Genomic DNA, 128,812 nt, shown 5'->3' with positions numbered 1-128,812 from the left:
CTCTGCCCCAGAGAGCTCGAAATCTACATGACAGACAGGTGGGCAAAACAAACCAAGGGGCTGATGAGGTAATAATAAATTTTTCCCTAGGAATTTTTTCCCTGTAGAAAGTCAGTCCCTTCAGGTCCCTAATAATGTTCTCTGAACTCCCACCGGATTGGTTAGTATGTTTTTGGTAATAAAGGTACCTAGAACTGAATACAGTATGCCATGTGCAGTTGCAACACAGCTGTAAAGAAAAGGGATTGCTGTCTTATTGCTCTGACACGATTCCTCTCCATATACAGCCCACAACTGTTCTGACCATTTTTAATGCCATACAACATTGCAAAATTGTGTCTAATTTGCTGTCTGCTATTCCTCATGGTTTTTTTTTCTAGTTGTTATATTATTTCCCTCCGAGATGTGCTGATTTGCATGTATAAAGGTTTTGCTATGATAATACTGTACTAAAGCAACCCATATATCAGCAACTCCACCCTAACGCTGTTAGAATTTTGAAATGCAGAGATTAGCAATATAAAATGCATATACAATGCTTGTAAACAAGTCATTATAGCACAGATACGGGGCCAAATTAATGCCTTGTTATTTCATTCTACTGCTTAGAGAATGCACTTGATGACACTAATTAAATACGAAATGGTCCAGGACGTGATTTTTTAAAAATATTCCTTTTCTCTGTGTTCTCCAAGTTGTAGTGCATATAAGGATTTTACCTGCAGTTCCTCCATTTCAGCAGCTTCATTTCACACAATAGGCCATCTCCTGATTTATGCCAGGTGCATTCCCGCTGACTTCAGCTCTCGGCAGTGGGATTACCTGGGGCGTCAATCTGCTCAGAATTGGGCCCAGTATATCAGTAGTTGAACTGCCTTCACTTGATTTCCCTTACCTGGGTCACTTACCACCAGTTTCCTAGCACAGCAGCACTTAACCTTTTGGACATCCTTGTTGTTTTAATGCCGTTATGAAACAAAGCCACGTTGTATAATCTTCCAGATTTGTTGCCAGTGTAGAGAAGAAAGCCAAACACAAGCTGAAGTTTGTCATTTCTTTCCTAATCAGAAATTAGCTCACCAGCTGGGGGGCACTCATTTTTTCTTCACAAGGTTATTAAAAGGTTTAAAGAAATTATAGACATGAATGATGTCCACATTTCCCAGTGTTTAGTGCATAGGTGGGATTTGGGGCTGAATATACAGGACTCCGCTCTGGCATCATATAGCTGGCAAGGGAAGGGGAAAGGAAACCCTGCACGCACTCCAATTTATCAGCCATGCCCAGTTCTGAGATGCACAATGTGTGGTGAATGACAACCAGTAATGACTGTTTTCTTCCTAACAGTTTGTGTAGGAATATTAATTCACTGTGTCAAGGCAGTAATACTTGGAGACTAGATAGCTCATGTTAGTTGAATAGCATGGTATTTTCAAAAGCACCTAAGGACTCTCTAAAGACCTGGATTCAAACAGTGGCCTAAGATCTATGGGTGGGTTTTCAAAAGTGCCTAAGGGAGTTAGAAGCACAAGTCCCATTGGAAGGCAACTGATTACAACTGAAAACTGCTACCATGTGACAGCTACTCAGCTGCTTAAGTGAAATGTGAGAGACAAGGTGGATGAGGTAATATCTTTTATTGGAACAGCTACTGTTGGTGAGAGAGACGCTCGAAAGCTGGTGTCCCTCATCAACATAAGTTAGTCCAATAAAATAAATTACCTCACCTACCTAGTCTCCTGGGACGAACATGGCTACAAGACCACTGCATATGAGTGAAATGAGTCTGGCCTGACTGACTGGACTCTGTCCAATTTCTAGTAGACAAATGTCCATGTCACAAAAACTAACACCACAATTGAGACTAATGAGCAACTTTGTGGACAGCATCAGCAAAGACCAAGGACAGAATGGGCATTGAGTGTACAAGCCCAGCAGGCATTCTCTTACTCTCTCTCGGTATGGACCATCCAAGCCAACGGGGAAGGTTGTGAAGAGCAATGTAAGGAACTTTATGCTGCTGTTCTGGAGATAATCAGAGAGACGCTGGAACTCCTCACCCTGTGTAAATTGGTGTGGTTCCATATTGGCTGCTACATACCTATATGTACATTGTGGAGCTAGACCAATTTACATGAGCTGAATATCTGGTCCAGAATCTCTGACTATCCTTGTAAAGAATGATTGACCTCAATGGAGCTCTGCTGATTTACACCAGCTGAAGATCTGATCTTCATGGCCCAGGAACTGATCCTCAGCTTCCTTCAGCTTTCAACAGCACTCAGTTCATCCCAAATTTATCCTCCCTATGTAAGACAAGTAGGAGAATTCCATGACCACCTGAACTCTGTGAGCTCATGAATACCAGCACCTTGTATGCTGGGCAGCCCACTGGACTTTGCAACTGTCTGTTGTTCTTAGTGGGCCGTTATTATACCTGTTCACTGTGGGTGAGATTCACCCTTGTGCAGTGGGCCAGCACAATGCCTAAGCACCATTTCAACCCCACATAAACTCTGTTCTGAGGGGTTAAATGAATTTTAGGTGCTGCATAGACCTTGTGCTGGCCCTCTGAATTTCATCCAGGGTGACCATGGTTTTATACTTTACTCCTTTGTATAGAATTCTGTAAACAATGCCACTGTACTCTGTTAGTCACTATTAACAAATTGTAATAAACAGGGGTTAAGCTATTATAAACTTTTATTTTTGATTGAATTATATATTTAACTTTCCTGTTTCTCTGCAGGCTGTGCAGCATGCTTTTTTCTTGCCTTCTCCCCTTTCTGATCATTATTCATTTTCTGAGTTATATTTTTACCACATCTTGTCTGCATAAAGTATGGTAAATTATTATGCTGTAATGCAACTCTCAGTAAAAATCCAATGATGTAGTTGCCGCTGGGAGTCATATTATGACCAATAGTTGCTTTAAGGATTTTGATTTTCTAATAAACTTTATGATGATAATAAATAAATGGACATGATTCTGAGTCACTAGGGGGGTGTGTTTGAAAATAATCCATATGAGCTTCCTATATAAACAGGAAATCTTTTGTTTTATGTCTCATGAAATACAGTAATTTTCTGCAGTGGCATAAGGTGGGTTGTTACTGTAAATTACTTATTTAAAAAGACAAAATAGAAATAAAATTAAGAGGAAAAGTAAATTTTCAGAGGCTTTGTGTGTGTCGTGCAGTTATTTCATTATTTTCACACGTACATTATGGAGAATCTTACCCTTTTATTTCTTTTTTAGTTCCCTTTGTGCACATAGAAACACATTTTGAGTAGAACAGAATGATAGGAATTTAGAGTACCACTTAAACTAGTTGTTTTAGAGGAAAGAGTGCTCTTTATGTTTATTTAAGAAATGGGAAAAATAATAAAATCTGGTCCATTAGTTTTAAAGTTTAACTTGCAAAATGTGCGGCAGATTTTTGTTTTACAATCTTGACTCTACAATTATATGTAAAAGCTCCTTTCACTAAGTAACTAGGCCTAGTGTTCTAGACTTTCAGGTGTAGTTGTCACTCACTGGCATAATGATAAGTAAACACAACAGCCTACCACTGTATCTGAGCACCTCATAATCATTTTACCTATTCAATATACCTGAGAGATAGGGAGGTATTAGCTCTATTTTTATCGATAGAGAATTGAGTCAGAGGATAGATAAAGTGACTTGCCTAAGGTCAAATAGTAGCTTTTTGTCTGAGCTAGGAATTGACCATAGAACTTCTGAATGCCCAAACAGTGCCCTGTCTAGCAGACCACTCTTTCTGCTACCAAATAGCACTTATTAAAAATATTAAACCCCAGTAACCTATATCATAACCCCTACTTCACATTGCTGTTTGTGGCACTGCATTGCAATGAGCCTTACGATGTAATTAGAGTCCTGTCACCTTAAAATTCCTCCATCCCTAAATGGCATTTCCTGTCCTAGAGGTTGAATTCTGTAGAATAAACACGGAGTTCCTGTGATAAAGGCACTTCCTTCCTGCAAGGCATGAGGAATTTTAAGGTGATAGTGCTGTGCAAACACATTCCTGCCACCTTAGAACAGACACAACTGATTCCTATTTGTCAGGGAAAAAGTGTCTTATTTTGGGTCATGTTGGTTTTCTTTCATGCCCTCCTCTGTTACCTAAAGAAGCTGAATAATATTTGCACTGGTCCTCTGCAGAAGGGTGAATTACACCCTTTGTGAGCAGAGTTACCCAAAGCAAACATTATACAAGTGAGCAGCTGACTCAGCCAGGCAGCCAATCTTATCCTGTTGCTGTGTGGAAACCCACTAACAATGAGATCATTAGGTTTACTGAAAAGTAAGCAAGGTTAAATTAAAAACATGTGGGCCAAATTTATCCTTAGTGGAACTCCACTGAAACCAGCACAGTTCCACCAGGGTTGCGTTTAGCACATTCCATTGAATGGCTTACAATGCACTTGAGTTTTTAAAGACACTCTATAATACATATTATTAAAATCACTGGAGACCCAGTAGGCACATTTAGCTTATGTCCCTGAATGCTTTCATTACATGAAAAATTCCTCATCTTATCAGATCCTCAGTTATATTTAATGCCCTGTTTCAATTGGGTAACTCACAAATGTACAGTAATACTATCTTTGGTACTTGGTTGCCTGTTCCATTTCAAGATATTTCCCTGCCTCTGCTATCTCTTTAAAACTAAAAGGAGATTTTGAATGGAGAGCACAGAGCTGACTATCTAAACTGTGGAGCATAATTAAATGTAGACAAATCTAGGTGATGGATGGAGAGAAAAATGCATAATATGCTAAAATATAATCAATTTAATTTTCTCTAGTTTCTTGTTTAGCAAATCTCATTTCTGTTCTCCAGGCTCCCCTTTTAATGGCCCTGAACCAAAATGTTGGATCTGAATGTTACCTATCCACTCTCTTGGTTACATGAATACCCCTACGTTTTTGAAGGAATTTGGATAAAGATCTGATATTTGTGACTGGCCTCTCTCCACGTAATGAACCTGTGACAGAGTGTATGGATCCCACCCACAGGCTGGCAGAGAATGTGTTAACCCTTACCTTTATGGGATTAGTGGCCTGCCTTGAGCTCAGGGAGTTGTAAGTCTGGACCTTTTCTGGGGAACTGTTTTCCCCTGGGCCTTGTTAAAGCGACATGTGGTGGGGAGTTGGGAGCTGAGTCTGTAAGTGAGGGTTAAGGGGAAAGACCCATGGAAGGTAGGGCAAGAATGAGAAAAGAACCAGGGCTTTCTCTCTTCCTGTCCCCTTTGCCAGAGGCAAACAACAATTTTTAATACTGGTTCTGTGACTTTGGCAGAAAGGAGGAGAAAGAATAGGTGTGTGTGTTAAGAGATATTGACCCCCATTCTACCAAGAGCTTTTTCTTTGGCTTTATACATGCACGGCTTTACAGCCTTGCTGGAAAATTGTGTCTGTTCTTACTGGTTCCTATTATGATGTTGGACTCCATATGTTTATAGAAATATGCTTATGAGTGTGAATATAATGTAACTGGAATATGCTTTACGCAAAAGGTCTCTTTTAAGGAATCATTACAAAGCTTATAATCTACTGAGTGTGTTCAACCTATTTGTATGTATGTATCATTCTTGTATCTGAAGCTAGAAATATGAAGTATTACTCTGAAGTCCTATTATAATTATGCAAAGTGTAGGCATTGATGGTGGCTTGGAATCTTGATGGCTCCCATTGACTAGGACAATTGGTTGTGAATGGCTCTGTTTACTTGCAAACCTTCCTGGGGAACTGCAGGCGGGCCCTGGAAGAATGAAGGCTGGGGTCTCACAGGACATGTGACCATGTCACATGTTACTGGAATCCATCTTAAACCTGGTGCTTTTCCATTTAGAAGGAGGGGTGGGAACCCAGAGAGACAAAAGATTCCCACCTTTGCCAAAGATATAAAAGGGGGTGGAACTTAACAAAGGGGGCTAGCAGTCATGAGAACACCTCTGCTTTCCACCTAGTATGCCTGCTGGAACTAACAAGGACTGTACCAGGGGAAAGGTTTGGGCCCAGTCTAGGAAGGAGTCTAGTCTGTGAAAGAAGCTTATTGGAACATCTCTGAGGATGAGGTTTACCTGTATTCAGTTTCTTAATGTATTAGGCTTAGACTTGCGTGTTTTGTTTTATTTTGCTTGGTAACTTACTTTGTTCTGTCTGTTATTACTTGAAGCCACTTAAATCCTACTTTTTATATTTAATAAAATCACTTTTGTTTATTAATTAACCCAGAGTAAGTGATTAACACCTGGGGGAGCAAACAGCTGTGCATATCTCTCTGTCAGTGTTATAGAGGGTGGACAATTTATGATTTTAGCCTGTACAAGCTTTATACAGAGTAAAATGGATTTATTTGGGGTTTGGATCCCATTGGGAACTGGGTGTCTGGGTGCTGGAGATAGGTGACCTGCTGAGCAGTTTTTGGTTAAAGTCTGCAGCTCTGGGGGTATGGACCAGACCTAGGTCTGTGTTGCATCAGGATGGCATGTCTGGCTCAACAAGGCAGGATTCTGGAGTCCCAAGCTACCAGGGAAAACTGGCTCAGAGGTAGTTTCAGCACATCAGGTGACAGTCCCAAAGGGGTCTCTGTGACCAAACCTGTCACATCTATTTTCAGTGATCATTTGTATGAAACCCTTGGAGCATGAAAACAGTTGAAGTACAAGAACAGCATAAAATACACAGCTGTATTTAAGCAAAAATCCTTTTCTAAACAACCTTTCCTTCAGAACTTGTACTGCAGGTTACACCCAGCCCCATGCCATTTTAAATCTCAGTTGCACCATCAGTTTACACACTTACATAGAGTAATCCAGAGTCTGAAAGAACTCTCCCTTTTCTTCTAGTGATGAGACCTTAGGAGTAGACCATATGTGCATAGATACACCTCGTCTACCTGGCTCAGCAGAGCTATTTTCCCAGGGATAACAAAGTGTTATTCTTATTGTATGAGTAAAGGGCAGCAGAACATGCCCTGAGCGAGAGGATCACCCGGACTGTAACCTCACTTGGTAAGCAGTGGTTAGTGATGCCAAATCCATGTGAAGGCTGGGGGGTGGGGACAAGTGTTTCTACCTGGTGCTGTGGCCCTGTTTAAAAGCTCCTAGAAAACATTTCCCACTTTCCCTCCAGTGTTTAAAAACAGAGCTGACTCAGTTGTGAGCCCAGGTTCTCTCTCAGTGATCATTAGAGCTGGAAGCACTGATAAGGGGGTCTAAGGGCTGAGTCTTAAAGCTGGTGTGAGGACACTGTTGTACTCTTCTTCTTAGCATATGCACAATATGCCTCAGGTGGCACGTGAATTTATCTCTGAATTTGGTTGGCCAGTTGGATCATTAGCTTCCCCAGCCCGGGCCGGGCACTGACAAGGAGTGTGACGTGAATGCTGATCCATGCCCACGGTGCATGAAAAGAATGCAGAGACTGCAAAAGCAGTGAGGTTCCTCGCTACGCAGTGAAATCTCTAGGAGCTGAAGTCACTAAGAACTGGGTCGAGTGGTAGAGCCTCAGAACTTGGCATCACAGAGGCAGCAGGGGCAAAGCAACAGCAGCATTGTTCAACATCCCAACCCCTCCTGAACACACCCTCTGCCCAATACTGGGATTTTGCTGACTGTGGACAACCAACGGTGAGTGGGGTGCAGTGGAGGGCACGGGGAGTGGCCTGTTAAAGGGAGATTTGTCCATTAGACTTTCACACCAAAAGTTGGAAAATGGAGGAAAAGGATGTACGGTGGGGCAGGTGTTTACCTGTAGTTGGCATGCTTTTGAATCATTGTGTTTTACCAAATCAGTGGTGAGTTCAGCTTGGAAAAGAGGTGACTAAGGGGGGAAAAGTCTTATTAATCTCTCCTTATATGGAAGCTGTTCCATAACAATAATAATTTGTGTTGCCTTTTTCTGAACCTTTTCCAAGTGCAATATATCTTTTTTGAGATGGGGTGACTACATCTGCATGCAGTATTCAAGATGTGGACGTACCATGGATTTATATAGAGGCAATATGATATTTTCTGTCTTATTATCTAAGAAAGTTCTTTTGTTATATATGGAGTCACTGCTTGCGAGTGGGGGAAGTGTTGGCTCTTAAAGGTGCCCAGGGGCGGTGTTTAGTTTTCCCAGATTACGGGGTCAGGGCTCAAACTAGTTCTCTTTTGTAATGTTAAGAGGAACCCCTAAATATCGAACCTGCCCTTGTTGCTATCAATATCACCTGGCAGAGGGGTTACAATCATAATGCACATTCATGCATGCTAAACATCACACTTCTGTCTATAACGAGCACTAATGCTGAGCCTGGCTGGGGCAAATCACTAAAACATAAAATCAGCTGGGCATAGTTCTTGAGTGACTTGGCATATTACTAAGCTGCCAGAACACACACGAGAACAAAGGCTGCAACAGAGGGAGATAGCGAAATAGCATAAGACATTTAGAATGATGTGAGATTCATGTCTTTAGCAACATCAGACCCACATTTAATCTTTATTACATAATATTATCTATATCTTCTGTTTCATGATTCAATCTGCAGGATCGTTACAGCTGCATTAAGTCAGGGTGGGTACATTTAAGTCAATGCAATGCGCTCATTTAAATGAAACCAGTGGAGCGTTTGGTGCAACATCTCTGCTATCACTAATAAAGAGAAAGGAGCCTGGTTTGTGTGGAACTGACTCACTCAGTTCTAAGAATAAGGGACAGTTGCCAGGTTGGGAAGTAGTCCAGCTTCTCTCCTCTTCTCCACTTTGGTCTTGGAGATGTCAATACTAACACCTAATCTCTTCAACAAAATTTAGGATCAATACATGTAAGCCTGTTGATGTGAATGCAGCTTAGATGTCAGTTAAATCTCCCTGGGGCACATCTACTGCCTATCATATAATGGATTTATAAACCACTGCACGTTGTCATGTATACCGTTCCAACTGGAAAAAGAACAAGCCTACCTGAGCAACACCAATATTAATCAAATTGTAACAAATGAACAGAAAGTTGAAATTCACAGATTGTCAGTATAGAAGTCATTGATCAAAAGTCACCTCAAAACATAGTGCTATATACAACTCAGAACGTCTCAGTAGCTGTCATTCTAGGCACAGCCCCACTTTAGGAGGCTTTTTCCTGGTGAAAGACGGATGTTTTGGATTTTTTAGTTACTATTGGCATTGTTGCTGCATTTTCTATTGTCTTAAAGAGTGATTTTTCAAAATGTTAGTCTATCAAAACCAGTGGAATTGGCTTCAGAGAAACGAACATTGTATTTACAAAGCCAAAACCTCACCCACCACAAAAAAAAAAAAAAAAAAAGCCCATACAAAACAAACAAGACAGGCAAGCAAATAAAACTAAAAATCCCAGTTAAACTCACTCATTTCTGGAGGCAGCAAGTTTGATGAACTGAGATGCAAAAACTTCCACATTGATTTCAATGGGAAAAGTGATTTGAACACTTTCAATATATATTTACTTTTTTGTCCAAAAGAAAGAATGTTATTTTGTTTTCCTTGTGGCGCCTATTAACTTTAATGTCAACCATGTGGTTAAATCCCCTGCATCAAGCTCTAAATTTACTAGTAAATGTCAATACGGTGAAGGCTGATACAAAACTTAGACTTTCATCAATCAGTTGCTTAAAGGATCAGGACATAATACCACATTTATTAAGTCAAAAATCTCTCTCTCACACACACACAGTTGACTATTCTAGGGAAGGGAGGGAGTATATATACTTTAATATACATTTTAGACATGAATATAGCCTATTAATTGAAAGTATTCTTATAATTCTAGCAAATCAACATTTGCCCTTGTATTGCCTGAATGGAGAGCATTAGTACTTCATGATATCAAGGTCATAGGCCCAAATTTGAGGCTTTATTTCAACTCTTGGGAGAATTACCTCCAGAATAACTCACTTGATATACTATATAACCACCAGCTCCTAGAAGTCTAGGAGAGAGTTACATCTAATAGCTTATTCAGAATGCTCAAAGTTGATTTGGGCAACAGTCTTAATCTTGAATCCGAATCTTCACTGCATCTAGAGATCAATGGAACTGTGAACTTCCCAAATTAGATATGTATAGTAGTAAAACACACATCTGAAAAAGAGCAAAAAAACCAGTGTCTTCTCTAAAAGTCTAAGAACAATCTAGATGTCCACACATCCAAGTTTTTGCTTACACATAGAGATCAATTAGTTTACATGTCTATTCAGTTAATGCACTCAAATCTCAGTTTTTGCATGAGCAGAAGTGCAGAAAAAGGGCCAATTAAAAAAATAAGTTTAAATTGTAAAAAAGAAGCTCAGGGTTCACGTGCAATCAAGCAGCTGCACTATTGCAACTATGCATGCAAAATGGGTGACTATAAGATCAAAGGGTGAATTTGGCACGTGAAAAATGTAACAATTGATTTCAATGGGCTTAGCCTGGATGAAAACTATAGGGTCAGGTCCTATATTACCTGATTCATACAAGTGCAGATTTTCCACAAAAATGCCCAACCTTCTTAAATTGTTAAGTGTGTTTGTCTCAAAGATTACTTTGAGGAGAGACTGCTAATGATAACTAAAAGCTAATAATTTACACTGTCAGTTTGTGGACATTAAACCCCTCAGTCACAAATATAAACAAGGAAACTATCAGAAAGTCAGTCTAGAAAGATGTGTTTATGAAGAAATTATGGGCCTCATTCTCATTTACATTAAGGCCCCGTTATACCAGAGTCCAGTGGATGAAGGCCTTAAAGGGGAAGTAAATTACATTTAAGCTTACTTTAAAGTTCCTTCACAATTCCAGAAAAGCATTCAGAGACCTTACTGGGACTAAGAATCATGACATATTTGTTTACAATTGTCAGCTGTTTGGCCACACAGATAATGGAAGCATAAAGAGAACCACAATTCTGGTTCCTTTTAGTGTTCTTGTTGGGACAAGACAGCCCTGACATGAGTTGACTCCAATGTGCTTGGATACCATGCTGAGGAGCACCCTAGAAATACTTCACATAAGAACATAAGAACGGACCTTTGGTCTGACCCAGTAGGGCCATCTAGCCCAGTATCCTGTCTTCCGACAGTGGCCAATGCCAGGTGCCCCAGAGGGAATGACCAGAACAGGTAATCATCAAGTGATCCATTCCCTGTCACTCATTCCCAGCTTCTGGCAAATAGAGGTTAGGGACACCATCCCTGCCCAGCCTGGCTAATAGCCATTGATGGACCTATCCTCCATTAATTTATCTAGTTCTTTTTTGAACCCTGTTATAGTCTTGGCCTTCAAAACATCCTCTGGCAAAGAGTTCCACAGGTTGACTATGCATTGTGTGAAGAAATACTTCATTTTGTTTGTTTTAAACTTGCTGCCTATTAATTTCATTTGGTGACCCCTAGTTCTTGTGTTATGAGAAGGAGTAAATAACACTTCCTTATTTACTTTCTCCACACCAGTCATGATTTTATAGACCCCAATCATATCCCCCCTTAGTCATCTCTTTTCCAAGCTGAAAAGTCTTATTAATCTCTCCTTATATGGAAGCCATTCCATACCCCTAATAATTTGTGTTGCCCTTTTCTGAACCTTTTCCAAGTATTCAAGATGTGGGCGTACCATGGATTTATATAGAGGTGTCACAGGGTCTCTGCAGGCTTTCTCCCTCTTGAGCCTGCACCCTGTGTTTAGGCTAGTATAATAAAGAATCTTCCACGCCTTCTTTTGCTGGATCATCCAAGTGTCTTTATTTACAGTGTTTGTGCAGTTCCCAGATCTCCCAACAGCTAGTGCTCCACAGACCCTCCCCAGGGTCTCCTGGCTTTTGAGGTTGCCTTCTTTGGTAAGGAGACAGCGATACCACCTTCCTGTCTCCTCCCAGGCTAGCCTCCTCACTGAGGTTTGCCCAAGGCTTTTATAGCCTTCTCGTGCCTCAGGCCAGCTGTCATAACTTAGCTCAGCATGTTCCTTTGAGCCAGCCCTCATTAGGGCTTGCAGCTGGGCTCCCTGCTGAATACCTGTGTCTCTACCCCTGGCCTCCTGGCCAGAGAGCAGGCTGCAGCCAGCATTTTGGCAGGGCCTTAAAGGGGTTTACCCCTGTGTGATGAAGTGGGACTGTTCTTAATGTTTCCTCTGAATATTGTGGGGGTGCCTCAGTTTCCCCTAGGCAGTTCTTAAGTATCTAGGTGGAGGGGTAAGGGTGTATAATCACTGCAGAGCCCTAGAGGGCATGTGTGTGCAGGAGTCTGGACACAGAGGATGGCCGACACCCTGTTTCCTGGCAACTGATGGCCTGGGCTCTTCCCCCCTGCAAGGTGAGAGCTAAAGGGTTGGAGAACAAAGGAATCCGGTGACCTCCTGGCCCGGGGAAAGGAACAAAGCCCAGAGGAGGAGGGGCTGGAGGGAGTTTCAGTTGGGGGCTGGCTAGGACATGGAGTGAAGTGCAGACGTGGTTGTCTGGCTCACTGCCCTCCAAAATGGACCCAGCTGAGGGGTCCTGTTCTCTGCACCTGCAAGCTCTGTTTTAGACCATGTTCCTGTCATCTAATAAACCTCTGTTTTACTGGCTGGCTGAGAGTCCCGTCTGACTGCGAAGTTGGGGTGCAGGACCCTCTGGCTTCCCCAGGAGCCCCGCCTGAGCGGTCTCGCTGTGGGAAGCACACGGAGGGGCAGAGGATGCTGAATGCTCCGAGGTCAGACCCAGGAAGGTGGAAGCCGTGTGAGCTGTTTGCCCTGCGGACAGGCTGCTCACCGGAAGGCGACTGCCCCAGAGTCCTGACTGGCTTCATGGGGAGCAGTTCCAGAGCATCGCCCGGGCACTCCGTGACAACTCCTGCCCCCCCACAAGAGGCAATATGATATTTTCTGTCTTATTCTCTATCCCTTTCTTAATGATTCCCAACATTCTGTTTGCTTTTTTGACTGCTACTGCACACTGAATGGATGTTTTCAGGGAACTATCCACAATGACTCCAACATCTCTTTCTTGAGTGGTAACAGTTCATTTTATATGTATAGTTCAGATTATGTTTTCCAATGTGCATTACTTTGCATTTATCAACATTGAAGTTCATCTGCCATTTTGTTGCCCAGTCACCCAGTTTCGTGAGATCCCATTGTAGCTCTTTGCAGTCTGCCTGGGGACTTGACTATATTGAGTAGTTTTGTATCATTTGCAAATTTTTTCACCTCACTGTTTACCCCTTTTTCCAGATCATTTATGAATATGTTGAATAGGACTGGTCCCAGTACAAACTCCTAGGGGACACCACTTTTTTCCTCTCTCCATTCTGAAAACTGACCATTTATTCATACCCTTTGTTTCCTATCTTTTAACCAGTTACCAGTCCATGAGAGAACCTTCCCTCTTATCCCATGACTGCTTACTTTGCTTCAGAGCCTTTGGTGAGGGATCTTGTCAAAGGCTTTCTGAAAATCTAAGTATGCTATATTCACTGGATCCCCCTTGTCGACATGCTTGTTGACCCCCCTCAAAGAATTCTAGTAGATTGGTGAGGCATGATTTCCCTTTACAAAAACCATGTTGACTCTTCCCCAACAAATTATGTTACTCTATGGGTCTGACAATTTTGTTCTTGACTATAGTTTCAACAAGTTTGCCTGGTACTGAAGTCAGGCTTTTCAGCCTGTAATTCCTGGGATCACCCCTGGAGCCCTTTTTAAAAATTGGCATCACATTAGCTATCCTCCAGTCATTCGGTAGAACAAGACATTCCCCCCCTTCAAAGAAAGCAAGTGTAAGGTCATGCATTTAGGGATTAATAACAAGAATTTTAGTTATAAGCTGGGAATGCATCAGTTAGAAGTAACGGAGGAGGAGAAGGACCTTGGAGTATCTTCTGTATTTTCCACAGTATGCATCCGATGAAGTGAGCTGTAGCTCACGAGAGCTTATGCTCAAATAAATTGGTTAGTCTCTAAGGTGTCACAAGTACTCCTTTTCTTCTTGGAGTATTGGTTGATCACAGGATGACTATGAGCCGCCAATGTGATATGGCCCTGAAAAAAGCTAATGCGGTCTTGGGATGCATTAGGCGATTCCAGTAGAGATAAGGAGGTTTTAGTACCATTATACAAGGCACTGGTATACTTCCTCACCTGGAATACTGTGTGCAGTTCTGGTCTCCCATGTTTAAGAAGGATGAATTCAAACTGGAACAGGTACAGAGAAGGGCTACTAGGATGATCCGAGGAATGGAAAACTTGTCTTATGAAAGGAGACTCAAGGAGATTGGCTTGTTTAGCCTAATCAAAAGAAGGTTGAGGGGAGATATGATTGCTCTCTATAAATATATCAGAGGGATAAATACCGGAGAGGGAGAGGAATTATTTAAGCTCAGTACCAATGTGGACACAAGAACAAATGGATATAAACTGGTCATTGGGAAGTTTAGACTTGAAATTAGATGAAGGTTTCTAACCATCAGAGGAGTGAAGTTTTGGAATAGCCTTCCAAGGGAAGCAGTGGGGGCAAAAGACCTATCTGGCTTTAAGATTAAACATGATAAGTTTATGGAGGAGATGGTATGATGGGATAGTATGATTTTGGCAATTTATTGATCTTTAAAAATGCATGGTAAATAGGCCCAATGGCCTGTGATGGGATGTTAGATGGGGTGGGATCTGAGTTACTACAGAGAATTCTTTCCTGGGTATCTGGCTGGTGAATCTTGCTCATATGCTCAGGGTTTAGCTGATCGCCATACTTGGGGTTGGGAAGGAATTTTCCTCCAGGGCAGATTAGAAGAGGCCCTGGAGGTTTTTCGCCTTCCTCTGTAGCATGGGGTCACTTGCTGGAGGATTCTCTGCTCCTTGAAGTCTTTAAACCATGATTTGAGGACTTCAGTCGCTCAGACATAGGTGAGAGGTTTATCGCAGGAGTGGGTGGGTGAGATTCTGTGGCCTGCATTGTGCAGGAGGTCAGACTAGATGATCATAATGGTCCCTTCTGACCTTAATATCTATGAATCTATGAAAAGCATCAGCGGAATTATTTCAAAGAGAAATTGGAGAAATTGGCAATACTGGTGAGTATATTTTTGAAGTATACTTTACTACTTTGTAAATGTTTCTCTTCTCTCAGAAAACTAAAGAAAAAAAAAAGCTATCTGAATTACATAGATTTTCCAAGAGAATGGCAATTGTGCTCTTTCTTCAGTGTGCTGAGTAGAGCTAGATGGGAATTTTGGACAAAACTTTTTTTTTTTTTTGGTCAGAAACTGCCAATTTGTTAAAATTGAAGCTTTTCAGGGAAACATATTGGCTTTGACAAAACATCAGTCGTGAAGGATTCTCAGGATGGAATTTCTGAAGGGGATGGACACACAGATGGACATGAACATTCTCTTTCTCTCTCTGGTGGTTAGGGCACTTTCCTAGGATGTGGGAGATCTTGCTTTGAGTCCCTGCTCTCAATCATGCAGATCTCCCACATCCCAGCTGAGTGTCCTAATTACTGGGTTATTGGCTATTGTGTGGTGAGTCTCTTTTTTTTGTGACAAATTTTAAAAGGTTTCACTTTTTCCTGCATTGGAACAAAAACAAATGTCAAAAACTAATTTTTTTTTGCAAAATGGAATTCTTGTTTTCCAGCCAAAAGTGCTGAGTCCTATTCAAACTCCTCAGTTAAATTAGTTTCTTTCTGGGTCATACAGCTCTTTTTTTATCATTACCCTTTAAAAACAATCTTATATGTTTTAGGGATATTTCATCCATTTCCCTGAGCTTTTTAGGGTTTCATGACCCTTTGCTACTTTTTATCCTGGTTAAGGTCTTTGTTCATCTGATTTCACTCTCCTCGATTCCAGACTCTCTCATTCTTGAGTTTCTTTACCTTTGGGTACCACAAGCTGACACAAGGTATCATTGTTCAAGAACATTACTCTTGTCACCACCCATTAACAAGCAGCTATTTATATAGTTTTGCTGTCAATATTACATTGTATTAAGGTCAGTGATAAGGACATAATAATGCTATGCTCTAAAGGTTGGGACTACATCAGCTGCAAGGGGATGGCCGTGTACAGCAATGTTATTATTAGGGATCACAATAACCTACTTCAGATGAAATAAGAAATGACCTGAACTTTTGCCCAAAACTTGAATCATATCCAAACCAAACCTTCAGAGTTTGAGTCAAGTCTGGATAATCCTCTGCCCTATTAATTTTCATTTTTGTACTAATTTGAACTTCGTGATTCTGGATGGAAGGGCCAGGCTCCTAAAGATCCAGAAAAATGCCTAACAGGATTTTCAAGAGCACCCAAGCAGGTTAGGTTACCCCCCCACAGGCACCTATCTGCATCTTTAGGAGCCTATATATCTTTGAAAAATCTGGCCAGGAGTGTTTTCCATATTATGAGACATTTTTGTGGTATTCCCATCCAAATCAGAACCAGGAAGTGTGGGAAATCTTCTGAGAGCCAGTTTCAAAAGATTTTTAGATCCAAGAGACTGGATAAGGTTTGGGCAGGTATCCAGACTTCTGAGTGCTGAACCCAATTCTAAACCTTCTAAGGGTTTTGATCACAGGTCATTATGTAAGATTAGTTCTGCCACTGACAGCTACCCATAAGGCATGGGCTTCAGAGGGTTTTCTTTGGTTTATGCATGATTTGCCACAAACAACTTTTAGGTTTTGTTATAGCTTTTCATTGTCGAGTGGAGTTCTGGTACAAGCTTTTGAACTGATTGACTAGCGGTTATTGTTCTGCTGGATAAGGGATGGTGCTGGTGTGTTTGTAACTGTTCTCTCATGGTTCAAGTTGTACATAGAAAAAGGGGAGTTGGTCATAGAAATGGGCAATTGTGTGTTACCCATGAGGGATATGAAATATAGTGTCCCTCGAGGTCTAGCCTATTTCCCATGTTATTCAGTGTATTTATGAGTCTTTCCTGTCTAAGGTACTTCTATGCCCCACATCACTGTAGTATCTGAGTGCCTGAGATTAAATAGACCAAAGATTGTGAAACACCCTGGTGAGGTAGGGAACTGCTACTATCCTCATTTAACAGATGGAGAACTGAGGCACGGTGAAGCTAAGGGACTTGCTCGAGGACATGGTAGAGAGGGACCTGAACCCAGTTATCCCAAGTCTTAGGTTAGCATCCTCACCACTGGATCATCCTTTCTCCACGAGAGAATTTTAAGAGATGATTTCCGGACAAGGTAGAATCGAGTTCTCAAACTGGGGGTCATGACCACTCAGGAGGTCACCAGCTGTCAGCCCCATCCATGCCGGGCTCAGGCTGTACCAAGGCTGACAGCCCAAGCCCCTCCAGCCCCACCCACTCTTGTGCGCTGCCTCCAGCATTTAAAATAGTGGTAAATATTAAAAAGCGTTTTTAGTTTATAAGGGGGATTGCACTCAGAGGCTTGCTGTGTGAAAGGGGTCGCCAATACAAAAAGTTTGAGAACCGCTGACCATATCACCACTAAACTAATAATATGCAAGTATATTTGCATCATGGATCCTGCACAGTTTGATGTCTGATTTGGTGGCATGCTTGAGCAGTGTTGCTAGCTGGATGTGTTAGCGCTCTCTTGTCCTCATGGGAATGACACAGTCTGTGCAAGGAGGTTGGTACCTCCTTAATGTTCCTGTTTATTGAGGGAACTTGTTCAGAGGGAGTGAGTCAGGGTAAGAATCTTGGTGTTCTTTGGACCAGCTCTTTCCATGGTGCCATCTAAAAAGCTTTTTATAGCAGCATAATATGCATTTGAGGGACTTTTATTTGTGTTGTGATGACCTTGCAATACCAACACACGCCCTTGGGAGTACAAAGCTTGATTGTTCACCCCCTTCACTGCAGGGCTTTTGAGAGGACAGTCCCATCTCTTGCAGCTTTTTCACAATGCAGTAGCACAATTATATTATGTCCAGAAGATTAGAAGAGGGCTAATTTTGTACCAATATTCAAAAAGGGCAAGCAAGATGACCCAGGTAACTATAGGCTGGTTAGCCTGACATCCGTCCCAGGCAAAATAATGGAAATGCTGATATAGGATTCAGTTGATAAAGTAGTAAAGAGTAAAAATATAATTAATGCCAGCCAACATGGTTTATGGAAAATAGAACTTGTCAAATCAAACAAATCTGATTTCATTCTTTGATAAGATTACAAGTTTGGTTGATAAAAGTAATTGCACAGATGTAATATATTTAGGCATTTGATTTAGTACTGCATGATATTCTGATTAAAAATTAGCACCACACAATATCAATAAAGGACACGTTAACTGGATTAAGAATTGGGTAACTGACAGATCTCAAAAAAGTAGTTGTCAGCTGGGAATTTGTACTAGGCCCAATACTAGACAACATTTTCATCAGTTATCTGAAAGTAAATATAAAAAGACGGCTGATAAAATTTGCGGATGATACAAAGATTGTGAAGCGGTAAACAATGAGGAGTGCAAACGCATCATACAGAGCAATCTGGATCTCTTGGTAAGGTGGGTCCATTCAAACACAATATGTTTTAATAGAGCTAAATGCAAAGTTACACATCTATGAATAAAGAATGCAGGGCACATCTACAGAAGGGGGCACTGCATTCTGGACAGCAGTGATTCTGAAAAAGATTTGGGGTCATAGCGGACAAACAAGTGAACATAAGCTCTCAGTGAGATGCTGTGGCAAAAACGGCTAATGCGATTGTGACACTGCACCCCATATTCGGCATAGTAACATTATTATGATATGATTATGGCATAATTATGATGCATTTTGTACAAGATAAGTTATGTGAAGTGTCATTGAAAAAGTTATGATTTGCTGAATATGATTATCCTATTTGTATGCATGTATCATTTTTGTATTTGAAGTTATGAATATTGACTATGTATCTGTATTTCAAATGTAGTTCCACCTAGGTGATGCCCACTAGACAAGATGCTTTCAGTTTAGATAGTGGGTGGGAAAGGGTTTACTCAGGGCAATGAGCCATTAGGGAAAACAATAGGCCTTAGGAGAAGCTTATTGCCCACCTGGTGAGCCTTCCTGAGAACACTCCAGACAGCCTGTAAGTAATGGCTGCTATGACTCTACAAGGACGTGTGACCAGGCTACATGATTCTGGACTCCATCTTGGGACATCACTATTTTTCCACAAACTGGTCTGGGAGCCAAGTTTTGAAACAAAGGGTTCCCACCATATGCTAAAGCTATATAAGGCAGGGAGTGACACATATGTGGTTCTTTACTCCCCACACAAGAATAGCCCTGGAAACACTTGAGGAAAACAGACTGAACTGTGCTGGACCCAGGCTAAAGGGATTTCTAGCCTGTGTATGAAGACCTGAGAAACCCAAGCTGTAAAGCTAATGCAGCTTGTGCCTTAAAAATCTACAAGTCTGCCTGTACCATCAGTTAGGATGAGAATCTGCTATTCATATCCAATCTATCTAGACTGGGAGCATGCCTGCAGCTTGTCACAGCAGCACAGTGTGAGAGGGAGCCCAGGCTGGTGGATCAGAGGTCTCAGTGGTACCCCAATTCCAGGTGGAACCCTGGGGGGAACCCATCACAGTGACCCTTGGATGTATAAATAAGGGGAAAAGTGGAGTAGTAGGAGGGAGGTGATTTTACCTCTGTATACAGCATTGGTGAGACTGATACTGGAATACTTGTGTCCATGTTTAAAAAAGGGATTTGGAAAAACTGCAGAGAGTTCAGAAAAGAGACACAAATATGATTAGAGGGCTGAAGAAAATGCCTTACAGTGAGAGACTTAAAGAACTCAATATGTTTAACTTATAAAAAAAATTGAAGGTACTTGCACACTGTAATCAAGTCACCTCTCACAAGTAGAAAATACTGAGTACTAAAGAGCTCTTTAATGTAGCAGAGAAAGGTATAATAGGAACCAATGACTGCAAGCTGAAATCAGGCAAGTTTAAATTAGGCAAACATTTTTAACCACTGGAACAAACTACCCAGGGAAGTGGTAGATTCTCCATCTTTTAATATCTTCAAATCAAGACTGGATGCCTTTTTGGAAAATATGCTTTCGTCAAACAAGTTATTTAGCTCAATACAAGGGTAAGTGGGGGAAATTTAATGGCCTGTGATATATAGAGACTATATGATCTAATGGCCCTTTTAGGCCTTAAACTTTATGAATCATACCTACCCAGTATCTTTTAAAGAGGAAACTTAAGTGATGGGTTGACTTGAAATTGACACTCCTGTTTTCTGAAACTGTTGTTGACTCTGGCTCCATTCCATACCTGCTCCTTTAGCTTGTGGTGAGGGCATGTATATTATTTAAAGATCTTCCCACCATATGTGAAATCAGCAGGTGACTGTGCTTTTGCTATGGTGGGTTCTCCAGGTGAAACTTGCGCTAGTAAGTTTCATTTTGTTCTTCCCTGCTTTTTAAAAGCATCTGGGAGCTTCCCCCTTGTAGAAGGTTTTTAGGGCTACTCCTGATCCTATATTATCACCTTCCTTTCAGATCTCTTAATTTTCTTTTTAAAAAATTTACTCTATTTATGTTTATACGTTTGAAGGTTAGGAGGTTGACATTGCATTTTATCTTATTGGTTTTGTTTTTACTGTGTTGTACAGCCCCCCGGAGTGCTTTGAAGGGCAACCCCTATATAAATAAAATGACTCTTTATTAATAAATTACCATCTTGTGCCTCTGATTTTAATGTAGTCCTCCCTCTTGAGGGTAGACCAGATTAGGATACTTTATCTACAAGAAACACTTCCAGAAGGTAACAAAATAAGTGTATTAAATATTACAAAATACTAGAAAACATGGCATTTACAAGAAACGCAAAAAGCATCATCAGAAGGGCAATGCACAGAAAATGTACAGAAGAATAAATAGCTAGTCACAGAGAAACTGTCTTAAATATTCTCTAGCACTTACACAAAGAGACCAGTGAAATGTAATTAGCCTGTGCCAGAGAACATTATATTGACTAGTTGACAATGAAACTCACAGCCATTCTAAAAGTTTTCCTAGAAGAGAATACTCAGTTGGAAGCACTGATAGGTTCTTTGGTCAGAGGGGAAGCAAAGAGATAGGACTGCGTAGTGTGTGAACTGCACGGCTGAATATGTAGAGTTTAAAAGGCTCATTTGTGTCTCCAAAGGAGAGAATAGTAGCTCAAGCTGTAAGACTGACTGCTGAAGTTAAGGTGGGGAAAACATCTCCATTTGAGGGCCCATTGTTGAGGCAGGGATTGGAGATAAGAAAACCCCTGGCTCAATATAATTTCAGTTTAGTATTTACTTTTAGTAATTATTTGTAGTGGTGCTATTCTTTCAAGCCAGTCTGGGAGAGCAAGGCTTTTATGCAGAACAGCATCAAGGTTTGGGATACCCGTGCAGAACTATCCTTTGAATTTGATGTCCATGCACCAATACACAGCAGCCTTTAACACCGGACACATTGAGCCCATGGATCCTGAGGTAAGTAGTATTTCCTGAAGCCTCCAAATGAGACTTCTAGTTGTAGGCCATCCTGGAGGACTTTGAAAGGCTCAGAAGGGCTTGAGATTTCAATTTTACATTTTTTAAAAAAACACAAGGCAGCTTATAATGTAAAAAACAAATGAATCCAGTAGAATGGACAGAAAGAGTGGAGAGACATACTGGCGTGGCAATACGTTCAACACTGACAGGAGTTCATTCAGTTACTATTATGAATGGAATAAGACTGGGCCTGACATGGAAGAGATTTACTGAGTTGCAGGATGTAATGGTATGTAGCCTTTCCATGACAGCACAGTTCCCTTAGGGCAAGTGAGGACGGTTCCACTTGCTGGTTTGTGTAGGATTTGAGCAACATGTTAGATTTGCCCTGCTACTGGTTACTATCTGTTCAATATTTCCCTCACCTCTCCCACCACCTGGTGCAGATGGACTTTTAAGAAGTCTTTCCCATTCTCCAGGGTAGATGAAACTGCCTCAGACGGTTTCTTTGTTCTTCCATGATGTGAGAATATATGGGTTTGCGGAGGCTATGCTTGTCTTTAGTCTCAGAGTAGGAGTCCAGTCAATGCGTATAATTACTTCTAATTACTTAAAGTTGGAAATGGGGAGGATAGCAATTTTCAGTGATTTCCCTATCATAGAATTTCCATATCATAGAATTTCCATATCATAGTGAAGGAGTACTTGTGGCACCTTAGAGACTAACCAATTTATTTGAGCGTAAGCTTTCGTGAGCTACAGCTCGCTTCATCGGATGCATACTGTGGAAAGTGTAGAAGATCTTTTTATACACACAAAGAATGAAAAAATACCTCCCCCCACCCCACTCTCCTGCTGGTAATAGCTTATCTAAAGTGATCACTCTCCTTACAATGTATATGATAATCAAGTTGGGCCATTTCCAGCACAAATCCAGGTTTTCTCCCCCCCCCCCCACAAACCCACTCTCCTGTTGGTAATAGCTTATCTAAAGTGATCACTCTCCTTACAATGTGTACGATAATCAAGATGGGCCATTACCAGCACAATCCAGGGTTTAACAAGAACGTCTGAGGGGAGGGGGTAGGAAAAAACAAGGAGAAATAGGTTACCTTGCATAATGACTTAGCAAATTGGATACAATTAACTTAGGCTTGAATAGAGACTGGGAGTGGCTCTAAGGTGTCACAAGTACTCCTTTTCTTTTTGCGAATACAGACTAACACAGCTGTTACTCTGAAACCTGTCATATCATAGTGATTTCCCTATCATAGTCTTGCCCTATCATAGAATTTTTTGGACCATATCTTATGATTATTACATTTCGAATTTGGAGAGCTCTGTTTCCCACTCAATGAGTAACTGAAATGGAATGCTCAGGCATGCTGGCATTTGGATCAGAAGGGTACAGTACCTCCACGGTATTCATCCTTAGCTGTGCTCTTTATAGAGTCTTCCAACCTCTAAGAAGTGAGGCCTTGCACAGGGGCAAGAGGGAGCTCCCATAGCTGGTCTGAAATTGCTTTAGGATGCTGCCAAATCTAAGGATGAGAGTCTCACCCCAACTCTGGCCCCATCATGCCAGGTGATAGGGTCGGAGTGGCATAAAGCAGCCCTAAAAGGCTTGGTTCTGGGTGGAGAAAGGATTTTATCAGTGCAGGTACTGCAGAAGACAGCCAAAAGACTACCTTCCGCAGACCCCCTTGCAAGCCTTGGTGTAGGGAGCATGAAGGGATGGGGGAGGGGCCAGGGATGGGTCTGGGGAAGGCCACAGTATGCAGTACTGAAATTACCGTAACTGTGGTAGGCCCCCAGGGCTGTCAAAGTGAAGCCAGGACCTCTCTAGGCCACGGAGTAGCCCAACATTGTGAAGGCAAAAAGATGCTTAAAGATGCCTTAGCGCCGCCCCCCGGTCTGTGAGTTCTGTGCTGAGCCTTTTAGACATGCAGTACGGAATCCTACCCTAAAAGTTTCCTTTGAAATAAAGCTGATCAATCATTTTACAATGAAGTTTTCCAAGCTGCATAAAGCAAGGAGTGATATTTACTCTTATTGATGCCTTTAATTTGTATATAGACTAGAACAAAGTTTGGTTGTATATAGCTCCTTTACAAAGCAGTTAAGTTAGAATATAATGCTGGTAAAGCAGTGACTGCAGGCACTTGTAGGTTGAACTAAACAATATATCCACAACCCTTTGATACAGTGCACACTGCACTTGATTTTTTTAATAGCTCTTCCCCGTCTGACCTTGATTCTCTCACTAAGTGAATCTGTATTATTAAATCTGTACCCTTTTTTTTTTTTTAGATCTTATTTTTGTAGCGAATTTAGTGCTGATGAAAGTTACCAGATTAAGCTATGTTTGTAGGACTCCCAGTTACAAGACTTTTCTAAGAATAACACGGGGGGTATTTGAGGCTTCAAAAGGCTTGGATAAGCTTCCAATCAGCATCCAAGCTTTTATGAGGTCCATCCATCAATAGGGCTTTTCTGGGAAAGCCAGATTGATTGCCCTGACTTTTCTTGTGAGAGGCATTATTTCGGAGGCACAAGGAAATTGGCTTTTTCCTCATACAGTATAACTTGGAAAAATACATGACACAATTTCCCCGCAGACTGCTTTATCTATCTGCAAAACAGAAAGATTCCCGCACATCTCAGAGCCTTCTAAGTATGTCTTATTCTGTTGTGCTGTTTGTTCTTTCGAGAGGCTCTGGAATGACCTACAATGAACACTGAATCACCTCTAATTTCCCCCAGACACAGCAGTCTCTCCGGGGCAATGTTGACACTGACAGCACAGAATTATGGGGCGGCTCACAGTTTACTGTAGCTGGATGCACCTTGCCCATCCTGCAGATTCATACATTTCAGTGTTGCCCAAAATTGTAACCCCTTCTCTGCTGCAGATGAATAGGAAGCACTTTAAAATTGCCACCCCCACACAAGCCTGGGCTGCAGCAGTGAATTATTTAGTGTTGAGAGGCATATTACATTTGTTTTCAATAGAAAAAGCATAACCTTATGAGAATATTAATAGCCAAAACCACCTTGGGCCTCACTGTTCCATACTGCAGCTCCAACTCTGTTGAGTTATTGTTAGTGGCAGTGTTATTACCTTTAGAGATGAGCAATGAATAACTGTTTCTTTTGCTTTCAAATACGTTTTTCACAACTTTAGAGATAATTGGCCAAATAACACTCTCCTTTACACTCAGACATTTTTACTGACATCAGCTGAGAAGAAAAAACCCCCGTTGAAGTGTCAATAAAAGCAGTATTTGACCCAAAGCATACACTGTATTAAGAATTTTTCTGCAACATTTGTAAAGAACATTTTTACCAGATCAGGCCACTCGGGCAGCTAGTCTGGTGTCCTGCCTCTGGCAATGGTCAAGGGAATCACAAACTCTCTCTCTTTGTACTGGGACCAGTGCTGTTCAATATGTTCATAAATGATCTGGAAAAAGGGGTAAACAGTGAGGTGACATTGTTTGCAGATGATATAAAATTATTCAAGATAGTTAAGCCCAAAGCTGACTGTGAAGAGTTACAAAAGGATCTAAGAAAACTGAGTGACTGGGCACCAAAATGGCAGATGAAATTCAATGTTGATAAATGCAAAGTAATGCACATTGGAAAACATAATCCTAACTATAGATATAAAATGATGGGATCTATAGTAACTCTTGCCTCTCAAAAAGATTTTGGAGTTAGTGTGGATAGTTCTCTGAAAACATCTTCTTAATGTGCAGCAGCAATCTAAAACACTAACAGAATGTTAGGAACCATTAGGAAAGGGACAGATAAGAAGACAGAAAACATAATACAGTAAAAGCGGTGTTATCCGGCACTTTACCAACTGGTAAGCTCTGGAAACCAGCATTTCTGATATCTATTAAAAGTCTGGTTGGTGCGGGGCCAGGAGGCTCCCTACCTGGCTCCGCATGGCTCCCTGGAAGCGGCAACTTGTCCCTCCTGCTCCTAGGTGGAGGAATGGCCATGGGGGCTCTGTGCACTGCCCCCACCCCTCCCCAAGCACTGGCTTCGCAGGTCCCATTGGCTGGGAACCACGGCCAATGGCAGCTGCGGGAGCAGTGCCTGTGGGTGGAGGCAGCATGCAGAGTCGCCAGTTATGCCTCCGCCTAGAAGCGGCAGGGACATGTCGCTGATTGCTGGGAGCTGCCCGGGGTGAGCGCTGTCCAGATCCGGCACCCCAAAACCTCTCCCACACCCCAACCCCCTGCCCTGACTCCCCTCCTGCACCCACACTCCCTCCCTCCGTTGGTAAGTATAACTCTTAGTTAACCAGAATTTTTGACTTACCGGCACCCCCCATTCCTCCAATATGCCGGATAACAAAGCTATTACTGTACTACTATATAAATCCATGGTACGCCCACCCCTGGAATACTGCATGCAGTTCTGGAACCCCATCTCAAAAAACGGTAAGTTGGAATTGGAAAAAGTACAGAGAAGGACAAAAAAAAAAAAGATATGGGGTATGGAACAACTTCCATAGGAGGAGAGATTTAAAAGATTGGGACTGCTCAGCTTTAAAAAGAGAAGACTAATAAGGGATATGATAGAAGTCTATAAAATCATGACTGGTGTGGAGAAGTTGCATAAGGAAGAGTTATTAACCCTTTACATAACACAAGAACCATGGCTCACCCAATGAAATTAATAGGCAGCAGATTTAAAACAAACAAAAGCAAGTACCTCTTCACATAAAGCACAGTCAGCCTGTGGAATTTGTTGACATGGGATGTTGTGAAGGCAAAAAGCAAAAAACTAATTACATTCAGATATGATAGGGCCATCAATGGCTATTAGCCAAGATGGTCAGGGACGAAACCCCACGCTCTGGGTGTCCCTAAACCTCTGCCAGAAGCTGGGATTGGATGACAGGGGATGGATCACTTGATAATTGTCCTGTCTTTCGTTCCCTCTGAAGTTTCTGACATCAGCCGTGTCGGAAGACAGGATACTGGGCTAGATGGACCATTGGTCTGATCCAGTATGGCCATTCTTATGTTCTTATTAGTGTTCTGTGACTTTTTTTTTTTTTTTTTTTAGTTTTCTACTTTTTCTGCAGAAAAAGTATTGTCTTATTATATCTTTACTTGCATATCACATTTACCTACTTACTGATGCTCTATGCATGTAGGGAGAGTAATATATTGGAGTTGAGTGGCTGATTCTGATCTCATTTACATTGCTTTTACACCACTAGAACTCAGCTCAGTTAAAGGAAATTACTTCTGATTTGTACTGATATGAGCTCAGTCCGAGGCCAAGATCTGCCACAGTCATATAGGTCTGCTAGAATAATTTTGCTCCTATTGAGCTTAGAGCGGATTTTAATTGACTAATATTTAATGTGGCTCTTTTACTTCAGATGATGAAGATGAGTTTATGACTAGACAGATTAAAAAAAGAGGACAAATTTCTACTCTCAGTTCATCACAGTGTTTCCAGTGTAGTTCCAGTGGTGTAAATGACAGCAACCTTTAGCCCGGTATCTTCAACACCAAGGCAAGATGAAAGGTGACCAATACAGACATCCCTTCTCCAAAATTCTCTTTGTTACAGGAAGTGCCTGTGTCAGTAATCTGTGTGGATGAAACAGAAACCCCCAATGTCAATTGATATAAAAAGAAGAAATCTTTCTTGTAATCTTCAAGTTAAAAACAAGCAAATCAGGGGAAAGGATGCTTTCATATTAATATCATATAAAGGATAATGAAATTGGAAATAGATTTATGACTTATTGTCTCTCCAGTGACAAACGTAAGTATATGGGAAAATTGGCTTTCAGTATATACAGCAGCTGCTTACATAGCATGATTAAAGAAAGACCCTGTGACTTTGAAAGGTCCCAGATGAATGAGGCCTGAAATAGAAAACCTCCATTCTTTCAGCACAATGGGCTGTATGGCACGAATGTGCATTGCCTGTAATTTGCCAACATTTACATCGGCTCTTTGGCTAGCAGGAACATTGATTTAGTAGGCCATAAAGACTCTTTCTCTACCTACCACCTGAATCTATAAAAGTTATATTCCAGTGGTCTCTTTGTCTAGATGTCAAGTTGGAAGGCCATTATCCAGGGTGTGCAGAGAAACGATAGTGTAAGCCCAATATGAGGTTCTGCATCACTTCCTACATCTGAGATGAAAAGCAGAAGAAACTATAATGCATGTCACTTAGCTGCAGGAGAATGGTTTCATTATAGTGAAGCAGAGCGTGTTCTAAATCATTTATGAATGGGAGAATATTTGATAACTGAAGAGAGCTGGTATTGTAAACATAGCCAATTTATAGAGGCAAGTCCTGTTTTCAACACTGTACTAGCAGATTCACTGACCCATTCCCTCTGGCCCCTGCCTGGCTCCACCTCAGCCCTCATAGCGGTGGTGTTCAGGGCGCCCTCTGGATCACAGAACCATGGTGTGCAGGTACTTGGAACCCTACCCACATGTGGAGAAGAACTTTGCACCAGTTTCTTTGCTCTCTGCACCCCTGTGTGTGTGACGGAGGAACAAGATTTAGCCCATCAGGCTCACATATTCTTTTGTACTATCTAAGCTTTTAACAAGGTGTGCAGCATAAGTTCTTTTTCATATTAAAATTCCCTGGAACTCTGTGTTTCTTAGATCACTACAGTTAATTAAATGGCCAAGTACAATAGTCTGGCAGTAGAATTGTACTTCAGCAATACAAACAAAAAGAGCCTAATGTACATTTGTGCCAATACCATTAATGTAAATTGGTTATTAGCTATTTATGCTAAAAAGCAGTAATAGGAAACATAAAGGTAGTTTTATTAACTACATTTTGCCCTGTGAAATCCATGCTAGAAGGCACAGTTTGCAATCAGTGCTCCCCTCCACCCCCACAAAGCAGTGTGGCATTTGCTCCACCTAATTAACATATTTATAAACAAATTACTGCCCCCTCTTCTGCACTTTGCATTTTATAACACATCACCACTAAGAAGTTAATGGGACAGCTGTGTGCAATGCTTTTGTAATTCAATTGCAATGTTGTATCATATTTTTGCTCCTGTTACTCTCATGTATATGTAGAAAGGGGTAATTAAAGAAAAAAATGGCATTTAGAAGCAATTATAATGCAGGAATAACAAGTACTAAAATGGCTTTCAATCATTGCTTTTTAACAGTGATTTGGGAAAGGCTGGGGTATGCGGGGAGATGAGCCACTCAAACAGTCTGCCTTCTTGCTCCAGTTACCTGCTCATGAAGCTAGGAAACGTGTCTGATGACAGGTGGGTCAGATTTTCCATTAGGTGGTCTGCATTCACTCCCACAGGTGCAAGGGTGTGACGTTTGCACCTCTCTTGCATTCCACTCAACAGGATTCATTGCGCTGGCAGTTTCGTCTTGAGGAGGCAGATTTAAAATCTAGTTCGGCTCCAGTGAAGCCCTGTTGGCTGGTGTTGCCCCAGAGCGGCACGGAATCAGGGCATTTTCTAGCCCTTCCCTCCTGGGCTGGCTATGGCCACTTTCGGAAGTGTGCCAGCCAGCCCTGCGTCACCTGGCAGAGTAGGGGTTGCAGATGATTTGACCCTGCACCACTGCTGCAGGCAGACCTACCACCTCCAGGGAGCAACAAGGCACGGAATGAATCTGGCCCCAGAACATTTAACTCTGCATTGCGTGCCAGAAATGGATGGCGCCACTTTCAAAAGGAAAAACTTGGATGTATTGATTTATAAATCAGAACTGCCTAAGCCCCCAAGCTTTGAGATTCACTGTATTTACCCCTGAACGTGTCTTCTACAACTCCCAGCCCAGTCCTTTTGCTGTATTTTTCACCCTGGCCCTCACTCCTGTTTTATCCTTTGCCTCTCTCTGACCTCCTCTTGTGTTTTCTGCTCTTTGGGAATGTCTGGCTTGTGGCTTTCCTCGTTAGTCTGGTATTGATTTGTCACGTTGCTCTCCAGTCCTCTGTTTTCTCTTTCTCCTTTTTTTTTTAGCCTGGAAATGGCGTGGACTGAGGTTGGGAAACCAAGGCCTTGTCTACACTAGGCTTTTTATAAAATGTGGTATCTTGATAAGGCCAGTGCAGCTCTTCCAGTATTAGCAGTATCCATAGTGCTAGCGTAGATGGGGCACTGGCAGCACCTGTCGTTTAAAAGCTCTTGTAGAACTGCTTCCAGGCATTGCAACCAACCACTACCTTAAAGTGGCTGGGATAGTTGTTGTTCGGGGGTCCCAGGCATTGTATAAGGGCAGCAAATCCAAGGCACTCTAACCAGTGGGTTCACACCATGTTCGGGCCTGTTTCTACTCCACAAAGAGCAACACATGGCACAGTAACAGGGGAATAAGACAATATCAGGGGAGAGACCAAGGAGTGAATCTTCATAGTGACTGAACCCCCCAGGACTCTATGAGGTTAACAATCAGGCTCTGGTACATAGGCAAGGTGTGAGGAAGTCATCTGATAGCGACTGATATGAGTTTAGATATCAAGCCTACAAAGACAGTGAGCTCAACCCTTAGAGGATGAAACATCTCACTCACTGCAGCCGACGCCTGGCTACTGCTTGGAGTAGCACCGACGGGTCTGTAGTCTTTTGTCTAGACTGGGAGCATTGACACGCCATGGAGCCTTTAGGGAGGTTGGCTGGAAATAAAGTGGGCAAAATGAGCGGTGGGGGGGTGTAACCTGGTAAAATCCCTAAAAAGAATGAACACCAGTGATAGAGAAAAAACACATTGTCATCTTGTCTTAGCTGTATTGCAGTGAAAATATCAAAGTGCCAGAGCTGGCATACAGCGCAGTACCTGATGTTCATTTTGCCCCACAAACTGTCATCGGCAACTGGTTACGGAATTTAAAAATAAGATGGGGATTGGAGAATTTTTGGTTTGGGACTTTGGGTTCAGTAAACAGAGGAATGGAGAAAGTAAATAAGGAAGTGTTATTTACTCCTTCTCATAACACACGGACCAGGGGTCAGCAAATGAAATTAATAGGTAGCAGGCTTAAAACAAACAAAAGGAAGTACTTCTTCACACAACACACAGTCAACCTGTGGAACTGCTTGCCAGAGGATGTTGTGAAGGCCACGACTATAACAGGGGTCAAAAAAGAACTAGATAAATTCTGCCTGGAGGATAGGCACGTCAGTTAGCCAGGATGGGCAAGGATGGAGTCCCTAGTCTCCATTTGTGAGAAGCTGGGAATGGGCAACAGGGGATGGATCACTTGATGATTACCTGTTCTGTTCATTCCTTCTGGGGCACCCGGCATTGGCCACTGTCGGAAGACAGGATACTGGGCAAGATGGACCTTTGATCTGAACCAGTATGGCTGTTCTTATTCCTCTGCTATGTGCCATTGAGACTGGGCGCAGTGGAGGCCAGTAGCTGGTTGTGGGTCCTTGATCCTGGGCCAATGGGGGGCAGTTTGGACCTTAGAGTAGTTTAGAGCAGCCTCAGGGCTTCTTAAAATTACACCTTAGCTGCAATGGCCCCCAGGGGACCTTTGGACAGGCACGGGTTGCCAGAATGCAGCATGTTCCTGCCACACCCTGTCACATGCACAACACTCCTCCAAAACACCCCCTATAGTGAGGAATGATATAGGGCCAGCTGCTCCAGCTTTATTCTCCTGCACTAAGAAAATCCTAGCTGGCTGTTTCAGCCAGCTCGGTGGCTGCTTTCTGCTGACACAGCAGAGCTCAGGATCGAGCCCTTTGAGTGCCCTGAGAGAGAGAGGTAGGAACGAGGAAGCTGCATGTTTCTATTAGAAATTAAAAGAGTTTTCATTCAAAAGCTTTAATATTCCTAATAGCAATTGTGAATTTGGAGGTCATTTATACTATTTCTAATTTCTGTAAAGAACACAGCTTTCTTCTGAAGAATGAAAATTAGTCAATTTTAATGAATTCACAAAGTCATGGGGAATTTTAATCTTTCATTTTCATATTAGCAGTTAGTGTTAAATTATAGTCTTAAATTATAGTGTCATCCATCCCAGTTATGTCTGATCTCTAACAGGCTGAGGTTAGTTATTTTAAGGCAAATTAGCTAGTTTGGAATGAAGGGAGGTAAATATATTTTCTGTGCAAAGAGATTTATGAAGTTGTGGCTTAATATTAGTTTGTAATTATCTTTTGTGTGTATGAATATTTTAACCCATAGAACACTGCGATTTTCCACTCTGTCAGCTAAAGGAATGCATAGGATCATGTGTGTGTGCTCCATGTAAAAAACAGTGTTGATGCTAAGCTAAGTTTACCTAGTCTGTCTTTCAAGTGAAGAAATCAGAAGGGTAAGACTGAAAATGCAACCCAAGCTTTGTCCCCATGGGCATGTACATTAAAATACAATCTTTAATTATGTGATCACAAACTATTTTATAAATAAGTGTACAGTATAATACAGTTATAGTCAGAAACCATTGTAAATTCTTGAGTGCTTTGGTGAGGACCCATGAAAAATGGCATATCCTGGCAAATGACCAGAAAACAGAGGGCCTGTATGGTATTCTTGGCCTTAAAACAGCCTCACAAAATCCTGCTCTCATGGGATGAGTATGCAGCTTTCCTGAGTAAACAGGCCATCCATTTCGGCAAAATCTAAGTGTTCATTTAAAAGAGGGAAAAAAAAGTTTTTAGCCCCTATGGTGAAAGAGAAAATCTTAAAAATGCATCTGTTGGGCCATGTGACAGCAGTCGCTGTTGTTGCTCTGTTGGGCCTACAGAGGGTGCTCCAGTCATTCGGCCTCACTTCAGAAGCAGAGTGAATAGAGAAGGTGCAACTGGCACTTCTGAGTCCTCCAGGCACCCTGGTCCATAGGTAGGGGGAATGATGATCAGTGGCTCCTCTACCTTTGGCCAGATCTGTTCCTCCTTCATCATTGTCCTGCTGAGACCAGTCCCAGAGCATTCCTGCTCAGCTGTTCTGTGACATTCTCTTTTGGCTGGCCCCAGCCTTGTCCTCCGACCCATCTCCAGCCATTCCCTCCCCAAAGTAGGAACAGAGAGGGACAAAGATCCCAGCAGATCCAGCTGCCTCCTCCCTTAATGTGGGATATCAGAACCCCAGCAAATATTGGGGCCTGGGGAAGTGACACTGCAAGTGAAGCAACCAGGATCAGAGATGAAGTGCCTCCACAGAGGAGAAGACTTGAGATCATTAGAGTAGTGAGACAAACACAGAACTGAGGAGAAAATAATTGAGTGAGAGGAGTAACAGTAGAGAGAACCAAAAATTCTGGCTGAGGGTCTGCTGTGGTGCCGGGCTGAGGAGAAACAGACCACAAATTCTATATTGGTGTTGGAGGGTAGAGAATTTCAGTTTCCTTATATATGTGCTAGCCAAATATTCCTTTAAGAAGTCAGTAATTGGCTTTGTGCTGTGGCAACATGTTACAGTGCTAAGCAGATGACCTGGGCTTTAGGAATAACCCCAGAACTCTGCTGTCCCCTGGGCTGGTAGAGATGGTGAATATTAGAAAGTTGAGGCAAGTTGGTTTTTGGGGCTTGGTATTGTGGTGTATAGGAAACTGCTTAAAAGTTATAAGCTATCACTAAGTGTGAGGGATTTCCTGGTCCTTGCAGCCTAGGGAGCTCTGAGGGAAGCCATGTGATCTGGATCATCTGAGACAGTGAGCAGTCTGGAGAGAGCCAGCTTAAAGCAAGGTGGAGTGAGTTTTGACTAGCTGCCACAGGGAGCAGCCTGTTTTCTTGCTCTCTGGTTTTGGGTTCTTGTGTGTTATTGTTCTGAATTATAAGAATAAAGTAGTGATACATTGCAACCTTCCCACAAGAGGACTTATAATTCTATCTAAATTCTCTGTGTTTATCCTGTGAGCATAACAGGTATAATCCCCCTACACTCACTCACTGACTCATCCTTGGGAGCTATTGTTGGTAGCCTCAGAGGGAGTGTCATGCTTTCACCCTACAAGCTGAATGGAAATCATAATATTGGCGGCGGTGACTATGGAGGGTAGAAATGAAAAACAAGTTAATAATTGACCTGCACCCTTTGTTTTTCATACTCACTGATACATATATCAAAATGATAACATCTGTTTTTAAAAACTTTTTACAATAAATAGTGTGACTTTTACATCTCGTGTTCAAAACAACAACAAATTGTAGATCAGGGAATGGTGATTTGCCATCTATTTTTAATGAGCATTCTCTAAAGGAAGTAATGTCAGATATTATCAGACAAGATCTTGCAGCATTCAGAAAACCTGGTGAATCACCCACAATAGGGTGAGTCTGCCATTGTTTTGTACACCTTCCCAAGTTCACACAAAGGTTACAGGGCTACCAAGTTGAAAAGTAGTCTCGTCTGTGTTTGTGCTGCAGCTTTTTTCATTACTAAAAATGAGTCTGGTGATGAATTATGGCTTCTGCCAATCAAACACAAGTATGGTCTCTTCACTGAACATTATATATAAATACAAATGTAAATAGCGAGGAGGATCTTGTGTAGGAAGGAGGAGAATAACATCAAAGCACAAGCCAGGTATTTAACATATGTTACCTGTCCCATTGGCCCTAGTCTCCCAGTCTCTGGTTTATGCTGTTCAACAGATCAGTAGCTAATGAAGTCACCACCATCTCTGATGTAAGCATGGATAAGCCCCCTGACTCTACTCTGAGATCTGACTGGACGATTCACTTGGCCTTGTGTTGCTGTAGCTGTCTCCCGCAGTGTACTCCATTTTTTAAAATTAGGCGTAAGGTGCAGGAGGTGTCATGTTTTAAAAGATAGATTTGTTGGCGTGTGTCCATCTAGCATGGTATGTGGGTGGTGTACTTGTCAGTGCATTGCAGTACAGGATTCTTGACTGAGCTCTTGTCTGGCCTAGTTTTGAAATCATCAAGGCTGATTGTTTTTGGTGACTTCTTTGTTGATACTGATGATTAATCTTGTGTGCTGGCTCAGGATCTCCTGGCCTCCACAGTAACCATATTCTGTGGTTTCCAGCTCTATTAGTGCTCTGGATATTGGGCCAGATCCTCAGCTGCACCAGCCACCTTGCTTTTTCCTGTTCCTGGATGTTGCTGTGGGTTGAACTGGCCCTGGTGTAATTTAGAACAGCCCTAGGTCATCTCTAAATTATGCTTGACGGCAAGAACCCCTAAGGGGTCATTCCACAGCTGAGGATGTAGCATTCTGGCCACACCCTCCCCTTCCACCCCCGCTTATGTTCACTTTGTGCCACTGATGATTCGCCTGTGTTGGGAGAATCCCCAAGCAGCTGTTTAAGCTAGCTTTTCATAGCAGGCAAAAAGCAGGGAGGGGGTAGTATTTTGGTTCATCTTTAGCTTAAGGTGGATATAGGGAGTGTGTAGTAATTAGACCTTTGTAACATGCAGACAACCATCTCCTGCAGGCAGAGGCCAGGAAAATGTAGGGCTAGAAGGGAACTCAAGAGGTCATCTAGTCCAGCTCCCTATACTGAGAGAGGAATAAGTATACCTAGCCCATCCCTGACAGGTGTTTGTCTAATTCTTAAAAACCTCCAAGGGCAGAGATTCCACAATCTCCCTTGGAAGCCTATTCCAGTGCTTAACTACCCTTATAGTTAGAAAGCTATTCCTAATATCCAATGTAAATCTCCCTTGCAACTAAGCTGATTATTTCTTCTCATATCCTCGGTGGGTATAGAGAACAATTGGTGACTTTTACACCAGCCCTTTTACAACAGCCCTTAACAGATCTGAAGACTATTATCGTGTCCCCCGCTCAGCCTTCTCGTCTGAAAAAGAAACATTCCCAATTCCTTCAACCTTTCTACATGTTCTCCAAACCTCTTATTTTTATGGCTTTTTTCTAGCCTCGCTCTAATTTGTTCAAATCTTTCTTGAAGTGTGGCCCCCAGAAGTGGACACAGTACTCCAGCTGCGGTCTCACCAGTGCTGAGTGGAGCAGAATAATTACCTTCTGTGTTTTACATATGACACGCCTGTTGATACATCTTAGAATTACTTTTTCCTTTTTTGCAACAACATCACACTGACGACTCATTCAGTTTGTGATTCACTATTATCCCCAGATCCTTTTCTGCAGTACTGCTGCCTAGTCAGGTTGTTACATTTTGTACTTGTGCATTTGATTTTTCCTCCCTCATCGCAGCACATTGCACATGTCTTTATTGAATACCATCTTGTTGATTTCAGACCAATTCTCTAATTTGCCAAGGTCACTTTGAATTCCAATCCTGTCCTCAAAAGTTCTAGTGATCCCCCCAGCTTGGTGTCAGCTGCAGATTTTATAAGCACGCTGTCCATTCCATTGTCCAAGTTATTACTGAAAATATCACATAGCACAGGACCAGGAATAAATCCTGTGGAACCCCACTCGATACTTCCCCCAATTTGACAATGAACTATTGACAACTACTCTTTGGGTACAGTCCTTCCACCAGGTGTACTGATATGAGCCTCTCCTTTTAAAATAGATTTATAATGAGGAAAAGTATCATTCAAAATAAAATAGGGCCCGGTAGGCTGCTGGTCTGTCTCCCCAGCCCTAGGATGACCATATTTCCCTATGCTGAATACAGGACACATGGTGAAATTACTTGTATTCAGGCGAGTTCAATGGCAATCAGAACTATGTAGTACAAATGTTCAGATTAACATCAAGTTGACTAGCCCCTGTTAAAAAGAAATACTGGTAGCTGGATTCTTTTTATTTAGCTTCTTATCTTTAAGGCTTTAGGGCTCACACAGGGAGAGGTGACACACACACACTTCTGTACACCTCTCTCACGTGGGTCTGTGTGTGTGATTGACTGATCCTCCCTGCCCGGTGCTGTGTGCCTTCCATGCCTGGCTGGGGCCCCCCTAGGCGGACCTGCCTCTCCTGGTACCTGGCGCTGTGTCTTCGCGAGGCAACATATGCGGGGTGAGAGTGGGGTGGACACGCAGGGTCACATGCTCTCCCACCCCAGATTTATGCCAGGGTTCACACCAGAATGTGGCCAGCAGTTTGTCCTTCCTGCTCATGCAGTGGCGAAAGGCAGCTAACACTTCCAGGCTGCTGCTGGTTACTGACATAACCCAGCTGCCTCCTGTCCCCTGGCTACAGCATGGGCAGGAAAGGGTTAAGCCCTAAGGATGCACTGTGCACCAGGGCCCAGGGAACCTGATTGCAGGGGCTGCAGCCCCGTGCTCCCTGGGGGCAGGACCCAGGGCGGGGGGTGAAGACGGTGTTATGCCTGGGGGGCTGCTGTGGATCCTGCAGGGTCAGGATGTGAACAGGCTGGAAATTGCTCCCCTCTGCAACTCCAGAGCTTAGCTGAGGGGTGGAGAAGCTTCCCGTGCCAGCGCTGTGCAGGGCTTTGGCACATGCAGGGCTTGCTCCTCCTGGCCAGTGCCCTGGGCCCAGAAGGTCTTGGGCTTTTCTGGGGCACCACCCAGCAAGAGGCAATAGAAGGAAGGAGCCTGCCGGCCAGGCTGCTGTTGAGCTGAATACTCTGACCAGGGGCTGGTTCTCCGCACAGCGCTGGGAGCAAGATGCTGCGGGGCTGGGAGGGGGGTGAAGGGGCAAATCAGGGAAAGGACGGTGAAAGGAGGAGCACATAAAGGGCCAGTGGGTGGGCAGTAGGGTTGCTAACTTTCGATTCACACAAAACCGAACACCCTTGGCCCCCCCCGCCCCTCCTGAGGCCCCGCCTGTTCCACCCCTTCTGCGAGGCCCCTCCCCGCTCATTCCACCCCCCCTGTTGCTCACTCTCCCCACCCTCACTCACTCACTCACTCACTCATTTTCACCAGGCTGGCTCAGGGTGCTGGGGTGCGGGAGGGAATGAGGGCTCTGGCTGCGGATGCGGGCTCTGGGGTGGGGCTAGAAATGAGGAGTTCAGAGTGCGGGAGGGGGTTCCAGGCTGAGGCAGTGGGTTGGGATACGAGAGGGGGTGAGGGCTCCAACCTGGGGTGTGGGTTCTGGAGGGGCAGGGATGGGGATTTGAGGTACAGGAGGGGGCTCTGGGCTGGGGGGGTGGAGCTGAGGGGTTTGGAGTATGGGCGGGGGCTCTGGGCTGTGGCAGGTGGTTCAGGTGTTGGAGGAGGTATGGGTTCTGGGCTGGGGGCGCAGGTTCAGGGGTGGGGCCAGAAATGAGGGGTTCCTGACCAATGGGAGTGTGGAGCTAGTGCTTGGGGCGGGGGCCCCCCTGCCTAGGAGCCAGACCTGCTGGCTGCTTCCAGAGCACAGTGCTGTGCCCCGGGACAGGTAGGGACTAGCCCACCTTAGCTCTGCAGCACCGCTGACCTGGCTTTTAATGGCCTGGTCGGCAGTGCTGACCGGAGCCACCAGGGTCCCTTTTCGGCTGGGTGTTCTAAAACTGGACATCTGGTCACCATAGTGGACAGCAGAGGCAACACATAACCAGCCACCACCTGGCACCTGCCCACGCTCACCTGCCACTTCAGCTCACAGCCAGAACCAGCTGGAAACGGAATGTGGGGGGGAGCAGGGCCCTGCTGGCCGAGCGCTGGCATGCAGCAGGGGCTGAACTGATGGATCAGCAGGGGGAGTGGCTGGCCCCACCACCCACCTTGCACAGCCACCCCCATCGCCAGTCACTGGACCCCCCAACTCAGCACTGGTGGGAGGGTGTCAGGGTTCCCTCCCCACTCTGAACTCTGGGGTACAGATGTGGGGACCTGCATGAAAGACCCCTTAAGCTTATTTCTACCAGCTTAGGTTAAAAACTTCCCCAAGGCACAAATCCTTCCTTGTCCTTGGACGGTTCTGCTGCCACCACCAAGTGAATTAGACAAAGATTCAGGAAAAGGACCACTTGGAGTTTCTTTTCCCCCAAAATATTCCCCCAAGCCCCTTCAACCCCTTTCCTGGGGAGGCTTGAGAATAATATGCCAACCAAATAGGTAACCAAAGTGAGCACAGACCAGACCCTTGGGGTTTTAGGACACTAAAAATCAATCAGGTTCTTAAAAGCAGAACTTTATTATAAAGAAAAAAGTAAAAGAAGCACCTTTGTAAAATCAGGATGGAAGGTAATTTTACAGGATAATAAGATTTAAAACACAGAGGAATAATCCTCCCTCTTAGCATAGGGAAAATTCACAAGCTAAAACAAAAGATAAGCTAACACATTTCCTTGCTATTACTTACAATTTCTGTAATATTGGATGCTTATTTCAGGTAGGGTTTTAGGAGATGGTTTTTCCTGCCGTGGTCCCTCTCTGTCCAAGAGAGAACACAAGGAGAGCACAAAACAAAACCTCCCCACACAGATTTGAAAGGATCTTCTTCCCTTATTGGTCCTTTTGGTCAGGTGCCAACCAGGTTATTTGAGCTTCTTAACCTCTTACAGGTAAAGGAGGGATTTTATGCTACCCTTAGCTGTATGGTTATGGCATAGGGCGGCTGGCGAGCAGGGGTCTAGGCAGCAGCAGGCCCTGCCAGTACTCATGGGTGTGGGGAGACAGAAAATATGGGACAATTTGCCCGTTTTTAAGAAAAAGTCAGAAGGGCTTAAATATGGGACTGGCCCTGTAAAAACGGGATGTCTGGTCACCCTACTCAGCCCAGGAAGAACCCAGTGCCACATCCAAGTCCATTTCAGTCTCTTGTTCTCAGGTCTTTATTTATTGGAAGCACCGACAAGCTTCAACAATCCCACCCCCCAATAAACAGTTCAATAGTGATCTAACAGCTAACCTAGGTCCTTTCCCTTGACCTGAGAGCTGCACTACAGACTAAGTCCTGCAGGAAGTGCTGAGATACCACGATTCCTGTACACTCTAGATGCAGTCTTTGGTTTCTCATGCCACACCTCCTGCTGGCTCAGAGACAAAGCAGCCTCAGATAGGGCAGTCACAGGCTACAGCTTCACAGATCAGTAGGAAGTTTGTTACCTCCTTGCTGTGCATAGTCCTGTTCATGATAAAGGGTTTGTCTTGGCACTGGTCTGCTTGTCAGTAAGATACTACCAGGGGCTTCCTTGCCAGAGCCTCTCTGCTCCTGGCAGCCCTTCCTCAGTTCTCCTACAGACCATATGCCTGGCAGTCCCCCTGTTCCAGGACCTGCCACAGGAGCCAACTTCCTTCCTGTAGCTCTCCTCCTCAGCTGAGCTCATTCAGCCTTTTTAGGAACCAGGTGCTCAACAGCCAATCACCTGAGCCTTTGCAAACTACCCTCAGAACTACTTGCCTCAGAACAGAGCTGGCTGCCCAGCCAAAGGACGCCCTGGCCCTTAAAGGGGCAGACCCCACTGTTACAGACCCCTTCAATTCATTTATTAAAATGTGTCATTTAAAATGAAAAAGTGTCATTTAAAAAAGACTAAGGGATATTAGATACAAGCTAGATCTGCTCCATGCCTTCAGTGAGTAGAATAGCCCTTAACCATTCATATTAATCCTGACTCATCATCACAACTACACCAGCTGTCCCAAGATGGCATTTTTCTATGCTAGTTATATAATACCATAGTATCGACACTCTTCAGATATCTGGATAGGGACCTAATCACACTGATGGATTCTGATTCCCTCTTGCCAGTCCTGACACCCTCCAATGGATTCTTATTGGCCTTCTCCTTGATCTTCCAATAGATCTCCCACTCCATGATCTCCCCCAAACAGGCTTTCTCTTAATTTTTGTAGGTCTTCTGATGGGACCTAGCACCTCTGGCAGCCTCTCTTCTTGGCCCCAACTGCCTCTGAACTGAAATCCCATGTAATTTTTGCCACAAAATGAGCTCTGGGATGTGTAGTTTCTGAAAGCTGACCACTGGGTCTTCCTTGAAGATGAGCATCTAGAGGGAAAGAGAAGTGTTTTGGATCTCCCATCACAATGAGATGGTGGTAGGGACTTGAGGTCTGCTCATGAAGATTAGTTCCAGCCTGAGGGTGGGGGATAGGGAGTTGATCTTGGGCACTCTCCTAAAGCTCATCAATATTACAGGAGTTATGAGGGCACTGGCTGGGAAGGACCTGGAGCCTGAATAGAGGTGGGGCAGGGTGTCACTGGAGGAACAGAGGTAAATGATATGCTGGGATTATGGGTTGTGACGTTGCACTCCTTATGTTTTATGGAAATAGGAAGGAGTCTAGTCTGTGAAAGAAGCTTATTGGAACATTTCTGAGGGTGAGACATTACCTGTAATCAATTTCTTCATGTATTAGGCTTAGACTTGCATGTTTTTGCTTTATTTTGCTTGGTGACTTACTGTTTTCTGTCTGTTATTACTTGAAACCACTTAAATCCTATTTTTTATACTTAATAAAATCACTTTTGTTTATTAATAAACCCAGATTAAGTGATTAATACCAGGGGGAGCCAACAGCTGTGCATATCTTTCTATCAGTATTATAGAGGGCGGACAATTTATGAATTTACCTTGTATAAGCTTTATACAGAGTAAAATGGATTTTTGGGGTGGTTGGATCCCATTGGGAACTGAGTGTCTGGGTGCTGGAGATAGGTAACCTGCTGAGCTGTTTTCAGTTAAGTCTGCAGCTTTGGGGGCATGGACCAGACCCAGGGTCTGTGTTGCAGCAGGCTAGCGTGTCTGGCTCAACAAGGCAGGGTTCTGGAGTCCCAAGCTGGCAGGGAAAATGGGCTCAGAGGTAATTTCAGCACATCTGGTGACAATCCCAAGGGGGTCTCTGTGACTGAACCCATCACAATGGGGAAAGAGTGAAAATTATGGGATGGAGGGGAATAGTTGTTGGGATTTTAAAAAGTATGTGTATTTTAGAGAGAAAAGGTGGGTGAGGTGGTAACTTTCAGTGGACCAAGTTCTGTTGGTGAACAACAACACTGTATATTTTAGATAAGTTAAAGAGAAGCATCCGAATCTTGGGATATTTAACTGAAATAAAGCTTCTGTAGTTTGCCCTTCTCTTTCTGCCTGTCCTACTTTAGAAATGATGTGTTCTGCTATTAGCATCACAGGTGACCTGAATATGTCTGTTGTATTAGCATCTATAAAAGTTAAACATATGCAAAAGAAATGTCCACAAAATTTAGACAAAGTTTAGAATTCCCCTTAAAACTGTTCTTGGTCAAAGCTCAGGGTATGAAAACCTGCATCAATGTGATGTTCTGTGAATTTCAGAAATGCAGCTGAATATGATCTCCCAATAAGGTTCCCACTCCGGCCTGATGCACTTGGTAGCACATGTAGTAACATGTCAAGAAAAGTCAACATGGATTCAACATGGATTCACCAAGGGCAAGTGATGCCTGACCAACCTGATTGCCTTCTATAATGAGATAACTGGCTCTGTGGATATGGGGAAAGCGGTGGATGTGCTGTATCTTGACTTTAGCAAAGCTTTTGATACAGTACTCCCACAGTATTCTTGCCAGCAAGTTAAAGAAATATGGATTTGCTGAATGTACTGTAAGGTGGATAGAAAGCTGGCTAGCTATCGTAGGGCTCAATGGGTAGTGATCAACAGCTCGATGTCTAGTTGGCAGCTGGTATCAAGTGGAGTGCCCCAGGGGTCAGCCCTGGGGCCGGTTTTGTTCAACATCTTCATTAATGATCTGGATGATGGGATAGATTGCACCCTCAGAAAGTTCACTGATTACACTAAGCCAGCCCGGGGGGGGAGGGGGGAGAGGAGAGGTAGTTACGCTGGAGGGTAGGGATAGGATCCAAAGTGACCTAGACAGATTGGAGGATTGGGCCAAAAGAAATCTGATGAGGTTCAACAAGGACAAGTGCAGAATCCTGCACTTAGGATGGAAGAATCCCATGCACTGCTACAGGCTGGAGACCGACTGGCTTAGCGGCAGTTCTGTAGAAAAGGACCTGGGTATTACAGTGGACAAGAAGTTGGATATGAGTCAACAGTGTGCCCTTGTTGCCAAGAAGGCTAACGGCATACTGGGCTGCATTAGTAGGAGCATTGCCAGCAGATCGAGGGAAGTGATTATTCCCCTCTATTCGGCACTGCTGAGGCCACATCTGGAATATTACATCCAGTTTTGGGCCCCCCATTACAGAAAGGATATGGACAAACTGGAGAAAGTCCAGGGGAAGGCAACAAAAATGATTAGGGGGCTGGGGCACTTGACTTATGAGGAGAGGCTGAGGGAACTGGGGTTATTTAGTCTACTCTTCACAGAAGAGAAGAGTGAGGGGGGATTTGATAGCAGCCTTCAACTACCTGAATGGGGGTCCAAAGAGGACGAAGCTAGGCTGTTCTCAGTGGTGGCAGATGTCAGAACGAGGATTAATGGTCTCAAGTTGCAGTGGGGGAGGTCTAGGTTGGATATTAGGAAAAACTATTTCACTAGGAGGTTGGTGAAGCACAGGAATGGGTTACCTAGGGAGATGGTGAATCTCCATCCTTAGAGGTTTTTTAGGCCTGGCTTGACAAAGCCCTGGCTGGGATGATTTAGTTGGGGTTGGTACTGCTTTGAGCAGGAGGTTGGACTAGATGACCTCCTGAAGTCTCTTCCAACCCTAATCTTCTATAATGTAGGAAGACTGTGACCCTAGACTGGAAGCTCTTGGGAAAAGGACTGTCTTTTCATTAGATGTGTGTGAGTGCTTAGTGCAGTGGGTACTCAGTCAGGCCTTTAGGTATTGATGTAATAGAAATAGATAAATAATAGCAATTATGGACATCCTTAGTGTTACTTTCCAATTAGCACATCACAAGGCTCTATGATTTTCATCATATAAAACATTTGAATACATTGCTGCGAATCATGACCAAACTGTGTATTTCTGCTCTAATTACCACTCTTCATTTAACTTTACCAAGAGTACTGAAGCTAATGTGTCAGATAATTTCCACAGGAACGGGAATAGATTCATTTGTATGTGTGGTATCTTCTGTTCCTGCATAGGGTGCTAAATTTAATGGCTTAATCCACAATTATAAGAAAGCAATAATGTAACAAAGGGTGGGTTAACTGCAAAAGTAGGACACCTTAAGCGCATTGAAGCAGGGCTGGGCCAAAGTCTGAGTGTTTTCAGCCCTCATGAAGTGACATTATTACAGCAATTCTTTATTTTTAATCTTTGATTCTTTAAATGTTCCATTGGTGTCTAGCCGAAATCGCTTACATTACTGGTAAGAGCTAATTGCTTCTGCCTATAGTGGGGAAACCAGAAAGTGAATATTGGGTCATTCCCCTGGGGACTGTGGCATATTTCTACCTGTTCACAGACTCCATCTCAGTTTGCATTCTGTATTTAATATTTGGGAAAGTTCCTAGAAGAAAAGGTAACTTTTATTGCGCACAGTACATGATCCTTGAAGTCACTTTGCATGGCAAGTGGCCTTTGCCTACTTCTGGGTTTTTATTTTAGTTTGATTATGTTAACTTCCTGGAAACAATTGATGGGCAAACCTCAATACATTTGAGGTTCAGGTTCTATTCTTACAAGTATCCAAATGTTTGAAGGTGAAATCTTAGCTCCATTGAAGTCAGTGGCAAAACTCCCATTGATTTCAACAGGGTCAGAATTTCACTCAGAATGCTTATTTAAAGTTTATCTGAAGTTTATCCAGCTTAACCAGCTGAGATTTTCAAAAAGGTCTAAAGTCCATATACAAATATTTCAGCAGAAAAGAACAATAAAATAAGATTTTCATTTTATCTCAATATTGGTAATATTTTATATGCTTTCTTATTTAGCATCATGTCTACTTACTTATCTGGAATTTCTGTCTTTCAATATCACTGTTCTTTTCTTCCTAAATTACTCACACTGCTGTTAAATAAAGAGTTTTGTTTAAAAGAACAAAGGTGAAATCTATCTATCTATCTATATCTATCTACTGTGCGCCATGAATTCTTGTATTTGACCTTGGTTGATATGGCTAAGGTTAATGAGCCAATTAATTTTATACAAGATACCTGGCACGTACACTATTTAACTTTACTGTGTAAACAGTGTTACCAATAACACTCTGTTGCTCTTTGTACCCTTAAATTAGTTCAAAACGTTATGAATCAGAATTCACTGCAAGCTTGAGCGGTTATATTTTGAAGTAACATTCTCAGACTAGGAAAAAAATGGATTTGTTTGTCATGTGTGTAATAGTCTCCCCTTTAAGCACTTTTTCCATGTGGAGTGCACACACCCACGCGCACACACACACCGCTTTGTTAATGAAGTGTTAACATTGAGATTTTAATCCCACAAGTAAGTTAGTTTCCATAGGAACTGTAACGCAGTCTGCTTTGCATGTAGTATTCTTTATTTTAGCGCGTACTGCTAAATGTACCAGCTTAAGTCATAACTGTATGTTAATTTATTATGTAGAAGGTTCTAGAGTTACAGTTGCTGAAGAAACCCTGGCAAACAGAGGCTCACACAGGTTGTAAAAACAAAGTGTTAACAGGTAATTGTGCTCTGGGCAGCACAGGCCCCTCTTGATGATGCTCAAGCACATGAAATAATATATTTATTTATTACAAAACCCCCAACAATTAAGTGAATTCTCTCCTCTGAGTCCACTAGTGCATCTCATCACTTCTGTGCCTCTTTGAGGCCCTGTTCCCACAATGTGATGTGTGGAGTGGGGCCTCCGTGCACGCACAGAGGTCCACATCACATTGCAGGACTGGGCCTTTTGGTTGTAAACACTCTCGGGCACAGCGCCCCTTTTATTTGTATCATGCTTAATTGTTTGTAGGTGCGCATGCCATTTTACAGACTGATAAAAGTGGCAGGTCCCTATCCTAAGAAGTTTACAATCTAAACTAGACATAATTCAAACAACAAAGAAAGGGTTGAAAGATGGGGTCTGTGGAGAGAGAGATCATTAGAAGTGCTTATTGTTATATCAACGTCTTGTTATGGATGCTTTAGAGGTTTTGTGTGTGATTTAATATATTAAAATTTGAGGACAGGGAAGGGATGTGATGGAAATCAACACATTGGAGTTATCAAAAGGAAGCAAATTTACCTCGTGTTTCATTTGACTCCAATGCACCATGCACACTTATGGTTTCACATAAATAATAATAAACATTAATCTGTCTTTTCATGCCTCTGACCTTCTGACTGTTGCTTGAAAGTTATAAGGAAGAGGGATTTGGATTTAACTACTGATTCACTGCTTGCCCTGAGTAATTTATACTGAGAAAGCAGACATTTGGTGGTGGTTTAAACAAATTAAAAATGACTCTTTCCGGAGTCTGCACCAAAAATGCTTGGTGTCATCTAGAAAGAACCATCAAGTATTGAACAAGTCCATGGGTTTATAGCTTGTAAAAGCAAGAGGAAGGCAGGCATGCTCCAATCCATAAAGCTAGACTGCTCTTTCTGGCACCTGGCCACTGGGTCTTCAAGAGGAGCTTAATATTGACTCTTTCTGTTCCTGCCAGGTTCCAGCAATACCCTTGCACTATCTTGAGTTTTCTCTACAATTATCGTGAATATTTTGCAATCCCTGCACTTCTGAGAAGTTGACCAGAAAGAAGGGTTATTGTCAAAGCATGAGGATGCTGAGCAGGGCTCACTTTTCAGCATGCCCCACATGTGATTGTTGAATGATACATAGAACAAGGTCAGTTTTAATCGCACCAGGCATACAGAAATATTCTGAGCATAGTATACTTAGATCAGTAGGGGCCAGATGCTCTTGATAGTTCCTGCCCCTTTGTGTCACTCTGGCAGTGAAAGGGGTCAGGAGCTTGCTGGATCTGCCCACCGGACAATTCCCCCACTGCCTGGGAATCTCCAGCTAGTTAAGAACCAGTGAAGCTAATGCCTATGCTACCTGTCCTGCGCTCTTGGTGCAGGAGGCATGTTGGGGACAACGGGAGTGTGGCAAGAGTGCAACTGTGTTCCAAGCAACCTTCTGTAGACAGCAATCTGTGCACGTGCTTTAGAGCAGCCTGTAAGTTGTTCTAAATTATGCTGGAACAGAGAATAGTGTAAAATCAGAATCTAAGAGCTGCAACTTTCTCCTCTGCAGCCTCATTCCCATACCACTGTGCCCAGTAGACACTGGGGCAATAAAGGACATGGCCCAAAGCTTATATGTTTAAGTCAAAGAGGAAGGAATGAACGCAAGGCTTTCTGGGAGGCAGCGAGCATGAGATGGTCGAGTTCAGGATCCTGACACAAGGTAGAAAGGAGAGCAACAGAATACGGACCCTGGACTTCAGAAAAGCAGACTTTGACTCCCTCAAGGAACTGATGGGCAGGATCCCCTGGGAGAATAACATGCGGAGGAAAGGAGTCCAGGAGAGCTGGCTGTATTTTAAAGAATCCTTATTGAGGTTGCAGGAACAAACCATCCCAATGTGTAGAAAGAATAGTGAATATGGCAGGTGACCAGCTTGGCTTAACAGTGAAATCCTTACTGACCTTAAACACAAAAAAGAAGCTTACAAGAAGTGGAAGATTGGACAAATGACCAGGGAGGAGTATAAAAATATTGCTCAGGCATGCAGGAGTGAAATCAGGAAGGCCAAATCACACCTGGAGTTGCAGCTAGCAAGAGATGTTAAGAGTAACAAGAAGGGTTTCTACAGGTATGTTAGCAACAAGGAGAAGGTCAGGGAAAGTGTGGGCCCCTTACTGAATGGGGGAGGCAACCTAGTGACAGAGGATGTGGAAAAAGCTAATGTACTCAATGCTTTTTTTGCCTCTGTCTTCAGGAACAAGGTCAGCTCCCAGACTGCTGCACTGGGCAGCACAGTATGGGGAGGAGGTGACCAGCCCTCTGTGGAGAAAGAAGTGGTTCAGGACTATTTAGAAAAGTTGGACGAGCACAAGTCCATGGGGCCGGATGCACAGCATCCAAGGGTGCTAAAGGAATTGGCGGATGTGATTGCAGATCCATTGGCCATTATCTCTGAAAACTCATGGCGATCGGGAGAGGTCCTGGATGACTGGAAAAAGGCTAATGTAGTGCCCATATTTAAAAAAGGGAAGAAGGAGGATCAGGGGAACTACAGGCCAGTCAGCCTCACCTCAGTCCCTGGGAAAATCATGGAGCAGGTCCTCAAGGAATCAATTTTGAAGCACTTTGAGGAGAGGAAAGTGATCAGGAACAGTCAGCATGGATTCACTAAGGGCAAGTCATGCCTGACTAACCTATGATGAGATAACTGACTCTGTGGATGAGGGGAAAGCAGTGGATGTGTTATTCCTTGACTTTATCAAAGCTTTTGATACATTCTCCCACAGTATTCTTGCCAGCAAGTTAAAGAAATATGGGTTGGATGAATGTACTATAAGGTGGATAGAAAGCTGGCTAGATCGTCAGGCTCAATGGCTGCATGTCTATCAAGTGGAGTGCCCCAAGGGTCAGTCCTCGGGCCGGTTTTGTTCAGTATCTTCATTAATGACCTGGAGGATGGTGTGGATTGCACCCTCAGCAAGTTTGCAGATGACACTAAACTGGGAGGAGTGGTAGATACATTGGAGGGTAGGGATAGGATACAGAAGGACCTAGACAAATTAGAGGATTAGGCCAAAAGAAATCTGATGAGGTTCAACAAGGACAAGAGTACTGCACTTAGGAAGGAAGAATCCCATGCACTGCTACAGACTAGGGTCCAAATGACTAGGCAGCAGTTCTGTAGAAAAGGACCTAGGGGTTATGGTGGACGAGAAACTGGATATGAGTCAACAGTGTGCCCTTCTTGCCGAGAAGGCTAATGGCATTTTGGGCTGTATAAGTAGGAGCATTGCCAGCAGATCGAGGAACGTGATCATTCCCCTCTATTTGGCATTGGTGAGGCCTCCTCTGGAGTGCTGTGTCTAGTTTTGGGCCCCACACTACAAGAAGAATGTGGAAAAAATGGAAAGAGTCCAGCAGAGGGCAATAAAAATGATTAGGGGGCTGGAGCACATGACTTATGAGGAGAGGCTGAGGGAACAGGGATTATTTAGTCTGCAGAAGAGAAGAATGAGGGGGCATTTGATAGCTGCTTTCAACTACCTGAAAGGGGGTTCCAAAGAGGATGGATCTAGACTGTTCTCAATGGTGTCAGATGACAGAACAAGGAGTAAAGGTCTCAAGTTGCAGTGGGGGTGGTTTATGTTGGATATTAGGAAAAACTTTTTCACTAGGAGGGTGGTGAAGCACTGGAATGGGTTACCTAGGGAGGTGGTGGAATCTCCTTCCTTAGAGGTTTTGAAGGTCAGGCTTGACAAAACCCTGGCTGGGATGATTTAGTTGGGGATTGGTGCTGCTTTGAGCAGGGGGTTGGACTAGATGGCCTCCTGAGATCCCTTCCAATCCTGATATTCTATGATTCTAAAATATGGTTATAAAATCATAGAATATCAGGGTTGGAAGGGACCTTAGGAGATCATCTAGTCCAACCCCCTGCTCAAAGCAGTACCATTCCCCAACTAAATCATCCCAGCCAGGGTTTTGTCAAGCCTGACCGTAAAAACCTCTAAGGAAGGAGATTCCACCACCTCCCTAGGTAATGCATTCCAGTGCTTCACCACCCTCCTAGTGAAAAAGTTTTTCCTAATATCCAACCTAAACCTCCCCCACTGCAACTCGAGACCATTATTCCTTGTTCTATCATCTGCTACCACGGAGAACAGTCTAAATCCACCCTCTTTGGAACCCCTTTTCAGATAGTTTACAGTGGGAGTCACTACATACCACCGTGACCCTAGCCTTACAGGTTCTTTTTCTTAGCATGCGAGCTGTGTCCAGTCTTTGAAGAAATGCTGTATTGTTAGTTTTGTGATGCAGACCCTTTTTGGGGAAGCTGTTGCCCTCTGTTCAGGATTCTTTATTCAGTATCTCCTAGTATGGGGAATGTCAGAAGTAGTTTAGTGAAGGAATAGACGAAGAAAGAACAGGTAGAGGAGGAAGAATGTGGACAAATGGTAGGATAGAATGTGTATCTTCTGTCCAGATTTTCTTCTTTCAAATTCAAGAGAAGGAGGGAGGAGGGGGGGGGGGAAGAAAAGCATAAAACCAGTTTCTTCATGTTAGAACCATCTCTGCAGAAGGGGACACTCCAGATGTCTCTGCCACATTATGTCCAAGTTCTTTCAGGATACAGGAAGGAAGGACACTCCTCTTCACTTTCTTCAGTTGCATTGACGTTTTCTCCCTTTGGTGGTCCCAGCAGTGTGTTCAGTTTTCCCTCTCGCAAATCACAGTCTGGGATATGTTCTGAAGATTCAAGCCATGACCCCTTACTGTGGGAATGAATTGTTTGTTATCTCAATTATTGTTGTGTTCTTGGTCTTTTATGAGTTTATTCATTATTGGTGGCAGTGTAGGATGAGACGGTCTGACAGTACCCCAGTTAGTCAGGCACAATAGTCTGACCCTTTGTTTTGTCAGTGTGGCAATAGGATGCACCGAGGTGTTGTTTTCATATACAGGAGATTACCTCATTGCTGTTTGCCATAGCTGCAAGTGTAGCAGCATCCTGAAATGACATCATTTCTAAAGCTTTGCTTTTAAAAAAGCAGAGGTTTCATTTCACAAAGGTTCGTGCAAACATTTTTCTATATTTAAACTTGTGCAATTTCATCCACACTGCTTAATGCTTGGAAGTCTAGGATCAAAGAGGCCCCAACTCAGTGCCCAGAGTCATTCAAACTGCTTGGTTTTATACTGAAATAATCTGAAATGGAGTTTTGCATGGTATTAATGGGAAAACCTATATAATCTCAGGCTCACTCATAACTCAACTCAGTTGTCTTGAAAGGTTTGTCAAGTTTAGTGAATGTTTCAGTGAGCAGGGATTAGGCATGAGTTTGTAATGAAACCTGAAACCAGGTAGTTTAAGGCCCTAATCGCAAACACGAGTCATGTACTTAACTTTAACCATTGGATTCAGTGGCTCTGTTCAAATGCTTAACTTTAAGCACGTGCTGGATTGGGGTCTCATAGTTTTACATTTCACATAGCTTAGATGATTCATAGAATCATAGGACTGGAAGGGACCTCGAGAGGTCATCTAGTCTAGTCCCCTACACTCATGGCAGGACTAAGTATTATCTAGACCATCCCTGACAGGTGTTTGTCTAACCTGCTCTTAAAAATCTCCAATGATGGAGTTTCCACCACCTTCCTAGGCAATTTATTCCAGTGCTTAACCACCCTGACAGTTAGGAAGTTTTTCCTAATGTCCAATCTAAACCTCCCTTGCTGCAATTTAAGCCCATCGCTTCTTGTCCTATCCTCAGAGGTTAAGAAGAATAACTCTTCTCCCTCCTCCATGTAACAACCTTTTATGTACTTGAAAACTGTGATCATGTCCCCTCTTAGTCTTCTCTTTTCCAGACTAAACAAACACAATTTATTTCAATCTTCTCTCATAGGTCATGTTTTCTAGACCTTTAATCATTTTTGTTGCTCTTCTCTGGACTTTCTCCAATTTGTCCACATCTTTCTTGAAATGTGGCACCCAGAATTGGACACAATACTCCAGATGAGGCCTAATCAGCGTGGAGTAAAGCGGAAGAAGTACTTCTTGTGTTTTGCTTACAACACTCCTCCTAATACATCGCAGAATGATGTTTGCTTTTTTTGCAAGCGTTACACTGTTGACTCATATTTAACTTGTGGTCACTATGACCCCCAGGTCCCTTTCCACCGTACTCCTACCTTGGCAGTCATTTCCCATTTTGTATGCGTTCAACTGATTGTTCCTTCCTAAGTGGAGTACTTTGCATTTTGTCCTTACTGAATTTCATCCTATTTACTTCATACCATTTCTCCAGTTTGTCCAGATCATTTTGAATTATAATCCTATCCTCCAAAGCACTTGCAACCCCTCCCAGCTTGGTATAGTCTGCAAACTTTATAAGTGTACTCCCTATGCCATTATCCAAATCATTTCAGATTAACATTTGTGTGTGTCAAGATGAAAATATACCTTGTAGTTTCTTTAATTCCAAGGGGAATGTTTATGGCCAAATGGTCACATCTGTCAATTTACTATCACCCCCATGGCATCTTAATGAAAATTAAGAGATACACATTTTCTGTGCCAGAATCACCACTGGCATCTATTAACAATTGAACTAAAATCTAACGATAAATGAAAATAATGAAAACACAAATTCAGCTTGACTTGATACGCTCTCTAGTTAATGGTCTTATTAGTGATGCCACTGTTTGAAAGAATGGTAGAATGATTCAGTATGAGCACTCATGCAAGACACTGATAGATTATTAATTATCCACATGCAGGGCCAAATTCATTTCTTGTGTAATTCCAGTGAAGTCAAATCATACCAGAGATGAAATTGTCCCACACTATTTTAAACATGATTGTAATTACTATTAACTGAAAATCCTGCAAAAGCCCATAATATCCTAACTGATGTTACATGGACTCAGAAAAAAATATGAAATGAATAGTAAAATTTTCTTAACACTGCAGCCTCTATAAGCCACTGCAAACACAGGTGTAGAGCCACTGACAATCATTCAGGGACAGTATGTGACTCTGATTTTTTATCTGATATATTTGCTAGTTTAGTTGTTACTCAGAGACTCTAAGTGAAGACTTAAAAGCAGATTTTCAAGCATTACCCAATGTATGATGTGATTGTCATGATGCTAATGTGCTCTGATCCCATTCATAGGTTTGGCCTGTACCCTAACATGTAGTTAGGAGGGTATGTGCTGGGGCCAGGGGTGGGTATGGTGAGTAGGGGCATGGCTGAATGATCTCTCGCACTGTGGTAGATAACAGGAAATCTAGCCTATACAAATAAACCATATCCCGCTGAAGATGCAAGTCTGATTTTATCAGAATTCCATAGTTGGAATAAATTCATTTTCTCCCTATCCATTAGGGGAGTACTACTGTTGAGCTTTAATGATATCTCTGAATGAATCAATGTTTTACACAGGATTGCTTTGACTTGCACAAATATCTGGAGAGTGCTTAACTGATTGTCAGACTCCTTAAGTAGCATTGATTCTACCACTGCAATATTCAGATGATGAGGTAATTGCATCTTCTCAGCTTATTGAAAAAATCTTGTTAAGGAGTCAGTGGTCATGGATTCCTTTCACTTCTTTGAGTTTATTTTTTGTTTGGTTGCCTTCGGCTTTGCTATGTCTGAGTTTTGTGAGATGAGGTGTAGGCAATTAAAAAAGTAGACTATTTGCCGATAGACATGACAAAGGTACCTAATTTTTTCCTATTGTCTGTATGAGAGATCACCATTTGGTAGCTGCTAACAAATGCTGACTTTTTAATGGTGACCACTGTATCAAGAAGAGATGGGCTGAGCAGAAGGAACCACGGGCATGAGGGTCCGGAGGCCCATGTGGTGGTGGTTACTTTCCCTACATGAGATACCTAGGCCATGCCATTGTAAAAGTACAGTCGTGGGAGCTCCAGGAAGGACGCTGCAGGGTCAGAACATTAATTACCTGGTACTGTGACACAGTGCTATCTTCTGATGGTGGTGCTGGCAGGAGTGCTCTAAAACATGTAATTGCTCTAACTGATTCAGGATGCTCACAGGCATTTCATGGTATCCTGAGTCCTATGTGCAGTCAGCAAGAACCTTGCCTTAATGTGAACAATGCTGTGTCTTCTTGAGAACCTGTGCTAGCCCTGTGCATTTCTGAATTGCTCCGGCCACTACCTATCGATCACCAGCTGCCAGAAGCTTTAATCTGATTAGAGGCAGTAAAACTGGTTTCTATCTCTGGCGCCTGACTCAGGTTTCAGAGCAAGGGAAAAAGTATGACATCACCCCTGCTTGCATCTGTGTTGGGTAGCTAATGAAATTATACGATGGGTTTGAAGACCATTATAGTCAATGTTGATTCTGATTATTATTAAGAGCACTTTCAAATTTACTGCACCACAGGGAAGGCTTGAAAGCATCATTTTTCAAAGGTGTGCACGTTGCATTGGACTGCAGTGAAGAGCTCTGCTGGCTAGAGAGCATGCCGGCAGGACACGGAATGAATTCTGAAATTCACTGGTTAAAAGTACATGTAGTCCTTGTACTGTGGAGATGCATGCATCCCATCATTGTGTGATAATTGGGCATGAGGGTGACCTTGGGATAAAAGCTCCCTAGGTGTGGCTGGCTCCTAGTTAGGGCAGACAAGTTACAATGTATGCACACAAGTATGTGGTTTGTGCTGAATTTCCCAAAGCAGCCTGCTTGGGGGTGTGGCGGCAGTACTGCTCTAGGGCATTCTCCCATCTTCAGTGCTGGCACATTCCGTTCTGCATGTGGGTTGGAGGACCCATTGCCTGTCCCGTGTGGGTGAGTCTCACCTATCATGGAGAGTTCTTTCTGTTGTTAGGTTTGGGATTTTTTTTCCCAGAACTGTCATTGTTCTTTTAGGAAAGAATTTGGGATCCTTTTGTTTAATCTCAGTGAAAGTCCATACAAACCTGTTATTCCTACCCAGATTGATATCACAGACCAGCTGAGCTGTGGTAACTATTGCACTACAGACTGCACTATGTCCATGGGAAATTCGCAGGAAGTTATGGCTCTGTTTGGTTGTAGAGGCCTTTCAGTATTTGTCTTATTCTTCTTCCAGGTACTAAATTGGAAAAAAAAAAAGATGTAATTAACACCTGGTATAAACATCTGCAAAGCCACTTCATTGTTCCCCTTTAGATCTGTTCTTAAAACTCTCCTTTGCCGTGATGCCCTGAAAAAACTTGACAATGATTAGCCTGCTGGTGTGCTGAGACCACAATTTATCATACCGACCAATATCATCTCATTGTTTCCCTGTATTCCCCCATCTATCTGTCTACCCATCTGCTGTCTTTGGTCTTAGACTTAGATTGTCAGCTCTTTGGGGCAGGGACCATCATTGTGTTCTGTGTTTGTACAGTGCTTAACACAGTGGGGTCCTGGTCTTTGACTGGGCTTCTAGGTGCTATGGTAATACAAGCAAATAAATAAATAATCCTCACTTTTGATAGCCACTAGGAAGAGTGTGGGTGAAATGGCCTTGCCTCTTGTGAGTCTAGCCTCACACAGTTGGTCAGATTTCTGTTACTCTGGGGGATGGGTAGCCCAAGTGGATACATGGCCTCAGAAGGTGCTGCTGATATCGCTTCACAGAGACTGGGTGCTCCACACCTCTACCTACCTGAGCTTCCCCAGCTGGGGTAGGAGAACACCAGCGTGAGTCTTGAACCCTGATTTCTCTGATAATTAGCAATACTGCTAGACATCAGGACACTTTATAGCTAGAAACTCTGTTTTGCAAAATTGTTAAAAACACCAAAATAAAAAAGGTACAGCCTAATTCCTTAGATATCTGTGTATATGAATGCGTATCTCCTATTAGCAGCTGTAGTTTCTCATGTTGTACAAATTTAAAGAAATGTCATTAGTAAATACATGTGAGAGCGGGAACAGCTTCCGTTGTTGGCAGTGCATGGGGCTCAAGTGTCTCACAGGCTTTGCTAGGAGACAAATCAGGTTCAGATATGAATATTTCTGTACGTCATACGGACTACTGACAAAATTTAATAACAAAATTTAAGACCAATTACATGACACCCATGCTTTAAAATCAACCCCACAAAGGGGACTTAACACTTAATGTTTTTAGGCATTTCCTTAGCCTAGAGAAATCATCAGCTGGCATAGGGCTGGCTATAACAGCTGCTCCTGGCCCCCCTCCCCAGTGCAGTGGCTATTCCAGAGTGGATTGGTGGTACGTCTGGTGCACCCTGGTGATCCTAGCTGGTGGAACAACTCTTTGGGAAATGTCATCTGCCAGTGTATGACAGAGCAGCCCTGAGGATGCTCTAACTTGAGGTTGGGGTTGGGGGTGGGGAAGTTTGGCCTTGAGTAGCCCCAGAGATCAGGAGGTGGAAAGGTGTCAGAAAGCCTCCAATGCCCCTGCACACTTGCATGCACCATGAGCTTCTCTGGGGCACCTGGGAATCTGGCTCACGATATATAACCTGAAACACAGAAACTTTAAAGTGCTCTAGAAGTCTGGATCTAGCTGTTTAGAACTGGTGATTTTTCTTCTGAGGATTGTATTCCCAGACAGCTACCTCATGGACAGTAACCACTAAGGTTGTCTGGCTCCCAAACTGGCCTACTGAGACATGTTCAGGAATCACTATCTCACAGCCACCAACTTACTGGCAGTATTCAAGGGCACATGAATGTGCGGTATTTATAGCTGAAACTCTATATTTGGCAAATCCTACTGCTTATTGGGGCAGCCTATGCCTGGAATTCCCCATTCTGCCTCTGTAACACATTCCTAAGGGTTTTTTCAAATTAACAGCTTGGCCACCCCAGAGGAATCGTCTCATTTTATCCTGTGCTAGGAGTCACATTTATTTCTGCATCCTGGTGTTATTCTGCACTTCCAAACCTGGCTATAAAGCCATTGTTTTAGTTGTATAATAGATAAGAAACAGTTGATGGCACAGCATATTTCCTACTGTGGATAACATCGCTCAGTCTTCCAAAGAGAGAGGACAATGTGATGAGAATGGAATTGTATCATTCTAACCCATTTGAAACTTTCTGTGCATTAAATCATAACTGTGTTTCAAAGACGTACAGGGCCAGCCTCAACCTGGCAGAGAAATGTTAATTAATACCATGGATATACAGAATTATTTTAGAAGACAGAAGTGAAGACAGAAACACACTAAGTGAAAATGGTGAGTTTTCAGTCAACAGGGGATTCTTAGTCGTTACCAACAATTCCATCTCTCACAATATCCTGACGATATCTTAAATCGCTTTACAATCATTAAAGTCAAACAAAAGGAAAAATATCAAAAGAACACAGAAAGAAGACATATTGCCCCACAAGACCTTTTGTTGTTATGGAATTTCTACAGATAGTTTAAAAACATTGGGATTGAGTGTGTGCTTGTTTATTTTAAATTTTCTCACCAGTTATTTGACACCTCGGTGCCTGGGAGCTCAGTCCCCGACACAGCTAGACACAGGTCCTAAAATAGTCAGACAGGTCAAAATTAGTGAGCCATGCATTCCTGGCTACGAGCCATAGATTTTTTTTTTTTTTTTTTTAATGCTGGAATTCCACTACAGGGACATTAAACCCTATGACGGCAGTAATATTAGAACCAATGTCCTGAAAATGAGAAATTCCAGTGAAATGATGTACTATGCAACATATTTTCCGGCCCTCTGCACCAGCAGTGAAGCTCTGCATATATTTTGCTCCTTCATTTTCATATAGATTATATTGCCCATCCGTGTGCTGCAGCATGTTGGAGAACAGTGAGATCGGGGGACACAGTACTTTGCGATGGAGATCAATCCACGAATGGGTCCTCTAGCAGTTAGCCAGAACTAGTGGCTTTGAAAATACTGAAGAATTAACAAATACTTCCTTTACTATTTTTACCCGGGTGGCAAGATCTGCTATCATGTACAGCAGCAGTGAAACAGGACATGTAATTCCTAGAACGGGTTGAGAGGTTAGGGGATTGGGGTGAAGAAACTGGCCCCAAACCACTGAAAGTAATAAGGTGGTCACTTGGGGAGAGTTTTTAAGTTGTCTGACTACAAATGCAAGAAACAGGAACATTAAAATAAGGCAATTCCAAAGACAGTAGAGACCGGGTTAAAGCGTAACCAAATTGTAGTAAGTTTTTTTGCCTTTCAGACATCATATTTCTTAACAGAGTCATTTAAGAGGGCTTTGTCATTTATGTTAAATCAATTTTCATTTAGTACACAGAAAATAGGCCTGATTCTGATCTCACTTACACTCATGTAAATCAGGAGTAACTCCCATTGAAGTCAGGATGTTCCAAACTGCTCTGAGGTCAGCACCAGGCCCAGAAACTTAATCTAGTTTTTACAATACATCTCTTAATGTGCTGATGACATGTGTTGTTTTAGCTGGTTTAAAAGAGCTTCACTGTATTTCTGCAAACAGGATCTTTTGGTTTGAGTCACAGAAAGTATATTTTTAGTAGCCCTATTCCTTTCAAAGAGCTGTGCTTAAGTGGGCTGTTATATGTCACAGGCCAGATTGTGGTCCATGGCTATGTCCTCTTTGAGTCTCTTTGTTAGCGCATAGGGGATGAAGGGAGGCCTTAGCCAGACTTCTGGGGGTTCTCCTAAAGTAACAGAGTGCCTGAATGTCATCCACTCTTATTCATATATAGGGGGCATTCCTGGCCATCTCAGAGGTGTGAAGGGGGAGGAGTGTGTGTGAAGGTAAAGTTCAGCAATTCCTGGATAATGGAGCAATGCTTAGTGGGCAATTCTAGCCAATGGAGCAGCCCTAAGGCCATGGCTTAGAGCAGGGGTGGGCAAACTACGCTATCGTCAAAGCCATCAGATGTTTTAATTCAGCCCCCAAGCTCCCGCCGGGGAGCAGGGTCTGGGGCTTGCCCCGCTCCGGCACTCCAGCCAGGGAGCAGGGTCGGAGGCTTGCCCAACTCTGCACGTGCCGTGGCTCCGCGCAGTTCCCGGAAGCAGCAGCATGTCCCCCCTCCAGCTCCTAAGGGTAGGATGCAGCTAGGGGGCTCTGTATGCTGCCCAAGCCCCAAGCACCACCCACACAGCTCCCATTGGCCAGGAACAGCAGCCAATGGAAGCTACAGGGGCGGTGCCTGCGGATGGGACAGCTCACAGAGCCGCCTGGCTGTGCCTCCGCGTAGGAGCTGGAGGAGGAACATGCCGCTGCTTCTGGGAGCTGCTTGAGGTAAGCACCGTCCAAAGCCTGCACCCCTGACCCCCTGCCATGCCCCAACCCCCTGGCCCAGCCCTGATCCCTCCCCCCGCTGCTATTCAAACCCCTTGGTCCCAGCCTGGAGCACTGTTCTGCACCCTAAACCCCTCATCCCCAGCCCCACCCCAGAGCCCACACCCCCAGCCGGAGCCCCCCCTCGCATTCCAACCCCCTGCCCCAGCCAGGAGCCCCCTTCCATACTGTGAACTCCTCATTTCTGGCCCCACCCCAGAACCTGCACCCTCACCTGCTCCCACACCCCAACCCCAATTTCATGAGCATTCATGTCTCGCCATACAATTTCCATACCCAGCTGTAGCCCTCGGGCCAAAAAGTTTGCCCACCCCGGCTTAGAGCCGTTTTTCCCTATCCACCCTAGGCCCTGCACCAAGTGAACCAGATGAAGGGATCTGGTCCTACAAATGCTAGATTTTAGGGTAACAGGCTTAATTATACCCCTACTGGGCTCATGAGAAACTGTTAGGGCTAAATCTTGCGGGTTAGAGATTATTTTAGAGTATAGAAGAGAAAATGGCTGAGAAATTAATAACTGTAAAAGAGAATTGGGAAGTATCTAGAGAGAAGACTGCCTGAAGGTTGCTCTAATTTACAACAGCTTTCCATGGCTTTCAGGAGTTGCCAAGACAAAAGGACACCATAGCCTGTCCCACGTGCTGGGATTTGTTAAACTGGCTGAATGCCACGTGGGTATCTCTTCTGACTCAGGGAATTCCTAGGTAGTTGGTTAAGCCAGTATTCTTGCTGCTTTGTACTGAAGGGGAGGCAAAGACCAGCCAGAGTGAGGTCCAGAATGTCTATCTCAGATATTTCCAGAATTGAAGAAGTCCCCCCTGCATGTTTTGCTCCATTTGTTTAAATGAAATGAAATTCACAAAAGTAAAACCACCAAGCAGGCAGGTGAATTCAGAAAACTCCATCTGTGAACTGAAAAGTACAATAGGCGTTATATTGATATTTTTTGCACATTAGTGCTGAGGAGCGAGATTCACTGTGTTTCACGTTCATTGGTCCTGAAGCCTAGAGAACTACACTTCAATTACAGTCCAATACACAGTTTTGTCAGAAGATACACCAAACAGCTAATCCATGATAATTTTCACTAGCCTAACACATTTCAATATTTCCTTTACAATCATTAACTGCCTGTTCATTGGATGTTCTATCTATACAATACCATACAATGCAACCTGTTAACTGAGAGGGAAAAAGGGCAGGGAGAGGGAAAGCACTCTAATTTCTCATCAGGGTAACAAAAGATAAGAAAAAATATTAAGACAGAAGATAATAGGCTTCTGAACTGAGGAGGTGTGAATCTGCAATATGACAGTCTTGGGTCCTGATTCTAACCTCAGTTAAATCAGGAGTATGTGCACTGAAGTCAGTGTAAAACAGTTGAAAGATCAGAATTGGGGCCTAGGTTCTGGGGTGATGATTTGTTTAAGCAAGGGGTTTATGGGGCTAGATTCTGCTTTCATTTCCACGAGAATGATTCTGGAGTAACTTAATCAAAGTCAGAGGTATTACTCTGGATTTATACCAGTGTAACTGAGATCAGAATATGGCCCAGGGAATGTAATTTGTATGTTGATTTTATGGCCTAAAATTCTTTGGGGGACATAGATTTAAAATAAAGGTTACCTACCATTCCAAATTTTCTTAAATTAAATTCTTGTAGGTTTAGACTTCTCTGCTTTCTGCTAGATGCTAGAACGTGATCACCAAGCAACGAACATATCTGAAGATTGCTCAGGAAACTGGATGAGCAAGACAAGGATTCCTAGCAAGCATTATACATGCCAGACCTCATAGGAAGGAAAGCTTAGCACTGAGACAATTAACTACCCTCACTGATTAGATCAAAAGTAAGTATGCTGGGCCTACGTCTCCTCTCACTTCCCTTAGTTTTATATTGATGTAACTGGATTGATTTCAGCAGGGTTACTGCTGATTCAAATCAGTGAAAAAAGAATGAAGCTCATCATTTAAAAAAGGTGATTGTAGACACTGCAACATGGATAGACATGGTCAGATTATGAAGGATCATTGTCTGAAGTGACTGTGCATGAAGTGGCAGCTGCATTGCTATCTTTGTTTCGTGGCTGTTTTTTTTCATAGATGACCTGATTTTCAGAAGGCCTTCAACACCCCAAACTCCCACTGACTTCAGTAGGAATAGTGAGTGTTCAGCACCTTGGAAAATCAGGCCAAACAGTCCACCACCTCCCTAGCTAACCCGTTCCAGTGCTTCACCACCCTCCTACTGAAATAATTTTTTCTAATATTGAACCTAGACCTCCTCCACTGCAACTTGAGACCGTTGCTTCTTGTCTTGTCATCTGTCACCACTGAGAACAGCCTAACTGGATCCTCTTTGGAACACCCCTTCAGGTAGTTGAAGGCTGCTATCAAATCCCCCCTCACTCTTCTTTTCTGCAGACTAAATAATCAGTACTAGAACTCCATTGTCTGAGTGTGATGCAGACCAGCTTGTGGTGTGCCTGTAGAAGACAAATACCTCGATAACAGTCTGTGCCTACAGTGCCAAGTTCATTAAGAGAAACTCTTCTATCAGAGAAATCAAATTTCCTGGATGAAACATTTATGTTGAAAAGAAATACACTTGTGCTATTAATTTATATGGTGCCCAGAGGGTACCTTTGTTTGTGTTATATAGAGTGGCTCATAAAGAGTCCTGATTTGGGATGCAGGACTCAAAAACAATGCTGCTTTCACAGATGAATGGTGAATGAGACACCTTATAAAACAAACAATGAAGTAACCTCAGGGTACCATGCAGGTTTATTATAAAACACTGAAATGTGGAATTACAAAAAATGAGAAATATGACAAATAACAAAATACTGCTTATTTTAATAACCTTTGCTAGAGTTTCTTTCCCTTGATGTAACTTTAAAATGAACAATCCGTACAATTGAAGTGGAACAAGCAGTTCGTTTCAACAGCATGAAGCATCCTCTGCCTTCAGTTGTAGGGATAGGAATATTTAGCCAGTCCAGATATGTGATTATCCTGGAGCACTTTATTATAAAGGAATCAGGCAAAGAACAGTACAAGCCCTGGATGGCCATCTTTTCCATTACAAGAGAGGATTTCCAGCATCATAGGTTGTAATTATGATTAGAAAAGGGCTGTAATGAGGATTCTGAATTTTAAATCTTTTCCATTGCTGACTTCTAGGAGACTCTTAGGTTCCTTGCTCCCTCCCTCACCGGGGTTTGATTGTTCCATTAATATATTGCACCTGGAAAACTTGTTAAAAGAGAGATTTTTCGCAATACAAGGAACCCTCTGCATGGTTGGTAATCAGGATTGGGAATGGAGCAGCAGAGGGAGGGCGATAGGTGATCTGTATGTAGGGGTAGAGGGACCCACATAATCCTTCCCAAACTCCAGTTGATATGACGGTGGGAAATTAATGCAGCATGATACTGGATTAATTAGTCTGTAGCTCTCTCTGTATTGAAGATATCCCCTTGAAGGCTCCTGGGGGCAGCTGCTTCTGGGGAGGAAAGGCGGGGAGGAGCTCAAGGGAGTTTCCTCAGAACTCAGGGGGCTGTGAGAGAGAGGTGGAGGTGCAGGACTGGCTTTATGCCATTCAAAGTTTCTTTTTAAATAAGGAGGATCCTCAATTGGCTACTTAGGCCAATTTAAGGTATACTATACCCAGCTGGATCAATGCAAAGCAGCGTTAGCGGCTCTGAGCCTGAGCCTGGAATTCATACTCCTGCTACCTTGTTTATACCACACAAGTGAGCATGAGATTGTTGCTACCACAATATGAATAATAAATAAAAATAATAGTGGTGTGTGGCTGGGGAACAAATAGGAGCAGAGGGGAAATCATAGAAGATTAGAGTTGGAAGAGACCTCAGGAGGTCATCTAGTACAACCCCATGCTCAAAGCAGGACCAACCCCAACTAAATCATCCCAGCCAGGGTTTTGTCAAGCCGGGTCTTAAAAACCTCTAAGGATGGAGATTCCACCATCTCCCTAAGTAACCCATTCCAATGCTTCACCACCCTCCTACTGAAATAATTTTTCCTAATATCGAACCTAGACCTCCCCCACTGCAACTTGACAAGACAAGGAGCAATGGTCTCATCTGCCACCACTGAGAACAGCCTAGCTCCATCCTCTTTGGAACCACCCTTCAGGTAGTTGAAGGCTGCTATCTCACTCTTCTTTTCTGCAGACTAAATAATCCCAGTTCCCTCAGCCTCTCCTCATAAATCATGTGCCCCTAATCATTTTCATTACCTTCCGCTGGACTCTCTTCAATTTGTCCACATCCTTTCTGTACTTGGGGGCTCAAAACTGGACGCAATACTCGAGATGTGGCCTCAGCAGTGCCGAACAGAGGGGAATAATCACTTCCCTCGATCTGCTGGCAATGCTCCTACAAATGCAGCCAAATATGCCATTACCCTTCTTGGCAACAAGGGCACACTCATATCCAGCTTCTCATCCACTGTAATCCCCAGCATAGGCACCGACTCTGTGGGTGCTCTGGGACTGGAGCACCCACGGGGAAAAATTGGTGGGTACCCTGCACCTGCCGGCAGCTCCCCGCCCCGCCCTCCCACCCCAGCTCACCTCCACCTCCGCTCCGCCTCCTCCCCTGAGTGCACCGCCGCATCCTGCTTCTCCCCGCTCCCTCCCAGCGCTTGCGCTGCGAAACAGCTGATTTGCCTGGCAAGTGCTGGGAGGGAGGGAGCGGGGAGGAGGAAGAACACGGCGCACTCGGGGAAGAGACGGGGACGGGGCGGGGATTTGGGGAGGGGTCCAATAGGGGCAGGGAGCGGGGCTGGGGGCGGGAGGGCGCAAGAAAAAGTTGGTGCCTGAGATCCCCAGCTCCTTTTCTGCAGAACTGCCGCTTAGCCAGTCAGTCCCCAGCCTGCAGCGGTGCCTGGGATTCTTCCGTCCTAAGTGCAGGACTCTGCCCTTGTCCTTGTTGATCCTCATCCGATTTCTTTTGGCCCAATCCTCCAATCTGTCTAGGTCCCTCTGGACCCTATCCCTACCCTCCAGTGTATCTACCTCTCCCCCCAGCTTAGTGTCATCCACACACTTGCTGACCCTTGGGGCACTCCGCTTAATACCGGCTGCCAACTAGACATGGGGCCATTGATCACTACCCGTTGAGCCCGACAATCTAGCCAGCTTTCTATCCACCTTATAATCCATTCATCCAGCCCATACTTCTTTAACTTGCTGGCAAGAATACTGTGGGAGACTCTATCAAACGCTTTGCTAAAGTCAAGATATATCATGTCCACCGCTTTCCCCATATCCACAGAGACAGTTATCTCATCATAGAAGGCAATCAGGTTGGTCAGGCATGAAAGACTGATGATGGATTTGATTGAATGAATGTGGTGGAGGGGACAGCTGAATGAGAGAACTAAAAAGGGGAAGAGGAAAGGGGAGAAGACTGAAATTTTGCAGGGGACAGTTGTTCAGTTAAACTGTGGTTTGGGGGTATGCTGGATCTCAGGGGCTGGAGGGTTTCATGTGCACTCTGCTGAGTTTTAGTATTCATGCAGCAGTCTAAAAACATTCACTTTTAACTGCTACAACCCCTCTGTGAGATAGGTGTACTGTTATCACTATTTCACAGCTATGTGAACTGAGGCACAGATAGATTAAGCCCGACATGTTCAAACATAAATGTATATATATGTATAAATGTAAGCCCCAAAAACTCCACCTCACAGATAGGTGCCTCAGTTGAGACTACTGGGTTTGACTTTTGTGGCCCATGTGACTTGAAAAAGTCACCTGCTCGGAGTCCCTTGCTTAGTCTACTAGACTGTGCTGCCTTTTTAGCATGCAAGTTGAGATTCTCCTTTACATCCTTTATCAACTAAATGAGGGGTGTCCAGAGCTGCAGGCTTTGTGGGATGGCACAGGGTAGCTCTGTGTGCCTGCCTGGCATTGTAATTGCTGCGAGAGGTTGGAGCCCCTCCTTTGCTAAGGTAGGTTTTCTTAACTACACTATTCTACCGCCTTGTAGCCAGATCAGGCAGCAGCAAGTTATGTCTGATCACTAGCTTAGCAGAAACGAGGTCATGAAAATGACTGACTTGTACACCACACACCACTGTTCACGTGTTTGCTTCTTCAGAACACTGGTCACGCAGCTTGTGGTTATGTTGGCTCAGTCTTCGAATAAGAGATGAGCGTATGACAGGTGTAAAAAGTCTAGACAGAGAAGTATCCTTGTTCTCTCAGGAGCATGCTGCTTCTTTTTTTAAAAAGTGTTCCCCTCCCCCCCCGCCAAATACTCTCCCCACAGCATTAGGCGCTTCTTTGTTTTGCAGCAGTTTGAAATCCCTGGCACTTTTCCTCTTTGAATTCAAAGAGCCTTGTCTGAAGCGTAAAATCATTGGTTAGCTAAGCCAATTATCTAGAGAAAGAGGATTATTTTCCTTTTGATTATGGGAACGACCTTATGCAGAATGTTTGAAAGGTTAACTTTTTGCCTGCCTGCAACCACACTCTCAAAATGCAATCAGGGTTTATCTGGTCAGGTACAAGATGTCATATTTTTTTACTTGCTAGCTAAGAAAATGTATAGGAAGGATTTTAGGGCTTGGTTCTCCTTTGGTCTGGTATGAAAGCATTCCATAGAAGTTTGGTGGATTGTACTGAAATGTCTGTTTTGTTTAGCATGGACAAGGAGGAAGATATTAATGGCAAGATGCTACTATGCCAGAAAGAAAGGGCAAGCGATGTCCTTGTGTGCTGCAGTGTCCTGTGTGGAAACTGAGCTAATTTCTTATCTCATTTACTCCAGACTTACATAAGGACCAACTCCACTGGCTTCCTTTGAATTTATGCCAGTGTAAATGAGAATCTGGCTTATTGTCTGCAGCATGATGTTTTTTTCATAACCCAAATTGCCAGTGGGTAAAACTGAGGGAGCGGGCCAGGATTTGAGTGCTACTCACTTTTCTGCCCTCAAGAGATCAATATAGAGTTGATGTGTTGAGCCTGTCCCAGTGGAAGATGGCAAACTAAGAACACTTCTGGATCATGTGAACCCCTGGCAAGAAGGAATAATAGATGGGAGGGAATAACAAACAGCCATGGCCAGATTGTCCCCTCTTTGCTAGCCAGTGATGTTACAGTTCAGAAAAGGTTCTTTGAATTCAAAGAGGAAAAGTGCCAGGGATTTCAAACTGCTGCAAAACAAAACTCTGGGAAGGGGCTTCTTCTGGTGAAGAAATCTGCATGAAGATTCCCTATTTGTCCCAAACCTTGCAGTTCCCTGAGGCCAGGGCCATCTCTGCAGAGGTCCATTGCCCATGCACTGGATCCATTCCCTGGCAGCCCCTCCTGGTTCCCTGGCAGTATGGCTCCATAGGAGCTATGCTATGAGCCAGACAGGCCACCAGGACAGCTGGAGTGAGACAGGAGGCTCTGCAGAAAAGCTATTACAGTTTGACCCTGTGTCATCTTCTTTGGTTAAGTTCTGTGGGGCCAGAGCGAAGACAGAGTGCATCTTCCCTACGCAGCACCAGCCCTGCCTTCTCCCAGCATGAGACCCAATCCTGCCCCAGTGAAGGCAATGAGAATGACTTGAATAGGAGCAGGAACAGGCCAGTGGACTCTAGATATGTGGACGGGGCTCAGCCAGGTCAGCAGGGAAGGCAGGTAGTGCTACAGAGCCCCCATTTCCACCTGGAAGTGGGTATGTATATTCTGGGGGGTGGGGTGGGAAGGTGCAAGGATTAAATCTGGCCCTCAGTAAAGTGGAAGATATTTGTCATAATGAAACAGACCAATGATCCATCTACATTATCTACCATCGTGACTCTGAAAGGACCAAAAAATGTTACAGAACATTAAATGATTTGTAGATTTAAAACCTGTCACTGCTTCCCTCTGAAAGATCCTGTCCGACAAATCCAACCACGGGGAACAAAGCACTGTGTTTTTGTTAAAATGGTCAGTCAGTCACAGGCACGTTTAAATCGTCGTCAGTGGGTTTCAGAGTCAAGCCTCAGCTGGAATGAATGTGACAGTCCCCTGCTCTCAGAGCGGTTGTTTCCATGTGCAGACTCAGGAAAACAGAACTGAACTGGTTCCCCTTTGGAAGCTTGCCTCTGCAGCTATGTGGTAAGGGCTAGCAACATCCTTTTGTAAAATGCAAACTGGAATTTGGCAGAAAAAGCTGTAAATACAAAAATTAACTGACATACCCTAAATCTACCCTAGTCTGGGCAGTACCCTTATCCAGACCCCAGCACACATTTCCAGTGCCCAAGTTATAACTGAGCCTGTCATGGCTACTGAGTCCTGCACTGTCAGTATCAAACTGTGCAAAGCACTTTGATACCTTGAGCATAACAGCTGCTATAAAAATCTAATTGTATTCCAAAACTGATGTTAATATAATATTCTCCCAGCTAATGGAGGACTTCATGGTGCACATTTAATTTCTTTAATGTTAACATTCTAGACAAATTTAGACATGGTACAAGGATTTTTCCTTTTAATTTCTTTTCTGTTCTCGCTTTGCACATGACGTTCTGTGATGTTTGTGTTGCACATTGTTCTGACTGGTTTTGGTTTGCATTGACAAACGTAAGGAAACTAGAAATGCATTAGGAGTTGGCGGGGGGGGGCTGCAGAGTGCTATTTAAAATGGGGGAGGGGCTATGCAGGGTGTATGATGCAGGGGAGGAGGGTGTGCAGGCGGGGCTTTCCCCCCATGATGACCTGCCCCCTTCCTGGCCCTGGTGTTGCCAGATCACCTGCCCTGAGCTGGCCTGTGGCCTGCCAAAAAGTGGTTGGGCTGTGGCCCAGGTGGTCGCCCAGCTCTGTGACCTATGAGACTGCCTTCCGCTTGGGATCCCCCCAAAATCACTCTTTGTAAGTGCTGGAGAGTCCACAACTTTCAGAGTTGTAGATTTTAAGGCTGGAAGAGACCATTAGACCATCTAATCTGACCTCCAACTTAATTGTGGCTTTAGAGAAAAAGCAATGCTCTTCCTGAATAGTCTAATGTCAAGCAGAAACTCAGGGGCTCTTTACAGCTTAATATTTGAAATGCATTTAGCTAGGTGCTCAACCCTCCTTTAATAGTTGTTTTAGTAGTTAACTAATAAGAGTTTGCTTACTCTGTCTTGGCCTTTTGAGGGCAGTGTCACCTAATACTTGATGGACACAATATACTTGGCCAGCAAAACAGTGTTTATATCTCCTCACTGTAAGGGCCTGATCCAAAGCCCATTGAAGTCAAAGGGAGTCTTTTCACTGACTTCAGCAGGTTTTGGATTTGGCTCTCAAGCACTCACTCTGAGCTGCCCTGCCAGAGCCAGATCTGCAGGCAGGGTACATCATTGAATTCAATGTTTTGACATTTTTCTGGAGAGATTCATAGATTTTTAGCTAGATGGGACTATTCTGATCATCTAGTCCGACTTTCTGCATACATGGGCCATATATTTTCACCAAGTAATATCTGCATCAAGCCCATAACTTTTATCTGAGTTATAACCTTTCTTTTAGAAAGACATCCAGTCTTAATATAACGACAGTAAGTGATACAGAATCACCACATTCCTAGGTAAGTCCCCAATGGAGTCCTGAAAATGGGTACTGGCATTACAGCTGTTTTAACATTTAATGGATTGTGGGAATAGAAGAATTTTGCTGTGGATCCAAAGTCTAGTGGATGGGAAGTAGTTCCCGTTCTTTCTCTCCTTCTCTCTCTCTCAAACATTTTTTAAGAACTGATACAATCTGGAAGCATTTTTAGTTCCTCAAACAATGTAAGGAGTGATATGAAGCTTGGTGATTTTGGTGGTAACCTGTTCTTGGGATCCACACTACATCCTTATCCTTTCTCACCTCTCTGCTGCTTTGTGTACAGTTGGTTAGTCCCTCTTCCTTGGTATCTTGTCCTCCCTTGGCTTTTGTGGTACTGTTCTCTCTTCTCACAAAGCTCCTGGGAAGAGGGTATAGGCCTCTCCTGTTCTATGGGGCCTCCTTTGCTCACCTCCTTCTTTCCCTGAGTGGCCTCATTATTTACAAACTCAGCATGGTTGCCTGCAGACTCCCCAGTTGATTTTTCCACTCCTATGTATGCAACTCAATCCTTCCCCTTCTCCAGCAGACTTGTACGGGTGCCTGTCTCTGTCAGCCTTCTCCAGCCTCGCTTAAATCCTCATCAAAATGTCTATTCCTTTCTGTGTCCTGGTGTAGCTTTCTCTGTCCCTCTTGCTTGAGTGCCTTTTATCACCTTTTGTTGGGGTGTTGTACTCTGTTTGGAGACAGGTTACAGGGTGTCTGCACTGCAAGGGAGCCAATGGGAGGCTACCTGCAGGTCATGACTTGGCCATGATTCTGACCCAGCTAAGCAGCAGCCCCTTGGAGCCCCAAATTGCTTTTGAAAACACTCTTGGAAAGCTCATTCCCAATTCTACATCCCAAACCCACCTCTGTGGGGCACAGGGGACCCAGAGAACTCGGGGCACTTTGATCAAAATCTCATCTATGCCCAGCTCTGAACTGTCTGCAAATAGTTGCCCAGTTGGCTACTTGTGCCGGCTTTTTAAAATGTCGGTATAAACCAGTGGCTGTGGAGCACCACTTAAAGAGTGTGTGTGGGACCATAATGCCACCTCCATGCTGTGCTGCCGCCTCCCTCCCTGCACTGACCCTCCTCTTTCCCTCTCAGGTGCCCCCCACCAGTAGCCTTACTCCCAGACCAGGAGCCCTTAACCCCCACCCCGCCCAAGGCACAAAGCCTCAGCCCTTGACAAAGTCCTACTACTGTCCCCTCCCAGGAGTCCCTGCTTCCCGCACCCCATTCCTTCTCTTACCCCTCCCTGCTGGTGAGCCTCACCCTTGGGTGACGGGTCTATCCCAGTTCCTGGCTGGTCCCCAGAGCTGAGAGAAGCTGTCATGGTTTCAGCAGCTGCCAGGTTAGGGCCTGGCATGCCGCACGCCCCACATGAAGAGTAGGAGCCAGGAGCTGGCCGGGGCGTGCTCCCAGTCATAGTGTGCACGGCTGCTAGTTACAAAATTGCTGCACACATGTGCACAGCAAAACGGTTACATTTCTTGATTGGCAACCAGCAAGAGCATAGAACAAATGGTCAGGCCATGACTCAGGTGGCATCCCTGGCTCTTCTGCCTCTGGTATAAACAATTGACTGGGCCTTCACCTCTGACTGAGCCTCCTAGTATATCCCTCCTTCCTTTCCTCCAGCTCAGTAGTTTGTCACAGCTCTAAGTGTCTCTTTCTTCCCTTTCTGTTCCTTCCTCCTCCTCCCCCACTGTTTGTTTTTTTTTTTTGGCATTTTTTTTCTATTTTATGTCTGCTGGATTTTCCCATTACAGTAGAACTGCAGTTAACATTTGGCTTAATCCCTGAAAGACATCACGCTCAGAGTTTTTTCTCCAGAGAAGAGGTGTTGGCTCACAAAGCTGAAGAGATTTTAACCTCATTACCTCAAATAATGATCTACATCAGTCATAAAAATGAGGAGGCTGAAGCAAACCTGAGGTGATGCCGCCTCCACTGCAAAATTAGACATTTTTTTTGAATAAGGCTAATGATCAAACACTCTTCTGAAGGACAAGTGGAGCCTTTATAGACAGTGTTGTCCACCTAGCTGGAATAAACATGCTGTTTGTTGGGTGAACCAGTGGGGTGCTGTGTTACTTAGCTGGCACTTGACACTGCATTTTGGATTTACTGTATGTTTTTAAGTACCTTCTGTTGTCTGGAAGAGATACAGGAAAAAGCAGGAGGAAAGTAATAGGCAGATGTAATTGGCCCTAGAAATAGCAGTCTCTGAGCTGGCCTTGACGTGGGACAGAAACATAGCTCAGAGTATGTGTAAGTCATGAAGATTTTGAAACACAAAACTGCCAATGGCATAAAACTGCTAGTCATGGTTATGGAAACAAATTGTTTCCTCCATGCTGCATGGAGCAAGCTGGTTGACCAGGTCCTGTCTTAATTTCTTAATTAACAGTAACTATTGGCAGCTTTACCTGAATCCTGGAAATGGTGTTGTTGGGGCTGGGGACGAGGACTGCTTCTATTGCTGAACCAGGGGGTCACAAGGATTATGGGATTTAGCCCTGGTCTGCAGTACAGAGTTAGGTCGATGTAAGGCAGATGTTGACCTAACTCTGTAAGCATCTACACTAAAATGTAGCTCCCACCGATGTAGCTCACCCGCTACGCTGACTTAACTCCACCTCCATGAGAGGCACAGTGCTTAGATTGATGTAGTTAGGTTGACGCAATGTCAGTGCAGACACTGTGTTGCTTACATTGAGAGTTGCTGCCTTTCAGAAGCTGTCTCACAATGCCCCACACTGGCAGTTAAATCAGTGCAAGTACTCTTGCTGAGGAGGCGCACCGCCAGCACAAGGAGTGTAGTGTGGACATGCAAAAACGATTTAATTACTGAGGTGGCTGTACATCGACATAACTTAGATCGACTTAATTTTGTAGTGTAGACTTGCCCATAGTATTAATACTGTTAAAGGAGCATATTAATGCTTAAAAGGAAAAACTCTGACTCTGCTAGTGCTGAGAATAAATGTGTTCTCTACAGCAAAAATAATCTTGCTGATATTGTAAATCTATCACTGCTTTACAATATTTCTTTTACCTTTGTCTTTACTGCAGGTCATAGAAGTGAAAATTCTCCCAGCAGTGCCTGTAGCAATGGCATCCCACTCTTGAGCCTGTTGCTTAGTTGTGTGGCTGGTATAGCTGGCTAGGAAGCTAAGCATTTCAAACACAGAGCCACTGTTGTGACTGGAGGCTACAGATGGAATTAGGGTATGGGGTGTTTTATCTACCTGCTTTAGTTTTCTCTATCTAGCATCTATCAATGGTGTCTAAGCTCTGGTTCAATTGTCATCTCCTTTTCTTTGGCTGACACAGTGCATTTAGCTATGCAGCTCCCTGCTGGTCCAGGCTTTAGAGAGACGTGTATAATTTTTTTCTTTAAACCAGGATTTTCATAAAGTTAGCACATCCTTCCTTTAGCTATTTGTGAGAAAAAACCCAAAGGAGTATCACAGAATCATAGAATATCAGGGTTGGAAGGGACTCAGGAGGTCATCTAGTCCAACCCCCTGCTCAAAGCAGGACCAATCCCCAATTAAATCATCCCATGGGTAAGTTGGGTTTATTTTAGAAAAGTTTTGTTAACATCTTTTTCTGTCTACGTAATATGTCACTATTTTCACTGTTTGTTCTCTGATCGCTGTTGTGGATCTGATTTCTCTGGGAACAAGTCTGATTTGTCATCACTTGTGGGGGCATCTACACTTACCTCCAGAGCAATCGATCCAGGAAGGGTTGATTTATTGCATCTAGTGAAGACGCGATAAATCGACCGCTGCATGCTCTCCCGTCGACTCCAGTACTCCACTGGAACGAGAAGCACAGGCGGAGTCGAAGGGGGAGTGTCAACAGTTGACCTACCCCAGCGAAGACACCGCGGTGAGTAGATCTAAGTATGTCGACTTCAGCTACGTTATTCATGTAGCTGAAGTTGTGTAACTTAGATCAATTCCCCCCCGCCCCATGCCAGTGTAGACCAGGCCTGGGATAGATGGGAGCAGCTTCTCCCTGCAGCACAGAAGTCAGGATTCATTTACTGCCCAGCTTACCAATGTTGTTCCTCCTAAGCTAATTGTGTCACTGCTTCACGCTTATTAAAAACATTTGCAATAAAGCAGACCGTGGGTGAGCAAGAGGGAGGTTGTTTCTTTATTTCTCTATTTAGACTGCAAGCCCCATGGCTTCCTCTGTGTTCTGTGTAGTTTCAATCAGGCTGAGGTGATGCAGTCTAGATGCTGCATATTGAGCTGAATCTCATGGTAAGCTGCGTGAGAATGCGACAATGATGGCTGTGAGCTTTACTGTGCCACTGAGCTTCCTTTTGGCATTTTCAGCTGTGCCTCTCAGGGTTTCTGCAGCATAAAGTGAGGGTGAGGAAAGCCTTCAGGGCCTTGACTCATCTCAAAGTATGTTTAATAAATGGAGGCTGCTGTATAGGCCCTTCATATATATGCTATAGGATTGTCCCCTTTGGAAGGTGTTTTGTTACTTGTTCTTAAATAGAATTAATAAGCTGTACTGCATCCATCCAACTGAGTTTTCTTTTTTAGACAGCATCATACCAAGTTCAACCCTATTGCTTAAGATTTATATAGAAATAGTAGTAAGATTTTATTATTTCTGATGTTCTTCCTGACATTTTGGAGTCCATTTCTTTCTTCTAGTTTTAGATTTTGGGGAGAAATCTGGCTAAGGCTGGTTTTATATGAGTAGTATATCATTGGATGTTCTCCTCATCCCTGGTACACCTCCTTTTGGCTGAGTCTGGGGATTAGCTGACAGTCCAACACACTTTCTTGTGGTTGCTCACTCCATTGCTCCTTCTCTGTCTCACTCTCTCAGGACTCGACTGAACCCACTTTGTGGCTGGGTCCTCTGACCAGGTCCCTGTAGTTCTCCCCTTCTGGGGGAGTGCGGTATGCCAAGTCTCTCGGGACCCTCTGTTCCAGGCAGTCTTCCCTTAATGGTGCCACTTCCCCAGGGGCTGATAGGGGAACCCAGGCCCACCCTCTACACTGGGATCCAGCCCAAAGACCCTACAACAAGCAGTCAAGGCCGGCACAGTCCTAAGCCTTACCACTGTATTCCTGGGCTACTTCCTACCTTGCCTTCTCCCACCCTGAGAATGACTGCATCCTCTCTCTCTCTGTAGCCCCTTTCTACTCTCAGCTACCGGGCTTTATACAGGCCCCTCCTGTTCCTGTCCAGCTGAGCTTCATTTTGAATTAGACCTCTTTGCTTCCTGGCTCCTCCTCCAGATGCAGCCTAGGCAGATAATTGGTCAACCTAGTCACCTTAACCCCTACAAGCCTTGTGAGGAGTGGATACCCCATCACATAGTAACACAGATAGTAGGTAATTTTTCTGGCACCGTAACTCATTTTCAGGTGATTCACAAAAATGGTTACCAGAAAATCTATTTTCTAGGCTTACCATTCAGCGTGAAGCAAATGAGCAGACTTTCTTCCTTGGTAAAATGATCTTTCAGTCCATGATTTTTAATTTTCCTTACTCATCATTAGAATGTTTAGCATTTCCGTTTCTCCTGAAATATCTTCTTATTGCAGACCTTGAGTCATGTTACATTTAGACCCCAGTCCTGAAAAGGTTTAAGCACATGCTTAATTATCCCCTCTGTGAGGAATCCCACATAAATCAATGGAATTACTCAGTGTGTGAAATTAAGCATGTGCTGAACTTTTTCAAGATTGAGGCCTTAAGAATCATACTGGTTAATTCAGATCAGAATTTATTTTGTTTTATTTGTTTAATACCACAGGCCCTTTTAGGTATCCGTATCATATATGACAGTTGTTTGCAAAACAAATAAATGACAAGGTATTTTTTTCAGAGTAGCAACCGTGTTAGTCTGTATCCGCAAAAAGAACAGGAATACTTGTGGTACCTTAGAGACTAACAAATTTATAAGCTTATGCTCAAATAAATTTGTTAGTCTCGAAGGTGCCACAAGTACTGCTGTTCTTTTTAAGGTATTTTTTATATTTCATGCTAGCCTAGGGAACGAAGAACAAAAAATGACTAGAAAGTTGTAAGCAATATTTGTAATTTAGTTAACTGGGTAAATCAAACTGAGTCACAATATTTACTTACACTAAGCTTTGGACAATAGACTATTGTTCAATAATGTCTACAGAAAATCCTATAAATTAAAGGACAAAGAGTAAATGGAGTTTATTTACTATATCTACATCACAGAAGGGTCATGAGGATTAAATAGTTAACGTTTATAAAATGCTTTGAGATGGAAAAGTGCTAAGCAAGTACTAAATATTTATTATTAGTAGTAACAATATGGGCCTTGTAATTCTAGAAATTATGCTCTCTTCATTGAGCCATGGGGAAAATAAGGAAGAACAATAAATATATTGAAAGGGAAGCTAATGCAGCATCCATAATTAAATTAATATTTACAGTAGATCAAAGGGGAACTGTGGAAAAGAAAAAGGTACAGGATGTGAACTGCAGTTCCTTTCTTCAATGGATCGTATTCACTGAGATAGAGAAGCTTTGCTTCTGGAAGTGAGGCCTGGTAAATACTGAGGAAGGAAATCTAACAGAATGAATCTCTGAGACTAAAATTTTTTTGTATTTTACTGCCTAATTTTTTGGTTGGATTTTAAAGTAAATAGAATAGCTCTCTCCACTCCACATCTCTGCACCATTGATGCACCAAATTTACTTTGGCTCAGGGGATAATTTTAAACATTTGAAATTTTATTTGACTTTCAATTTTCAATCAGACAATACAGATAGCAATATAGGATTTGACATACTGGATCTGACCATTGTTTTATATAGTCCAGCATCTTACATATGACACCTGCCAATATCTAATGCTTCAGAGATGAAAATCCCTGGATACTGTGGAAGGCACCCTTGGGGGGAAAAACTCCTTCCATTTTAATCCCTGACTCAATCCGCTCAAGATCAGAAGCAAGACACTTGATAACCAGGATCATAGATGCTAGTTACTTAGCTGGAAAGTTAATTGAGGAATCAGCCCAAAGTAAATAATTACATTAGCAGAGTTGGTTGTTCACAGTGGTGCCATCTTGAATTTCACAGCAAATGGTGGCACTCATGATACCATAAACTGTTCTGGCTGGATGACAATAACTAGAGGCTCCACCAGGCACAAAACAAAAAATGAAAGGCAAGGCTCAATTCAAATGGAAAGAATATAGAATACAGAAGAAAAGGTACTTAGCAAACATTTGCAAGCAGGGCAGTTTGTGCATATCGGTTATTTGGTAAAAGTATGTTAGAAAATCAGTCATCCTTGGGACCTCTTCCCTTGGAGTCAAATGTATGAGAAAGTCAGTCATTTTTTACTCAGCACATCCTGAATTAAATATCTCAGCACAGGTGACAATTGAGTTTAAAGGGTGGTAGGTAGTATCTGACAAGTATTCAGTCGTGATGTTGGGGTGAAATAAAGGAGCAATACAAGGATGATATTAAAAATCAGCACTGTTAATTAGGGTCAAGTCACAGGATTTTCTTTCTTGGAAAACAAATGGTTACTTCTCTTCAACTTTTGGCGGAAGAGCCGAGTGCGTAAGAGCAAAAACCATTTGAGACTGGTACAAGCCAACATGGCACCAAGTGAGATAAATACTCATCTCATAATCATTAACTCCTGGCATAGCTACAGTCTTGCCATGCAATAAAGGCAGGAGATGGAGAGGAATTATATTTGTCAAAAAATAATTCTAACGAACAAATGAGACAAGTATTGTTGCAACTGTACTTGGCTGTGGCTGCTCTAATTCTTGTAGTAAAGTAGGTTCTCAGACAGGTGGGCCATGTCAAAGACAGCAGCATAGAGTACTTTAATACGTCTTCAATAATTATAAATAACAATAGGTAACCTAGTACAGTGATAGAATAAATACAGTAGGTTCCCTTAAAGAGCTTCCTTTTGCCTTTTCTACAGTAGGTAAGGAATTGCCCAGTAAGAGCCATTTTTCATCATACGCAGAATAGGGAATAGTGCTAGTATTGTTGATACTTTACTGAATGTTAGAAAGTTAAAAGGAAATGTTTCAAGGGCATGCACTGTTCGTTATTATCGTTACGTTATAAAAGGAAATTTGAACAGTAAGGACCACCTTCTCAAAGGGGTGTACAACGGGTGCAGTCAGAAACTCCTGCATTTGCACAAACAATATGGCTGACATGGGAACATAGTACTGAACAGGTACAATTTCCAATTGTGGGCATCTCAATGTCAGTGCATGTCTGCACATTCATTGCACCCTCTTGAGCATTTGGGCTAAAGGCACAAACAAGCCTTTTCCAGTTCACTTAGCCCCTCAAGTCTTCTTCAGGGATTCAATGTGCAAATTGAGATTATCCAGCTAACAGGATAGCAGTTAGTTAATTGCATTGTTTAATAGGTATTCCCAGGCTGCCATCATACCTGATCAATCCTGAACATTAAACGATTACCACCATCAATTAATGGTTAGCTGGATAAATAAATAACAAAGGTAATCTCTCACTCACTCATATGACAGAGCTACAAATATTCTTTTAAATTCTTTTCTTCTCTTTATAATGAAAAGAGAGGTGAGTAACTAGAATCCATTTATCAAGGTCAACAAACTCAAGTGTGATTAATTTGTAAGGATATACCTACACTACAAAATTATGTTGAACTAAATTACATCCATGTACAGCCACCTCACCTCGCTTCTGTATGTCCCCACTATGCTCCTTGTGTCAGTGGGGCGTATCCTCACTGGAAGTACTTGTACTGATTGAACTGTCAGTGTGAGGCAACATGGGATAGCTTCTGAAAGCCAGCAACAGGCAATGTAATGTCTACACTGACACTGCGTCAGCACCAACATAAGCACTACCTATGCATCTCATGGAGGTGGAGTTATTAAGTTGGTGTAGCAGACGAGTTACATTGTCAGGAGTGACATTTTAGTGTAGATGTTTACAGAGTTAGGTCAATGTAAGCTGCCTTGCATTGCCCTAACTCTGTAGACCAGGCCTTAGTGTCCCAGGTGAACAGTGTGAACTAACACCATCTGAACTAGCTAGACAATTTGGCCTGTTCATCCCTTGAATTAATTCAGCATGCCATTTGAGATGGTCATTACTACTAGCTGGCATTCTTGGCTTATTCCTAATATATTATAATTACTTCTTTGAGAAACCATCAGTGATCTTGAACTGGATTGTCCTTTCCCACCTTCACCACTGAATACCCTGAGAATATCAATGTCAGAAGCTGATATTCAAGCAAGGAAGACTGACTGGATTCTCTAGCTACTCTCCAAGATCCTGATTCTGCAACCTGCATCTCTGCAGGAGGACCCCCTTCGCCCATGCAGAGATTCATGGGCTTCCGTTGGAGTCCGCTCACATGGATGCAGTTGCTGAACTGGGGTCCAACTCTGTATTAGATCCATACCCTACAAATCCCAGTGAAATACTGGGAACTGTAGATAACAACTAACTGTAACAGAATACAGAATGGCCAGAGGATATAGCTGCATGTTTCGCAGGCTTTGTTACCCATGTGGCTAAATCCAGCTGCAGTGCTTTGAAAATGTTGAATTTAAAGTTTTTCATGTAGATGAGTGTAAGAATGAGGAGTGGGTCACACTGAGATACCTAATGGCACAATTATTTCCCAAATCCTGACCTACCTAGAGCCACTCTGAACCTATGGATCATGCCAATGTCTTTTCATTAATGTTAGAAGCAGACCACTGTAATGTGCTACTTCCAGAAATCACGTCCCCCCATCAGCAATGCATGAAGAAGTTGTAGAATTAATAAAAAATGTTCTTGGAGGCAGGTTGAATTTTAGGAATGTGATTAATAAATAGTTACACTGTAACAAATCCATGCCCATTGAGAACTTAACCATTGCCACCATGCTACACATGGTAGCCCTTCTGAATCTGATGAAGACAACAGGGTTAGTACTCATGTGCCTGCTCTAAAATACAGGCCCCTACCTCCTGAGCTACAGGAGAATCTCCGTTAGCAGAATAAGGCCTAATAATGAGACACAGTCGAACAGTCCTTGTTCCAGCCACTATTCATCAAGATCCTTTTATTCTGGAGGTCACTAAAGGTCCGACCCCTGTGGGTCATAAGTAGAGAATTCCATAGCTAGGAGGCAGGAGATTCCTGTAATTTGTGTTATTGACATTTCCCCAGAGAAGCTAACATATACATAATATCCAAATTTGTAATTATGCTGGAGAGAATACAGGTAAGTAGGAAATGTTATCTGAAGAATTAGCCCAGAAAGTATATGTCAGCATCCCAGGCGTTACAGCTGCAGTCTAATTAATGAAACATTAGAAATATCAACATAAAAGACATATCAACAAATTAGGTTGAAGTCCAGTATGTCTGCATCACTGTGATTAAGTAAGCAGTTTTACCCCCGAGCAGAATGACTGTAGGATAGAATTTACTTCCCGAAATGATCAAGCTCTTATCCACGAGTCATCTAAATAAGGGTAAACCTAAGTCCCTTGCCATCATAAATTAACTCCACTGCAAGCAATTGTGGTCAGATTTTCAAAAGACCCGAGCACCCACCAGCTCTCATTTAGACACCTAAATGAAGTAACCAGATTTTCAAAACTGAGATCAGCAGTCAGCAGCAGCTCTCATTTTAGTAATGGTTACTTATCTTTTAGATCCTTTGTGACAGTTATTACCAACGAACCAGAAGTGGGCGAGTGAAAAAATAATCAAATTCCTCAGGAGGCATCTGGTAGAGCTGGTCAGCATTTTTTTGATTTCAGTGGACTAGAGACTGGTGTCACTCCGAGGTCTTAGGCTGGTTCCATTAGACCTTCATTTATAGATTCATAGATTATATGGCCAGAAGACACCATTGTGATAATCTAGTCTGACCTCCTGTATAACACAGGCCATAGGGTTTCCATGATTTCCTGTTTGAACTAGAATATATCTTTTAGAAAAACATTGTATCTTGATTTAAAAATTGCCAGTGATGAAGAATCTACCACAACCTTTCGTAAATTGTTCCAATGTTTAATTTCCCTCACTGTTAAAATTTGCACCTTATTTCCAGTCAGAATTTGTCTAACTTGTGGGGCATTCATTCTCCCTCTGTGCTAAGGCTCCAACATATCAAATAGCTAGTAAAATTTCTTCTGTACAGAGGAGAATTCTGCATCCTAAATCTCAGTTATTAGTGAGAAGGTTATAAAAGCTCTTAATATCACCAGGGAGATAGTTCAAAGGATATTCCATTAATTCTTCAGGTAATGAAGGGAGGATCCAATAGGATGTGTGGATCAGTACAGAGAATCTGCTGAAAGAACCAGTTATATGCAAATAACCTTTATTTTTCTGCATTACGGAGGGCTTTCGCACAATCAAAGCTGTGTTGTGTCAAGATTTTTCCTCTGGAATATAAAGTACACGGCGGCTCCATTGCGTGTGGGATGAGACTGTCTTTGCTTTTAAAAGTCTGTCCTTTACACTTCTCTCAGATAAGAGGTCCTGGCTAGTTGTGTGCACATTGCACAGTTTAGGAGGGGTCTGAGTCTAAGTGTGTTGGCCAAATTCCTGTTTGGGTAACTGCATTTTGCCTGTCTAAATCCTACCTTAGTTTCACTTCCTCTCCCAACTTCACAGCTCAGGCCCATCTCTATGGCAAATCAGCCTCTGTGCGTTGCTGTGAGTAACTGCTTTGTGCAATCTATTGAGGAGTTATTTTATGTGGCCTTAAACATCTCTCTGGAAAAAAAATGACTTTCATAAAAAATCTGCAGCTGCTCTGAGCAAGTGAAAGAGAGAAGGTTGAGAGGACTGGGGGAGGAGCAGTGATAGCTACATCACCAGATGCAAGCTGAGCTGAGGGAGGATGGAAGCAACTCTTGAATATGAAAGCATTTTTATTTGCTAGTAAGCAGAAAGGATTAGGAGGAAGGTTTTTTTTTTTAAAAGCCTTTCTCATGAATTTACAACAGGATTCAGTCAGCCCAATGGCAGTTTTAGGAAGACTCTTCCTTGGCATTCATGGTACACCTGCATTCATCCCATACTGTCAGTGCTGAGAACGGAGTATATCACGCAGCAGTCCTAACACTAGAGCCAAGGGTTAAAATCACCCTGACTGTATACAATTAAACTATGTTCAGATTCCAGTGAGTAACTGTTGTCATTGTTAAGGTCCTGTTTAAATGTGGCTTAATCAACCCTTTAGAAAAGGACTAAATCTAAACCAAAGCCCTTGCATACTTTGCTGTAAATTCCCGATTACCCTGTACATCGGCAATGGCTGCACCATGGCATTACTCACTACAATGAGCCCTTTTTGTTAACAATCAGCAGGCATTTGGTGGGTATTCACTACAGGGAGCCTTTCTGAGCTGACTATAAGCCTCTGCTTAACTGCTCCTTATCAACCCAACTTGACAAACACCCAGGAGCCCCTTTTAATGAATTCTTAAACCCTTTGCATTAATCATCTTCATGTGTCCATGGCTTGGCATTGGCCTGCCCTAACTTTAGTTTCTGTGTGAACTAAGTGCTTATAAAAGGTGCTTGGCTGGCAGCTCTGGAGTCTGAAGTCCTCTATCTATAGCACTGAGAGTGCAAGTTTACACATGCCACTCTGCTGTGCACAACACCTCCACGGGTGCCAGGGTAGTTTAGTTCATGTAAAAGCCTAAGGTAGATGGTCTCCATTCTCATTTGGTTTCGCTGCTGAGACTGTCAAGGTGCCAGGTTCCATACAGAATTTCCTGAGGTAACTGAAGCAGCATCAACTCCTGTGGAACTGCTGCTTTATGGCTGCTGTAGAGCAGCTGCTTGGTGGCTCGATCAGTGGTAGCACAGCTCCTGCTGGAGGCCCCAGGCTCCTCCCGTTGTGAGGGGAGCTGCAGAACTGTCTGGCTCCCTCCTGCAGGCTCTCTGGTGAAGAAGGGTGAATGAAGTGTACCTGTGTATAAATTATATGTGCCATTATTGTGGTACTTACCACAGGGCAAGTGCACAATTAACCACAATTGCGAGTATAGATGACCAGTTTGTGGTTTAGCTAATCATTTGTGTATGCAGTTACCACAGGGTGTATGCACACACAATTATTCATGTACAAATGTGTCAGCCATCCCACACAAACAGTTCTCCAAAATTATACCCTGGAGCCCCTGGCAGCTAAGGGATTAAGTATATTACAGTTTTCAGACATGCAGAGACTGGATTCAGATGCACAGACATTATGAGCTGGGTCAGTTAACGGCAAAGGTATCTCAAGCTACCTCACACCTATAGCTATGAGATATCTGATAAGCTATATCGAGTTACTCCGTTTGAACTCTGCCCTCTAGTTGGCTGGCTCATCCATACTGCCTGACAGACGAGGATAGCAGCGTCCTGCTGGTAATCACAGACATAAACATGGATGAAGCCGACCTTTTTGACTCTTGACTTTAATCAAAATCACAGAGAGCTCTGTGCAGGGCTATGTTAAAAAAGGCAACTTTTCGGTAACAAGAGAGCAATTCCTGTGGAAGAAAACTAATACATTAATGATAAACCATAGCATTTTTGCAGAAAGTTGAAAAAACTTTTTTTAAAAAAAAAACAAGCATTTTCCAAGAACATTTTTGCAAATGCTTTAGGAAAAATATAAATTAAAATCCAGAGACTGGAGTCTCTGCTGCAGTCTGCTCTTTCTGCCCACATTTTAAAATTATTTCCCCCCTTTCTTTTAGCACACATTTCAACTCTCCTTCCTAATCCTTCTTGCCCCCTAAAACTAACTTAATACCTGTGCAGATAACTATGAGAAACACTGAACTTGTGGTATCACAAAGACACAGAAAAATAAGAAGTGATCATTTTACTTCTGGAGCGGTTCTTTTATCTGCAGCTGATAAAAAGGTTCTAATTACTACATAGCCTTTATGGTATGAATCTTCCCTTGGCAAGTTTTAATGGCCCTGTGAAAGTTATTACTCATAAGGCTGAAGTTCTTAATCAGTTCCGTTCTTTAAAATAGTTTTGATACATTAGAGCTGGAGACATTAAAAGAAGGTGGATTCCCTCCAAACCTACTGTGGAACACAGAAAAGTTGCAGGGAAACTCACTGGCAGTGCTGGTGTGATTGAGAGAAATGTATTGACTTACTGCATGATGACCCAAAATCTGGACAGGGTAGAAATTTATCTACTCAGTGGATCAATACTCAGATTATTCACCGGACAGAAATGCATATGGTCACTGAATCAATACCCAAAATAAGAGGAGATGCAGCAATTCTTTGTAAGAAAATGCTTTTATATCTCTTTTTAAAGAATTCCCTGGAGCAGATCCTCAGCTTTTGTAGATTGTCATAGCTCTATTAATGTCAATGGCGACTTGACAGCTTACACTAGCTGAGGATCTGTCCTCATATGTTCACGCTCAGAGGGGATGGTATTTATCTATTTGTTCAGCTGCACAAAGTTCAGTAGAATAACTGTTCTCTCTAATTGCTAATGGGTAAAGTTGCTGGCGCTTACATGGAGACATTCTGGTAACAGATAATTAAGCATCTAAGTAGATGAAAATGTCAGGAGAGAAAAATGATCTCTTCACCTCACTGAGTTCATTTTTAAAACTGTGTCAGTTCAGCTCATGTTGCTCCCCATACAGCTGGCCTTTCAGCCTGTCAATGAGCTATAATAAAGTCACTGAGCAGAGTGAAACTAAAGACAAAAGGAAAATGTGGGTAAAAGGATTCCCTTCCCCCTCTTTCTTCTCTTGCTTTAGACCTTCACTTCTACTGGATGAGGGCCAGGAGGAATGTCCTTCACAGCCCGCCAACACTAAGTCTCCCTGGCAAGTATGGCCTCACAGTTTGCAGGACCATAAGCAATAAAACCACACCGGGCCTCCTCAGAGTGGCATACTCTTTGCTCTGGCTTTGCTGACCGGGGGGAAATTAAGTTCATCACCACATCCTGTGACTAGATGGGAGGTTCAGCCTGACTAACGAATTGCTGGAGCTCTCAACCAACACGGGAAACCCAAAAATGGGAGGCTCCAGGCAGCTGCTTGTGTTGATCATTATAGCCAGGTCCTGGACCCCAGCTAAGGGTGGCAAGGTTCTTGGAGATCCTGGTCAGTACCACCAGCAAAGTCTCCATGCTGCTGTGCCACCCCAGCAGGCTCTGTATCTGCTCAGTTGGAGTGGTGCGGACCTGGTGTTGCTTCTGCTAGTGCTGATTGGGTGCCCCAGGACAAGGATACTGACCAGCTAAAATTAGGAAAGGGAGGAGGAGCTGGGAGCAGAAAAGAGGACAAATTAAATTTTTGGAGTTGCAGACACAGACAGAAGAGGCTCCAGACAATGGACAAGCAGTTTTTTGTGAAACACTGGCTGCCTGCCTGGCTTAATATTTGGCTTGGAGTAGTATCTGAGTCTGAACATGACAGTGCTCTGTAATTGTTTCCATACAATTAAGAGACTGCCCCTGTGGCTTCCTATTCTTCTTCAGAGCCCTTCTCTGTGTAAAACTACAACCCTCTGCAATTCACACTAGTTCAGACCATTTACTCACTGCTCAGGATGTGTTTTGCTACTGGTTTCGAGTGGCTTTCTCTCCCATATGTCAGTATATTTCTGATGAAACGCAATGCAATGCATGCATTGCATAGACCTTGCATCCTCAGGGCACATGTCCCCTCATCTGTCACATGACATTTCCTTCTTCCCCCTTATGCAAGCTGGTGCAATGTGGAGCACGTCAGTTTGCAAATCATCATTACGTGGAAATACTACCGCATAGTTATGGAGATATTAGCACTTCTTCTTCAAACTCTCATGTTGCACTGAGCAAAAAAAAAAAAAATACCGTTCTAACACCTCATCTCAGAGCCGGAGATCATGGATTTAAATTTCAGTCTGGGCTGATACTCGGCATACAAAGATCCCTGGGAGTGACAATCCCCATGACCTTTGAGTTACAAGAGGACAAAATGAGCAGCTGATGCAACTAGTTACAAATGCTCCTTTTTCTTTTGCTCATGTGTAGCCAGTTCAAAAGCATCTTCGATTGAAAATCAAGAAATCTGGCAGGTGATCATGCCATTAAAGTTGAATTATTATGGGTATTTTTGTAAAAAAACCACCTTCACCCAAATCTCTTAGCCTCAATAAAGCCTCATTAAAGCATCTGAGAGCCCACTATTCAACAAAGCCATGGTCCAAAGCCCTCTGAAGTCAATGGAAGGACTCCTATTGTCTGCAATAACTTTTGAATCAGGTCCAAATTGGATAATGTTGACACATGAGCACAGGACAGTATTTTTCTATAAATGGTCATCAGTGACTTTACATAGCTTGCACAATAGGTAATAATGACCCAGTGGACTGGATTTATTTTGTAAACAGCATTCTTTTAAAATAAATTAATGAGTAAATATTGAATCCCAGAAACCAGAGCAACTTCAAAGAAAGCACTCAACTTGAACAGGGGCAAAACACACATTTAAAAAAATTGTCTCAAGCCAGATTTGCCCAACAGACCAGAACGTCTCTGCATTTAGAGAAGATTCTACCCAATTACCAACCAAACTGGAAGGGCTACTAGCATGTTGGTTTCTCAGGCTTCTACATCCTGTCTGATGTACAGAATGTACCAGGTTGTAGCTGTGCTGCAGAAAGGGATTTCAGTCTCCTTGACTGCCAGTCAAGTACCTTTCATGAATACTAAGTTCACACTCATACCAAAAGGATCTTGATTTACAACTGTGTTACTTCAGCGTAAATGTGGCTGCCACCATCTTGACACACTGGAGACTGACCTGGGGATCTCTAGAGTTAGGTATGAACTGCTACACCTTAAACTAAGGGTTCAGAGTAGCAGCCGCGTTAGTCTGTATTCGCAAAATGCATCAGATGCATCCGATGAAGTGAGCTGTAGCTCACGAAAGCTTATGCTCAAATAAATTGGTTAGTTTCTAAGGTGCCACTAGTACTCCTTTTCTTTTTACCTTAAACTAACACTCTCTCCCTGGGGCTGTAACAGACTCATATCTGCTGTGGATCAGGCACAGGGCGGGACTTGTAACGTACCTTCTCCAGTGGGTTGAATAAGTCAATGGAGAATGAAATCAAAGGAGTTCCGCTCATAAAACCAGAGTAACTCAGTGGTGAATCAAGCCTAGGGTTTATAATTTCACATTGTTAAAAAATTACAGTTTTAAATCAATAAAAGACCAAAAAAATCCTTGTTTAAATAATGGGCGAAGTGTCCGACTGTGAATGACAAAAGCCAAAAGATAATTTACAATTGGCCTTGGGTTCTTAACTGATGCTGGTGTGACTGTAGAACAGGGCTTTGGCAACTTTGTCCCCCCTGTGACTGAAGAGAATTATTTAGACAGAGTATACTCCCAGGAAGCGGGGGTGGTGTGGAACTGAGGTCTTCGGGCAGTGAGAGATTGCTTTAGAAATTGCACAGAGATTGCACAAAGCATCCGGCTGTGTATTGGAAAAAACTCACACCTACTACCTATGAGCCACAATATTTAAAAGAACAATAGCAAGTTAAAAGTCATGAGTTAGACTTTCATGCACTTTACACATGGGATTGCATGTGTAAAAGGCATGTGTAATTTGGTACCTACTTTAGGCAGGCCAGGGTACCTGCTAGAGAAAAAGCAGAAGGCGGGTTTGGCAGCTTTGAAGTGGATCAGGACTGTGGGATCACGGGTCAGCATACTTGCCTAAGTAGGGTTATAGTTGGAGAGTTCAGCAGTTTCCAGGGAATTTGAATGGGGGCATTTGTTGGGAGTGGTGGTGGGAGGGGAAGCAATGTGAAGGGGGCCAGAACAGGTGCCAGTAGTGAGAATAGGGTACTCTTCTTCAGCAGCTGTCTGATGTTGTATGGCTGAAAGGAAAAACAAATATTGCCTGTGCCACCTTCCTTCTGGTCCCTTGGAGCTGGCAGCTGGAATTATTTGCATACATTCCCAGTGCAGTCAGTGTGGTAGGTGTTCCACTAATTGGGGAGGCATGAGTTAGGCCTGCTTGGTAAAGCTGTGTCTGTGATATGTGTGGATTACTTTGAGGTGTGTGCCAAAGCTGTGATTGTGATATAAGGAGATATATGTTTTGCACCCTCCAATGTGTGTGAGCAAAGGGATGAGTTGCATGTGTACCTTCAGGATCCAGTATGGATCATTTCAGTGCAGAGTTGTGTATGTTCTGTAATTAGCAGGGCACAGGGGGTTTATTGCAAAGGGTAATGTCAGTAGCAATCTGGGATATGACAACAGGCTAAGCATTTATTATCAGCACACACTCCAGGTAAAGCGAGTATGGTCAGTGTCAGGTATAGCAATACCAAAAGATGGAGATGGTAGTTAGCTCTATTTGCTAGAGGCTCAGATCATTTCCATGTGCATGAATCACCAGAAAGTCCAGTAGATCACAACCTCCTAAGTCATCAGTTAAATGCTGCAGTGTGGGCACAACATGATGCTCATGCAGGTCACCTCTCTCCTCCCAAATCAGCATGTAGCCAACAATCCCCATGTCATGGTGCATTCCATGCTGTGGCCAAGTTACTTGCCCTGTTGGTTCCAAACTGCTGTGTCTTTGGAAGTACCACATTAATTTGCTCTGAGATCAGAAAGTAGCCACTTGTTCCCCCTGTTCTCAATCCAAGATTTGCCTATCACCTGTCCTCATTTCCTGCCCCCTCCTCAGCCAGAACCCTTCTCCCTATCCCTGCCCCCTCCCACTCACACAAAATCCTCCGGCTCCTCTCTACCTAATACAACAAAACATGTGGTAAGACTGTCCGCTGACTATTCTGCTGTGTTCACAGTAAACCTCATAAAATAAAAGCAGATTATATGTGTAACAGAGATAATTTGTTGCAAGCAACATGATCTCTCAAATCTTTATTGCGCAGGTGTGCAAAGGTTCAGACGGGAGACGTCAGTGGTGGGTTGTTCACTGGGACAATGGTGTCGGCACATTCACTCACGCTACCCAGGCAAGCTATAACATGGCTGCACAGAAACCCTCGCGTGGGCTTTTCTTTATTGGCCCATGTGCACCACTTCCAGACTGCACCTTTATACAAGCAAAAAAGTGAACATAATCTTAAATGCCATTCACAATCTGGGTCCCCCAAAGACTTTGTGGGTGCCATGCACTACCTTGGGTAAAAAAGACTGATTGGGACCATTTTGACATGCATCACAGCAATAGTTTGATCCCTAGCTCTGATAAAAAAAAAAAACCAACAACAACCAAAACCAAAACGCCACCTACAAACTTTTAGAAAAGTTGTTGTTTTTTCAGGTCCATCCCCTGTAAATGGTCACCCACTGCCCCAGATCCTGGTACATACACAGGGGACAGTGAGAGGGGCTCAGACACCCCAGAAATCTCAGCTCATATGAGGGGAGCAGAAAAGGGGGCTCAGGCCTCTTAGAGGGGCAAGAGTCCCCCAGATCAGGGCACACACATGGGAGGGCAGTATGTGGGGCTGACAGGTGCCCCTGCGCCTATTCTCCCCCATCCTCCTACCACTTGCCCCCACATCCTCCTTCCCCCACACTTCCGTCACCTGAGCCACCAACCTCTGCCCCCCTCTCCTATTACCCGTCCCCACTAATCCCAGTCCCCATGACCCTTCTCCTCTCACTGCAACCCCAGATCTCTCCCACTATTCCCTCAATCCTCTGACCTCTAATACCGCTCCCCTCTCTGGAAGCATTCACATGGCTATTCTTCCTCCAAATATTTTGATTATATTTCCCCCAAATAAAATTGCCACCCATGACTCACAAACTGTGGCAACCCCCAGATACTCAGTCCAAAACTCCTTTTGTCTCAGGTGGGGGCTTGTGATTGACTTATCCATAGTAACAGCCAGCAATCTCAACAAGGACTGAGATTCATCCAGCCATTATCATCTCTCAGCATAAGAGTACTAGGGAGCAGAAGGAAACTGCTTTTTTTGGGGGGGGGGGGAGACAGTATCTGTAGATCACGAACCCCTTGGTCAAATGACCCCAAGTTTGAATCACTAATGCTACCCTGCACTCTCCTGAGGCACACCAAATTTCAAAGGATTTTGACTAAACATGTCTATTTTAGAGGACTTAAAGGTAAACCTTTAGACAGGAGTCAAGACACAACCTTAATCATAGCGGTGCTGCCCACTGAACTACATGGACTAAATTCTGCTCTCATTTAAACCAGCATAAATCTGGAACAGCTTCAGCATCAGTCACGGGAGTTAATACAGATTTATGCTGTTTTGAGAGCAGAGTTTGGCCCTTTGACTGCATGCCACCACAATGGCAGTTTTACTAGTCCTTAGTGTTGAGGGTTAATGTATTTAGGTCTATTTGTTCTGAATTTTCAGTGCATTTTACTATGATATCTTAACTAAAATACCTTTGATGTGGGAGAATATATTTATTTTAGAACACAACATTTTAATGAATTGTAGCCCCTGTACGGTTTGTGACTTTCCAAACTAGACCTGGGCAAATAATTGGTTATTCAGTTTCTTGGCAATTCCAAAAAACAACAAAAAAAGTTGTTTCCAGTCAAGCCAACAATAATTTAAAAAAAAAAAAAATAATCAAAAAAGATTAAAAAATTGGCTTGATCCAAACTGAAATGTTTTGTTTTGTTTTGGTTTTGAGCATTTAAAAAAAATATAATGTTTAAAAATAAAATTAAGATACATTTCTAAACGAAAAAGTCGTTTAGAATAAAGAAAGTTTCAATTATTTCAAAATTTTTGTTTTGTTTTGTTTTTTGATTGAGACAATTTGGCAAAATTGACATAAATTAGCAAAATGTTTCAGCGTCATGAAATCTGTATTTTTCACCAAAAAAAAAAAAAGAAAAGAAGAAAAAATTGGTTGAAAAATTTCACCCAGCTCTATGCAGGATCATAAAGTAACAGATTTCTCATTTCTGAGGCACTGTCAGCTACCATTGTACTATATGCACTATTATTCCTCAAGCTTTTGCGGAGGGCAGTTGTTAATTATTCCTCAATATGCAGGCTTCTGTGCTGTTTAGACAACTAGGTGGTTATTCACAGGTTTATACTGATTTACGTGCCTTTAATTTGGATGAAATACTCGAGCTTTTCATAACATTTCTGTCAAAGCAGAACATTTCTTGGTGAAAATGTTTGTGAATGGTTTTTTTTCTGTTTGTCGACCAGATCTGTTGCTATATATGTTGGACTCCTGTAAGGGACTGCGGAAGACTTTGTTACGGCCTAGCTAGGGAACTTCCGCTTTCTCAAGGCCGCCTGGTCACTGTAGGACATGGAGAACCAACTCTAACCGGTTTCAGCTGGTTCTATCTGCCCTGCAGAGCCCTGTGCGGAAAGTCCCTGTTGGGAAGTACCTTATTATATATTCATGAGCTGATTTTGTGCACTGCTTATTAGGGCTCGCTGTTTACCCCTTCGTCGGACTCCGTCCCAGGCAAAGCTCCGGTGTGCTGGATTCTCCGCCTCCGTGACAGCAACGCTTGGAGTCCCCGTTGCAGGTGTGTCACTAACCTTCAATAAAGCCAATAACTCGCTGCTTAGCTGCGTGCGGGTCTCGTTTTCCAGAGTACCTCTGCCGGCCTGCGGTGCTTCGAACACCCTGGCCCAGAAGAACTCCTCATTAGCTCTTAATATGCTACTAAAAGGCAGAGTCTACCTTTTAGTAGCATGTGAAGATCTAATGAGGAGTTACCCACAAAACCCTGGCAGCACGATAAAGCACAGCATGAACAAAGAAAATGGCTTTACTTGTGTATCCCAAAGGGATCACGCTGTTATTAAGCATTAAAGTTAGCTTTGCTGCCTGGGAGAGTGTGACTTAGAGCCAGAATGTGACCTTACCAGTGGAGCAGTTGGGGAGAAGGTCAAATAAGTGGGAATGTTTTGCTCTGCTCACTCATGCTTTATTATTCAGACTGTGATTTGAAAGGAAGCAGCTCAAATCATAAAGGGAAGCTTCAAGTCAAAATGGGAAAGAGATTCCTGGCAAGTATACGTGACGCCCCTCCCTTCCTCTGTTCTGATTATGAAGGTGCCCGTTACTTTCTAATGTACACAGGTGTCACCCCCAACCTTCCTAGAAAAGCAATATGAATGTAGCAGACAGCCTTAAAGTACTATTAAATGTGACAAAGCAGTGAAACACACAATCTCAGTAAAACTAGAGCAGGGAGGGGAAAAAGCCCTTCAATGAATAGCATTAGTCAGTTTATAATAAGAGTGGGACTTGTAATTTAGTCATGGTTGAATGTATTCCATTTCCTCTTCGTATTCACAGCCTCATTTTATAATTACGCTTTTGTGAAGAGAGAGGTATTGGGATTCTCTGGGGTTTTGGGAATATCCTTGCTTTATCCTGAAAACACCTGCCTATTCCCTCCATGGCACGGTTTCTAATCCTGCTCTGGATGTAGTGAGACAAAATGGGCTTCTAATTTCATGGTTGAAATGAGAAGAGATAATATCTGCTCAGCTCCCTGCATAAAAATTACTGTCTAGTATAAACCTTTCAGAATTTTGCCTTTGTGTCCTCAAAAGAATCAGGATGTATATGTAGGATCTCTACAAACCTCTGAAAATCAAACATAAGGATTGTTTGAGTCTGCGTTAATCATTTTAGAAACACGCAGGTCTCACACACAGCTTCCCATTGCAACCTCCCTTTTCATTTTTAACATATGTTCTCTACATTTCTGAGTACCATACACTGTCGGTATATATAAAGTGCAGTATGACTCACGTCGACATCTTGTAAAGACCTGTGTGGTGTAACACTGGCAGCTGCAGCAGTGCAGCGAGGGTCCTGAGAAGAAATACTATGAAGTGGCCCCTGGAATGTAAATTTTTAAAGATTACCACATTTGTTCAGTGTTCAAAGACTTGCAAACCAAGCTCCAATAAGAAGCTGAGTCAGGAGAGGGTTAAAGAAATCAGTGGTGCCTGATGTTAACTTCTCTGCTCTTTTTCAGCTTTGTAAAAGATAAATGTTTCAGATTTCAATCTGTGGTTCCCAGCAGTACTTTGGGAACACTGCAGTAGGCCCACAAAAATCGCTAATGCTGATCCAACCCTAGATAATGCGTCTCAGCAGGAATGACATAATGCCCTAAAAGAAGACTATGATGTAATGCATATCTCAAAAATCAGAGCCAATTTCCGATATAAAGCCTTGAAGTCTAGCTGAAGGTAATGAACTAGCATTAATAGTGCAACATGCAAAACTTTGTGGATTTATGATCTTCTTTTTTAAAAAAGAGAAATGATTTCTTGAGGTTTAATGGGCTCATACAGAATGTATCAATTTCTAAAAAAGCATCTTTCTCTCTCAACACTTTCTTGTCAGCCTACTGCTTGCTGAAGGCCATTAAGCATTTTGCCTTGGTCAGGATGCCCACAATACATGAATATGAATGCTGTAATTTATACCATTAATACTGTTGTTTGTGCAGGTGAGGTATAAAGTGTATATAATATATTACAGTAAACCCTGCTTAATTAATACATTAGGTAAGGATTTATTAAAGTCACTAATGTCACATGGAAAATTAAAAAAAAAAAGTGCTAAATTCAGACCTGGTGTTACACCCAAGGACAGATCTGATTTTTGCCTCATTCTGTTTAGAAGAAATTCTGTCTATTTTCTGCTTTTTTCTTTTTTCTTGTTTTATTACTAAATACTTTGGCAGAAAAACGGGGCCCAGATGAAAGTTCTTCAGCTTCAGATGTTTATTCCTCATTTAGGGGTTGATGCTGGCAGGTGCTGAGCACCGTGGAGTTGCACTAACTGCAATGGAAATTCATCACTTCACTTCTCAGTGACTCTGTTCCCCCTTCTAACATTTGTCTAGAGTGTAAGCTCTATGTATTTGTAACGTGCCGAGCACAATGAACCCTGATTTCAGTTGGGGCCCTGAGATGCAACTGTAACACAAATAATAATCAATATTGTGCTGAGAATCTCTCATGATCAAGCCCTTGATCCCATATGGCCCAGTCTTGCGGTGGTTATGCAGGTAGATCTCCCACTGTTGTTAGAGGAGCTTTGCCTGTGTGAAGACTACAGGATCAGGCTTTAACTGGTGATAAATCACAGAAACCCTCTTCTACATTCAGATTCGAAGTAGTTAGCTCGTTTCTGCAAAGCCTGGTTCCTGCTTTGAAGGTGCTAGCTAGAACTGTGCAAATACTGAGGAAAATTATTTGCAAACATTTTGACAGCTTCTAAACAGAATGTAGCTCCAACTCTGTTCTGAGCCCTGCATAATAACTTTCTCTGAACATTCATGTTGCTGCTATGAATGTTTGCAGAGCAAAGTCTGGGCCTAGGGCTGAGATTCTTTTAATAACAAACAAACAAAATCATTTAAAGATTAAAATAAATTTGTAGTGGGAGGAAGCAAAATAGTTTATAAATGTTAGGTTACCCAACCAGAAAACAGAAATAATACCGTGTGACTCAGATGACCAGGAATTCAGCTTGACTATCAAACTCAGTACTTGAAGGAATACTTTCAGTGAACCATTTGCAATTCAGCCACAGGTTGAAATGTATTATACAAAACATTTGTCAAACAATTTCAAATAGTGAACACATTTGTACAAATTAGAGTCTGTTCAAGGACAATTAACAAAGATGAGAAGGGACTAAACTTGTCATTGTGAATTATTCACCCGATTCAGTGTTAACACCAACCCGTGGTAATCGTTCAGTAGCTCACAAACCAGAAGATTTATCCTACTCTCTCCAAGTGTGCTTGGAATTTGGGACAGGGAGACCATTCAAACCACCAGTCATCTTGTATTACAGTACTTATAAGCTATTTTTCCCTGCTGTGCTTTTAAAGGTTCTTATTTCTTCAGAATGAATCCTGATCCTATTCTAGTACCAGTCTAGGAAAAAAATTCAAGGCAAATTGCATGGCAGCCTCTGACATTAGTTGGCAGCTAGGATCTCAAGAATGCATTTTTAAAATCAGAACTTTTCAAGGATGGTCTCATTTGAAACCTGAAACTTTTTAGTAATCTGTGTGGAGATATTTCTTCTGTGCCATGTGTTATTCAGTTCATTTCAACCCTCTTCTCAAAGAGTCAGTCCTTCACAGCCAGCATGATGTTTAGCATGAGGATCTCTTTGCTACAGGGAACTCATCGGTTGCCCTGTCGTTCTAACAATCTTTAATCAAGCCAGCCAAGGCAATTGAGATATTAACATGTAACAATACTTTGATCTTTTAAATTGGAGGTATATATTTATGCTTCTCCAAGAAGCACTGGGAGTACCAGAAAATGAAGTCTTCTATTTACTTACCTGCCAGATATGGTGCAGCTAATTAGGGCTTGTCTACACTTAAAATGCTACACTGCTGTAGTGTTCAATGTAGACACTCCTGTTGGTGTAGGTAACTGACCTCTCTGAGATGCAGTAGCTAGGTCTACAGAAGAATTCTTCCGTCAACCTAGTGCTGTCTACATAGGGCCTTAGGCCATCTTAAATATACCGCTTAGGTCTGTGGATTTTCCACACCCCTGACCGACATAATTAAACGGACCTAATTTTCTAGTCTAGATCAGGCCTTAGTTTCTGCAGACAAGTAAATCAGTGACCTTGCTTGTACAATGAATAAACCACTGTGATTACCACAAATGGAGGAGGAAGTGCACATCTATTTGTGTTAGCTCAAGTCTGGGCCTGTTCTTATTTCAGACTGTGGGGACTGCAATTGGAGGCTATGTTTGGTGTTACAAACCTCTTTCTAAAAGAGACTGATCTGAGATGCATGGCATCATTAAATTTAGAACAATGCTAGCCAAGCACTATAGCCACACATGGAAAAGGTCAGCAGCTGCTTCAAATTGTTTAAAAAAACTCATTGTGGTTAATGAATACCATGCTATGCTAGGTGCACTGTTTGAGTAAAAGAGGATAGCCAGAAAGAGCGCTTAATTATCTTGCTAGAGGAACAAGGTGTAAGGGCATGAGGAAGACTTATCATTATAGAGGCAACATAGGCTAATGGACTGATCTTGAGGCTGAGAGACAGGAAGCCAGGCTTTCTAGTCCTGGCTCTGCTACTGACTTGTGCGATTTTTGGGCAAGTCACTTAACTTTATCTGTAAAATAGGGAGTGTAATTCTTAACAGACTGATTTAACAGGAATATTGTGAGAATGCATGTTTGTATGGAGCTTTGAATATGTAAAACAAGTCAAGTGCTAAGAATTATTATAAGACCTTCCATATGTTATCTTGATTTATATATAGCTACTAAACTAAAACTACTTCTAGCTGAGTTTAACACAAGAAGAGTTTTGCTGGGGAAAGCACACATCACAGGATGGATGAATGATTCAGTACTGCTACGATCAAGCCCCATCTAACTAGGAAACTGATCATTGTTAGCAATGGTTGTTCTCAACTTGTGCAGAAAACAATTTAACTGCCAGTGCAGATTGGGCATAGCCATGTTACAAGAAGCAGAGCTGGACAGGAAATGATTTCTCCACCCTGTGAAAATTTTCAAGATTTCAAATACTTTTCCTGTGCTGCACTGGGATGAACCCAAGACGTTTTGAATTTTTTTGTGACTGTCATACCAGATTAGTCAAGAGCTGAGTGATTAGAGCTCTCAGATGGTGCTCAAGGTTCAAATCCTTCGTCTGCTTGATCTCTCTCTGAGCAGAAAGTCCATCTGAGAGCTGAGAAACCTTCCCAGTGAAAGTTTCTTTGAAACTGACACATTTCCATGAAGTCTCACTTTTGATAAATCAGCATTTTCTGACAAAAATATGGTTTGCTGAAAAATTCCTGAACAGGTCTAACAAGAATTGAAACAATCATTTTCAGTGCTGGTACAGAGCCCCCATTCCTGATAGCAATTTCTGAAGCCCTCATTTCTGTTGTTAGCAATGAGTCAATTTCCTGGTGTAGCTTGGGCATGCTATTTCATTTAAATGACCATACAATGGTCAATGAGGCATTTCACTGCAGATTACCAGTGCTGAAATGCTGTTAGTCTACAACACAGATGTCCGCATGTGCGGCTCCTGGCTTGGTAGCAACAAGGTTGTATCAGTGAGGCTGGGGAGGGGTCTTTATTGTATCAACGTACAGCTATGCCTGCTTTTACATCATTTGCTGCACTGAGCCTCCATGGGCCTTTTCCTTGATGGAATGCCCTCTATTTAGAGATCCATCTTCGAGATATGATCTCCCTATGTCTGGTCTTTGAGTGGCTTAGTGGCAGGCTTAGTTTGCACCATTGCTGAATGAAGATCGAGGTGTTTCTGCTGGTCTTATCACTATGTTCTCTGAGTGTTTACCGCTTCTGTGGCACTTTTTATCTGTCCCTCTCAAAGCTCTTCACAAATGCAAGTAGGTAGTTTTATTATTCCCATTATACAGCTGGGGAGAGTGAGGCACAGAAGGTATGTCTATGGAGCCCATGGCAATTAGCCACCCAGCCTGGGTCGATAGACTTTGGCTAGCAGGGCTCCTGCTAGTGCTCTAAAAATAGACCCAATTTAGATGCTTTGAAGTTGTGGCTTAGGCTGGAGCTCAGGCTCTGAGGAAGTGGGGAGGGCTGGGTTGTCGACCAAGGCTAGGAGGAGCCTCACTGCCATGGGCTGCATAGACACGCCCAGGGAGTGCAAGAGATTAATCCAAGAGTCAGTGAAAGAGCCAGGAACAGAACCTGAGTCCTGGGCTGGGGCCATTTTCACGGAACCACGCTGCTTGACCTTGGTGGCTTATGTCAGAAATGTACAGCCCCTTTTTTGACCAACTTCAGGCAGAATTTAATTTACAGCAAACTTTAAACTATTGCAGAAGTTTATTCTTCTGGGATAAAATCAGCCTTCAGGTAAGCAGGTGCAAAGCTACTGATTCCAGTAGCTTTGCACAAGGTTTGAATGTTAGCCCATTATGGCTAACAAATGTGTACACTCCTCTAGCCTACTGTCTTTAGGTAGGTTTACTTCACCTTAAAGGTACAGCAGAGAATAGAAGGGGCCTAGGGAAGATCAGCTGAGCTGGTTAGAAATATTCTAAAGAACGAGAAATTGCAGACACCTAGGATTATTTAGCCTAGAAAGGAGCAGAAATAGAAAGGACTTGACTAAAATATTCAAAATTCTGAAGGGCACAGTGACAACTGATCAGCCCCTCCTGATTGCGTCCCATAATGCAAGAACAACGGGGCTCCATGGAATTAAAGGCAATACATTTAAAATGAATTAAAAGAAATATGACTTTACCCATTGTACAGACAGCCTGTGGACTTCCCTGCAGAAGGTGAATGTCAAGTACTGATAGCTGATTTTTAGAAAGTGCTGGATAATTTCATGTTCACTAACAAACATGTGCAGCTAAGATATTCAAGGGTCAGCTTTTGCTCATCAGGGTGGAAACTGGTTGCCTAGGGCTGGTCAGGAGATAGCTCCCTTCCTTGTTCAGAATTGCACAGAGCACTAGGTGCACTACAGGTTTTTCTCCTTCTGAAACATTAAACTAAATATTACCTGGGATAAGATGCTGGATTAGACAAATTACTATATGGTCCAGTATGTCAATATGGTCCAGTACGACATTCAATGGGCTAAATCCTCAGCTGTGTCAAGCTCATTCCTGGCACAACTGGGAAAGGAGGGAAGGCAGCTCTAAGCCACCTTTCTGGTTTCCTAATCTTGGGGCAAACTATAGGTCAAAACATCCTCTGGCATAGTTTAAAGCATCTTAATGGCTGCTCTAAGTCAGACCTGGTGTAATGGGCTGATAGACACCGTGCTGCTGGCAGAGGATCATCCAAAGCACTGTGAGGTCTGGTTCATTTCCACCTCTCCCTGCCCCTGTCATGCTCCTTATGTGGAGGGGGAGGAGCGGGTGGTATAGAGCTTGCTGAGTTAGCTTTATGCCACCTGAGGATTTCTCTACATCAGGGGACACCTCAGATGCCCATTTACATATTCTGGCTGCTGTTCACTGCCTGAGGAGGGCAAAGTGCCAGAAGAGTGGCTATGGATCTCCCCAACATGTTGTCTGTCTAACAGAGCTATGCAAAGGACATGGCCCAGCCCGTCAGGAGATTTGCAACTTTACCATTTTGTAGTTACAAAGGGGATATTTGTACTTCTCTCTTACTGCTATCTTTTCTCCCATGGATTAACATTGTCCCATGCTTCTTGTAGGAATGAGGCATAGTTTGAATACTCTGTATAGTCTAAGATGTCTAAAACCTTTCAAAAGATGCTGTATTTTAACTGGCTGCCTATTCCATTGTATCCTTGCAGGTTAGCAATGCTGTAAATATTTAACAATAGGAGAGATTCACTGAAACCAATGGAGACACTCCTGATTTCCCCTGGTGTCATCAGGAGTAGAATCTGGCCTCTTTCCCCTCTTACCCTAGTCTGTACAGTGACTGGCCCACCCTTGGAGCTGTAGAAAGAATAAATCACAGTAACAACTACAGTACACAAAGCAAAGGGCAGCACTGTTAATGATAAATTCAGAACTGAGCCAAATGAAAACAAGCATAGTAGGGGCAGAGGCCAGGAACCTGGAGTGGAAGAGATGCCTTTCAGGTCCACTTTAATTTAGCAAAACAAATCCCTTTTTAAGTCCCAGCGTGCCATTTCAACAAGCTAAAATTCCATTTTTATTTTTTGTTGGGGCGTGTAACTTTTTCAGCCCCTAGGATGCTGCAAAATAAACAGCTGCACTTAAAACAGTAGACCCTTCAATTTAGGCTTTCAACATCTAAAAGGGAGTTGCATCAGGAGCTGCTGCTTCTGAGAGGCTCTGGCACAGACTTGAGCCTCCAGCCCTATGCTTGCTCATGGTAATGAATTAATGGTTTGGTTCTCTACAACACCAGTAGAGTACAGTAACTTCACTGAAGAAAAGTGTGACATTTGGGTGCACAGTTGCTGATCATTTCCTCTCAGAGACAGGGGCTGAAATGAATGATTTCTAGTTATACATAGGGCTGGTAGCACTACCTATTATTTAAGGTTGCCTAATGCATCCATTATAAAACCCTGTTTCCAGTTGCTTATAACTTTGCCAGCCTTTAACCATTTGGGCTGAAATTTTCCATGCTGGTTACTGTTATGTTCACAGCATACAGACAGCAGAATTAAATAAAAAAATACTCTCGCTGGAAGGTTGCAACGTAACACTACTTGATTTCTTAGAATTTGGAATAATCACATACCATAACTCAAAACCAGAGAGAGACAAAGCAGGCTGCTCCCTAAAACAGAGAGACACAGCTTAACCCACCTTACTGTAGGCTGGCTGGCTGCTGCAAACTGACTCTGATCACATGCTTTGTTACAGAGTACCTAGCTTGCAGGCAGGAGGATCAGGAAACCCTTTAGGCTTTAAAGTGACCAACTGTAATTTTTCAATGCACGACAGATGCCTGCCTCAGGTTAAGTGTTTTTGGAAAATTTCAGCCAAAATGGCTCAGCCATTTCCAAGAGCAAGGCTAGGGAAAAAAAACATTGTTTTGCCCATGTTAAAAAAAATTCTAGGTACCTTATCTCAGAGAAGCTCTAATACCCCCATGCTCTGGAGCAGGGACTTGAATTTTGGCCAGGGCATGTGTATCAGGAATGTGCCTTTTGCCATCTCTGTGATAACACACCTAAATTTGTCCAAGTTATAAACCTTTGGAAAATCACAGTTCACACATACTCAGTAGAGACTTGCTAGAACTTTGCAGCTACATTTCCCAAAGATTTTGAGCAGGGCTAAGCAGGACTTTCCCAGTTTTGGGCTGCCGTGGGCCTGTGCTCTCAATGCCCCCACCCATGTTCTAGGCATAGGTAGCATAGAAAAAGAAGCTACCTGATTTGAATGCAGAAGGGACCAGAGCTGGAGCTGGGGATAAGGGATGGGGAGTAGACTTGGATAAGGAACCTGTCAGGGAGGGAGGAGACTGGGCCTGGAGGCTGGCAAGGGAGAATGAAACTTGGACATAGAGGTGGGGGAAAGAATGGGACTGGCAGGGCAGAAGACTGGGAATAGGGGGGTGGGGGAAAAGAGGGTGAGGGAAGGGGAGAAAGGTCTAAAAAGGAGCTGGGATGCCAGGGAAAAACAGTGGGGTAAAAATTAAGGTTGCACATACTACCTTACTTCTGGCATTTCCTAACTTCTGAGTGCTTGACTTTGCAGCCTTAATAATATTCTTTTAAGGTAGGTTTTTTTCTGTGTAATTTAGTGTTTATTTTACAGTTTGGATGCCCTGGCAATGCACATACATTGCTGTGGTGCACTGAACAGACCCACCAATAACTGTTACTCCCACCTTCTTGTCAACTGTTTGAAATGGGCGATCCTAATTATCACTACAAAAGTTTTTTTTCTCCTGCTGATAATAGCTCTCCTTAATTAATTGGTCTTGTTACAGTTGGTATGGCAACACCCATTTTTTATGTTCTCTGTGTATATATATCTTCCTACTGTATTTTCCACTGCATGCATCCAATAAAGTGGGTTTTAGCCCACGAAAGCTTATGCCCAAATAAATTTGTTAGTCTCTAAAGTGCCACAAGTACTCCTCGTTTTTTTTGCTGATACAGACTAACACGGCTACCTCTCTGAAACCTGTTACCACTAACTGTGGCTCACATGGGAACAGACATCTCTTCTTGCAGGGTTTCTGATGATTTTGCCCCTTTTGCCCAGAAGATATAAAGGGCCATATTCTGGGCTGTGGCTGAGTAGCGCTCAGGGGGCTGCAAAAGGTGTTTTATTTTGCATAGATGGCTTCAACCATGGGGCCATTCTAGTCCAGTCCCCAGCATAAATTTAGAGCAGCCTTTTGGCTGCTTTAGTATGTTCCAGCAGTCAGTGACTCTCAGCAGCTGTTGTGGCAGTTGGTCATAAGGGAATCCCACCCAGGTTCACTTTTCCTTATCTATGTTCCACATTTCCCCAACTGCTGGGGTGGTGGTGGTATAGGATGCACTACCAGGGCGCTGTGCTATCTGACTATTTGTCCAGCCCCCATAGCTTTTTAAGGTACAAGGAAGCTCAGGGTTGGGTCCTTTGTAACTCACAGAACTCTCTCAAGTGTTCTCATTTCAGTTAGACATTTCAGACTGAGCCATGCAAGAGATTATGCTTCATGCTATTTGTTAATGTATGTTTTTCTCACTAAAAACATCACATGATAAATCCAACATCACAGTTTGGAAATGCATGAGAACATAAGAGCGGCCATACTGCGTCAGACCAAAGATCCATCTAGCTCAGTATCCTGTCTTCCAACAGTGGCCAATGTGTGTGTGTGTGTGTGTTTTCTTGAGGGCCCCTAGAAACTTCATGATAACATACTGATGAATATAATGTGAGTCTAGTGCATAAAATATTAACCACAGAAAATTGTGGAGATGCTCTTACAGTCAAGGACACAGATCACTTCTCTAATACTAATAATTGGCTGTATCTTTCCTCTCAAAGGCACCCAAACTGCTTTGAATGTATAGACAGTTAGCACCACTGGAACGTACACTTAGCACCAGTGCAGAGTAGTGGGGCCTTCAACTATAAGCTCTTTGGGACAGGAAACATCTTCTTGTTCTGTGTGTGTAGAATCCTTAGCACAGTGGAGACCTGTTCTTATGAAACATGCAGTGGGATCTCGAATGATCACACAGCACAGACATAACCTCTGTCTTTAAGGTCCCAGCTGAAAGACATACATGCACACAAACAAATAACATGGAATTTCATTTATCTAACTTCTAATGGCTGAAGGGCTGAGTCAAGACTTCTGGGATTTGAGCCCATGGCTCCAGGTTTAGTTATACCTAACAGAACCTCACGCTTCAATAACACCATGCTTTTTGCAACATAGGTTACAATGAGACTGGAAACAGCACAACATAAATCTGTTCTCAGGACAAGGTTTATAGGTAGAGGAAGAAACAGGGCATATACCTACCCTCTTCTTTTACAAATTGAAGATTTTTGCTGTGCTCTGCAGATTCTTTAAATGTTAAGTAGTTGTTAGAGTGTTTACATTGTGGGTGTTTCGTTGATCCATTCCAGTCAGAAAATTGTGAGAGAAGAAACCTGAGGTTAGTGTCACATTTATTATTACAGCAAATGGACAGCACAAGATTCAGCACTCCTCAAAATGCATAGCTCCCTTAATATACGTAATTGCTGATCCACTGTGGTCACCCTCTGGGCTTGAGAAATCAAATATATAATCCACACTGAACACAGAGGAAAACAATGATACGTGGCAACATTAATTGATGTCAGTGGACTATGCCTTTTTTGCTATGCCCTGCAGTCTTAGCAGCTGTGGGTTTTGCTTTGCTTCTGTGAGCTCTAGAAATCCCCCTTTGGCCCAACTTACTGTGTCTGTTGGTGCTACATTTTCTTTTTGTGACTCAGCATTGGAAATGTGCAGGATCCTGCAGCAGCAGTTCTTCTGATGGCGATGACTGAACATTAAGCCAGTGAATTATCTAACAGCTTTTGCATCAAGAAGAGTCTGTTGAATGCAGTGCCCCACATCAGCAGTCTGCTGTGTTTTACAGTCAGATGCATCATACAGCAGGACAGCTGCTGGGCAACCAAGAACGATGATTCTAAACACGTTGGGCCAAATTCAGTTATTTCAATGACATTACAACAAAGATGAGTTTGGCCCATTGAAGTCCACCTTCAGTATAACATGGGTCCTGGTCTGATGGAACAGTTCAAAAGCAATTGCAGTCTCTGGCAATTATTCCACACTAGATTGTAAACTCTTCGGGGGAGAGGCCATCTTGTTGTTCTGTTAATATAGTGACTAGCACAATGTGGTCCTGGTCCATGACTAGGGCTTTCAGGCATTATGGCAATACAAATCATAATACACATCCTTTCCTCTTTCTCTCCTGCTTATGAACTGCTATGCCCAACACCAGCTGTCACACACTACTTGCTAAACATGGCATTGCTTTTTCATGAAACAAGCACTTTCTCCTGCTGATTTGTGGTTGTCTGGCAAGGAATTAGCACTCAGCAGACAGGTTTGGAATTACCTTTAACTTTTCAATTGCAGTGTGATTACTCTGACTTCTCTTTGAGTTTCTTAAATGACAGTTTGGTAATTTTGCTGATTACAGTTGCCAGTCCATAAATGAAAATGTGTGATCTTAAGTAGGGTTTGGATTACTTACTAAATCCAGCAGGATAGCAGAACTTCCCTCCTCATCAGACTATAAAAATTCTTTCCATCAAGTTGTGATGGTGTGTTCACCCCACACCAGCCTTGAATGGATTAATGAGGCTGTGGGGCGGGGAGGTGGAGAATTAACTTGATAGGCTACACCTGGGGGAATTAGGCTGGATAAGCAACCCCTGATTGGCAGTAAAGCCCAGCTGAGAAAGATAAAGCCAGGAAGTTGGCAGCAGAAAGGGGCTGTAGTGTGGAAGCCTGCAGTCACCCTCTAGCCTTGGAGAGGGAAAGGGGGAAACCATGGGGAGAAGAGAAATCCTGGCCCTGAGGAAAGGGCCTGATAGAGGTATAGTAAGAACAGCCTAGGGAAATAGTAGCAAGGTTTGGGACAGTGCAGACCTTGGCTGCCGGTTGTAGGGTCCCTGGGCTGGAACTTGGAGTAGTGGGTAGGCCCGGTTTCCTTTACTAGCTACTGGAGAGGCTGCACAGATCAGTTAGTGAAGCAGAAGACTGCGTAGGAAAATCATCTAGTGGGACTTTGGTCCCCTGGAAGGGGGAAACATACAATGACTTGGCCAGAAGGCCAAGTCACGAAGAGAGAGCACACTGAGTTGCAGAGAGACGGAAAGAGATAAGGGCAAGATGTGTGAATGAGTGACAGCAGGGGGCATTGGATGTAAGTGAAGCTAATCCCCAGAGCAGCCAGGAGGAGGTGCACCTAACGGTGAGTGGACCCTGTGACACAAGTGTCTTCCTAGAATGAAGTTGAGGGTTCATTTGTAACTAGGGCTACTGTCACATTAAGAACAGCCTGAGGGCAAGAGGCCCCTGATATCTGCTAACCAATTTCAGCTGGCTTAAGCTGTTTAAGTGTACCCTAATTCTTTATTGTCATGAACTGTATCTTTGAAGTATCATGTTATGTATGAGTGAAAAGTTTATAACTCACTGGTTATTATGTAGGTACAAGCATTTGATGCAGAATTATAGACATAAACTGAAACTTATAATTCTTAAAATGTGTTTGCCAGCCAACCAGGAATTATCCTACCTGAGACAGAGGAGTGTGGCTTCTCACCTGGGAGTTACTTCCAAAGTACTCTGAAAGACAATAAGGTACTTACATGTCACAAACAAGGGGTGGAGGTAAACCTCACACAATCACAGTGGGGAGGAGATTGTCAATCACATGTTCAATTGTACTGGAGGGGACGGGAACTAAAAAGATTATATTTTGGCAGGCACAGTGCCAGTGGGAGAAGAAGCAGCAGGACAATTCCTTCAAGACAGACTCCATTTTCCTTACTTCACAGCTGGAAATAGACTGGTAGTATCCTTCAGAAGCATCCATTTCAATGATTCAATAGACTATATTAAAGAGATGGGTACAAGTTCCAAGTTATCTATCTTACACCTAAGAAGACAAAGGTACCAGGCCTTTGATTTTAGGAGATGGATCCTGACTAGGAGTTTGGTCAGTCATCTTGATGAAATCAGTACCCTGAACCGAGTCTACTTTGTTAAATTGTAGTCACTAGAAAGCATTTTCTTTGTTTCTCTCAACCATTTTTGATTTTAATCCTTATACTTGTATCAATTTAAAATCTGAATTTTCAGAATTAAATAAACTTGTTTTGTTTTTAATTTAAACCATTCTAGTGCTGTTTGACCTGAACTGTTTGGAAATTCCAGTTTCCGGTAAACTGTTGAATACTGACTCTTTAAAGAAGCAACAAACCATAACGTTCCTCTTTGTTCCAGGACAGAGCTGGATATTTCAGAAGACACATTCTGGGGGAAATTTGGGGCTGGGGAAAGTTTGATGTCACCTTACCAGTTGTTAACCAAGGCTGCTGGAGACCAGTGGAAGTCTGTGATATTGCAGCCAGGTTCCCGGATCCAAAGCATTTGATCATGGCTGCTCAATACATAGACCTAGGGTGCATGCTTGTTGCTGACTGTGAGTAGCCTGTCAGAGCTACAATAGAAAAGCCTTTAAGGCACTAAAGGGCTACGGGTAAGAGGTGACACAACTCTTTACTGATCCGGCTTGTACCCCAGAACATGACAGCTGTGAAGACATTTGCCCAGGGATGTAACTTATTACAGGCAGCTAACTAATTAGGTGCTGATTGTCTGGCAGCGGTGCCCTCAGACACGCTTCCTGGGGTACACCCAAAACCCCCTCCTGCCAGTTCCCATGTGCAGGCACTCACCACAGCTCCCTTCCCCCTACTTGTAGGAGCTCTTAAGGCTGTTGCTGAGTGAATACTGTGGGCAGAGCAGAGGGGACCCCGGCACAGGAGCTGGCCCCATAGCTGCGGTGAGGAGCAGTTATGCTGGCTGCCTGCTCAGGTTTGGTGTGGAAGCCCTCCATCATGACGGGGAAGGGGATGGCAGCAGGGCCAAAACTGAGTGACATTGTGACCTGATGCATGAGGGCCACAGTGCTACTCAGGTTTGGCCCCCCACAGCTCCTCTTTCACAATGGAGGGTCTGAGGGCAAACCTGAGTGGGCAGTGGGGCAGCCAACACTGCTTCTCCTCAACTTGGCACCCCTGCCAATGGTACGCACTGTGCGTAACATGCGTACAGCTGTGGGTACCACTGGTGACCAGCCTTACTACCACTGCCCCCATTTCTGTGCAGGGACCGAGCAGTTGCCGTGCCAGTACTGTGAGCTCTCCCTCCTGATCTCTGTAGGCACTAGCTTCCCAAAAGGGGAAAGGCAGTACAAAGTACACAGCGCCTTGGTGTGGCCAGAAGAACTGGCAGTCCTCCCACTACACCCTGGAGAGCTTTGGGAGGCATACTGCCTCTCTCAGGCACACTTTGTGCCATGGCCATTTGGGCTACCAAACAGCTATCGATGGTGAAATCTTTCAGCTACTACCTATCCTAGATTAGATTTGAACCAGTGGCCTAGAGGTAAAATGTCTTGTAGCCCATTAGTGGGGTATCTACAGCCATAATTCTCCCATGCTGACACTTCTTGTATATCTGAATGCAATAAAGGAAGAAATCACCATGGCTGGCAATTGTTTTCAATTCCTTATTAAACATGCACAAAGAGCTCTGCTCCAGTCTTTCCTTGCTGGTGAGTTTCTAACTCCCTGGCTGCACTGCCATTGAACCTTTGGAGATAGCACACATTCTCCTCTAGGTAAACTTTAGTCTGTCTTTCATTTAATTATTAATTTGGAATTGCTCATTGTAACCTGCCATATCCCTACTCTCGGTGAGGATTAGAATGATTGAGTCTCGGAACTTGTTTTAATCATGCATTTCAATACTGCTGAGACTTGCAGTCTGCCACGTTCCTTGCACCAGCCAGAGTCTTTCGACATGCTAACAAAATTGAAATGAGTGCCTTCATCTTAGACAAGGATAATTAATCTTCAAACACTGTTTATCTTTGTCCAAAATTCCTCAGAATTCAGAACCAAATTAATTTAAAGTCTAAATCTGCTTTAACTAGTAATTAGTTAATCAATGGGCTTGATGTGTAATTATATTCTTTGTTCACACTCCTTACAGGCTTGAATAGACCATATAATTCCTATGTTGCTTTCAGTCCCATGATTAGACCATGTGACATATACATGTTGTATATACTGTGAGGCAAATTTCTCCCTGAATTAATTTTCCTGATGTTGCTGGGCTTGTACACGAGGGATGAACATGGTCACTCATTTTTTTAACTTCTAAAATGATTTCTTGTGAGTATTTGTTGTTTTAGATTTTTACATTTCAGCTTAAGAATGTGCTGTGGGTTTTCAGCTTTAGACCTTTGCTCACTCCCCATCAATGACACAATCTAGAGCGAGTTTTTATTGCCTTTACTTTGACTGGACACATCTCTCACAATTAGGGGATCCTCTCTTTCTTGAATCCTTGCTGCCATTCAAAGGGTGAGGGGACAAGGTAAATTCAAGAACTGACATTCCTATTTGCTTCCAAACAGAAGAGCCAGGAAATCTTCGCCATGAAATATATACCCTTAGCTAGTATATATTATCATAGCTTCATTGAAATCAGTGGGTCTATGCTGATTTACATCAGCTAAGGATCATGCCCAATGTATTTATATGACCTTGGCGGGGCTCAGTACTGATGGTCGATACACCTCACCACTGGGATTGGGTAAACCAGTGCAGCTGATTAGTAACAAGCCTTCTTTGAGGTTCTGCAGGGGTGGGTTCACCCAGGAAGACTGCATTTACCAAGTTGCACCAGTGTTCATAGAATCATAGAAGATTAGGTTTGGAAGAGACTTCAGGAGGTCATCTAGTCCAATCCCCTACTCAAAACAGGACCAACACACACTAAATCATCCCAGCCAGGGCTTTGTCAAGATGGACCTTAAAAACCTCTAAGGATGGAGATTCCACCACCTCCCTAGGTAACCCATTCCAGAGCTTCACCTCCCTCCTAGTGAAATAACGTTTCCTAGTATCCAACCTAGACCTCCCCCACTTCAACTTGAGACCATTGCTCCTTGTTCTGTCATCTGCCACCACTGAGAACAGCCTAGATCCATCCTCTTTGGAACCCCCCTTCAGGTAGTTGAAGGCTGCTATCAAATCCCCCCTCACTCTTCTCTTCTGCATACTAAATAATCCCTGTTCCCTCAGCCTCTCCTCATAAGTCATGTGCTCCAGCCCCCTAATAATTTTCATTGCCCTCTGCTGGACTCCCACTAATTTGTCCACATCCTTTCTGTGGGGGGGGGGGCCCAAAACTGGATGCAATACTCCAGATGTGGCCTCAGCAGTGCCAAATAGAGGAGAAAATCACTTCCCTTGATCTGCTGGCAATGTTCCTACTAATGCAGCCCAATATGCCGTTAGCCTTCTTGGCAACAAGGGCACATTGGTGATTCATATCCAGCTTCTCATCCTCTGTAATCCCCAGGTCCTTTTCTGCAGAACTGCCACTTAGCCACTCGTTCCCCAGTCTGTAGTAGTGCATGGGATTCTTCTTTCCTAAGTGCAGGACTCTGTCGTCTCAGAGTTCCTTTGTCCTGCTCTGGGATGGTGAGCCCAGAGTCTTCAGTCATTCCTTTTTGCTGTACACCTTACCACTGCTACTGGAAGAGATTAAAACTATCAAACTAGCCCAGGCTAGATTACAGCAGTGAACCCTCCAGGCTAGATTACTGTCTCTTTGCCAGTGATTAGCCTGATTTAAAAGCTGGTGGAACAAATGTGTGGTGTTGTATCATGAAGAAACCCCCCGCAAATTATCATTCTGATAATCCATGAGAAAGAGAGTGCTCTGCAAACAAGACCCTTAACTGATCTCAGCTGTCAGGTCCTAGCGGAAGGGCAGCTTTTCAAACAGGTGGCCCAAGGCCATTCAGGCATTTACAGATCAAAACCATCATTTGAACTGCACTCAGTGCAAACAGAGGTTTTATGCTCACAGGGACTTGCTGCAGTATTTGCACACACTGATATACTTCCCCTAGAGACCTACCCACAAGCTCTGGTTGTTGTGAAGAAAGAGACAGAGTGGGGGGAAAAAGAAAGGAGAGAGAAAGGGTGGGTAAGGGGAGCCTTGGAGTCCCCCCAGACAGCCTGAAGTGGCAGGGGGAAGTGGAACCCTTCTCCACTCCTGCCTGGCAGCAATGGCAGGGGCTGGATCCTTCCTCCATGGTAAGCACCTATCTGTACCCAGAGCCCATTAGCATGAGATGCACTGAGGGAACCCTGGTTTAGATCCCTTCTCAGGATTTAGGGGTAGTGTCAATGAGCAGGCTTGAGGAGCACTTCAGCCTAATGGCATTAAAGGCTGTAAACAGAAGCAGAAGTGAGTAGATCCCAAGCCTTGATTCCATTCAGCTGAGCTGATGAAGCAGCAGGACTAGCCTTGGCATAATTTCAAATGCCGTTCAGCATCAAACTGAGAGACAATTATAGCTAAAATTGTAAGAGGAAATCTATGGATCACTTGTTCTCAGAATTTGCATTCTAGATGTGCTCCCCACAGGCTGATAGGAGGCTCCTTCTGGGCAAGAACATGCTTAAAAGTTCTCCAGCAGAAGCAAATGATGAAACTTATCAATGCCACTGTCAACCAGCATCTGTCCTTCCTTCCAGGAAGCATTATCTTTTAAGATCATTGCCCTTAAAAAGGTTTCCTAGGGTTAGGTTTATAATGGGAAATGTCAGAGCATGCTATGAATATAGAAAGCAATTACTCCGATCATTTTAATCCATACAGCTAGGGAGCTCTGCACCCTCCCTCCCCCCCGTGACCCCTTTCCTGATCACTGCTATTATCTCAGTTTTCTTATAATTGATATTCAGGTTCATAGAAATCCCTGTCTTCTGCATTAAATTCCCTAGCTCATAAATGCTGCCATGTATGACTAGCCTAGTCTCCTCCACTTGCTCCTCCTTGGTGACACCTATAGGAATCCCAGTCCTCCATACCAGCTCCTAGAGAAGTCGGTACCAATCATCCTTGCGAGCAGCATCCCAGTCTCATTCCTACTGAAGCAAGTTTCACAGCAGAACTCCCACATCCACATCCTTTCTGTGTGTGTGGGCACACAGATATGCCCTCTCCTTGCTGCTGCCTTTCTCACAGAAATGTCTGGACTGAGTCATTCTGGCTCCTTTGTAGCAATTCTGGCCTGTCTTGTTTTTCAGTGAGCCTAGCACCTCATTATTGATAGTGACCTATTGATGTTCAGCCAATATCTACTATGCTAAGGATTGATCCAAAGCTCACAGATACCACTGGGAAAAACTTTCACCACTGGGGTTGGGTTCAGGTCACTATTCTTTTACATTCCCCGCCCCACTGAAACCTTTAACATAGATAAACCCATAGATTAAGAAAAAGAAACAAACTCAACAATATCAGTTTCCTGCAATAAGTATCCATTGGAGTTAGCAATATCCAACGGCCAGTGAGCTGTCTTAACTGCACATATTTGCTCAACAACTCATAGTGTGGTTTTCTCTTTTCTTAGGCAAAGGATACCATGACATTTCCTGCTGCTCAGTTACATCATGTCACCCAAGGCAGTGCGAGTCTGATCTCGGAGCGCAACTGACTTCACATGTGGTTCTTCTGGCTTCTATTTAGGTTATCTTCAAAATATAAATAGTTTAGTTAAAATAGTTAAGTCACAGTCATCTTAATTACAGCAAGTAATCAAAGAACACTGATTCCTGGAAGTGATAATCTCTCACCTCATCAGTTTCCACCTCCAGAGTGGCATGGTTTTGTATAGGGGCCAGGCTTATATTAATTTGTTTTTACTGGGCACCTCAGACTTTGCCTGATACTGCTGATCATATGTTTGTTACATGCATACTTGACAGAGATGGGAGAGTGCCACAGATCCTTTAGTACTGCAGTGAGTATGGTAGAGTCCACCTCTGGCTATCATCTATTGCACAGATCCTGAAGAAGAGCTCTTTGTCTCTTTCGCCAACAGAAGCTGGTCCAATAAAACATATTACCCCACCCACCTTGTCTCTCTGAAGTGCTTTACAGACAGACAAGAAGGGATGTTCCCGATCCTGCACTCACATTTAAAGATGGAAAGCTAAGTGGAAGTTTATAAGGATTTTTCTTTGTTTTGCTTCAGATGGATTTGCACCTCATGAATGAACCCACAGTTTCAAATTAAAACACCCACAAAACTGAGTTCATCAAAATCATGCAAAACCCTGAATTTTGTGTGGTTTGACACAACACCCTAAGTTTCTACAGTTCAGGAACCTTTTGACTAGGAGTCAAGAGCTCCTGTCCCAAGACCTGCCCACAATGCCAAACATGCTGGAAGTTTCTTCTAAATGGTTAGTACTGAAATAGTTATCAATAGTAATATTTAAAATAATGACCCTTAAGTTTCACAGTTAGTAACCCATTTTGAGGAAAGGGGGTTGTTCCTACCTTTCTTACACCTATAATTTGGGCTGGCTGCCTGAAGCCTTAGAATGGCAGCACTGTATCAGTTCACATTTGGATGGAGATCTTTGTGAAAAGAAGAACTGGAAACTCATTTTTTCTTAAAAAAAAGTTTGAATTCTGCAGAAGAGATGAAGTATTGCTGAGCCCAAGCATTCAAAAATCACGAGTCAGGCTTCCCCTGCAAAAATTCGTGAGATTGGCTTAAAAATAGTGAGATTTAAAAAATAATACATTTGGGGTTCTTTTTGTTTCATTTCCACTTTTTGAGCATTTATAGGTCACATTTTTCAAGCTTCTTCCCCCCCACCAAACATGAGGGGATGAAACTTACATCATTAAAAAATGAAAGCTGAGATTCTTTATCTCCTTAATCACTTGACTCCAGGAGCTGGAGCTTTAAGAAAAACACAAAACATCACAAAACTTGCAATAACATTGCAAGAATTGGTACTGCTGGAAATGGAGCTACCATGGAAGTGTTAATGTGTTGTCCACCTCATACTTGGCTCCACCTGAGATTTATTTTTATAATAAAGCTCCAAAGTACATCTGTTAATAATATTTTAAAAAGACCAATTTTGAAATATCAAAGTGCTTTCCATTTTGTAGGATTTGAAATTAAAATTTTGTCACTTTTAACATTGAAAGCTTTATCAAAAATGACACTGAAACCTTTATTGAAAGGGTTATTGACATTTTTTGCTGACTGGAAACCACATGTTTTTGGTTATAAAAACCCAGTTTGATAGCAATTTCAATAATGGCTTTGATAATGTTTTTGCTAATTCAGATGAAAATTTTGAACAAAGGTTTCATGAAAATGTTTCCACAAGCCAAACAACTCTGAAAAAAATCAACATATTTGGATGAAGTGGTTTTTGTTTTTATTTGTAATAAAAGGGCACATTTTGATGAAAAACACTTTTGGTTCAAAAAACGTTGGCCAATTTCAGATCTGATGGGTTTCATTGTAAACACTTTGCATGTCCAGTGGTCCTTGCACCAATCTCATATAGTTTATGGTTTGCAAGCATAATAGCCAATGTTCACCTTAATCCCTTCCCAACAGATCATAGAATAATGGATGATGATCTTTATTTCCCACCTGCCCTGTAACACCAGGCACTCTGACACTGGAATAAAGTGAACATGTAAGATTCAGTGCATTGTTTAGTTTCCAAAGGTTTAGGAAGGGGGCATGGGAGGAAAGAGTTGACAAAACATTATATTGTTTATGATGGACTATTCTTTGTGTAAGAGACTGAACATGAGAGAATGCGACAGCTTTAAGGAGCTGAACCAGCTCACACCAAAATCAATGGGAGTTTTTCAGTATCTTAGTGGCAGCAGAATCAGGCTCCATGTATCAGGATTTGTGGATGGCACATGCAAATGAATCCTGATTGCTCACTGCTGTTCTACAAGCTGCCTGTTTCCTTTGTGCCACTCTGTATGACTGTAATTAGCAATCAGTTGGTTTCAAAGAATTATTTGGAGTTCCCCAGTTGTTTATTCCAAATATCTCATAAGAACAGACTTTCTTATAAGATTTCCATTGTTTTCTGGTTTCAGCCAACCTGACTGCACTGTGAGAACAAGCTTTCTTGCAATACCTTCATACTTTCTTTTCCTGTCCCAGTTGAAAACAGGAAGCGCACAGCACAAATTGTATACAAGTATTTTAAGACAAGTATTTGTATCTCAAAACACTGCTGCTTTTGATCACATTGCCCCAAGCATGACCAAAGCACTCCCCGAATCACGCCACTCCCCCAAGAATTGCAGCCACATCTCCAGCATTCACTGGCTCCCCATTCATTTCAAACTTATCTTCCCCATTTTTAAAACCCTCCTTGGACTTGCTCCTGGTGTGTGTCAGGACAACTGGCTTCCTCTCTGTACTGTCACATAATCTCCCCACTGCTGATGGAAGATCCTTCTCTGCTGCCCCTGCCATCTGGAACAGCCTTTCTGTAGCTCTGTTTTTATCAGGTCTCCATCTGCTCTCAAATCTCATATGGAAACGTATCTCTCCCCCCACCCCCTTGTACCTCTTCATTTCTCTTTTTGCTGCTGTCACTTTTTATTTTAAACTCTAGGGACACAGTTTGTAGGAAAGATGTTAGAATAAAGTTGTATTGAACAGTATAGCTGCAACCTATTGCTCATAGAAGAAGGCATATATTGGGAAACATGCATAAAATGATTGATTTCATTTTAAAAACGACTAAGTACAAAAGATTCATATTTTAAGAGCACCCCAGGGAGCACGTTCATTGAGGATTATTGCATTTCTTGCATGGCTGAAATCCCTTAGCCTTCAAGCCTTATACTTCTCTTTGTGCCTGAGGCATGCAGTGATCCCCCTAGAAATGCAGCGCTCCTGGAGTGGTCTTATTGCTTAATTATAAAGACATTCTTTGGAAACTGTATTTCTTTTCCCTGCAAGTTCAACCTCATCATAGGGCCGAATTTGCAGATAGAGACAAGTACATTATAATGGTAATGACTGATAGCTGAAGTTTTCTCGGGTTCAGATTGTTCCTTAATTTAGGCCATTTTTCATCATCTAGTGGTGTCTGATAATGATGTCATTTCCATTGCTTGAATTTTGAGGCCAGAGCCACATATCATGAAGTTAAAATGACAGTTTATAGGGCAGCTAAATTGTGTCGTTATCAGGTTAAGCCAGTTTTCGCTTTGCTCTGGGGACAAAATAGCAATTGGACTCTTCTAAAACTCATCAAACAAGAAGAGGATGCCAGGAATCCAAAGTTGCACGAGAGCTAAGATGAAAAAAGAAGCTGTTTTTGTTCGAAGCTGTGATGGCCATCAGATAAAAATGACAGAGTTGTGCCTGACAGAAAATAAGTCACATTGCTGATCACTGGATAACATTGATGTAGTATTCCACAATCATTTAACTGAGATTTCATGGCAAGATTAACAGTGAAGATTTTAAAACACACATGAAGAAGAGCTTTCTTCTAAAACCCAGCTGTCAGGCTATCCTTGTCTGGCTCTTGTGCTGATTGATTATGATTGGGCTTGAACTAAAATATGACCCCTAGATACAAAAGAAAATTGTGTACATTTAAAGGCGAACTAACGAGCTGTTGTAACTTTTGTAAATATTTTTTTTAAATGGTTTACAATCCCAAATTGTTAAATATATATGTAAACATATCTGTACACACACACAGACCCCATTCAAAACCCAACTCTGTGATATTCCATGATATTTACTTTAATGCAGTATATTTAGAATTCATATTGCAATGAGTTATTTATGACAGGGCTGTAAATGGCATAGGTGCCGACTCAGTCAGTGCTTGGAGACTGGGGCACCCATGGGAAAAAAATAGTGGGTGCTCAGGACTCACCGGCTGCCCCACTGATCAGCTTCTCTCCTGCCCCGCTAGCGTCTCCTTCCTGCTGGTGATCAGCTGTTCAGCGGTATGCAGGAGGAGCTATGGGGGAGGGGAAGAGCGGGGGCAGGAACAGGTGGAGTGAGGGTGGAGCATGCTTGAGGCAGGAGGTGGACTGGGACTGGAAGAGGTGGGGCGGGGAGGAAGCAGGGACAGGAAGAGGTGGGATGGGGCGGAGAGGGGGTGTGAAGAGGCGGGGCAGGGGTGGGGCCTTGGGGAAGGGGTGGAGTGGGGGTGGGGCCTGTGGGGGAGTGGAGCAGGGGTTGAGCACCCCTGGGGAAATGAGAAAGTCAGCGCTTCTGGTAAATGGGACATGGTTTTTGAGTAAAATCAGACCATTTTAATTTTAAAAAGTTCAGACTTCCAGCCCTCCCTAATACATGACAATGCTCTGGGGCTGGCCATACCATTTTTAGATTAGCGGCCAGCTGTCTATCTGAGATGGGGAATTTCTGAAAATACTTGTAATAAATTTTAAATGAGACTGGTTGTGCTTGAGCCCCTTCGGTGTTTACTTGCCCCCAGAAAACTCCTTGTCCCCAGCAAGCCAAATGTTTTCCAAGACTCAGTTAGACTTTCATGTGAAACTGAACTCTCACAAATCCTCCCAAACATACCAGCCGCATTCACATAAATCTTTAGCTCTTATTTTGCAAAATGTGTAAAGTAGGCAACTCAGTTTGTAAATAATCAGTCAGTGAATTAATGTGTGCCCCATATATCGTTTGGTTTTAAATCTACCCTAAAAGTAAACCAGTTATTGTGTACACAGTGCTTAGCATAAACTCAAGCTATACTAACTAATTTTAGTATTACTGGATGTGTCCTATGTCCATACGTTGAGGCAGGACCAACACTAATTTCATGGTACCTTTTGGCAAAGCTTCAGAAGAGAGGTCAAGAATAACACAAAGATTAAGAGAAACAACATCTCACTCAGAAGATTTCTCAATTTTCAATAGGCCCTCCTTAAAGTTTTCATAAACTAGGCTATGAAGCAAGGACCTTTGGATTTTAGCCCCTCAAATACCTAACTAGCTGCCCATACTACCTAGGAGGTAGAAGCAGTACTGTCTTTAAGTTCTTTGTGCGGCTAAAATCATTGTACAGCTAATAAGAGTTCTCAAGAAACTAGATGATGTGAGCTCTGACTGGCATATGGGGTCTGCTTTGTGCTGTTCTGCTGGAGCAGCTGCATAGCTCTGGCCACTGCAGGTTTCCCTCTGATTTAGGGAATCCTCATGTGGCATAGAACTGCTGTAGCAGCTCCTCCACCACCCCTGCTTTGGCCACTGGGATTTGGAAGGTGGCTAGTGAATCCTGGCATGCCAGGATCCTCTGATGCTAGAACAGTCCTTGGGAGCTATTAGCACTCAGTGTAAGGTAGAGCCACCATCACTAGGTGACCAAAACTATGATTCCCTTTTCAGAATGGGGTAATCAAGGCACAGAGTGTATGTGACTTACCAAAGTTAGTTACTCTCCTTGTGGAAGAGCAGGGAACAGAGTCCTAATCCATGACAGCAGGTTTTCTGCCACCATTTTCACACTGAGTAGTACCTTACTCCTCAAGTAATCCCACTGAGTAAAGTTGAGTAAGGATGGCAGAATCAGGCTTTGAGTCAGGCAGTACGTTGTTCACTAGACCCTGGTGCCTCGCCTATAACTTGCTCCAAATCTCTGTACTAGAGCTGGTCAACTGTTGTTTTTTTTTTAATGAAAAATGGCTGGTTGACAGAACACCATTTTGCAAGAAAATTTCAGTTTTTGTTGAAACTTTGTGTATGTGTGGAAAAAATCCCACTTGTAGTTTTTTCCTCCCATTTCCAATGGTAAAATATGGAAAAAGTAAGAGAAAATGGAAAAGAAACCAAAAGTTTCTCCATTTAGGTTTTTCCACTGATGAAAGGGGAAAGGACATGAAAGTGGGTTCATTCCTTTCACTTTCTCACTTTTAAACTCTTTGTTTCTCATTTTCCTGTGGAAGAAAAGGAAAAATAAGTAGAGAGCAAATGGGTTTTTTCCCCTTCAAAATGATTTAAAAAATTGTTCAGAAAATTTTGGTCACAGAACAAAAATTTTCATGAAAAATTTCACAGGAAATAAAAACATTTTAATTTTTTTCAAAATTTACTTACCTTTTCCCCCACTATCTCTACCCTTTACTTATACAGGGTAACAGTCAAACTGGACTAATGCTAATGATAAAATGTTTTGTGATCTACAGATGAACAAACACTATGTAAGTAGTATTACATTGTTATTAGCCAGAGCGTTTGGATGGGGTAAAGACCTTACTGTGGAGTTCTAATGCATCACGTAAGTAAACCCATTTGCTTCAATGACACTATTTGTGTGTGGGACAAGAGTAAATGGGACATGAATAAAGATTGCACAATCTAGTCCTAGATGACTGGATTTTGTGAATTACGTGCTAGATAAATACATTGTGGTCACTCAACCAACTCAGCCACTCAGTCAACCTTAATTGGTCTTTGAAATTATGTTTTTTGGTTTTGAAATTATTTCTAAGAGTCTGACTTGGCAAAATTAAGTAATATTCAGTCACATACTATAAAATGACAGGTTTCAGAGTAGCAGACGTGTTAGTCTGTATTCGCAAAAAGAAAAGGAGTACTTGTGGCACCTTAGAGACTAACAAATTTCTTTGAGCATAAGCTTTCGTGAAGTGAGCTGTAGCTCACGAAAGCTTATGCTCAAATAAATTTGTTAGTCTCTAAGGTGCCACATAGTATAAAATGGAAAGTTATGTCTTTTTAGCCGAAAAAGTTGAAGATATTTCAACATTGTGCCTACAATATGGGAACACAAATATGAAAGATAATGGCCAGTATAGTTTTTTATAACAGTATCCTTGGGTTACTTTGGAATATTTTTAAAGGTGTTATAATAACAAGGGTAATTGTCATGGTATTTTAATGGCTTTGTGAGTCACAACAGAACAGATTCATATCCAAGTGTATTATAACAGAGAGTCTGATAACAAGGGCAAAATGCATGAATGTCATACTCAAAATGTCATCTCAGTCAGAGACAAGACTGATGAGGAAAATTATTAGGCACAGTGATTTGTTTTATTTATTTATCTCCCCCCCACCCCGAATAGGTACTTTTTATGATCTCCTTAGAACATTAAACGACCAAAGTTCTAGAGAGAGTATGACACAGATCGAAAGTGCATAATATTGTCTTTATTTGTATCCGTTCTCTTCCACCTTGGTATATAGAACATTAGGGTTGGGTTTTTTTTTTAAAATAACGGACACCAAAAAACTTTATTAATTCAAATGAAACATTGGTGTTATTTTGGTATAAAGGGCAGGTCTTAATTCTATTTGACAAATGTCCACATTACAAAAATGTCACCACACTTGGTACTAATTGGAATCCTTGTTAATAATGTGAGCATAGAGACAAATAACTGTAGCTGGTCTAAAAGAAAATGCTGATTTGATGGAATCAAAACATTCTGCAGGATCTCCTGACTCCTAATCAAATGTCCTATTCACTGGACTATATTAGAAGTGCAAATGTTGAGTAGTCTTTATGTTCATTGAATCTCTAGACTTCTTGCTGAGGAGATTTACATTTAGGCCACCACTTTTTGACAATTCTGATTGATCCTTTTGATGCTGACACCTGCCTCAGTCCCCCAACTCATTTCACATAAGCTGTCATCAGGCACCAGATAACAAATTTCAGGCACTACCAATCTGAGTGGAATGTAACCCAATGATGTAAATATGAAAGTTTCCTGTATTCCAATGAATCCTCTGTGCTCCCTAAATCCCACGTAATTGCTTTTGAGGATTTAATGTGTTTAAAAATACCATTTTTCAGGGCAATGGGACTTGTGCTGCTCAGACAGGCAGGCACTTTTGAAAATCCCATGCAATATATAAATAGAAAATTATTAGGTATGGAAGGGGAGAGGCCTATCTTAATGCAGCTGACTTAATTGTACTGCCACATATGCACTACTCTTAGGCAAATACTCCCAGTTTTAAACATTTTCTAAATTGTATTTATATAGGATCCAGAGGATACAATTCACTGTATCATCTCAACATACTCCTCTGGTGATTTTTTCTCTTCTTCATTTGAAAAAGCTTATTAACAAAAATAAAGGGCATTAACACACACACACACACACACACACACACACTACACTTCCTCATGGAAAATGCAAAACAAAACAAAAAGCCCACACAAACCAAGAGAAACGAGAATAGTTCAGTTTTGCCACGACATTAAACCTGCTCCATTTTGCAAGGGGGTGTCTGTTACAAAATGGTGGATAATTTCAAATGCTTTATGTAGCACATGAAATTTAAAATCCTATCAACTTCAAAGGGAAGTTAGAGGGAGCTTTGGGCATCCAAGGAATGCAGACTAAGGGCTTGTTTTCACTACCGCACTAAATTGCTGCCTCCGTGATTGATGCAGCGACATCGATTTAGCACATCTGGTGAAAAAGTGCTATGTCGACGGGATCATGCTCGCCTGTCAACATAATTAATCCACCTCAACGAGAGGCAGAAGCTATGTTGGCAGGAAAGCGTCTCCTGCCGACTCAGTGCAAAGTAGACACCGTGTTAAGTCAATGTAAGTTATATCGCTCAGGGAGTGTTTTTTTCATACCCCTGAGTAACGTAACGTCCAGCGACTTAAGCGGTAGTGTAGACAGTGTGTAAGTCTTGTTTACACTATCGCATGGGGTCGCGCTAAGATACGCAACTTCAGCTACGTGAATAGCATAGCTGAAGTCGACGGACTTAAATCTACTTACCACAGTGTCTTCACTGTGGTAAGCCGACAGCTGACGCTCTCCCGTCGACTCCACTTGCACTTCTCATTCTGGTGGAGTACCAGAGTTGACAGAAGAGCGCTCAGCGGTTGATTTATCACGTCTATACTAGATGCTATAAATCGACCCCTGCTGGATCGATCGCTGCCCACTGATCCAGCCGGTAGTGTAGACAAGACCTAAGACTACATGTTGACCCTATGCAGCGGATTAAGGAGGACAGAATGACAAACTTAACTTTGAATTTGGTTTTAGTAACTGGCTTCTATCATAATTTTAAATTAATTTACAGTTTATTTGGCACGCTAACTGCTCGCTGCAGGCAGTTTCATATATCTGTTATTGTTGTATGGCGTGTTGGGAAAATCCAACTGACCAGCAATTCTGGATGGATATCATAAATTCCAAAGGTTTGTTTCTATCCCCTTAAAGTAAGATTTCCAAAAGTATTCAAACATTGACCAAACTAGCTTCTTATTGATGTCAAATTGACTTCAAACAAAGGAGAGTTAGACCAATGCTGAGCATTTTCCTATTGTTCAATATCCAAACCTCTTAAGACTAAAAAATTGAACTGGAAAACATGAGAACAAGATGTCACAAGATTTTTGGTATTTCTTGCTTCCAGTCTTCTTTGTAGTATTTTGGCTAGGACCTGTTGCAAATTTTCCATTAACACAGTATTTTAATGGGAAAATCAGATTTTCATGAAAATTTTCCCCACAACCGTGGGTCTTCCACGAAGCCTCACCTCACCTCACCTCAGCAAGAGGAGAGACGTAGTCCAGCCATGAAATCCTGCATAGAGTAAAAGAGGAGTAAGAGGCACCTGAACTGTAACTCCCATGAGACACCATGGCAGAATTTCTGAATCAAACAATTTTGGTTTTCAGCCAAAATATTCCAATTTTTTATTTCTTTTTGCAACCCCTCTCCCCAATCAACATTTTTCCTGGTGGGAGGGGATGGGAAACCACAACATTTTCTGCTTAGCTCCAATTTTGGTATTGCTACTTCCACTTACAAATGAAACCGAGCAGTGCATTTTTCTTAGGTTTTCTGACTTTGTGATCCTTCAGAATGCTTTGGTTAAATATTGGGTAAAGATTCTGATCCATCTGTATTTTATTCATGCTGTTTTTCCCAAACTGATTCATCCACCCCCATTTTATTATGTGTCTAGCAAGTATATGTTGGAAATTCTCTCTAATAATGCAGTCAACATTCTTGAAATTATTTTACTTTTGTATCTTTTGAGATCTGCAATGAAATGGCTTCCATTTGGAACAAGTTACTACTGAAGTAGCAGAACTAAAAAATCCAAGATGACACAAGACAAAAGTATTGAAAATCACAGTGAAATATTAACTTTCAGAAAATGACAAAAGAACAAAAGTTGCTAGAGCACAGAGTACTGTCAAAAGGCTACCTCATTTGACTGTAAACAGAGTTTGCATGAGAAGTTTGAATATAGATGAAATGTTCTTCTGTTTACGTGGCCCTGTGCTGTTAGAAAGCTTGCTAAAGAGAAAAGCAAAATGAAATCACCAAAACCATTAGGCTTCCATAACTGTTTTTTGTTCAAAATGAAAATGATTGTGCCTTAAAGTATACAGTATGACCCTAATTTTTTGAGCTCCAGGACAGATGCTCCCTGGCATTGCCTGATTAGCTGAGCCCTTCATTTTATATAGGTTTGCACGTGTTCCTGGAGAACATCATTAAATTGGAATTCCATGCTACTGCCTTTGTAAAATGAATATTTGCTATTCTGTGGGTGAATATATTGTGTGCTGCTTATAAAAAAACCTGTAAGTTTTCCATTAAGATCAATGGAAAGCCTGCAAACTTCCTAGTCCATATAAAAGGTAAATGTTTTAGCATTCAATACTTCATATTTCACGCCCCTGTTTCCCTGGCCTTCATTAAGATCAGAGGTTGCGAACTCACCTTTGAGGTTCTGCACATATCCTCTCCTCCTTTCTTCTCTATCTCATTTCTTCCTTAATTCCCGTTGCTTCTTCTAATCCAGGTAGCCTTTGATTGTATCACTAGACAGCCATTGTGGCATAGTCTCAAGAATTACGGCTGCCTTGATAAATGTATTTACTAGCAGCTGTTTATGCAACCAGGATATGGCTGGAACAATCACTTACAATGGTGTTCTTTCCATTCCCATTCAGATCAGGACAAGTGTCAAATAAGCATGTGCACATTCTTTGCTGCTTTTGTTGCAGATTATCTGCAGGCAAAAGACTATGTCCAGTTTTGAGAAGGCAACCTATTCATGCTGTCATAGCTGGAGGGACGAAGCTAAAATCAAGGGACAGTTTATCTAAGACCTATTTCCAGCTCCTGCTGTCCTTGTTGGGCATTCTTAGCTGGAACTCTGTGAAATGGTAACTCACTTTCATGTAGTAGATTGAGCAGTGGTCTCCACTGAAAATATAAAGAAGTCCCAAATTCCCTGGCAATATCCATCTGGTCACTCCTATTAAAGGTCATTGCACAGGAGATTTTGAGATCGTTTAACTGTCTTCAGTTGCGGTATTCATTCTACTTGGTTATGGAACTCATATTTTAATAGGTGATCAGCCATATAGGCCAACCCGTGGAGGGAACATCAGGTGAGTTGTGTGCTGGGGTTCGCTGTAGGGGAAAGGGAAGGAATCCTTCTGAAGCTACAGAATAACCACAAAACAGCACTGAGATGGCAATGGCCTCTGGAATGGGCAATGGCCATTGGATCCATATAATGGCAGGTCCACTGGTCCTTTCCCAGGCCTGTCCGCTCACCTGATATACTCAGGCCCTGACCCACTCCTGGTGTAATAGTGCACAGGGAAATGATGTGGAGCTATGCTGTACACCATACTGGGCGCAAACTCCTGTGTGTCCTTCCCTATTCCTGCCCACAGAACCATAGGAGTTCTGATGCCTGAGCCTGAATGTCTATGCTGCAGTCTTATAGCCCTGTAGAGCAAGCCCTGCCAGTCTGAGTCAGCTGACATGGGCCAGCCCCAGGTGTCCAACTGCAGTTTGACAGACCCTTAAGTTCCAGGCTCCATGCTGGAGGGGCAGAGAGTTATTTAAACAAACATCAATGGAGGCCAAATCATAGTCACCCTGTTTAGTCTCACCAAAGTCGGGTGAGTAAAGTGAGCTGGAGTTAGCCTTAAAGGAAAGACCAAAAAAAAAATAGTATGATCAATTTAAAATGTATATAGTTGCTAAAAAGAGAAAATAATTGTCATGTGTAACTAATACTAATCAGATTGCAGTGTTAGGTCCTGACCCTGTAAACACTTGTGCCTGTGAATAATCTCATGTGTTTCAATATGGCTATTCATTAAAGTTAAGCCTACCTGAGAGTTTGCAGGACTGGGGCCAAAATGTGTATCCCTTTCCATCTACATAGAATTCCTGGGCTCTAAAAACAGCTATTGGCACATTTGGTATCACTAAATAGAGACTTGTCTTACTGGTGAGGAAAGGGAGATAAGGTCAGGCAGTTTAATATGCATTCAGCTTAGAAATTTGCCAATTTTGACTTTGCTAATATTATTACAGTTTCCAGCGACCTTCACAGATGCAGAGAATAGCTGAGGCTGGGGTGCAGGTTGGAGAGATCCAGCAGCCGTAGTTTATGTGTCTCTGCTGCCAAATCACAGATGACAAAGGCTGGATTAATAGAAGACAAGTTGACATTTATAAGGAGAAAAAGCAGAGAATTCCATTTACCTGGGCAGCCAAAATGCAGATGATGTTGACATTTAAGGGAAGATAAATATAACCAGTGTATTCCAAAATTAATTAGTAATTTGTAGCCATACACCTCTCAGCCGAAACAACTAAAGGAGTGCAGATAATTAGAATACATTGTCACCTTTTTCTATGGCAGCTACTGTTCAATGCACAAAATGTAGGCATTAGGATGCCTTTTTTTTTTCTTTCTGAGACTGGGATTTGGGGATTCAAATAGTGACAGCCATTCACCAGGACAGATTGTTGCATGATCACAGATCATTTGTATTACTATCCAGCAAAGAAGTGTGTGATGGTTGGAGTACATGAAATACTTCATGGTGTAAGAATGATGAGACGAGTGATCAGTTGTCTGCAGTAACCTGCAGTGAATATATTGCATTAGAAACTGTATGGCACTGTAGGTTGTTGTATTCGTGGTTTGACTTGGTTGGAGCTTTAAGATTCACTAATAAAAAACAAAAGTTACTACTGTAGTGTTTGCTGTACTTATAAACTTCATCGCACATTGATAACATTCAATATTAAGGCCAAAATTTTTAAACCTGAATGCCTAAGTTAGGCACCTAAATCCAAATAAGTGGCCTGATTTTCAGAAGTGGCTATCACCTGCAACTCCCTTTGACTTCTGCACTCAGTAGGGTTGGGTAAATTAATATCTGAGTGGTGGCTCTAGGATTTTAAAAAGGGTTCTTTGGTATAACCAAATGGGTGTGGGTGAGGCTGTCAATAGCATGATCCTATCCACAAGTGCAGGTTAGAAAAAGGTTTGTCTTGAGGCTGTAAGAGCTATAGAAGAGCTGGGTATGGTACGAGAAGGACAGGATACAAATCTGGGTAGTTTGTGAACCCAAAGACTTAAACTATTTTCATGAAGTTAGATTTGCTTTGTAAACATTCAGGAAGATTATATTAAATAGGGACTTTGAAATTTGCCAAGGGGTGTGCTCATTCACTCAGTCCAGCAGAACACAATCTTTTACAGACTGGACTAATCAATACAGAAACTCAAAGGTGCAGGGAGATTGTAGGATTAGAAGGGAAATTTCACCATATGTTACAAAGCATACAGGAAAGAAGTTTTAAAGAACAGTATTGTGCATCTGTCATATATTTTTATGTGAAACATGGCAAAGATGAAAAAAGTTATTCTTCTATTTTTGATGAAAAAAGTTATTCTTCTATTTTTATGCTTCAGAAATGACCTGGCTCTGATTCCCACTTTTGCTAGCTGCTATAGTATCTTCAGTTGGAACATCTGTCTTGCTGAAAACTTTAATGAGGAAAATGCAAGAACATGGGAAGCTGTAATACTTATCCTGGGTTATTAAACTTTACCAGACATGGATTTTATAGTATTATAGAAATTAGAGAAATAAAAGACCCAGGTCACTTTGTGCATCTTTCTGCCAATGCCAAATCATTTCCTATATTATGCTGAAAAACAACAAGGAGTCCGGTGGCACTTTAAAGACTAACAGATTTATTTGGGCATAAGCTTTTGTGGGTAAAAACCCCACTTCTTCAGATACATGGAGTGAAAATACAGATGCAGGCATTATTATACTGACACACGAAGAGAAGGGAGTTACCTCACAAGTGGAGAACCAGTGTTGACAGGGCCAAATCGATCAGGGTGGATGTAGTCCACTCCCAATAATACATGAGGAGGTGTCAATTCCAGGAGAGGCAAAGCTGCTTTTGTAATGAGCCAGCCACTCCCAGTCCTTATTCAGGCCCAAATTAATGGTGTTAAATTTGCAAATGAATTTTAGTTCTGCTGTTTCTCTTTGAAGTCTGTTTTTTTGTTCAAGTATAGCTACTTTTAAATCTGTTATAGAATGTCCAGGAAGATTGAAGTGTTCTCCTACTGGCTTTTGTATGTTACCATTCCTGATGTCCAATTTGTGTCCATTTATTCTTTTATGTAGATACTGTCCGGTTTGGCCAATGTACATAGCAGAGGGGCATTGCTGGCACATGATGGCATATATAACATTGGTAGACGTGCAGGTGAATGAGCCTCTGATGGTGTGGCTGATGTGGTTGGGTCCTCTGATGGTGTTGCTAGAGTAGATATGGGGACAGAGTAGGCAACGAGGTTTTCTATAGGGATTGGTTCCTGGGTTAGTGTTTCTGTGGTGTGGTGTGTAGTTGCTGGTGAGTATTCGCTTCAGATTGGGGGGCTGTCTGTAAGTGAGGACTGGCCTGCCTCCCAAGGTCTGTGAGAGTGAAGGATCATTTTCCAGGTTAGGTTGTAGATCATTGATAATGTGCTGGAGAAGTTTTAGCTGGGGGCTGTACGTGATGGCCAGTGGTGTTCTGTTATTTTCCTTGTTGGGTCTGTCCTGTAGTAGGTGATTTCTGGGTACCTGTCTCGCTCTGTCAATCTGTCAATACATATATATTATATTATAATAATTATAATATATATTATTGACAGATTGACAGAGCGAGACAGGTACCCAGAAATCACCTACTAATATTATAATTATTATAATATATTATATATATTACGTTGAGTACATTGTGTGATGGGTTGGACCCCCCCCATCTGGGATGCCACCTGATGTACTGGGGTTTCACTGAGCTTCTACTGCTCCACCAGCCAGGGTTCCCTTTCCCTGTTTTGCTGAATTAGGCTCTCCAGCCTCTTGCAGCACACACTCACACACACACAGGTAGGGCCACACCCCGCTGCAGACACATACTGAAGTCAGCTCTGTGTGAGAGGACTCATCCAGCACTCACGTGCACACCCCTTTTGGGAGATAAACCCAAAGGTATATTGTCTTGTGTTGTATAGAAAAATCTGCTCAGCGCAAGCTCATAAAAATTCACCCTCTTCCTCAATGTGAAGAGAGATATGCACACATTCTTGCCCCCTCCTCCAGTTAGAAATTGCACAAACTTGGTTTAATAAATAAACAAAACAAATTTTATTAACTATAAAAGGCAGATTTTAAATGGTTAAAGGGATAGCAAACAGAACAAAGCAGATTACTAAGCAAATAAAACAAAACATGCAAACTAAGCTTGATTCACTAAAGAAATTGGCTACAAATAGTAGCCCTAAATATTGTCACAGGCAGATTACAGGGAGTCTTGAAAGCCAACAGCATTGGCCTGCAGCTTTAAACTTTAGGTATTTTCACTCACAGACTGGACACCCTTCCAGGCTGAGCTCAGCTCTTCTCCCCCCCCATTCAGTTCTTGTTTCCAGGTGTTTTTCCCTGGTGGGGAGGCAGAGGAGAACCACAATGATGTCACTCCCCTGCCTTATATAGCTTTTGTGTATGGCGGTACAGGTACAGAGGGTTAAACAGTTACAGCTTAAAGTTTGGCCCCTGTGGGCAGTCTGATCAAAAGTGGGCCTAGTGCCTGGTGCCCTCTCCAATACAGACTGGCTTCAAGCAAATAGGAGCTTGCGGATTTCCAGGCCATGCTCAGCTGGCGTCTCTCACTGGGGCCCCTCTGCACTGGCTCCCTGCCCAGCTACTGCTTCTCCCCCATAAGTCCCGCACAGACCTGCACCCAGCTGTAATGGCCAGCAGTCACAGCCTGTTCCATACGTGGCTGGGCATACAGTTCCTGGGGATTCTTCTCTGCATCTGGCTTTTCTAGGGCTGCCATCTCTGATGTATGAAAAAATGGGACATCCAGGATGCTGCTGAGCCCATAAAACTGGACAGCTGGCAGTGTATACTAAGCAACCTCAAAGATTTCCAAGGACAGTTACCTGAGAAGAGGGACAATCCTGGGAAAATCTGGACAGATGGCAACCCTAGGCTTCTCTGCAACTTGGGGCTTGCCATGAGGCTACCACTTCCCCCCAGACCCTGGCTACTTTCCCGATCTTTCCCTTTTACCCTGCCAGGGGAAAGGCAAGTGCAGAGGGGATGGGGGTTGATGGGAGTTGTAGTCCCATCACAAAAGGTCTATCACAAAAGACTAACAGAGATTTCAGGGGGTGTTGAATCAGATGTTTTATTCACACACTTGTTTTATTACTCCAAACAGCATCAACATGATAATTCAAATTTTCCAGTCAGTAAAATATACTTTATGCAACCTTCATGAATCATGATCTACCGAACTGGAGTAAGATTCCCTAGAAGGACTGTTATTGGAACAGGGAATGTGGGCCATTAGTATGGAAGCAACTCAGCCATATTGCCAGAGCAGTGCACAGGTGCACAGGGTTTAACAATGTTCCACTTATTCAACTTAACCCGCATTTGGCTTCACTCTTTGCTAATGAAACATGGTGCCATGTTGTTTCAGCTGTGAGATCTCTGCAGTGCGGCAGCTGGCAATGGGCACCATGGAATTGGTCTGAAGCCCCTCAGAGCCCTGAATTTTGCAGGCACAAACCCAGCCCAGTGGTGGAAGCAGGAGTTCAAGGATGACAATAGCAAGAAAGTAAGACTGATACTTTGCCTTATTGGGGAACAAGGTAGAGAGATCTTCACCACTCTGAAATTCATCCCTGCTCAAGCTTCACAGCGGTCCTGTGACAAATTTTCGTTCCACCTTTTTCTTTGTTGGTTTCTTTGCAGCCTTTTTCACCTGGAAGTCCTGTTTTAAGGCTTGCAACTTGTCCTGGGCATAGGCCTGGGTTGCCGCCTGGTTAGTGATTAGTTGCTCAATTTCCCCCCCAGCCATCGGGTACACACCTTTTCCCTTCTTCCCAACTCCTCTTTCTGTCCCAACAACATTTGATACCACATGGCTGCTGCAGTTCAAATTAATTCCACAGCTGCCCCTAGGTTTTTGCCCTTCTGCTTTTCATACTCGGCATACAGGTTTAACAAATCCTGCCAAGAATGCACACTGCTTTGAAGCTCCGTCATGGAACCCCAGAGATTGTATCCCACCTTGGCGAGAGTCCTCTCCAGCTCGGAGAGGTGTTTACCTCCCTTTGAAAGAGGCAGCAGGGTCCCATCCCTCTTTGCTGCCTCCCCCGGGGCTCGGGCATCAGGTTCACCTGCCTCCCACGATGCCAGCTGACCGGGTAGCCGGACTACCATGTCCGTGCTCCCTAATGCCCGTACGTCTGGCCTTGAACCCATCGTTGATGCAATTGCTCACGACTGCGGGACTCCCAAGTCTGCAGCTATACCCTTCTGTTTCCTGAACATGTTGTTACAATTTGTTAGTATAACTTTTAAGATTTTTTAATTACTTGAGATTTTATGTTGGTTACATCTGCACTGGGGCTAACAATGCTTACCCTTCCTAGGCCGGAGGGAGAGATGCTAAGCCTCCCTCCGTATTACTTGGTTCAATATTACCAAGGGTTCATACACCTAAACCCTTCCCAGGCAGAACGAGACATCTTTTGTTTTTCTTTTATGCCCAGTCCTACTACGACTGGGGGTGTATGCACCAAAGATTATATGCATGGAGCGAGACACCCTGAGTCCTCCCCTCCTATTACCCGGACTTCTACAACCAGGAGTATACCCACCTGCACCCTATCCCTGCCAACTGCGGTGGAGAGAGGAATGCTAAACCTCTCTCCAGTTCTCAGACCTACTACGGCTGAGAGTGGGCACACCTTTAATTATAAAATTTTTAACATGTAAAACCAACAGTGCCGGACAAAGCAAACAAGAAATACAAAGGGCAAAACAGTTGGTGCACTCCGCAGGGATCCCCCCTCCACAATTCTCCACCAAAACTGTGACAGATTTTTGTTACCAGTCTGCCTGAGGCCACTGTTGATCAGGCTGGGGCCACAGGATTTTTTGGGGGGAGGAGATGACGAGGCACACCAAGTGTCTAAGTTTTAAAGCTTTATTAATAAAATAATAAAACAACAGCGGAGAGTGATGGGTGCTCCCCATGTCACTCAGAGGAAGGAAGGAAGTGTTAGTGCCCCAAGCCTTAACCCACTTTCATACTCACACACGTACTACCAGAGGCTGGCCAGGCCTGGGTGTAATGTAAGGAGAAGGGGGGGTGGATGGGAGTTCTTGTCCTGGACCCAGGTTGTCCAAGGTCCGCTGCAAATCTCCAGGTTGCTTCAGCTCTCATGAGGGTTTTAAGTCCTGGGGTCCTGGGGGGGGGGGTGGGGGGTGGTATTCCACTCAGGGACCTCTGCTTCTGGTGCTCTTTGTGCCAGTCTAAACTGGCTTGCAGTGGCCTCCTCGGTTTCCCAAAACATCCTGGCTCTGGAGACTTTGTTTTCCCTTCTATTGGCCTTCGCTGTTGCTGTCTTATTTGTTTTTACTCTTTTTGCTGCTATTTTTGCAGCTCTGCTTAACTTAGTTCTCCTCTTCTCACAGCTGGGCAGCTGCTGATTTCTTGTCGAGCCCATGACCTTGGGCCGGGGCCAGCATCTTATCGTCACATGGAGCTAGCTGAAGTGTTGAGTTAACCCGTTTTCTACTCTTCTTCTTTCTCTCTCTGCTCCCCCCCCCTTCGCCCCCGGCCTCTTGTATTCTGCAAAGGAAACTTCCATTCTCCACTCACACACCTTTAACCCTCCCCAAATGCTTTGCAATGCTTGCAACAATGTTAGCCACATATGATGCTCATCTGCCTTCCCCGGAGACTCCCTGAGGGAGGGGGCCATTGGGGTGTCACAGTCCTGGGAGCCCTGGTAATCTATTGGTCTCCAATGCAGAACAAAACCATGAAGGTGGCATAAGTGTTTCACTAGAGAACCATCTGAAGAGTAGGAGATAGACACCTGTGTAATTTTCAGAGTGGAAGCCATGTTAGTCTGTATCAGCAAAAAACAAAAAGGAGTACTAGTGGCACCATGAAGACTGACAAATTGTCTCTAAGGTGACACTAGTACTCCTCATTGTTTTTGTTTTTGTGTAATTTGC

The 128,812-nt window shown here is 42.9% G+C and overlaps 2 long non-coding RNA genes across 3 annotated transcripts; both read left to right on the top strand.

Moving 5' to 3' along the window:
* The first annotated feature begins 7,507 nt into the window (after positions 1-7,507).
* LOC141988133 (uncharacterized) lies at positions 7,508-101,831 on the top strand. Its single transcript, XR_012639670.1, has 3 exons — positions 7,508-7,664; positions 28,668-28,772; positions 101,767-101,831. It is a non-coding gene; the product is annotated as an uncharacterized LOC141988133 (long non-coding RNA).
* A 428-nt stretch (positions 101,832-102,259) lies between these two features.
* LOC141988132 (uncharacterized) lies at positions 102,260-103,580 on the top strand. 2 transcript variants are annotated; one of them, XR_012639668.1, is made up of 3 exons: positions 102,260-102,366; positions 103,052-103,136; positions 103,262-103,580. It is a non-coding gene; the product is annotated as an uncharacterized LOC141988132 (long non-coding RNA). The 2 variants fall into 2 exon arrangements; XR_012639669.1 differs by lacking the exon at positions 102,260-102,366 and adding an exon at positions 102,373-102,744.
* The last annotated feature ends 25,232 nt before the right edge of the window (positions 103,581-128,812 follow it).

Source organism: Natator depressus, chromosome 5 (assembly GCF_965152275.1).
Source record: "Natator depressus isolate rNatDep1 chromosome 5, rNatDep2.hap1, whole genome shotgun sequence".
NCBI lineage: Eukaryota > Metazoa > Chordata > Testudines > Cheloniidae > Natator > Natator depressus.
Note: the sequence above shows the minus strand (reverse complement) of the source record. Positions and strands in the feature narration are given on the sequence as shown.